Below are 144,179 nucleotides of genomic sequence, written 5' to 3'. Positions count from 1 at the left end.
CCTCGCGTTCTTGTCTGTGCTATTTGCTTGCTACACCGCCACGAGGTGCGTGCCGTGTTTTGGATGACTTTGTCAAGCTTGAGCAGCAGGAGAAGGCCATCGACGACACACAGCTGCAGATATCTGCTAGAGAGGAGCGTGCTATAAAGAGAGAGACGGCGTTGCACAGCGAGCATGTTAGCTAGAGCTAGTGCTTCGTCTTTATGTAACTTTATACCTAAAATGGCTTAAATGCTAAGATGCTGAATTGAGCTCCATCTGTTGGCCCCCCCGAAGAAAGCAGACTGTAACAACAAAAAGGGAAAATGAATTCTTCTGTGCACCAAATTTCAGTAGGTTCTTCCTTGGCCCATGCGTCACTCCTCTACCAAGTTCGGTGGAAATCGGTTGTGTAGTTTTTGCAACACTAACAAACTGTAATTGCAAATCCATCTCATGGATATAATTGGATGGTCCAAGTGTACTTAATGAAGTTGAGTTGTGCGTTTCCATAGAAACAAGGCGTGCGATGCATCATAAATTGGGGAAGAATCTGTGCTGCAGCATTGTGGGATATCTCCTGCCAGCCAAATATGAATAAGCCAATATGGTCTTAAAAAAAAACGAGGGGAGGGTAGGCGTCCGCTGGTGTAATTGTGCATTGTGCATGTTCACACTGAGCTGCGAGGGGGGCAGGGGAGGCGAGGGCTGAGCCTGGCTTCTCTGGCTGTACATGAGGCTTGTTTTTCATTGACTGTGTCAGGAATCAAGAGGGCTAATCCCTCAGAGACTTCAGATGGAAGTTTCAAAAGAAATAATGAAAGGCGCGCTCGCCCGAGGGTGCATATCTGGGTGAACGCTGTACGGCGGGAGAGCGGCAGCCGCGCACGACAAGCAGGGGAGGAACAGAACAGCTTCCTCTCTGCTTTCGCCCCCACCAGTCCAACTATAAATCACACATTCTGTCTCCGAGACATAAACAAATAGGCAGCAGAGCACATCAGACGCTTGGCACAGCATGAATGGCCATAAAATGTAACATTGCTGCAGCTTTTAGCAACCAAAGAACCCCAAATGGTCCATAAAATAATAATGCCTACAGATAGACCAGAAGCTGTTGATGACTTTGCCTGAAAATGTCATAATGAGGTTGTTGAAATTGTGTACCTAAGTGAGTAAAACATGCATAAAACAGGAACATTATGGAACAGTCTAATATAAGAGCTGGTTCAAAAAGTCAGCCTTTACAAAGATTAGAATGTAATAATGTGCTTGTAGTTTGCAGTGGTGGAGAACACAAGTAAACAATTCATGCATACATTTGTAGTAGTAGTAGTAGTAGTAGTAGTAGTAGTAGTAGTAGTAGTAGTAGGAGTAGTTTTCCTCCAGGCTGCATTGTAAAGTTTGTAAGGCTTACCTGTCAGTGCAGCATCACAAAGTGGGCTTGAGCTCAGCACATCAGAAAGATCCACAAAGTTCTTCTGGACCCGACGGGGTGCCGCCGCCTTCATGGCCTCTCGCCGCGTTCTGACTGACAGGACAGCTGTCATGGCGGTGATGCCATATGCTGATGCAAGGGTCAAGACAAGTCGAGTCAGTTTTATTTATATGTAGCCTCGGTTCACAACAAAAGTCACGTCAAAGGACTTCACACGTGAAGCAGGCCTACAACCACGCTCCTCATACGTTAAAGAGAACCAACCCATGAGCAAGCACTTGGAGACGGAGGCAAGAAGAAACTCCCTCTCGGGAAGAAACCTTGAGCGGACCCCAGGGGCGGCCATCTGGGTGGAGATAGAGAGACAGAGTAGAGGGACAGGTGGTAGATAGAGAGAGAAGACAGCATAGAGGGGGAGGGATAAGAGAACAATAGGCACATAATTGAGGGACATCACTGCAGTTTGGTCCGCTTGACAGTAATACCTTGTTTATCGCGGTTAATTGGTTCCAACCAAACCAACCGTGATAAGTGAATTTTCCCAAAGTTTGATTTACTCTTTATGAATAGAATATTTTCATAATTACAGCACAGAAAACCTGTTTACGACCTTCTAAATACAGTTTTTAACATGATTGGAGCCCTCTAGACATGAAATATAGTCACCTTTACACTCTTATTACCCAATATGGTAGACATAATAAGAGAAAAGAAGCCATTTAAGACATAAATAAGACTCATGCTCGTGTGTGTTGCTATAAATGTGTCCCCTAGGAGAGCTGAGTGAGGGGTGGGGAGGAAGTGATGTCGGGGGTTCCGAGATGAATTTCAGCTCGGCGTGGGTTACGACTGCAACACTAGCGGTGTTTTTATTAGGGATCATTGTGCCTGTTGTGAGATAATTCACACCTGCAAAACTGGCCTAAAGTCCGGTGCTTGTATATTACAGTACATATCATAGCGTCTTTTGACTGCCTTATATTAGTATTTTAGTCCTTTAGCCATTTTTATGCTTGAAAATGCTGAATTTAGGCAAATAATACATAACATTTGCGTAAATGCTTATGTTTTGACTAATAACAGGCCGTCTTCAACCACGAAACAGCATGATTTATTGATCCGTATGTTTTTGAAAAACCGCGATAGAGTGAAGCAAAGTGGCGAGGGACAACAGTACGTCCTGAGTGAAACGTGTAACTCATCAAAGGAGATGATATGTGCGCTTTTGAAGTTCCGGGTTTTCATGACCCCCGACCCGATCTAGATGATCCCACCCCGTGTATACGCAGGTTTAAAAACAGGCTTTGCTACACATCCTAAAATAAAGCCTAGCACTCTACCAGACAGGTTTTGTGCAGTCCTTTTCTGCGGCACTTGAGCCGCAAATTCTCCATGTTGTCTTGCTTGGTGTGTGCACCATAAGCCCTCAAATGACCACATTAGAATGCCGTAGAGTTGGCGAGCCGTGTGCACTGAATGGAGAACTCCCTTAATAGCGCTGCCAGAGAAATGCCTCTGCATTCTAAAAGTCATGCATATGTAAATCTTTTTTCTTCCCCCCCGCCCCTGCACCAGCACATGGAAATGATTTGCTAGACAGGAAGGCCAGCCAATACGGTCTTAACCCAACAGGTTCATCATCATGTAATGTTAGAATAAAACCAACACTGGCGTATTTCATGCTTCTTTTCATGCAGGATGGAAGACATGCTGCATGTTTTCAAGCAGCTGCGATGTTGTGAGTTTTCAGAAAGTGTTAGATAGCGTAATTAACGAGCATCCTCTGCCGGGGTCATAGATAAACTTGAGATCCTCACGTCAGCGATAAGGTGGGATTAAACCGCACCACAGCCAGGTGATTATTCATCCGAAAATGAAACATGTTGGCGTAGATTGTGTCAGCTGAGACGTTGAATGCTGCAGAGGAGACAAAGAAATGGCAGAGAAAAGTAAAATATCAGCATGACGGCGGAGGCAGCTGTCTGTGATGATGGTGCACCTGATTTAGCCAGCAGTGACATGCACAGCACCTCCCTCCTTCTCCAACCCCGCTTCTGCTCAGCGGTGCCGGGATTTATTTTCACACGTTGCTTTGTCACATGTCAGAAAAACAAGAGGGTCAGTGTTTATTGCCGCCTTCAGAGGAAAAATAAAAAATCAAATAAAAACATTCAGTTCCTCCCTTGGGTGCATTTATCCTCCAGCTGACTCCCATCGTTTTCTTCACTCCTCCGTGGCTTTCAGTCAAAGAAGAGCAAATGTCTATTGAATTACGGCTCAATTCAAGAGGAAACAGACAAGTATTATAACATAGACAAGTATTATAATTGTACATTTTACAATAACTGCATATAGTGGTATTTTTAAATGAACAAAATGGCGGGGCACAAACTTTAAATTAGGCTCCATACCAGCAAAACTAAAGTTCTTTCTGTTACTCTGATAGTTAAAAAAATAAAAATAAATGGCACAGCAACATTATTTTAATTATGACTGCCTCTTTAACAAAGCGTCATTTCACAGTAATATATTTATGTCAAATAAAATAAATGAAAAGTACATTCGAACCAACAGAGTTGCTCAATTTTATTTCTGAAATTATAGACCTTCAAAAAAATCTGACTAATCTAAACCAACATTCATTGTTTAAATGTATTTTTCGATTATAATATTTATTTATAATTATGTATAAATGTATTTGATTTACATTTTATGACCAAAATCTAAACCAATTAATTCATTTTTTATTTTTGTACATTTTTTTATTAAATAGTATTTACATTTTATATATATATATATATATAGATATATATATATATATATTAGTAGTTGCGTTTTTTAAATAGTTTTTTTTACAGAGAAAAAAATAAAAATAAAGTAGTTTTTTATTACTAACATTTAAATTTGTATTTAATAAATTATAAAATAATGTTTTAAAATTTAAATGTAATGTTTTTTTATTTATTATAAATTATTATTGGATATTTGTTCTATTTTTTACAACTGATATAAACATAATAACTACATCTAATTATTTTTCCTGCTCACATAATTCCAAAGCCGGTTGTTGCTAGGCAGAGTCCAGAGGGCTCAATCATAACTGCCCTGTACGCCAATGAAAACACCCATATGACTGTTTAAATCCCAAAGGCAGTGTCTCCAAAAATCAGCACTATCGGGATTATAATTCTGATTCATTTTGCAACTGAATCAGTGCTCTGTATTAAATATGTCTTTAAAAGAGGTAAAAACTGTGCCACACACAAGTCAAATTCTGAGCTTTATCAAACCTGCGCTTGTTCATCCACAGGCCATATTCTTGCCCCTGATCATGATATTCCAACATATTCATTTGAGCCCACGTTTGTCTTGTCAGGCTTGTTATGCTGCTCTTCTTCCCCTTCTTGTGAGTCGTTAAGCCCTTCGCCCTCAGAGCTTGAACTCTTTTTATCTTTAGTAACATGGCAGGCATTTAAAACGTGTCCTCTCATTCCCAACTGTTTTTTTTTTGTTTTTTTTAACTTGAATTGCTGTTCATTGAAAGGTCATATGTTGAGTAGCGCTTTAGCAAGTAGGGAACCATATTTGGTAACGGAAGAGGAGTTTGCATGTGTTCCAAGCGAGTAAGAATTGTTGGCACTATTTGGACAAGCTGGCTTGTTTTGTTTTTTTTGATAGAAATAAATGTTGCACAAGAGCGCAGAAATCCAAAGTACGCTGCACAGGGAACATTTGTCCAGTGACGCCAGCCGTCCACAGAAGACCACGAGCTAAACGTCCACATGGACAAGAAATATGTTCTTTCCTGACGCCAGTTTGATAACACCCAGACGAGGGTCAAGTTTATCCCTTTTGTCGGGCGAGATAAAAATTCTGGTGAGGTTTTTTTTTCCCCCCCTTCTATTTCTTCCCAGACGTAGCCTGTTCTTATCTGCCAGGTGTGACATAGCGGGCCGCACAGAATGTAGTCGTGATTACAAGTCTATTGTGGCTTTGTCACATCATATACTTTAATGATGGCTTGCCAATTTATACCTCGGGAAATTCCCCTGGAAGTTGTACCGGTGTCAGAAATGATTTATGGAACCTCTAAGGTTGAACACAGTAACTTACAATTTTCTTTGTTTTCCGGGTAGAAATAGGAGAAATACAAATAATGTGTTCTTGGGTGAAACTGCTGCCTCCATAAAACCTTTATGACCGGTAGAAGCAATGTTTCAAGTTGTGCTTCAGCGTTCTTAAGTGTCCTAAAAGTGTAAAAAGAAGTCGACCATTGTTAATTTGGAGACGCAAAAACAATAAAACACCACATATTGGCTCCAGACCCGACCGTGATACAAGTGAGTACCCCTAAATTCCCTTCACGCCTTGCTCACTGGTGTAGCTTGTCGCCTCCTGTGTGGAGGGTTGGCTATGCGATGGCGATGAGTTTCACCAATCGCAGTCGTTTGTCGCCTCTCTTGTGTGGAGCCCATCGTTCAACGACGTAACAGTATGTAGTATTCTACACTGGTCACAACGTGCCGGTATTGTTACATTGATGAGACAATAGCCACCGCAGGAATACAGTCCACAAACCGAAAGTAAAAAAAAACAAGGAACTCTCCCAATGCTAACATACGTGAGTCTATATTGTTTCTTATTTATGCCGTATGTGTCTTATTTTCTCTTATTGTGTCTACTATACTGGGTAATACGAGTGTAAAGGTGACAATAAGTGCATTATTTTATGTCTAGAGGGCTCTAATAATGTTAAAAATCCTATTTAGAAGGTTGTAAACAGGTTTTTTATGCTGTACCTACACAAATATTCGGTTTCTAAATAAGGAATACTACTTTGCGGAAATTCATTTATCAACGCCGGGTCTGGAACCAATTAACCACGATAAACAAGGGATTAGTGTACAATTAAACCAAAAAAACCAACAAAAATGGGAAAAATAGAGCAAAAGACATAACACACAAAGCAGTGTCTAACTATGTGTAATCTTTTTTAGCATATAAAAATATCACAGTGGGCAATTTCAAGGTTGGAAGGTCTGCAAAATGTGTGGAATAATATTGCTAAGAGAAAGAAGAAGAGTATTTATTTGACGAGCAGCAACATGTAAGCGAGTCTTGCAATACAGATTAAAAATGGGACAAATTACTTCTTTCATGGACCGAATGTTCCCCTCAAACCTACGCTGCTGCTCGAGTGCTGAGCCCCCAAAACGTCCATCTAAAAATTCCCTGAGACAGGCTTCCTCCAAATGAAAATGAACTCTAAGAGGCAAAAACAAGACGGCGTCTGAAGGTCACAGAGAGCTCGGCGGGAGGCTTTTTATCAATTCCTGCCACGTTTTTGAATGAAAAGCAACTCCTCGCCATTCCATCAATTCACGAGACTCCTCTCCGACTGTCCGGCTCGTCTTATCTTGCGGCTGCAAGACTAAGAAATGTGTCATTTGACGGAGAAATGGCAAGGAAGCGTATGAATGTAGCTGTCCAAAGAACCCAGAGCGGAATATATCATCTATTTAAGGAGCTAATTATGTAATAATTCCAGCGCTCTGCTGGTGTCAGGTGCTGTTTTATGGTCAATCTAAAAAATGGAAAAGCAAGATTTTGATTAAAAATGCCTTTCAAGAGGGAGAACTACACATTTTGTCTTTTAAACAAAGTGTCCATTAGCTCTCTCAGCGGAATCAACCACCTACGGAACGCAATAATTAACATCTATTTTACTTTTACCTGCTTTCCAACAGACAGGAGATGATTTTTCTCTGCAGGAATCCACTGTAGAGACAGGATATTTGATGTTTTGACTGAAATCTTTGTGGAGTTAGATGTGCTTCATCACATTGTCTCTGTGTTGCATCACCTCTTATTGAAAAAATATCAGTCAGTGGAAAAGATAGTGGTGCCAGAATAAAATCAAATGACTTTTGGGGTAACCTTCTTTTGTTATACATTCGGTATAGTTGATTGTAGTATGGTATTACCATAAAACACGTGTGGAAAGATAGCATCCATGTAGTCAAATACATGTTCAGCTTAAAGACCAATGATATCATAGGCTATCCCAATTTGGGAAATAGTGGTGTGAAAAAGTGTTTTTTGTTACATTAAATGTTTCAGATCATCAAACAAATGTAAATTTTAGTCAATGACTCCTGTTAAAACACAGCACGAAAGGTTATAAAGACATTTTTTAAAGCTTTGGGACTCCAGCGAACCACAGTGAGAGCCATTATCCACAAATGCCGAAAACATGGAACAGTGGTAAACCTTCCCAGGAGTGGTTGGCCCACAAAATGACCCCAAGAGCACCACGATGACTCATCCAAGAGGTCACAAAAGACCCCACAACAACATCTAAAGAACTGCAGGCCTCACTTGCCTCAGTTAAGGTCAGTGTTCATGTCTCCACCGTAATAAAGATACTGGGCAAAAACGGCTGCATGGCAGAGTTCCAAGACAAAAACCACTGCTGAAGAAAAAGAACATTAAGGCTTGCCTCAATTTTGCCAGAAAACATCCTGATGATCCCCAAGACCTTTGACAAAATACTCTGTGTTCTGACGAGACAAAAGTTTAACCTTTTGGAAGGTGTGTGTCCCATTACATCTGGTGTAAAAGTAACGCTGCACTTCAGAAAAAGAACACCATACCAACAGTAAAATATGGTGGTGGTAGTGTGATGGTCTGGGGCTGTTTTGCTGCTTCAGGACCTGGAAGACTTGCTGTGATAAATGGAACGATGAATTCTGCTGGAGAAAAATCCTGAAGGAGAATGTCCGGCCATCTTTTGGTGACCTCAAGCTTAAACCAACTTGAGTTCTGCAGCAGGACAATGATCCAAAACACACCAGTAAGTCCACCTCTGAATGCCTGAAGAAAAACAAAATGAAGACTTTGGAGGAGCCTAGTCAAAGTCCTGACCTGAATGCTACTGAGATGCTGTGGCATGACCTTAAAAAGGTGCTTCATGCTGGAAAACCCTCCAATGTGGCTGGATGACAACAATTCTGCAAAGATGAGTGAGCTAAAATTCTTCCAAACACTTGATTGCAGTTGTTGCTGCTAAGGGTGGCCCAACCAGTTATTAGCTTTGAGGGCAATCACTTCTTCCACACAGGGCCATGTAGATTTCGATTTTTTTTTTTTTTTGTAGCCCTTAATCACATGCAAAAAATAAGACATCAGGAAGGGGGCAAATACTTTTTCACACTGCTGTATTTCGGGGATGTAATATATTCCTTTATAACTGACATTTACGTTATGTGTCAATGTGAACGGACTGACCGATGTGAGATGCGACAAACAAAGGTGGTTTGTTCCGCACACCGCCTAAATATGGCACTCACTGGCAACACACACGATTCGAATGTTCTTGCTTGTCAAACGTCATCACCTAACAGAAGACTCTGTGATTTCCGATTACATTTATATAATAATAATATATAAATGTTAATAAATTTGAAAGAAGTGCCCAACCAGAGTCTGCCGTCCATCTGGACATGCTGTATTAACACTTTTTTTACGCATGATGGACACGTCTGGAGCACGTCTCGTGCAGATGTTAGCGCAGCATTCCAGGCACGGCGTTCAATTACATCTGCTGCCATCAAGGACGCTCGTGGCGCGAAACGATCCAAGCGCTCCTCCGCGGGCCAGTCGCAAGCAAGCGCGCGGTCGGGGGGCCCGGCGCCGTTGGAAGTATATAAATCATGCGGGAGGGAAGGCTGTCAGGCGTGATGACACTCCTCATAAACAATGTTGACCGCTCGCCATGGCAACGTACCTCTTCATCAGCCCCCCCCCGGCAGCGTAGTCTGCAGCATCGCTACAGGAAGCACTGCTCCGGCTTGTAATTGTTGCAGGCCAAATGTGATTGCAGAGACTTTACATCACACTGCAATGTGGCACAAGCTTTTATCATCAGCAGCATGCGTGTTCAGGGGTTTTTTTTTCCGTTCTCGACGCTATTTTATTCATACATGTGGACTCAAACTATGGACTCTGTGGTCGTACAGCACGGTGACGGTTACTCAGCCAGACATATGCAATTTGATGTTCTGCGAGATGCAGCGTGGCGCTCCGCTGTTACCGACTTCGGTTAAACACCTTGACATGCATCTTTTCCTCGTCCGAAAATACCGCATTAGTGCAAATATGAGACAACCCCTGAATATAAGACGAGGTTTTCAAGGTATGGAAATAATTAATAATCCAAATAATATATAATTATAATTAATAATGTAATAAGAATATAATATACAAATGTAAAATAAAAATGTATACTTACAAAATAAATTATAAAAAATAAAATACATCTAAGCAATTTAAATATAATATAAATACTGACAAAACAATACGAAAAAACATAAACACACATCATAAATGTGACAAGCTACTTTAGAAAAAAAAAGGGGCCTTTTTTAAATTAGACATTAGAATAATATTTTTTTTTATAATTTTTTTTTTTTTTCATCGCCAATCATCGACAAGCTAACATTTTATCGCTGCTGCTGCTGTTTTGGCTGCAGCCTCTGCCCGTAAAAACTGGATGTTTTGATGTTTGAATGCTGCATTTGCCAAGTGCTGCTATATTGTGGGCCCTATAGGCTCGCAGTGAAGTAATCCCCTGTATGTGATGCAAAGGCTGTTACACTTATTGACGTGTGTGTTTGTGGATGTTGTCAGCAATCATGGAACAAATGCTGACCATTAATAATTCATGTGATATGTTTGATGTGAGCCAGTACACCTCGCCTCCCGCCACGCCTCCGCTGCTGCATTGTTTTCCAAGACGAGTGGTGGCGTTGTTAGGGGTCTGAGGTCTGAGGGTCATTCCGGTGCAGCCCTCAAGAATCTGGATTAGATTTCCACTGGCAGGGTTGTTAACACGAGTACCCTTGTCGCGTCGGTGGCGAGGCGGTCGCTGCGAGATGTTTATTCACTGGGGGGTGGTGGGGGATGTTCTTCTAGACAGAATGAAAAGCAAAGATTCATTATGAGGTGTGAGCGCTTACACTTTTATGTTCTTCCTTTTGGGAAAAATGAGTCGGGGTCGCTCCATTCAGCCTCTTTTTCTTCAATGCGAATCTATTCCGTAGACGTATTGGCGCAAAAGGCACACACGTTGCTACTGAGATGAAACCAGTGTCATGAACACACGCCCTTGCCGGCTTAATGGGAAGACATTAGGCAAAGGCTTTGATAGAAGATTAAAAGCAATAGGTGCATTACATGTATGCAGCGTTGCAGGTTGAGGATCTATTCAAAGTGCCACTAGGAATCTATGATTTGTATTTTTACATACTAATGCTAATGATGCTTTTTCACCCTATGGACATCGAAGCTATAGCTTGGGCATTGTGGAAGATATAAAAAAAATGATAATGTTTGTCGCACTGCACGTCGGGAAGCCCATTCACACATAAATGTAAATGTCAGTGATAGAAGCCACTATAATGTCCTTTTTTTGCATGACTGTAATACGGAGAATTAGGCAGCAAGCATATTCTTCGAGCTTTTCTATGCGTGGTGAATAATCCACGCTCTACGACATGTACAGTACACATATTGCCTTGCTCAGTGTCCACCATCGTTAATGGGGGCATCCACAGATGTCCTAATCCAGGTTGAGCGCAAACCACTCCTAAGTGGTCGGTTTGCCGGCCGGAATAAAGTTATCTGCAGGATTTTCAAAGCATGAGAACTTTGCTGCAGCGTGTCTGTTTGCGGCGGGATTAATGACCCCCGAGCAGTCAAGTCGACTGAGGATTTGCTACACTTCCAGTCAGGCATAAACAGTATAATCTCCCTGAGTGAAAACGCGAGATGGAGGAGGTGAATAAATGTGGAAAAAGGCACGAGATCCTTTCAGCATATGCGTCATCCCGATGTCGGTATTAGCGAGGCGTCGGGCTGATGCTGATCCTAAATAGTGGTAGGATGCAGTGGATCTGACACACACCTTCATCACATGGCTTAAGGAGACCCAGGTGATGAATGGGCCGCGGGCCTCGCCTCCCCGTCTTCTGGTGACAGTGCTGCTGTAATCTGTTACACAGTCCGGCGCCTCCATTAACTTGTAACAACGCAAGACACACCTGCACGACCCCAGACGCTCACTCCCGGTCATCCCGTCACTCCGACACGCGACTGTTTGTGCTCGTGAGGAAGCACATATCAACCACATACGTTCTACTGGCTCTTTAAGGGTCCAAAGACAACCTCGACCTCAGTTCACATTTAGCTGATTATTTTTTACAGCTACTTTACAGTCATTGTATTCATTTATCTTTTACCCCTTTGTTTAATTTCATTTATTTTCAGTATATTTATTAATTATTATGATAGTGCCCATAAAAAATATTTTGTATATATTTTCCCCATATTTTTAGTACGTTATAATAATGGTTAAAAAAAAGTATGTTATTATAACATAATAATAATCATAATAATAATATAAAATATAATAAAATAAATTCAATGTATATATTTATACATGATAAATAAATAATGTATTCACTACATTTGGACCGAACAGAGAGATTTGTGCTACCCTTTAGAGTGCCCATAAAAAGTCTTATCTTATTCAAAATAATGTTACAAATTTTAAATAATGCAATAATAAAAATAATATAATACAAATTATAATAATAAAATAAAATCAATGTATATATTTATACATAATAAATAAATAATTTATATAATACATTTGGACTGGACAGATAAATTTGTGCTACCCTTTACAGTGCCCATAAAAAGTCTTATCTTTTACAAAATAATGTTAAAATAATGTTTAAAAAATGTAAAAAAAAAAAATAATAATAATGTAATAAGAAAAATAATAACATAAAACAATTTATAATAATAATAAAATAAAATCAATGTATGCATATATTTATACATAATAAATCAATAATTGATCTCATAAATTTGTACAGGCAAGATAGATTTGTGCTACTTTTTATGGTGCCCATAAAAGTATTTAGGATATATTTCTCCCATATTTTTAGTATGTTATAATAATCGTATAAAAAATGATGTTTATAATAACAATAATAATAATAATAATAATAATAATAATCGGCATCTACCGCCCTCCTGCAATCCAACGCCAAAGATAGATTGCAGTCCTGTGGGAAACGCAGAGAATAAATACTGTATATTCCATTAGGTACAAATCAAAGCTAGCATTTCAATGGTAACCTGAAGTGAAAATGATATCAATTTTAAGCGGACAGCAAAGCCTTACGGGTTGGAGTCTTAAGAGCGTGTGAGAGGGGAAGCGACGCAACACTTCACTTTTAGTGTTATCTCACCTTCTGTTCTAGAAGCCGCCTTTCAATAATCCGAGAAGAGGATTAAAATCTGATAGCGCTGTTTTAAAGTGCTTTATCCGCCGTCTTAATGGACCTGCTGAGATCATATCCATTACTCGCGTGTCACATATTATCGCCAATGGGTCAAAAAAATAAAAAATAAAAAGATCTCATCTTGTCATGAGTCCATCGGGAGTCTTTATTGTGAAATGCGTCCTTTTAAACTGGAAAAAATTGAAGCAATCATAGAATGAGTGCAGTAGTTTTAGTAACAGCAGCATCAATGATAATAAAGAATAAAGTACATTTTTGTCAATATATTTTTAAAGTCAAAGTAATAACATTAAAATTATATTTATACATGAATAAACACAAAATGATCAAATAAAATATACTTTTTTATTATTAGTTTGTATTATTTTATTAGTGGCGGTAGTAATAATAGTATCAATAATAATAAAGCGTAGTTGTAGTTCATTTTTGTAATTGTATTTTTGAGCACATTTTTATTACATACAACAAATACCAAAAGTATTATATAAAAAACATGAATAAAAAAAATAAAAAGAGAAAATAAATTCAAAATATTATGTATCATTATTATTAATAGTAGTAGCAGTAGTAGTAGTATTACAGTAGTCTTAATAATAAAAAAGTAACAACTTTTTTGTCATTGTATTTTTAAGGACATTTTTATTCCATAAAACAAATACTGAAAAAGTTATAACATAAAAACAAAAATTGTATGAATAAACACAATAAAATGATGAAATCAATTCTACATATTATTCCTCATCATTATTATTATTATTAGTATTATTATTATTATGAGTTGTAGCATTGTATCGTCAAAGGGAGTGGCCATGGCACTTCCCATCATGCCTTGTGGGCATTTTGAAAATAGTTGTTAAGTGTTTATTGTTTGTGTTAGTTGTTGTTTATTACATAGCTTGCATTTTATGACATAACATCAATGTACAGTATGTTAAATATATTGGTATGGGTTATACAAATAAATGAATTACTTGTACTATTATTATTATTATTGTCATTATTATGATGTAATGCGACGATACGATACACAGGCTATACACTGAGATCCCATAGAAGTTTTGCTTGGCACTTTTAAATAGGTGTGAACTTAACAAAAGGTTAAATGTACTGCAACATACGGGAAGGTTGTAGCTAAAAATGACAAAGCTATGCACAAGCCATCATGTTGCTATGTGGGTGGCAGGTGGTTTTGCTTTTTTTTTGTTGTTTTTAAAGGCAGTGACAATGTAATTCCGGCCTACAAATTAGAACTTTGATTGTCATGCGGCTTCAGGGACAAGTCACGGCGCCTCATCCCTGCATGAAATTATAACAATGCTCAAGTATTCAATAAATTGAGCTGTGGCATCCCCGTCGTAATTACACAACTTTACACACACACACACACACACACAAAGCTGCTGTACTACTCATCCGGGTGGAGGGGGTGGGGATTCAAGCTAATCCCCAAAGTCTTCAGAGAGAGGAAGTCAATCACGGTGAGGAGGTGCGGTAATGACGGGGTTACAGAGGCGACTACCTGCATTTATTTTGGCACGCACACATCATTAACCTGAGAGTCAACTTGTGTTATGGAGCTGCTTCACTTCAACACGCGATCAAGTCCAGCTTAAAGGGGCGAAAAAAAACCCATAAGTCGCTCCAGAGTATAAGTCGCAGGATCTGCCAAACTATGAAAAAAAGTGCGACGTATAGTCCGGAAAATACGGTACATTGGCAGTGTTTAGTGGGGCTTTACACGAGTGGATTTAAAGGGATAGTTGGGATAGGGATTTTTCACATGAAGTTGTGTGACATCCACATCAGCAGTGTACTACATCAACATTTGGTCCCGCGAATCCAGTTCTGGTTGGATTTCCGTGACGAGGAACGTAGTTCTGCTTAGTTGCTGGGTCATTTAGGGAAAGAGTTTGGCTTCTCAAAACAAGATGCGTTCAAAACAGTAGTACATTTGCATCGTAAAAATGCCTCCTCACAAGTCACTCTGCATTATATTCGTCTCCCGCCGTGTCCCTGCGCACTGTGCATTCGTGTGTATGTGGTGAACACACGTAAACAAGATGGCCACGGCGCCCCGTCGCCAATGAAGATGCTCGCATCTTCATCACACGATCCAGCGACTAAACAGAACTACGTTCCTCGTCACGGAAATCCGACTAGAACTGGATTCGCGGGACCGACGGGGGGGGTAAGTCACTGTGTTATTATAGTCCACTGCTGATGGGGATGTCACACAACTTCATGTCAAAAAATCCCAACTATCCCTTTAATATCCACTCATGTGCAGCATCACTAAACACTGCCAATGTACCGTATTTTCCGGACTATAACTCGCACTTTTTTCATAGTTTGGCAGCTCCTGAGACTTATACTCTGGAGCGACTTATGTTTTTTTTCACACTGACAGCCACGAGAGGGCGCTCTAGGCTTGTGTGCCAGTATCTGCTACTCCTGTCACAAACGTACAACGTAAACATCAACTTATACAGACTGCTGAGAAAAGCGGAACACAAACGCCCCCAAAAAGAAAGTCATATTCTGCAGATTCCAAGCTGCAAGTAAACTAGTTATGCTGTGTTGTTTAGGCTATACTGTAGTTATGCGAATAACTGTTAATGCTACATTAACATACCACCTCTTCACGTTACGTTGACAGACGCCTATTTAGCCTCTTGTTTTCAATTTTTATTATTACTATAACTTGCCTTTCAAGATGAAATGTCTGTTCTTGGTCTCTGGTTTTATAAAATAAATTTCCCCCAAAAATGTGACTTATATATGTATTTTTTTTTCTTCATTGTGCATTTTTGGCTGGTGCTACTTATAGTCCAGAAAATATGGTGTATTCATGCCACGCTGGGGACGTTTTATATGAGGAATTGGGGCAGTGCCCCACCAGATCCAGTAAACGATTTTTGCATACAGTATGTATTATTTTTGTATGAAATATACTCAGTATTTAATAGATTGGGATTTCAAAATGAACCTCTAAGGTCAAACATCCCAATTTGCCCAAAACTTTTTTTTTTGGGGGGGGGGGGGACAAAAATGTGCTTTTAAAGTTGTGCAAGGCGCTAGCATATTGTCTAAGCCTCCACAAGTGTTTTGTCTTCACTGATCAAAATGAAATTAGATTGTTTTATTGTTCTTAACATTTTGAAGTGGTTAGCTTCTTTTTACACTTGCACGAAAAGTGAGAAAGTTAAAAATCGAGTTGCATCTAAGTCCGTCTCCTTTTGCATGCCCCTTTGTCATTAAGATTAAGTTTTATTTCTTCCTCCTAAGTTCCAAACGAGTCTCAACAAAAATTGTTCTTGAATTTTGGAGATTTCATAGCAATTCCTGACTCACACATTCATTCTCTATGTGCACCTTTCTGACGTTCAGCTAGACGCCTGCCGACTCTCCCCGTCCTTAGTTTGATGTGGTGGCGGCAGAGCCTTCTGCCCAAAAATAGTAGCAGTGTTTTATTTTATTTAAGTGGAAGCAAAAAGAAAGTGAGTGTAGTTTTCAAAGTGCTCACTGCCCCACCGATTGCTTTCATATATAAAAACGCCAGATGCAGTTAGACTTATGTAAGTGACAGAAACGGGCCAGAGCGGGAAAAAAAAACGTATATCAACAAACCTTTTGCAGCCTCACACATGCTTGTCTCTCATGAATGGAAATTGATTTGGAGCCATTCAAGCACAGTGGGTCCATATTGATTGCAGCGCCAGCGCGCCGCCGACGAACACAGAGAGATAGTGGGTCTAAATCACGACCACGAATGAGAAAATCCACGCAGAAATGACACGTTTTTGCTGTGGCTGACAGTAACAGAGCGATGGGCTGTAAGGCGTCTTGTTTTTATGTCCCACATAAAGATGACGAGGTCGTGTCTATCCAATGGCCATGTGGAAACACTGATAAAGGCCTGAGAATCAATAAGGCCGCCCCGCTGTTTTATGATCTTTGCGCTGCCAAAGTGCTTATGCAGCATCTGGCCTCTGACCCGCAACGCTTCCTCTTGAAGAGTTTTTCCAAGGAGCCCCTGCGGCCCAGCATCTTTGGACAGCGGGGGTCACTCAAGTATCATTCACTTTTATCCCTTTTAACCACTTTTGACTCAATCCAATCAATGCAAGTCAAAGTGCAGACAACGAACCCCTGAGGGACTCCACAATCTTCCACACTGTCTAGTTGTTGCGACGTGCAGGGTCATCTGAGTCCCGCCAAGAAGGAAGATGCTATTTGGCTCAAGTGGTGCAGTGGCATAGTGGCACACCCTGAACATATTCTACATTTACTCCAAGGCAGTAGTTACGCTACAAGATGGCAGTAGCTGCATCTGAAGTATCTTGAGTGATCAGCGTCCAGCAGCTTTATCTACCTCTACATGCGCTTTAAAATATTGGCAATTGGGATAGTATACATGCGTGTGCCATTTGTCGTAGCCTACTGTTGTTTACAATGAACTCATCAGCAATGTTAATTTTGGCTAATACTGCAGTACCGCTTCTCATCACTATTCCAACATTGGTTATCATATACTATAATAACCCGCCATGGGACCAAAGAGACTTGCGAGTGCCAACAATTTAATAAAGATGGTGAGAAACACTATTGAATTCCACCTCGCCAGGATGTATGAGAAGTCGGCATCAAATATAAATTCCATCCATTCCTCATTTAGAATTATTTCACATGGCTTCCTACATGTAAAACTATAGTTTTGTTAACATTATGGTTGTCTGGAATTGATCGTTTGGACATTATTTCCAATGAGGAAAATATGCCTGGGTTTTTCTACATTTCAGTTTTCTTCTGCATGAATTAATAACGAAAACCGAGGCGCCGCTGTATTTGTGATAATCTAATACTGACAATGCCAAAACACTGACTTTTTATTTTCTTAGTTGTATATGTACAGTATGTACCACTCTCTGCTATGTCACCATAAGTTGTCTTTTATGGTTCTATGGTTATCATCATGTTTGTCCTCTTTGCCCTCACAGTGGAGGTACTCCTGCAGTGTTAGTGTCAGGAACCTAAACAGATGTTTATTATCTATGAAGAGGATGTATAGATCCCATTTTAATACTACTGTAGTCGTTCTAACGGCTGCTGTGATGTGCTGTTGCATGTCAGCTGGCATAAAATGGGCGGTAGGCGGTAGTCTCACTTCAAATGTTCACATTCCAAATTATAAACCTGATTTGGGGGGGGGGATTTCATCATTTGTGCTCCTCCTCTTGCTGTGGCACTCGTGCACCAGCCACTGATGCACGCGGCATTAAAAGTCACACTCTCAGATTTACGCGCGCGCCGTGCGACAGGATGGCCAAACTTTGAAGATGAGACAGGATGTCTTTTATGCTCTGTCGTCTCTGAAGGCTTTTTATTTATCTTTGTTGACCCACAGTGGACATGCTTGACTTGTGTAATTGGGCCTCTTGTTCCCAGCACCTAAGCTCATTTAGACAGCCGTATGATGCAGTGCTGCTCGGTGCTCTTTGGGTCTTTTCATGGAAATGAGGAGATGGGCCATGTTGGATGAGAGCCTCCTCACCGTGTTTGTTTCAACTTCCTCCTGTTGCAGCTTCCAATTCATCACGGCGCGCTTGCTATCATGTCCCATCTCGCCGTCCCCTCGATCAAAAGTCTCTGGCATGAATCACACAACAATATGAACGTACCTCCCCTCCTCTTCCGCTCCACGACCCAAACTGCCTCGTCTTTATTTAACGTCCGCACACACGCTTCAATTTGATCGCAGTGGAGACTTTTGCCTGTGTTGACATCATAAATCTGAGCAAGATTAAAAGTGCTGCTGCATTATGGGGCCAGCGGGGGGGGGGTGTCGTCTGTGTGCTCATCTATCTGTCACGTGTGGAGGAAGACTCCCATTGGAGGCCTGTTCAGCTACTGCCATCTGCTGGACGCCACTAGTATAGCAAGAACAACAACAACCGGGGCGTCTAAACTTTGTCCACCGACGGCTGTACAGTACACTGAAAAGTTAAAGAGTGCGGGGGCTATTTTGTATATGAAACAGTTAAATATATTTTAAAAAAAAAAGACTATATCGGATCTTTGAGGTAAATCTCTTAAGACTCCTCACTATGAGACTTTGATGCCATTTTAGTATTTTTATATTATTTTTATTTAATTCCTTTTTTAAATCTCTGTATATGTTAGTTATTTTAGTGATTTTTATGTGTGTTTTCCCTTTTTTTCTTTATTTTTTTGTTTAACTTTTGACTCATTTTGCTTCTGTGAGGCACTTTGGTCAGTGGTTGTGTGCTACAATAAAATTAAGTTGGCGTGGCTTACAGCTGGCAAAGAAGCGTAACATCTTGCAGCAGTCAGCATTTTAACTTGTGTTTGCAACTTTGGAACTATTTCAAAATGCTGCAGGACAAATAAAATTGACTTTTGAACACCCCAGATGCTTTGTGAAGGAGTGAAAAACCTCTTTTGATTCAGACTGAGTACAGATTCAAATAATAGTGTCTTTATTCGCTTTTTTGTGTAAAATTATGCAAAAATGACTATTTAATGATGCTCTAACATCAATATGTGTCCCTAGAGGCTGTTTATGAGCATCAAACGTGAGAAAAACCCAGCATCTCCCTCACTTGTTTGCTACACTTTTGAGAGAAGAGGCGCTCAAACACTCGCTTTTGAAGTTGCGGCTTTTCATCACGTCATAACGGAAAAACCTCCTTCCTCATGGCTGTAACCCACCCCTATCTAAATGAGCCTGCCCCTTGGATACGCCCTCCACTTCACAGAAGCAAAAAAACAACAGAAAACAAATTTAAACAGGCTTTGCTGCACGTCTTAAAATGATGCAAAGCGCTCTGCCACCTATCAGTCAGTCAGCTAAACTCATGGGAGCTGGCAGCGTCATCATTTTGTTGTTCTTCAGTCAATATGCTAACCCATCATCCTGATGCTATTAAAATATGAGCGTAATGTTAGCACTGTAGCCTCACATAGCTACTGTATGTTAGTGTTGCTAACATTTGTGTCCTCCTGTCCCACTGTTAGTGTGTTGTATGTGATATATGGCATCTATTACGTTGGACAAGTGCAGAGTTGCAGTGTGTGTGTAAAGAGTGTATGACGTGTACAGACTTGAGCACTTCTTCGCGACACACACTCTCTCCAAGAAAGGCGTGGACAAACACAGCTCATTAGCATTAAAGCTACAGCCACACAAAACGTGGGCTTACTAAAAGCGAAACAAAATTCCAGCAGTAAGGCTAAATTTTAGACTACCAACTCGTTCCTGGCTCTCTGTCACGGTTTTTCAGACATATATGAATGAATGCATAAATGGAGCATTTTCATGCATAAAAATTGCCACTGTACTATTCTGCATTGACCACTAGGTGTCAGTAATTGTTTGGTGAGACAAACACCAGATTCGATCGCCAGAACAACAGGCTTTTATTGCATGTTTGCCTCATTATCTCACAAAACAGGTGCCATAATAATAACAATAATCATAATAACAACACGGCTTACTGTTGTGGCCGTAATCCAGCTAAGTCTCAACGCTGAAGCCCCAGCGTCACTTCCTGTCCACACAAAAGGAATGCACTGAGAGCAACACACACAAGCAGGAGTCGTTTTCATGTTTTAAATGGCTTATTTTCTGTTATGTGTGCTGTATTGGGTAATACGAGTCCCACCAGCTAGAGGCCAGATCGGGTCTTGTCCCAAATTGCCATCGTTGGCGGGGGTCTCGTAGCCGTTTAGTGAGCAAAACAGCAGTATAGCGTCCTCCGAAACCCACAATGGCGCTTTTGTTCGTCGGTGTCAAGCGAAAGTCGGCGTATGTTTAGTCATTTCCGCATGCTTGAAAGCAGCAGTGTTTTGTTTGCCATTGCACACATTCAAATACACTCATCTAATGTGGAAATTACGGTACATAGTTGTTATGTCTGTAAGCAACAAGCCAAAAGCTCCGTTTTCGCCGTCCACACGAATACGCTGAAGCCACAGTTTTGAAAAATCTTCACCCTGGACGGAGTTCTCCAAAGGCTCCGTATGCGTGTGGACAAGAGGACAAAACGCATAAGAAAATATGCAGTTTTATAATATCCATATTCGTGTGGGAAGGGCCTTATTTAAAATTGGTAACAAAAAACAGTAGAATATGTGACCCTTTGGGTTCTCTAGGGGGCTCTACCGCACATCCTCCATTGATGGAATTGGAACTCTTGCTTCTGCACCTTTATCCTGATCCACACCAGCATTTAACACACGCCGCCTTGGCCCATTGTTTATGTGACAGCAAATGGTGGGTGATGGAACGCTGCAAGAGTTTCACTCATCCAAATGTGATGGCATAAGAAAGTCAAACGCTTTCGCCCTTCATGGATTTATTTGTATGGGGGGGGTTTTTGCGAGGAAAAATCGGATATTGAAAAAGAAAATGACACCAAAACATTTAGTTTGGTTGTTCTCTCTCCAAGTGTCACAAATGAGTATCTAAAGGAGACAACAAAATAAATGTTCAATTTATATTCCGTCTATCACACAGCGGCTACGCTGACGGTCGGGATGCACGGAAGCAAAATGTAAATAAATGCCTGCTGAATTGTCTTAGCTTGCCAGCTGGAATGCTGAAGTGTGCCTTTTAACAGCAGCTGCTAGTAAAAATCGATCGCAACTTCCTGCTTTGAATTCCGCGGCTTCACTCTATCATGTTTTAAAAAAAGATATCAGAATTGATAAATCATGATGTTTCGTGGTTGAATACGGTCTGTTATTAGTCCGAAAATATGCATAATTAAGCAAATTTTAGGTATTTTATGCCTAAATTAAAGTGGTCATTTGCGCCGTGAAAAATAACATTGAAAGGCATATTTCCAAATGTTTAAATATTTATTATTTGTTGTCATTTCCGTCACTTTTTCGGTGTCTAGAGGAGGCAGAGCAAGTGACGTCTACACCGGCCCCTCCCACCCGGGGCTCTGCTTCACTGCAACGCTGAATTCTCTGATATTAGCCTCCGTTTCTCTGTGGATTTCTGTTGTTTGTTATATGCTGTATTTTTAAATATTATGGCCGCTCGTTGTGTCGAAGGCTTTTGCTGGAACACTCGAGGAGACGGCGTCAGCTCGTTCACATTTCTAAAAGGCCTCGTCAGATGCGTCGGAAAACTGTGTGGGACAAATGTTACAGCCACACAAATGGAAATGAAACGTCAAAAACCCACAAGTCGTTTGACCGTGGAAAAGCGTGGCAAGGTGGTTGTAAGTCAAGCCACATTTCTGCTGCTAATATTCTCCATAGTAGCCACGGCGGCTAATGCAGTGCTAATTCCTACACGCTAGCTAGGTGGCTAATGTGGTTATTGGTGTCATGAGCACTTCAAGCATTTTCAAACATCAAAATGACTACATTAACTAAAATAAAATATAAGGAGACATTAAGAAGACGCTGTGATGATGTGTAGTATTCTACACTGGTCACTAGGTGGCAGTAATGTTACATTGATGAGGCAATAGCCACTGCAGGACGTCGCAGGAAGTAAAAACAACAAGGAATGCTAACATGTGAGTCGTTATGTCTTATTTATATTTCATATGGCTTATTTTTTCTTATTATGTCTACTATATTGGGTTATATGAGTGTAAAGGTGACTATAGGGGTGTTATTTTATGTCTAGAGGGCTTTTAATCATGTTAAAAACTATAGTTAGAAGGTTGTAAACAGGTTTTCCATGCTCTAACTGTGAAAATACATCTCAATAATAAGGAATCCTACTTTGCGGAAATTCGTTGATCACGGTCGAGTCTGCAACCAATTAACCGCGATAAACGAGGGGTTACTTTCTATTTTTTATTGAAGCATTAAAACTCATTTGAGTCATTTTTCGTGTGCAGCTTTCATCGTTCAGTGTTGAACACATTTGCCACGAAGGAGAGTCGATCGCGTGTCCACAGTCCCCACACTGCACGTTCCCTTCTTATCCGCTCGCCATGACCTCCGACCCGCCCACTGGCTCGCTACACGAGCTCCTTCTGACATCTTCACTTCATTTTTACTCACCAAGGCCAAAAGCATTACGTGACTGGGGATTGCAAACTTGAACAGGATCACTTACAAGCAACCTGAGCGGCTCCGACGACACAACATGAAGCTAAGATACAAATGCATGGACATCTTCTGGACAATTAAACTATAAATGAAAAATGAAAAAACACTGACAGCTTTGGCTGTAGTCAACCTCTGGATGTGTATTTTTTATGAATTTTACAAGATGGCTGTTCTGTTGACACACACACACACACACACAGGGACTGACGAGCGAGCACCTGCTGTGCTGCGCTGCAAGGAGAGCGGGGTGGCAGCTTGTAGATTAAATAAAGCTGTCCGGTCCTGAGCCAGCGTAATGACATCTCAAAGCAGAGGCAAATGTAATGCTGCATTCGTGACAGTGCTGCTATGTAGAGGCGGGGGGCATCCCCGGGCCCCCAGCTGGGCCCAATTTGGGGGTCCAGTGGGGTCACTCGCTCACTGGCGTAGCAGCAATCAGTCCACAAAAGGAACGAAAAGGAAGGGAATAAGCTTTCACATTGAAGTGAAATTGAACTGGAGCTACACAGGCTTGTCTATTCTACCCGAGCAGTCTTATGGACTATGTCGATTGATATACGGAACTACTCATGGATATCTACACACGAGCAAAGAACGATAGTTTGTATTTACATGACTACATCTCAGTATTTATTCTATTATATTCAACATGGCAGATTAAATGACATTTCTGCGCATATTATACAGTATGTGCAGGTTGAATGAAATGTATACATAATAGTACGCCTCATTCAGGTGTGTTATTGAGAGGTATTATTGTAAGTGAAGTAGTAGCGTACCCCCCCCAATTTATAAATCTATACATCTTTTTTTAAATGACTATATTACAATACATTTTCTCAAAATGTATATAACTTATTTCTATACAGACTGTAATAGGTTTTCAATACTTTTTGTATTTTATACAGTCATCTATGTCAATATTTATATATTAATGTTCTTGTTTAATTTCTAGGAGGCACCTTTAAATAAAATATATGATTTTTATTTGCAGAAACCAAATATTGGATGTTTGGTTTAACATTACATGGCATGTCTTGTTGTTGTTGTTGTTTTTTTACTTATTATGAAATAAATAACTAATATATATATGTGCCCTGCGATTGACTGGCAACCGTTCCAGGGTGTACCCCGCCTCTGATCCAAAGTCAGCTGGGATAGGCTCCAGTATACCCCCACGACCCTAGTGAGGATAAGCGGCATAGAAGATGGATCATTTAAATAATAAATAGTATTAGTATTTTATATTATTATTATTATTATTATTATTATTATTATTATTATTATATTGTTATATTGATAATATGAAAATAATCAGCACTCAGAAAATTAGAAGAATGCTGAAAAAATAATATAATATGCAATCTTTTACATTAAATGTTTTTTATTATTTTCAGAAACCAAATATTGGGTGTTTACAGGGTCTGCCCTTGTATTATTAAATAATTGTAAATAAAATAAAAAAATATCAAAAGATGTTAATTCTAAAACACACTATAATAATAATAATAATAATATTAGAAAATAATCAGCACTAAAAACAATGTTGGCAAAATAATTTAATATGCAACCTTTGCATGAAATGTTTTTTTTAATGTAATTAGAGCCCAAATATTGGGTGTGTACATGGTCTTTTTTTATTAATTTTTTTTAATTGATCAAAAATGTTAGTAATAATTCTAAAACACACTTGAAAATATTAAAAAAGAATCAACACTCTCAGAACATTTAATAATGTTGAAAAAATAGCACAATGTGCAACTTTTACATTAAATGTTTTCTTATTGTTATTTTCAGAACCCAAATTTCGGGTGTCTACATGGACTGTCTTTTTTTTATTATTAAATAATTTTTAAAAATGATCCCAAAATTGTAATAATTCTAAAACACACTTGAGAATATAAAAAAAAAATTATCAACACTCTCAGAAAATTCAAATAATGTTGAAAAAATAATATAATAGGCAACCTTTTCTTTGCACGGTCTGTCTTTTTGATTATTAAATCGCTGTAAAACATTAGAATTTTTAAAATAATAATTCTAAAACACACTGGATGATATTAGAAAATATGCAACACTCAAATAGTTACAAAACATGACAAATACGACAAAAAGCGGACGTAAAATAAGTGACAATAATTTTAAAAAGTGTACCAGAACCAAAATCACTTTGAAATGATTGCAAAATATTGTAGTCGGACTCATCTCTTCTTCTACTCTCTGGTTTCATGCCTCCACTGGCGCTTGTTGCTATGACAAAGAAGCGACCCTCGGTCGTGATAAATGGCTTCAATTCATAGCGGGAAATGCTTCCCATTCGTCCCCAGCTGGTCAGTGCACATTTGAGGCCTTCGCTGGAGAGCTCCTTAATGAATGTGCACTGGCTTGTTTACCCCGTGAGACTTGTACATAATTCCTGCATGAGTGCCAGTTTTCTTCAAAAATGTGGCCCCCCGTTTCCCTCCTTTGGCACTCATATTCAGCAGCAGGCTAACGGATGGCTGTAATTACCTCCTCTTTGTATGCTTTGCCGGCCTTGTTTTAAAGGGCAGTGCCCCTCCCTGCGAGGACGTGCACAGTGGCCGCAATGGTGACCTATACAGTATACGCGCTTGTTGTGAGAAAGACGTTAGGCTGGTCTTTGCATATAAACAAGTTAAGTGCAAAGGGTGAGGGAGTTCAAGGGCAGGGGCAAATTCATAATCAATAACTGCTAAAGGTCCTAAATTAGCACATTAGTCATGTTGACTACTTTGCTGCGTGCTTATTGATCAACGGACAATGTCAGCCAGATGACGGACAAAGACAAATAGGTGAAAGGAAAGCGCGCGCGCGCTTGCTGGGGTCCATTTGGAGATGAACGTCACCCATGTTTTGTCTTCTTTTACTCTCGCAGTTAATATTATCGACCAAAACGGCCGTTGATACGCATTCACTCTACATCAGCAAGCAGGGGAGGGAATTCAATTTGCCATTTTAAACTATTTTGTGGCATCCTCTCGCCGACATCCTTCCCATCGAGCAAAAGCAATGTGCTGGAAAGCGCAAGACGATGGACACATCCATCAGCTGCCACTAAGGCACTTAATTATACACATTGTAGTCAGACGTTTACATACACTCATTCTGGGAATTCATGTCGGAGCAATTTGGAGCCTGTTAATGATCTATTTGAACCGCTCTTTTGGCAGGATGGAATGATAATACAACGTACAGCTTCAACCATTTTTTTTAAATACAAGAATTGGGTGTACAAGTTTGAATTTTGACCAAGCTTCTTGGAAGAATCGGTCAAGTTTGAACCTGGATTTAAGCTTAGTCTACAAACGGTCGATCACGATTGACCAGTCGATGTATTGGGACTTTGCCAGTCGATCTCTAAAATATCAGGAAAAATAAATGTGTTATCACGAGGGGTGCTCTGATTGATCGGCCACCGATCAGTATCGGCCGATTGTGATCAGCATATGTTGTTAAATGCCTTTCAACGCCGATCGCCTGTGGCTAGCACTATTGCAATCTGCAGCGATCCTTTCATGCGGTGTCGTGTCTTGCCCTAACTAAGGTCTTTACTAACTAGTGTCCTCCCACTTTCCTTCAAAACAACAACAATCATGTCTGCCGTGTGGAACTCAACTGCCAACAAATGCCACAAAAACTATCTTGCGGGGGGTAGCGCGTTAAAAAGCTTTAATACGGCATTTGAAGAACAAACAATTGACGAAGTATGGTGGGTTTTGGAGGCTCGCAGTGTGATCATCAGTCAAACAGCAGCTAACACAGCCATGTGGCTAACACTCACGTCAGAAGGTATCGGTATCAGAATCGGCAGCATAAAACCGTGATTGGAGCATCCCTAATTACAAAAAGTACATCTCACCGCTGTCCATGCATGTACCCCACCAGTCCCCTAAACCCCGGAGGTGCCGGAGCATGCCGCACCGGCTTACCCCGCAAGTAACAAGCATTCCGTGATGTGCACCGCCAAAACAATCTTAAAGCTGCGGTGCCGTGGATCAAAAAGTGACCACTTTTCTATGGGGTTGGGATCAGGAAGACCAGTTTTTATGCCATTGGGATCATTGTCTCGGAACACACAGTTTCAGTCGTCCAGCTGACAAAGAGACACCACCAGCTACAATCAGTCATGACCACAAAGGAGATGTTAACAGGACGGGACACGTTCAAAGACATTCTGGAACATTCAATCCCACTTACTAAAAGTTTTACATCACTGTATGTGTTACTGTATATACCCACCAATACTTGCTTAAATGTCCCTTTCCAAGTTTCACCTTAACCAGACACTTTAAAAAGCTTCTGCCATCATTCTGGCTCGATATTCCACCGCTCTTCTTGGCGGAATTGGTCGAGTTCATTTGCATGGACTTGGCTTTGAAGCAAGTCCACAAATGTTCTGTAGGGCTGACGTGGAGGCTGAGGTGGAGTCCATTCCAGAATCTCAATGTGATTCAAAACCACTTTTTGTATGTGTTTGGGATCATTGTCCTGTTGGGTTTTAGCCATTCTAGTTGCCAGAGAGACAGATCAGAGGCAATCAATCATGATCACTAACACAAACTTGACAGGGCTTACTAAGTTGAAAGACATTTTGGAACCTTAAGCACCACGAAAATATACGATTTAAGTGGCTGTATGTGTGTGTTTGAGCCTGTAAGTAATAGTTTGACCCTATGTAAATGAGAAAAAAATCCAAAATAAATTCAAAATCCTGCATCTAATTGTTGTTTTTAAAAACTGTACGTTGTGCTTGAGAAAGAACAGTTCAAGGGTTTACAATTAATAAGACACTCAATCCCATTATTAAACGTGTGATTGATATCATAGCCAACCATTCCCCATTTTCAAGCAGCTCCCCTCAAAAATGGATATAAATCAAGTTCAACTTGACAATTAAGTGATTATTTACAAATGTCTAATGTTAATTTCCTGTTTATTGCGCACATGACCGCTGTTGTCACTAATACTGAATGGCAATGAAGCTGCAACACATTGATTGACCAACAGGTGTCGCCAGAACAGCAGTAGATGATGATTCTCAGCCTTTTATGGTCTTTATTCTTCCCATTACGCCATTAATCCTCGTATTTGTTCACAAGACCCAAGCAGACTTAATTCTAATGGCTTGTTTAAACACTCCATTAAACTCCTTTGCATTCATTATTCTAAGCGTCTCGTGGCTCAAAGGGCGCCTGATGTTTGCTCTGTGAAAAGAGCAATGCGTCAGTTCGCGGCCCCCCGAGGCCAGTCTCGGCCCACGAGCGTCCAACGTGGTCCAAGTCGTGACATGCTAGCGTGTATCGCTATTGACTGGTGTGCACGTGGTCGCCTGCTTTGACCGCCATATTGATTAATTGCCACTGAACCCCTGGCAAGCGACAATGGAGCTCCTGCTTCCGCCTCCGTCGTCACGGTAACACCACTGCATCCTGCTGCTTCTTGACGTAAACAATTGAACCGGAGCTTACTTTTTTGGAATCTCATGGCTTTTCAAACGCACAACGTTCACATCTATTTTTTTAAAGTAAAAATGGTTTCTAACTTGCGCTTCATTGAGTCAGGACATCATGCATCACTGAACACATGAGGGCAGACTTGAGTCTTTTTTGGCTCCAACTCAATTCAAGTACGTATATCTGCACGTATTTCATTTCACTTATTTATCCGTTAGCAAGTTTTTTTTAAAGGAATGGCCCCCTGTGGACGGACAGGTTCTGTGACAGCCAAGATCCAGAGCCCTGTTGCCATTTGTATTTCAGGGATAGAGCTTAAAAGGTTAATCCATCTGTTCTTTTCATAAAATTTCAAATTAGAAGTTTTAGCGGACTGAAATAAGTTTTGTGAGTTATGTTTTCTTCCTAAAAGTTGAAAAATACAGTATAACAGTGAATGCATGTCAGTATTATAAACAAATCTATTATAGTATCTGATGTGGGGAAATGATGACCTCCAGTGGGCACTACTTGCCACTGTCGGCTTTCTTAGGAAATGGACATTCAGCAATGATTTATTCAGGAAAACATATTATATAGAGAGAGAGAGAGAGAGAGAGAGAGAGAGAGAGAGAGAATTTATTACATTACATTACATTCAGTTATATTATACAGTCTACCTCATTCCAGGAGGGGAAGCAAATTTTTAAAATGTGTTCATTTGATAAGTAAATATAAGTAAATTCTAGTATCTGCCATGATATGCAGCTTGCTAGCAGCTGGAGCTGCTGCGCGAGGCTACTGTGTGACCTGCTGTGAGTGTGAGTGATCGTGACTGGGGGAGAAGCTCCGCAGCTGCCGCTGCTCCTTGGGGAAAGGAACCACTGAGTGACAGAAGAGAGTCGCCAAACACAACGCTATAGTCGTTTTTTAACAAAGACAAAGTCGCTGGGGATCGGTAAAGTCTCCAGATCACTTCAGAGCAAAGGAATGAAAAACATGGAAAAGGCTCCAGTGGAGGTTTATACTTCAAGATCGCTGATTCGCTCATTTTACTGTCAATCAAAAAGGGATTCCGCCTCAGACAGATCATCCAATGAATACAGAAGCCGAGCGTCCGGGCCAGTCCACTACCCCATAGACCCCCAGAGCCGAGCGTCCGATGGGCGGGACAAAACCCATCCAGTCCAGTTTCGTGCAGTGGAACAATCCACTCTACGCTTTCCCCATCAAAGTCAGCAGGCGCTCAGCGTCCGACTGTGTAAAAGCACCGTGTTACTGCCAGGATGAATGAGAAGGAAGTCGTGTCAGTTACCTGTGATAGGTAGCTGATTCTAAAACTAAAGATGAAAGTATTCTAGGGCTTATTTAGTCAATGAAATGTACACACAGCAATACATATTTCCCCACTTTTTTGGACATTTTAGGGGAAGCTGCGTTTCCCTTGCAGTCTTAGAACAATCGCCACTGATCGTACGGCATGGATTTTGCTTTCTGCATTACCAGGAGGATTCAGAGTGAAATTCAGTTTCTCCACTAGGGGGCTCCCCTCTCAAAGCCTAAACACAAGTCCAGTACCGGGAGTTCGCATACATTTTACAGTACACAATGCACTGTATATACACTACTTATTTATAAATCAGCCGTAACACGTGCAGCACTGACCTTTCCTCATTGAGTGTAATAGAATACAAAGCCAATGCAAAAAGGTCAAGATTGTATAGACACTTACAAGAGAGAGAGAAAAAGCACCTTTTTGTTCCATATTTAGGAGGTAATTTTCACCATCCTTTGCAATTTCTTGCATTGCAGTGTTGTTGGTGTTAAAGGCCAAGTCTAAAGACTGCAGCAACATTTAACATTTTAACTGTGCCAAAACAGAAAAAAGATGGTTACAGTAACATTTCAAAAAGTCTTCAGCATTTTTCAGCTAGTTCACACGCAATTAACCTTTTTCTGCAAGGAAAAACATCACTAGAACAATTACATCAGTGTATGTATCGTTCCAAAACTTCTAGCAAGCATATTTGCATGCTGTATTGGGATTGCTATGATATGCTATGATGTACTAATGAGCATTACTGTCCTCACTTTCTTGTCAACATATCTTAAGCTTGATTTTGGATGGGCTTATTCTCTTTTGTGACTGTTTGCAGCTCTGCTAGTGTAACCGTGGCGACAGTGGACTGGGTAATTATTTTCACAGGCGCGGGAGGTCGTGTAAACACAGTATTCTAATTAATGTAATTGGGTAAACACGAGCTACGGCGATGGAAGGAACACGACAAGCTGCAGCCGTGCACTGTGTGGCAAACGGGGAGGTCACAGTTACTAAACTGTACGCTGTACTGCAAAAACTGTTGTCAAAGATCCTCAATATGGCGGGAAAGAGCTGGCGGATTTACTGCACAAATGCTTGTCAAAGATCTTCTATATGACATGAGTGCTCGGGTGTTTTTAAGGAACTACTGCAAAAACAAAAGTCAAGAAAGAGCCACAGGTGCGCTACGCCTTTTTTAAGGCTCTATTGCTTGTTAAAGTTCTTCTATATGACAGCAGCGCTCCACGGCAAAAACAAAAGTCAAATGTCCTCAATATGACAGGAACACTGTTTTTAAAGACTATTCTGCTGTTTTTAGGAACCTACTGTAAAAATTGTGTCCAAGTTTCCTCTAAATGACAGGAGCTTCCTGCTGTTTTTAAGAAACTACTGCAAAAATGCTAGCCGAACAGCCTCTGTATGAAAGGGACTGTCCTGCTATGTTTAGGAACCTTCAGTATTGCAAAAACATTAGTCAAAGCCACTTATATAACAGGAGTGTTCTGCCGTTTTTAGGCATCTATTACAAAAACATTTATCAACTCATATGACAGGAGCACTTCACTGTTTTTAAGGATCTATTGCAAAAACTCTAAGCAAAGGTCCTCTATGTGACAGGAGCGCTCTGCTGTTTTTAAGGACATACTGCAAAAACACTTGCCAAAGAGCCTCTATGACAGGACTGTGCAACTATTTTTAGGTACCTACTGCAAAAACATTAGTCAAAGAGTCACTTATATGACAGGAGTGTTCTGGCATTTTTAAGCATATATTGCAAAATTCACAGTTTTTAAGGATCTATTGCAAAAACCCTAGGCAAAGGTTCTCTATATGACAGAAACACTGCTATTTTTAAGGACAAAAACCTCAGGATGCTAAAACACTAGCCGAAGAGCCTCTATTATGACACGACTGCTCTGCAGTTTTTAGAAACCTACTGTAAAAACATTAGTGGAAGCCGCTTTTATGACAGTAGTGCTCTGCCGTTTTTAAGCTTTTATTGCAAAAACGTCAATAAGGAGCCACTTACATGGCAGGTGTGCTAAGGATCTATTCTAAAAACACCGGTCTAAGGGCCTCTATATGACAGGACACTGCTGTTTTTAAGGACCTACTGCTAAAACACTGGCCAAAGAGCCTCTATTTGCCAGGACTGTTTTGCTGTTTTTAGCAATCTACTGTAGCAACGTTTAGTCAAAGGTTCTCTATATGAAACTCTGCTGTTTTTAAGGACCTACTCCAAAAACACGAGTCAAAGATCGTCGGTATGACCGTAGGGCTCTGATGTTGTTAAGATACGATTGCAAAAACGCTAGTCCAACATCCCCTCAGTGGCAGGGGCACTCTGCCGTTTTTAAAGACTTACTGCAAAACCGCTAGCCGAACAGCCTCTATCTATATGACAGGACTGCTCTGCAATTTTTAGGAACCTGCTGCAAAGACGTCAAAGAAGAGCCATGTACATTATGACAGTAGCTCTCTCACGTTTTTAAGGATCTATTGCAAAAACGCTAGTCAAATAGCTTCAATATGACAGCAGTGTGCTGACGTTTTGAAGGAGCTATTGCAAACGCAATAGTCAAAGATCCTCTACAGTATATGACGTGAGTAGTCTGCGTTTTTTTTTCAGGCATCTGCTGCAAAGATCACTCACTCACTCACAACTAATGACCTGAAAGCGAGGGTCAGTCTGATGCCATTCATGGCAGGATTTAGCCTGCAGTCAGCCAGTTGAATATGAGTGCCCTGAAGCCACCATGCTTGTGTTCTCAGTATCACAGAGATTTTGTCCAGCCAGGATCGTCTGCTAAGATGCTCAGCAGACCTCTTAGGAGAAAGCAAGCCATTGAGGAGAAGGATTGCAGAGAAGGCTCCAGCGGGGCTATAAATCATTGTTTAATCAGAGGCAGCTTACACACTAAGAACTCACATTAGCGCCGCTCCCCTTGTCCACACTCTCATCCCTCCACTGGCTGCCTTTGTGCCGCCATTTTTTATCTTAGCTGTTGAAATAAGAGTCTTATTGTAACCCAGTGCTATAACCGAAATCATACAAAAAAAAGTTAAGCATTGTATTAAATAACGTTGTCTTGCATGAAGTGGCGCTTCGCAGCCACCTGTGTCAAGGGTGCGCCTTCTGGATGTGTTATCATCAACAGAGAATTCATTTATTGAACGTATTTCTCCGAGGACATCATACATGCCCCATCTGAGTCTTCTCTGTGGAGACATTTACATTCCATTAGCATGCTGAGAGCCAAAGTAAAGCACATTTACATCAGCATGATACACGATGGCCTCCAGATGATGATGATGGTGATGATGTTGGCGACATTGAGCATACCACCAGTAAATAAAATACCAGTAGTGGCTTTTTATTTTACACTCTCTGAGACTTTTGGGGGACATAACGTATTTCGAGGTGAACAAATATACAAGCGTAAACTGATCGCAAACAAATCCTAACCTGACTGCAGTTATTGAAGCAGATAAGCAGACTTACCTTTACTTATTTTTTACATTAAAAAACATGAATAACCTTATTTTTTCCCCAAACTCACTAGTCATTAAAAATAATATTTTTAAAAGCTGAAGTTTTTGCACTCATTTAAAAGATTTGAAAATAAGTCTGTTTCAGTAATTGTAGTAGGTAACCTGAATTTTTCAACTTTACAGTATTTTGTACATTTTTATGAATGGACGTTCTTGGACTTATAACTCGGGCAGCTTTTAACCATTTTTGACTAATTTTAAATAGTTGGACATTTGCAGGTTGCAATTTTAAATGATTAATCACAATTATTGAAGGAGATTACCAAACTACCAGATTTTGTTTCGCAATTGTTTTGATAATGAACATTAAATGTAATGATGACAGCAGTATGACTTTGTCCAATTCAAGTGTCTAAACGTGTTTATTTTGGAAAAGCAAATGTCAGTATAATTGCTTTTTTTTTGTTGGTTTTTATATGAATGTTATTTTTGCTTTATCATTCTATTTTTTCAATTAATTAGTAGAACTCCAGTGTTTATATTTAAATAACCAATTATGGTTCTCAGTCCAATACCATTTTGAACTCATTAAAAGTAGCTGTAATGCTGGAATTTTATTTAAAAATAATTTATGACAATTATTGAAGTGGATTACCAAACTATTTATATTAATGTCATTGCTTTTATTTTATTTTTTTTATGATTTATGATTAGTTTGTAGAGCTCCTTTACGTCTCCTTTAAATTACCAAACTATTTATATGAATATTGTTATTTTTATTTTATTTTATTTTATTTTTATTTTTTTTTTTTTATTATATTGATATTTAGTGATGAGTTGGTGGAACTCCCGTACTTTTGCTTGAGTAACCAAATATGGTTCCCGGCCCGATAAAGTGCCGCAAAAATACAACATTGACCGAAGAATAAATAAAAGTAGATAAGGTGTGCCTCCATTTGGATTTATCTTGATTTATTGTAGCCTCCTACAGTATAGCACATTGTCGACACCCTTTGCTGCTGCGTGAGCTTGAATTGCCTCCTCCGGCACGTATGCTAATTTTAATCAGCATAAATCCCCAAAGCCGTCCGCTGATGCGCAACATCCTCAGGTTAACCTCTGCTGACACTCAGCTTCCACTGTGAGCGGCAACCAAAAGAAGAGATGAGAGGGAAAAAGTTTGTGCATTGAGAAACAATAATGAAAAACAAATAGAACGTCTCAGTGATAACACTCCACACTTAAATGTCACTCAATTTTCTGCTCCACTGGGAGGAACAGCACAACATAAATACGTAATATGACACACACACAAACGGGATTGCAGGACTACACGTCCATCTTTTGTGGGTGGATGTTGAATTTTTAATTAATAAAACGCTCACTGAAAGTAAAAGTACAAGATTTAACAACTATTAGAATTAGGGACGTCCGATATTGGCTTTTTTTGCTGATAACCGATATAACCAAGTGCCCACGAGACAGTTTTTTTTTTTCTGAATGAGAAATCTTGTAACGTTTTAATCTCGTTGCGATCTTGTGATACTCCTCATAGCTATGTTTTAATTGTTGGGTATGTTGTGGCCGTATCACACCTGTCAACCCTCCCGCTTTTCCCACGAAAGTCCGTATTTTGCCCTTCTTTCCTGTCGCTCTTCTGTTAAATTGCCTGTATTTTGAGTTTTATCACAAAAAAAACGTTTTCCTACCGTGGTGGGGACCTTATTTTTTTTGTATTTTGTGAGAAATTTGCCTTATTTTCAAACGTAGCACAGGTATGGGTGGTGGCTGCCATTGTTTGCAGGGATTTGGATTTAAATGCATGTTGCTGGGTAACTTTTTGTACAATTTCCTACTAAACTGTTTGCATTTCTTCTAGAAGCAAAATAAACACGCCGGTGGAAATAAATCTCATCTTGCGGCGCCTGGAGCCGTTTCCCGCTTCTGTCTACCTTGCAAAAAGTCAAACAAATGACTGCAAAGATGCCGTCTTGTTTGTGCAGAGGATCCCTCCACCTTTGTGTGTGATGATAAATGATTGAAGCCCACTCCGAGACCGAACCCACCGAAACCAAACACCTCCTCCTTTGTCATGCTTCTATCCCACAGCCACACTATCTCTGACAGACATTCAGATGCGCGGAGGAAGTGTCGGGATGGAGTCCAGTTTGTGTCAAAGTGAAGCCTTCCATCAGGACGTGCAAACGTCCATTTGTCGCACCCGCCTGCTCCTCTCTGCAGCTGCGTTGCCATGGCATCCGCAGAACCACCAAACAGAGTCTGATCTCAATCTTATACATGAAAAGGGGGGGGGGGGGGGGGGGAATGACGGTCCAAATTCATTATTCTGATGTCTCTGCGGCGCGTTGCCATGGCCACGGCCAAGCACCCACCCCATCCTCCTCCCGTTGATCGAATCCCAGATAAGAACATCAATTGATAGTAGATTCCTGGGGGATAAAGACGGCATGTCGGATGACAGTAAATGAGATGGGAATATGTAGCGAGGACCGGGAAGGATTTAAATGTGAATTATGAATGCGGAAGAAATTTGGAGCGCCCTAAAAAAAAAAATACAAAAAAAAAAAGTCCACGGCGCTTCAATAATAGATTGCTTTAGTTCTTGGCAGATCCATGTGGGATTTGCGTTCATAAACGTCTGTTTGTAAAGAATCTGTCCTGTTTAGGGACGAAAAAGATGTGTTTTCTAGTCATTAACCTTGAGTGGAAAATAGATCATTACTCTTTTTTTTTTTTTTTTATCGGAGCGGCACGAGGCAAATACTGTTAAAGCTCCAATTGATGCTTCCATTCAACTCCTATAGTTGTCTCAAACGCAAATAACCTCCAGACTCTAACTCGGTTCAAAGGCAAACATCAGCACCTCCTAATGTTTTTTTTAATTAATTCTACATACAAGATGACAGCATTTGAAGTATCATGAGTGGCCAGCATCCAGCAGCTTTATCTACCTCTACATGCACTTGAAAATGTTGGCGGTCCATGTGTGTTACATTTGTTTACAATGAAGCCGTATTAATACTGGATGAGCAGTTCGCTCTTACCGTAGTTACAACATTGGTTGTGTTGCTGCTGTGACGTGCAATAAGCTTGCTCGTAAATGAGCTTGCGGTCATGGAGAGCTGCGTTTTACTTTCCACTTTCTCATGCACTCCAAATCATTATTCAAGTTAAATGGATTCTATGCAACTCACAAAAATGATATTTCTTGAAATAAAAAAATATAACACCACCACCAACGGTTAGCATGTTACCAACAGTGGTTTACAAGGACGGATTGCACAAATGGCTATTTTTATCACACATTTTCGTTCGGCTTGCATCAAATAAGTGGGGTTCATGGCTGTCGCTCACCGCTCTCTGGTATGCACGTACAAGTGCGTAGCACGTGCACATACACAAAAGCAGTCATTGTGTGGTTATAATATACAGTAATTCCTCATTTATTGGAGTTAATTGATTCCAGACCCGACCGTGATAAGTGAATTACCGCAAAGTAGGTACCTTATTGAGAAAATCAAATATTTTCATTGTTCGAGCATAGAAAGCCTCCTGAATACGTTTTTTTAAAACATTTTCCAGACATGAAAAAAACACCCCTGCAGTCACTTTTCCACTCATGTTGCCAATATAGCAGGCATAGCAACAGAAAATAAGACATATTAAGCTGAGTTTACACTTGCACGCATTTTGCCTCCTCACCGTCCCGCAATTTGGCGTGGCAATACGTGTAATTTATTTATTTATTTGTGGCACGCCTGAAAAGCGTGAAGAAAGTTTGTGCGATGTGTGCGTTCTCTTTACGCATAAATTACGCAACTTGTGACCGAGAATGGTGCACATTGGCGCGAAATGACCACACTCCCGCACCTGGTCAGGTAGTGTTTACGTCACGGGCAGGACAATAGTATGTGCGGCAAAAATGATTTCAAAAACAGAATGATACAGGAATTCAGGAACCTTGACCCGGCGTTGTGCATGACAATTTTGCAAGATTTCAACTTCAACATCAGAGGATTAACGGCATATGTTTTGCTTTTTATTTTGGCTTTTTTGCAGCTTTTTTTGCAGCTTTGATTTAAAAAAAAGTCCCCCACACAGCAGCCTCTCGCAGCCCTAAGTTACTGGTTCAATGAAAAACAACAAAAACTAGGACACTTTACAAAAAACAGGACGGCCAGGACAGGACATGAAAACAGAACATGTCGTGGCAAAACAGGATGTTTGGTCACCCAATTCAACTGTGTTTGTCACGTATTTTTAATCGCAAAACATCCCTGTTAGCATGGAAACCCAAACTGGAAGTCATTGTCGCCCAGCTCCGTTGTGCCACAAGTTCCTACTTTCCTTTTGCTCATGGCAGCAAAATAACCCACAACCCGCAAGCGGCAGCATTTTGATAAAGAAGGTGAGAAACACGACTGAATTGAAAAAATAACTGGTGGTGGTGTCCACATTATTTCTTATGGGAAAAACTGATTCGGTTAGAGTCCGTTTTGGTTAGAGTCTGACCTTCTGGAACGGATTGATAACGCCAACCAAGGTTCCACTGTAATTAAATGCCGTAATTGAAGATTAATGATAGATTTTCTGTGAAGCATCCTAAATGTGTCCCTGTCCTCCTTTCTACTCAGCATGCCGCTTTGATACATAAACTTTTTTTTTTTTTTTAAATGTCCCACAGAATATTCCAGGCATGCCGTCAACCTCATCCAGCCTGAAAATGAGACACTCTGCAGTTTGGCTGGGAGCAAAATGTCACCATATTACACATTCCTATCTCGGCTGGACGTTAATACGCCGCAGGGATTTCAACGTTTGTCCATGTTAATTTTTTCTCCCCTCCCCCGCGGCCACGAGCAGGACAACTGTAGCATGTGAGGTGTGCGCTACAGGTGGCATCTCCAAGTGAATCTGAGATATTTTTTGATGGCTATTCTATACTAGAAAACCACCAAAGGTTAGCCTGAGCCTCAAACCGCAGGGATTAATTACTATTGCTATATATTATACCATAAATAATTACAGCCAAGGCCTTTATTTGCCAAATGAGGAAAAAGCGATAATTGGTAGCAGATGATAATTGGAATGAGGCCGAAATATGAAACCTCATTATACATAATTTAATTTTTTAACAGGTTAATTCAGCTTTAATCATGTATGTAAAGGAAAATATCAGAGCTCTGTGTGACCACAAGCTCATTTAATAACAATTATATTGCGCAACATAGCAGTGTCACAACCAATGTTGGAATAGCGGTAAGGAACAAACTGCTCAGCCAGCATGAATACCACCAGGAGGTTGCCTACAGCCACAGCTGTTAATGCCAATGTTTTTTTGGACTCACTACTAATTAGTAACTCACTAATTAGTTGATCGAATTGCAGTAGTTACAGAAGTTACATTCTGGTTCTATGTTTATCATCACACTTGTCCTCTTTGAGTCACTAAAAACCCCTAAAAAAAAGGCTAAGAAAAAGCAAAAATTGTGATGTTAATTAAAAATGAGCTTTCCACAGAGCTGAAGTCTCAGCCGATTCGCTGGCCATGATTTTGTTTGACTTCAAAGGCATGTTTTTCCCCCCAAAATGTCGGCAGCAACTACACAAAAATCCAATCCGAGGATCAAACTCAGCCTTCGTGCTTCATGCATTTGGAATTCCATCAGTAGACGGTGTCTTTTAAATGTTTGACTTCATCCTGAGGGAAATGGAGCCAGAAAAAGACGTGATCAGAAGCTAACGCAGCTAAACCAATCAATGAACGTGCAAAAAAAAAAAATGGAATAGGGATTAGTTGGTGGGTGTGCATGTGCTTCCACCGTGTAATATCAGTGGTGACTAAATTATACAAACATGCAATCAATGACCTTACATCCTAAATGCTTGATAATGAGCTTGCCAGCTGCTTAACAAGTCCGGCGTGGTAGCAGCCTGCAGAGCAAAGAAGCCTTTCACCTGGAGGTTTGGCCATGGGGACCTTAACCTTCACTGCAGAGAAATATTTGGAAAGTGCTGTCAAGGCAAACAGCGGGGATAATTGGAGCGTTTTGTCGGGACATTGAGATGCTCGGCGCACGGCGGTTATAGGAGAGGGATGGTATTTGCCGGGCATGCACGTCTCCCATTGTGAGGAGACAAAACGTACTCCGTGCATGAGAGCGCTTTTGATTTAAACAAGTCGGGCTAAATGTCAACGGCAATTAGCTAGTGCCGAGCGAGGTAGCCCTGCTGCTTCCGTGGCCTTTCACTTTTTTACTTGTTGTCTCCCCTCGCCACAATACTCAAGAAGAGCAGCAGCCAGAATTTCGTTTGACTTTTTCCTCTAATTTGTAGTTTGACGTGGGCCTTAGTCCCGCCCTCTTCATGTACCTCAGCCAATCACAGCCTTGCCTGACCGTGCGTTTTGTTCACTGGTTTTAGTTCCTCTTATTCACTTATCGCTCAATATTCACTCTCAGGTTGTTTATGTGACATTTATGTCTCTCAGCCGACTCTCCCTGTCCCTTCTTTGCTGTGTTGTGCAACTGAGCCCTCTGGCCCGTGTTGCCATGGAAAAGATGAGACCGACAGTAGGTTTGGGAAAGTTTGCTTTATCATATTTGGGGATTAAAAAAATAAATAAAAAATGAGGGAAAAATTTGTACCGGGCACTTTAACTCATTCAATCCCAGCCCTTTTTCAAAAGACAACCCCTTCAGTACCGCCCATTTTAGACGATTTTGACTGATCTTTCAAGGCACACAGAATATTGTGCTCTATAGCTCCAGGATATAAACATGGAACCTACCAAAAGAAAGATCAGACTTTCCGAAGAAAGACAGGAGTCTTTGTTTCTACCTTTTTCTGTTCTTTAAGCAGAAGAACATACTGTAAGTAAGTTTCAGGAAAATATCAGTTCCCAACTAGAAAAAGGGAGGAAAAAAACAAGCCTTTTGTGAAAAGACACATTTCAAGCATAACTTTCACTTTGACACAAATATTTGTTGCTTTTGTGACAGCTCAAATTTCAAAACAACTAAACAACACAAAAAAGGGGTTGCTTTACATCAAAATACCAATTTATTTATAAATATAACACCATGAACTATTTACAATTTTCACATTTGGAACTGAACTCCGCGTGTGCGCGCGTGTGCGCGCGTGCTAAAATTTTCCTACAATGCGTAGCCTTCTGCGCGCTACACTCCTCCAAACTCTCTCACTTCCTCCTTCCTGTCATGTGTGAGTTTCTGTTCACTTGATCTCTGCCGAGCTCTTTTCAAATGCACTTCTGCCACCTGGTGGCCGGTTTTATGGCTTTAAAGTGCTCTGAAGTGAAATGCATTCGTGGAGAGTTGCGTCATCACCTCTTTTTGCCTCTAGTGCAAAAAAATGCAAAAGTCTTATGAATATGTTGTTGGGATCGAACGTTCATGATTATATAAACGTCTTTGGTACTGAATGAGTTCATTTGGATCCGCTTCAAATTTTGTGTGTTTGTAGCAGTACTTCCGATTCCATTCCAAAAATGTTCACTCTCTTACAGTAAATGTTGCGGTTCAGCTCAGGTGAATACTTGTTTTTTCACTTTCAGGTTATTCTATGGCTGTTTCAGCCGACCCTGCCTGTCGTTGCTCTGCTTTGTTGGACAGCTGAGCCCCGTGCCCCCAATTGTCATTTCTTCTATCCTAGAAAAGCTTGCTTTATCATTTCCACCACGTAAAAAAAAAAAATCAGGGAAAAAATGGTATTAGTCGACGTCGACCGCAGGTATTTCTTTTTTGTGTGCGCAACAAAAAAGCGGTAGGAAGACGCAATCGCTGATCATTTGTTCACGTCCTGTCTTTAACATGATCCTGTATTACATGTTCTTATTGGGAAAAATAGCGGCGTGTATTAGTGAAGTGAATGGAGTTTGTACATATCTTATTCAATCATAAAGAGGCCAAAAAAGTTCAATGATTTACAAAATAATGTTTGGGATCCTTCCTATTGGTTGATTTCCCTCATTACGGCGTGCGTGTAAACATGATTACACATTCCAAACTGGCAGCAGCGTCTCACACAAGCGTGTTTCATTTCAAGTTAATCCCACCAGTCGCTCCGATTCCAGCCAGTGAAGCGGACTAACTCTTTGTGTTCTACCGGAGGACTTGGTTAAAAGTTAATTCACGCCAAGGCGCCACACTGATGATTCGCAAAGAGCCTCCCTCGCGGCGGCGCAAATGCCATGTTTAATTTCATCAATTTTAATCAGACGCGTTCAGTGTTTAGATGAAAGCGAGTTAACATATTCAACCGTTGGTGTGTCGCTAAATCACATTGATGGACAATATTGATGATGGATAAGAAAACTGTGTTGCTTGAATGACCTTGACATTTCGCTGGCGACATCTCACTCTGTTAGATGGCGTCCGTGTTGTGTCTTGCTGCCACATGGTGTCTTTGGGAACACTCGCATCACGAATCACGTCTTCAGTCAAGATTGAAGTAACTTGAAATGTTTTTTTTTGTCTTTCAGACGTCATTTATATGCATTTAGAATAGTTTTTTGTATATATAAAAACTTTTTTTTAAATTTTTTGAGCGTCAACGTCTGATGACATGATAGACGCGCTTCGGTTTCGGTTGCCATTTTGTAACTTGGCAAGTTAGCTGCTTTGTTAAGTACATTTTCTGCTAAAAAAAAATACATTAAGCACACAAAACAGACTCACGCAGTGTGTTAATAACAAGACAAGACGTGTACTCTATTGTAGTCTAACCAGAAAATGTAGGTAAACCGAGGCAAAATTTTCCACGTTAACTGAAAACCAAACTGTAATACATGTATTCATGATGTGTCATTTAAAAAACAAAGAAAATGCAAAATTAAGTGAAGACTTACCAGATTTGCTCCCGCGTTCTACTTTGAATAAGCCTCTATACCAGCTCGATGCTAAAAAAGGCTAAGGTAATGAATGTAGGTGCTAACCGCTAATGGAACATGTCTTTGTTATGACGTCACATCTTGAAATAAACATTGTATCATCTCTTAATTAAGTATACCGACACAACAGGTCCACCACTAGCCATTAACATACCCAACAGAGATGCTGTTTTGGGTTAAAAGAAGCTAGTGCAGTAGCATCGTTGTGAAGAGGATCATTTAAGGCCAGACTTTTACAAAGTGTTGCTATTTGTGAAAGTTTGTTTGGAACTTTATGTTTGCATTAACTGAAGTCTTATTGTCAGATTTACTCATGCCTTCAAATTTCAATAAGCTTCCGCAAATGCTTGAAGCTACCGATGCTAAGCTAACTAATGTATGTGCTAATCACTAGCAGAACTAGCCTTTGTTAGGACGTCATGTCTTGAAATGAACATTGTTTGATAATTTTGTACAAACTGCACACAACTCTGAACATTGCCAACATAAGATGTGGTCCTGGCTGGCCCACCGATATCATAGCCCGCTAAAGTATGAGCTGTGTGTGTCGCCGTCGTAACAGCGAGATGCTATTGCCAGTGTGGCATTAGCATTGTTTGAAGCTCATCATTTAAGGTCAAACTTTTACATACTGTTGCTTTAAGACTACTAAGAGTTGCTACTTTAGATGACCACCATTTGTGGAAGTTTGTTTGGAGTTTTATTTTTGTGCTGGATGTTTTTTATTTTCCACTTTGAAGATGGATTGAGAAGACGATGAACAGCGAGCGCTGTGAATTGTCAGCAGTCTGCTGACAACTCTCAGTGGGTGTTGACACGTTTTTACTGTAAACTCCAACGTCGTGTCAGAAGCGAAAGGAAACAGAACAAAAGCGCAGCCTCCAGTGCGCCACATAATTTAGCTGTATTATGTCGGGAGGGGGGGGTTTCTGCAGAAAACCGCTGACAGGTGCCGAGATCCTATAATCTGCAATAGCGAGAAAGTTGGAGATATCCTTGACGTGATAGGACAAACAAGAAAGGCAAGGTGTTTCATTACCACGGGGCGCTGTGCTGAGCACAAGGTTGCTGATGCTCCTCAATGCTTGATTTGAATTTAAAGAGGACCGATTATTTTTGTATGTTTTCTCTGGCGGAAATGTCAGCCACAAGCAAGCTGGCGTTTAGGTGGCACATGAGATTATATGAAGCTGGATTGTGCATTGAAATGCTGGGTGGCCAGGCAGCATTGCTGCATACGTCACATGCTGCATATGATTTGCTGCAGTGATTGTGTTTCGCACGCATAATAACGCAACGTTCTCTTGTGTTTGTTTCTCTTCAGGGTGGACCAGCTTAAAGGTAAGAAAAGCAAGAAAAGAACACACTGCTCACGTCAGAAAGCGGTAAAAACATTACACAAAACACGACAAATGACTTTTACCTTGCAAACATGCCCCCTAGTGGCACTCATTTTTTATGTAGAGGATCTTTGACTAGAGGTTTTTTCGCAGTAGGTGCTTAACAAAGGATTTTTGACAAGATGGTTTTTTTTTTTGCAGTAGGTGCTTAAAAACAGCAGGGAAGTCTTTTCACATGAAGGATCTTTGACGTGAGTGTTTTCCCCAGAAGTGCTTAAAAACAGCAGGGCACTCTTTTTCATATAAAGGATCTTTGACGAGAAGGCTTTTTTTGCGGGAGGTGCTTAAAAACAGCTGGGAACTATTCTCATACAAAGAATCTTTGACAGGAATGTTTTTACCATAAGTGCCTAAAAACAGCAGTAGGCACATTTCATATTGGGGATCTGTGACTAAAGCTTTTTGGAATAGGTGCTTACAAACAGCAGGTCACTCTTTTCAAATAGAGGATCTTTGAAAAGTTTTTTTTGAGTCTGTACTTAAAAAGAGCAGGGCGCTCTTTCATATAGAGGATCTTTGACTAGTGTTTTTTTTTTTTGCAGTTGGTGCTTAAAAACAGCAGGGAACTCTTTTCATAAAAAGGATCTTTGACAAGAGTGTTTTTGCCTTAAGTGCTTAAAAACACCAGGGCACTCGTTTTCATATGGAGGATCTTTGACAAGACTTGTTTGCAGTTGGTGCGTAAAAACATCAGGGCACTCTTTCTCATACAGAGAGAGAGGTTTTTTTGTTTTTTTTTTGCAAAAGGTGCTTAAAACAGCACAGCACTCTTCATATAGAAGATCTTTGACGAATGTTTTTTGCAATGATAGAGGATCTCTGACGTGAGGTTTTTTTTTGGCACTGTGTACTTAAAAACAGCAAAGCACTCTTTTAATATTGAGACCTTTGACGAGAACTTTTTGGAAGAGGTGCTTAAAAACAGGATGGCACTCTTTTGATATCGAGAATCTTTGGCTAGAGCTTTTTTTTTCCAATGGGCACTTAAAAGCAGCAAAGCATGCACTCTTTTCATATAGAGGATCTTTGACTAGAGTTTTTTGGAAAACTTGCTTAAAAACAGCAAAGCACTTTTCATATAGAGGATCTTTGACTATAATTTTTTTTGGCAATAGGTGCTTAAAAACAGCAGAGTGCTCCTGTTATAGAGGATCTATACTTTATTTTTGACGATGTCATCCATGTGGTGTGGTAAAAATGTTTGTTTTTGACACAGAACAGCTTTAATGCGCAAGTAATAGTAGAAAAACATATTTACATGAAAAGTCATACTAATGTGAATCCTTGACTGAGCATTCAGCCAATTATGAGCTCCCTGATGACGTCAAAGGATGTTTGAATTATTCACACCGTCACAAGACCACCTAACAGGTCCACAATGAAGGAGGAAGGTGGTCTTCTTCACGGACTTTCTGGATCATTGGGGACTTTTTCTTCCCTCTCAAGAGAACAACATGAGCGTGCAGTTCTACTGGGATTCGAGAACCTGACCCATTTCTCTCCTCTTTTAACTTTGGACGAAATCTCTCCTCTCAGCCTTTTGACGCCGAACCGTCCTAATGTGAAAGTGGACCAGGAGAGGATGAAGAAGATGAAGAGGAGGAGGAGGAGGACGGGTCCAATGGAGCGCCATGCAGAACCTTGAGCCCATGGAGACATGGCACAGCGGTTCCTGTCGTCCGCCTTCATGCTGACTGTGTCCCTGTCCTGCACCTACTTGTGCTACAGCATCATTTTCGGCCGCACCGCCGTCATGACGGGTCGGTCTTACGAGGGGAGCCGATGCCCGTCGAGCAGGCAAGCCGGCGGGAAGAAACTTCTCGCCCAGTCGGACCAGTGCGCCTGGCTGAGGGCGCGCACCTCCGCAGCCCAGCCCGATTCTCCTCCTCCTCTTCCTTCTTCCCGTTGGGGCGACGCGAAAGGCAAAAACTCGAGTTCGGCGCAAAAATTCGGGAATAAGAAGCTGCCCAGCGCCTTGATAGTGGGGGTGAAGAAAGGAGGAACCAGGGCGGTGCTGGAGTTCATCAGGATCCATCCTGACGTGCGCGCACTCGGAACCGAGCCACATTTTTTCGACAGGAACTACGACAGAGGACTGGACTGGTACAGGTGGGCGAAAAAACTTTTTTTTTTTAATATATTTTTTGTATTCATGTTTAATTCAAAAAATATTTGCTTAAGAGTTTTGCGTTATTAACGGCATGCTGAGTGGAGTTAATGCTGCATTCATGGAAACTTGAAGTGCAATGTTGAGGGACTTCCAGCTGACTTGACTCCATCCATCCATCCATCCATCCATCCATCCATCCATCCATCTATCTTCTATGCCGCTTATCCTGCTGACTTGACTCACTCGTAATTATTCATTAGGATAAAGCAGTGCCATCCAACTGGCGGCCCCCAGGCCACATGTGGCCTGTGAATGACACGGCTGCTAAACAAAAGTCCTTTTGTCATCAACCTACCTTAAATGTTTCAACAAATCGACAACAATGGAATAATAGGTCCTGGTCCACCATGTTATTATTGTCCTCATTAGGGCCACGGGGGTATGCTGGAGCGTATCCCGGCTAAATTCGGGCGAGAGGCGGGGTACACCCTGGGCTGGTTGCCACACTCACATATGGACAATTTAGAGTTGCCAATAAACCTAACATGCATGTTTTTTTTGGGTTGTGGGAGGAAGTCGGAGTACCCGGAGAACATGTTAACTCCACACAGAGATTTCAAGATTCGAACCCAAATCTCCTGTGGCCAACATGCGAACCACTGGGCCACCGTGCGGCTGTTACTATCATTATTATTATGAAAAAGAGCCCATTTAAGTCGACTTCCAAATACATGGTTCGCTGCGTTGAAAACTGTTTCATGTACATCAAAATTGTAGTAATATTGCAGTAACTGTTTTTTCTGCTTGAAAATGCTCATGCGCAGTGTAAATGGGTCATATTTGGAGCAAAAACTGTAATATTTTGGTGATCATCTGCCTATTTCATTTGTTTATCCTACCAAAACAAGTGACACATGGCCCCCTACTGGACTGGAGTGGAATGTTTTGGACTTAAGATTGCAAAATATCTCAACCATCTCCAGTGTACTTGACTTAACTGGAAGCAAGACGTTGTTATTTCCTAGATGTGAAAACTCCTTTTACATAATACAACTTAATATTTCAAGTTAACAAATGATGAGGACTACATGAGAAAGTAGAAGGGAAAATTAATTAGGGCTGAAACTAATTATTATTTTCTGAGTCAATTAATCAGAAGCTTGTTTGGATTAGTTGAGTACTCGGTCGGGCCCTAGACGGACCAAATCAATGTGAACCAAACACAGTTAGTGGTTACGTAGGTACACAAAATATCAAGAAAGAGGCAAAAATGTGGATCACAGTCAAATCTGCAGTGTGTGACTATCTTGTTTGGCCTAAAACACAAAGGCAATAGGTCTGCTTTCGTGGCTGACTAAGTAAATTAAAAAATATTCACATTTGAGAGGCTGAAATCAGAAGATTTTTACATTTTAAGTACAAAATAACTGCTGATTCATTGGCTAGTCGATTAATCACTGATTAATTGTTGCAGCTCTAACACATAGCGACTTAATTTTTAAAGTGAAATACTGATTTGAAGTGCATGAGAAAGCAGAATGGAAAACATGTCCCGTTTTGCCCACATGGTCATTTATTAAGTATAATGCACAAGAATGTGGCAACAGAACCAATGTTGTAACGGTGTCAATGAGCAAACTGCTCAGCCCGCGTTAATAGCGCTGCTGAATTCATTTTAATCAACAGTGCGGCAAGAGAACACGCATGAGTAGTGCAACAGAAATTTTAAAGCGCATGCAGAGGTAAAGCTTCTCGATAAAGGATGCTGTTACTTCACATGCATACATTTTCATCCTCAACTATAGGTTTTAATAAACATGTAAATTGCAGCATTTACACATTGGTTCGACGTCCTCGCCTAGTCTAGTGATGGCCACTAGGGTGCGTATTTTCATTTGCATCTGTCTAGAAGCGTCATCTGTCATGAATCACTGTAGAGTTTTGAAGGAAATGCATTTTCTACCTCTGCAAGACATACTTTTGTTGGAGGCCGAGACTCCTGTCACAACTATCAGCAGCAGTGGCACATGTGGTCGCTCTCCAGGACAGAAGTTGCATTCAAGGATTCCAACACTTCCTGCGCTCTCGACTCACATCATTGCCAGTCCGGGAGACACGACAAGCGTTTCAGATGAATTCTGTTTTCTACAGGCCGAGCATGTGTACCAGTCTAAAGTGAAAAGCATGTCAGGCGAACGCAAAGTCGCAGGAGTGCGTGGACTACAAATGATTGCACTCAAACATTCCCGGCGTCATGTTTGATTACGTTTGATGCTCGGAGGCGTGCACGCTGTCCAGTCTTCTGGCAAACACAGCATGAGCTAGTCAAGTCATGACAGCAAGGTTTCCAGCCGACAGCTAATCTCTTGATTTGAGACATTGAAATGTTGCGTTTTTGACAGAGGAGTCTTTACTCAGAGCTAATTGACACTTTAATTTCAGCTCCTACGCTGGATTTGATGCATGACTCCTGTAATCAATTAGGAAATACGTCACTGATTGAAAAAATGCAATGTTCATTTTCAACCTCTGGATCAGTGGCATTGATCACCATGTGGTACCAGCTGCAGGAGGAGCACCAGAAGAGTAACCAGTCAGGATAGTTAGGCTTTTAACTAATTGTCAGCAACTGGCAGAGAAGAACGACCGCCTAGTTACGGGAGTGCCCAAAGCGCAGCCCGGGGGCCATTTGTGGGCCGAGACTTTTTTTTTAATTGGCCCGTGGCACATTCTAAAATTTTAATTTAACCAGAAAACGACAAAAAACAAAAACCCAACCGCAAAAATGGAAAAATCTGCAGTAATTTCACAAGAATAAAGTCAAAATATGAAATAAAAAAAGTTGTAATCTAATGAGAAAAAGTGGTAACGTTATAAGAATAATGTCATAATATTACGAGAGAAAATAAGGTTATTTTAGTAGCATCAAGTTAAAATATAAAAGAAAAAATAATAAAAAAAAAATTCTGTCATAATATTATGAGACGCAACTCAAAAAAACCAATAAAAGTAGTCATTTTTGGAAAATTAGGTTGCAGAAGAAGTTATCATATTACAAGAATAAAGTCATACTGTTATGAGAATAAAGTCATAATGACAAGAAGAACATTTACAAAAAGAAAAGTGAAATAGTTGGAAATTAACAACAGAAGAGATTGAAAAAAAAAAAACAGCTGTAATTTTACGACAAAGTCAAAACTGTTCCGAGAAAAAAGTTGTATTCTAACATGAAGAAAAGTCACAGTTTCAGGAGAATAAACCTGTAACATTATGAGGACAAATAATGCCATTTAGGTGGCATTGACTTGAAATATTCAAGATTTAAAAAAAAAAATCATATTATGGGCATCAAACAAAACAAAATAAAGTTGGAATTTTAGGAAAATTAGGTTGAGGAAAAACTATGTGAATAAAGTTCATAGATTATGGGAATAAAGTCATAAAATTGCAAAAAGAAAATTTACAAAGATTATTTAAGAAGAAAGTTGAAATATTTGTTAAAAAAAAAAAAAGGGGGGGGGGGCAATAAAGACCAAAGGCCGAAAACTGGTACGAGTAATACGCTTTTTCATCTATATATCACAAAGCTGAAATGCATTTATTTCTTGCTATATATGTAACTTCTTAGCATATCTACACGTGTTGCTTTACAAAAGATCCAAGTGGCCCTTGCATCCTTTCATTTGTCAGTATGGGGCCCTCGCTGGAAAACCTTTGGACACCCCAGGCCCGGTAGAACCCTGTCAGTTCTTCTGCACCGTCCTGTTGTGTTCGACACAAAACTCCACTGTAAAGATCAAACTGAACCACATGGAGACCTTAAAGGGCATCCCTCAGCGCTATCGATTCCGCAGGATGCACTTTCCAGGTAGAAGAAGCGCTAAAAGTTGCATGAGCATCGCGGCAACAAATACTCTCCATGTCCGCATTAATTGGCTTGGGGAGGCAGGGAGCTGTCATCAGAAAAAAGGTTGATGAGGACAGAAAGTTAGATGGTTCTCATTTAGGTCAAGAAAACAGGAGGAGAGATGTAATTCTGCTTTAATTATTAAGGAGAACGGGCCTTAGGCTTGCCAATGTGAACTATGTATAGTTAATATCAAGTCATTGGGATGTCAGCAACCATTTTTATTACAGTATATCTTCCCCAGGGACAGTACTGTCCTTGGATACACTCTAGAGTAGTCAGTGTACAGCTTGGATAGCAGTAGAGATTGAAGATGTGCTGAAAATGAGTCAACACAGCCATTATTGTCTCAATAGCTGGCAACACAAGTGAGTAGCAAGATAATTGTGCCAACAATCAAGCATGTTGGTGATACTCTCACGGTCCAGGGCTGCACGAGTGCTGCCGTCACCGGGGGAGCTGCGGTTTATTGAGGGGAAGCGTGAATTCTAACATGTGCTGTAATTATGTGAAGCAGAAACTGGGCTGCATTGGCATATTTCCAACATCTCCAAGATCATCAAGCTTCTTGCTGAGCGAGCCGAAGGCCAAGTATGTCTCCTCCATACCTGAACCCAACTGAGCACCTGTGGGGCATCCTCAGGCGGATTAAGGAAGGAGGAGTGCAAGGTGTCTAACTTCCACCAGCTCCACCAGTGATGTCATCATGGAGAAGTGGAAGAGGATTCCAGTAACAACCTGTGCAGCTCTCGTGAATTCCATGCCCAAAGAGGATTAAGGCAGTGCTGGATAACCATGGTGCTCACGCTGAATATTCACACTAAGGACACGTTCACTATGAGATGTACTCACTCGTGTTGTAATTCTATGAACCGCTCCTCCCTCCGTGCCGGCAGCACTCGTGCAGCCCAATTGTCAACATACAGTAGTTATTACGGCTTATTTTCCGTGGATAGCAAATCTAAAGTTTACTTTATGTGAGGGGTGTCCTCACACTGGTGCTTCCCCCTGCCCTAGCGAGATCATGTGATCCCAACAGCATCCCTTTGTTGTACCAGCATGTCCACCATGATCAAATCCGGGTCTGAGCCCTCCGCCCCCCACCCCCACACCTCCTGTTTCTCTATATGCCTTTCTACTTCCCCAACATCCAAGCAAAGAGTGAGGCCAGGGAAGATGATGTGTCAGACCGCCTGCTCTTCATCTATAAATACCCTTGGCCGCCACTTTGCTGCAGGCACTACAGTAAAGTCAGCAGTGCATCGAAAGTTAACGCCTGCTGCTGCTGTTGCTGCTGCATATTAACATTTTGGTTATGACCGGCATGATTTATTTATTATTATGAATACTTTCAGTCCCATCATTAGTGTTCGATGGTAGTATCAACACGTTATGTTATGTAGTCGCTCAGTCTTGGATTTCCCAAGGCGCAGTTCACTGGGCTGCCACAGACATAGAAAGTAAACACGAAGACTGCACTGAACTCAAATTGGTGGTATCTTGGGGGCAGATGTTTTTAATCAGCTGCTATGAACGTATTTCCTGAAAAGAATCTGACATTTGGAGTTATTTTTTTTAGTTCGTTGGATGGTGCCATCGAACGTAAACACCACATTTCATAGCTTTTAACCAGAAGGACTGTTTGAATGTGATTTTATTCAATATTTACGTTATTTTCTTCAAAAGACTATCAGGGCAATACTAAAAAAAAAAAAAAAAGTATACGTGTGAGATGAGAGGTGTAAACTTATGGTGATCAAGTCACATTTGTGACAGTAATGTTGGATATTGTAATGAAAACAGTTAAAGAAAAAATCGTACTCTTGCAAGAATAAAGCAATAGTCGACTTTTAGTGAGGAAAAAAATTCAGATTTTAATAAAAACAAGTAAAAAAAAAAAGTCCTAGTTCTTTAAGAAGGTAATACATTTCTCTTCTGATATTCAATTTCTGCTTGTATAATTATTACAAGATTATTCCTGGAAGATTAGGGCAATCTGATTTTGAAAAATATGACTTTTTATCTTAAAGTAAACTTTTTTTTTAATGTTTTAAAAATATGACTTTTTCCTCAAATAGTCTCGGAAACATGCAGTTGTTTGTTTGTTTTTTTTAGAATAAAAATAATGTCTTGACTTTACAGTATTTTTAGAGTATATTTAATTTCATTTTATTACATTTTTCAGTGTGGCCCTAATCGTCATATTTGAATTTTAGTGACACAAAAAGTCATATTTGAATGAAAACAAAATTCTGTATTAAAGATATAACCAATAAGAATCATGAAAACTATAGCATTTTCTTGAAGAAATATCTCTTTTTTAAATCTTGAAAAATCAATAAAATATTTTTCCCCTCAAATAATCATTTATGTTCTCTGAGAGGTGCAACTTTTAAAAAGATTATAATACATCTCTTAATTTTATGACTTTACGGCCTTCTCTTACTGTATTTAATGTTTATTTAATTCAATGTTTCAGCGTGGTTCTAAAAGCCATATGTGAATTTTAGTGGGACAAAAAAAAATCACATTTCAAAAAAACAAATACAATTTTGTATTAAAGGTATAACCAATAAAAACAATTAAAAATACAGCATTTACTCGAAAAAATAGGACTTTTTTTATCTTGAAAAATATATTAAATATTTTTTCCCCTCAAACAGTCGTATATATTCTCTGAAAGGTGCAACTTCTTTTGTTTTTAGAATACATCTCTTAATTTCACAACTTTATTCTCTTGGAATGATTCTTTTTTTCTCTTTTTCAATGCGGCCGTAATGTTCCTAATACAATTTTGTGCCATGTATGATTAATAACGATCATTTAAAAAATAATCTTTACTGTAATTCTTCATTTTCTCCATGTTGGATTAAGCAAACGTCTCAAATAGGCAACCATAGTTCAGGTTCATGTAAAGGAAAGGTTTTCATGCATCTTTTGCTGACTTAAGTCCTTTTATTGCTGCATTGTGATGAGCGCTCCGTTAAGTTTTTATGTATTAAGATGTGGAATGTGCCGTTTAGGCGCTCAGTGCCTTTCCTCGATTTCATTTGGTGGCTTATTCCTTTCCCGTGCCGGGTGTTAATGTGACGGCCCTCAGATGGTTTCATTTCAGCGTCTGATTGCTTTGCAAGTGTCAGTCATTCTCCCCCACCCTGCACACGGTGAATAATTGTTATTTCTGAGAAAAGCGAGGCCCCGCGGTGGAAAAGGATGAGTGTTTTAAAGTTTCAATGTCAAAGCTATCATGCAGTGTTAGAGAATGACTCCACTTAGAGGTTACTGGATGTCACTCATTCGAACTTGGAACTTTGCATGTCGGCTTGTCAGGACGGTTCTCATCTGTCCCTCGCCCAGCTGAACCCTCCCAGTCGTCTTGCAGGTGATTAATGACCGGACGTCTTTACGGGGTCTAATTTTAGAGCGATACTTAAATAATGAAACAGCTCTCTTGACGCTCCATCTGTCATATACAGAAAAGAGGAAGCTGCCTTTTTTCGGTCTTTTTTTTACGAGGTGCAGAGACTGAGACGTTATGAGAATCACTCAAATTTGAGCACTTTTTTCCTCTGTCCGCACTCAACCTTAACTTTTATTCCCAGAATGGTGGCTGCGGGTTTTTTGGGGGGGGGTATTTCGGGACAAATGGTGCGTGATTTTTGCTCAAGTTAGTTTCTTAAAAGTGAGGAGAGCACTTTGAGAAGCACCATTAGGATTGTCTGAGTGTTAGGAGAATGTTTTGACCCTAATGTGAACACCTGCCTCTTGCTAATGAACACCTTCACCTGTGTCTTTAGGGAGGATTTAAGGACAAATAGAAAGCCCTCGTCTTGAATTTGCTACTGCTTAAACGATTGGAAGGCGTCAGGAGACCAGACAGCACTCTTTTAATGGGTGTCATTGTTGTTGAGCCCAATAAAAGACCATTCTAAATATGAGAGAACCCCTCTTTTTCAGAAAGAAAAAAAGATCTATTTCTCTGCTTCAGTGATCATTATTATCTTAAAATTAGCACATTAACCTCTGGGTCACTGGGGTGTGTGAGTGACCGTAGGAAAAGCTCTGACTGACATGGAAAGAAGTCGTTTGGTGCCACCTGTTGGTTTGTATGTATATCGTACGTGCTCTAATTATAACGGGGCTGTTTATTTACCTCAAGCGTAAAGAGGACAGGGTGATAATTGGGAGCAGGAGAGGTTATTTCCCAAATGTGAAAACTCATTAAAAAACAACCTAATGTTTCAAACTTTAAGAATGATTTTGGAAAGCAGGAGAAAGTGTAAATGAAAAAAGCTCTCTCTCACCACATGGACATTTATTAACAAGTATATTACACAACGCAGCAGCAACGGAACCGATGTTGTAGTCGCGGTAAGGAGCAAACTGCTCAGTCGACATGAATACTGTAGCTCTGATGAGTTCTGTGTAACATGCATGAGTTTCACACCAGCAGCCGAGTAGCAACTTTTAAAGCGCATGCAGAGGTAAAGATAAAGGTGCTGGATGCCGACCACTCATACTTCAAATGTAGCTTCTGCCATCCTGAAGACTTCATTTTAAAACATTACATCTAGAGGTTGCCCACAGCCACAACTGTTAATGCCAATGTTTGCTTTTGTAGCTCTACTTAGAACCTCCTTCATATCCAAAATATATATGCAAAATGTACATTTTTCAACTGGTCTTAAAATTTTGATCAGGGATGTATAAGACAAACTGTCTTTTTCAGACTTTTTCCTCGGGAAAAACATATGTAAACATATGTAGTCTTATAAAGACAAATATGTGTGCTACACAAAAAACAAGGGCCATACTTTCTACTTTATGATTAAACACATAAACCGCAGACAATTTTAAGGGCAATTAGACCACTGATGGTCTGTGCTTGGCGCTTCTTAAGTCCACTTCTGTCTGTCTATCTATCCGTCTATCCCATCTTGAGATTCTTAATTGGGTAGAGTCACCTTGTTGTTGTTGTTGTTGATGTAGTGTAAGTGTTTTTTTATCTCGGTGTGGATGCACACATTGCGCTCGTATCGCACACACCTTACTTAATAAGGACTCCTCACGACTTTGAATTAAACATGTTTGTGTCATCTTCCTCCCTCCATAATGATGGAGCAGCATCCGGAGGGAAACCAGCTTGAACCTGAGACCCAGCGCTTCCACGGCGCCACCAGAGATAAATCGTTGAGAGACACAGCCAGCGGGCGCTTTCTAAGGATGGAGGGGGGTGGGGGTGGGGGTGGGGGTGTTACGTGCCCGCTAAACCGGTGCTCATTAAGTGAGGCGAAGCAGACATCTCTTGAGCCAAAGTAGCTATGGAGAAGACTTCTAGACTTCCATGCTTTTTGGATTTGTCCTCCTTGGTGTGCTTTTTCTTACACATGGCTGTCACTTTATGGTTTAGTTTTATTTTAATAAAAGTCAAATCCAGTTGGGGCTCTAGATCCAGCAGGCACCGGAGCTTTTCCAAAAAATATTATGTATAATAAATGTGTATCATAACCGATCTTCCTCATGGGCCAGTCTATATATATATATATATATATATATATATATATATATATATATATATATATATATATATATATATATATACAGTATAATTACAATGTTTGTTTTAAAAAAAAAAGTAATTTTAAAAAGTAATTTTTTTAAACATTTAATAGTCTTTTTTTCGTATTAAATTCATTTTATTCTAAAAATGCTAGGTGTAGCTGACGTCCCTTGAGCCAAAGTACCTGTGGAAGAGACTTCTAGAAGGATCCGTGTTTTTTGGTTGTGTCCTTCTTGGTGGGCTTTTTTCCACGTCGCTGTCACTTAACTAGTTTTACTTTAATAAAGTCAAATCCAGTTAGGGCTCCAGATCCAGGAGGCAGCATCATGGGCCAGTTGATTTTTAATTTTTATTTTATTTCCTTCATTGGCTTATGGGGCAGTTAGAATTGTGCCCTTTGAACTCTGCCTGGCAACAAGTGACGTGTCAGAAAATTGTTTTTCTACTTTGCCGCGTCATTTATAAATATATATAGTATAGATAATATTAATAATAAATAATAAATATATAATAAATCAGGAATAAAATAATAAATAATGAATATTATTAATATAAAAAAAATCCAAAAAACTAAAATAATTTCAAAAAATTATACAAATAATAATGCTTTTTATTAGTCAGTCTAATCTTCAAGATTAGTGTGTGACAGAATACAGTATATGGGACTGAAGTGGCAGGTGCAGGTGTGTCTAATATAATAGGTGTATGTGTACACTGTACTGAAAGAGGCATGTTTAAGTCACCTGTCAGTCTTTCTGTACTGAACTATGTGCGACCTCTCACTGTGGCACTCACTCACTCCTATCATTTGACGCTTGCTGTCTTCCAGGAAGGAAGCAGCACGTCACGCACGCAAGCCTGACAGCCTCAAAACGTACACACAGCCGACACGCATGCGCCAACACGCGGCACCTGCTGTGAAGATGGCCGCAAGTTGTTGTTGGTGTTTGCTTCAAAAGGCACCGTTCTCATGAAAGATTAATTGGTGCTCGGTGGCCCCGAGGCCCCCCGACCCCCAGACGCCCGGCAACTAACGGATAAATACTGCTAAAACGGATCGATACCGTAGTTGTGAGACTTTAAAGGCAACCTATGGCGCGAGTGTGAAAGCTTGGAGAGAGGTTAGCTTTTAATCGAAGCCTTCCCACAGTCGTCATGAAGAAATGTGTCCCGTGGAATAGCATCACATCTGTTTTTTATGTTCCTGCTGCAGGAAGAAGACATATTTGTTTACCTCTTGTTGCCCATTATTTATCCTTATCCAAGCAACAACACTATTGATTTTGAATGGTATTTAAACAAGGTGGTCAAAGCACTACCGCAATGCTCTAATTATAGCTGAGCTTTTTACTAAAAGCGCAAAGAGGACAAACATTAATTGGAAGCTGTTTCTTTTTACATAACAACTTACTCGAGCTGCAGCTAACGATTGTTTTCTTAGTCGATGAATCTGAAGCTTGTTATTTTGATGAATCGAGTAATGGGTTAGGCCCTAGACCAGGGGTCTCCAAACTGCATTAGAAGCCCTTGCTGGTTTGTTATTGGCTCTCTGCACATTTTTAAAATACAATTAAACAAGAAAACAAACAAGTAAATTGGAAAAAAAGAGCAGTAATTTTATGAAATATTCGAATATTCGAAAGTCATAACACAAAGATTTTACGAGATAAAGTTGTATACTATGACAAAAATGAAAAACAAAGTTGAAATATTAAACAAATTGTAAAGTTATAATATTAGGAACTAGGGATGCACAATGTTTTTTATCAAGGTTTCTTCCCTAGAGGGACTTTTCCTTGCCTCCCTCGCCAAGTATGTGTTCATGTGGGGTTCAGCTGGGTTCTCTCAAATGTATAAGAAGTGTGGTTCTGGACCTGCCCCATGTGTAGTGCTGTGAGATAACTTCTGTTGGGATTTGGTGCCATGAAAATAAATTTGAATTGAATTGAGGCTGACTCATTAATCTTTGGTTTCTCCCCAAGGAGCCTCATGCCAAGAACTTTGGATAGTCAAATTACTCTGGAGAAGACACCCAGCTACTTTGTCACCAGAGAAGCCCCTCGCCGTATCTCCAGCATGTCCCACCAGACCAAGCTGATTGTGGTGGTCCGCAACCCGGTTACGAGAGCTATCTCGGACTACACGCAGACTCTTTCCAAGAAGCCTGACATCCCCACATTTGAGGAGTTAGCTTTCAAGAACAGGAGCCAGGGTCTGGTGGACACCTCCTGGAACGCAATCCGTATCGGGATGTACAGCCTTCACCTGGAGAACTGGCTGCGCTACTTCCACCTCTCCCAGATGCACTTTGTGAGCGGCGAACGGCTCATCACGGACCCGGCGAGCGAAATGGGCCGCGTTCAGGACTTTTTGGGGCTGAAGAGGATCATCTCGGACAAGCACTTCTACTTTAACAGAACCAAGGGCTTCCCGTGCCTGAAGAAGCCGGAGAGCAGCGGGCAGCCTCGCTGCCTGGGGAAGTCCAAGGGCAGGACTCATGTTCAGATCGACCGGGAGGTCATCGAGCAGCTGCAGGAGTTTTATAGACCTTTCAATGTCAAATTCTTTGAAACTGTCGGACAAGACTTCAAGTGGGATTGAAAGTGACAGGAAATTCAAAAATACTTGGTCTTACCGGGACGTTTCACCCGAGACACCAGAATACTTGATGGTATTTACAGGAACAGGAAGCTTCGGAAAACTCTGCATACCAACAACCAAGTTTCCACCGTCTGGTTCAGTTTGGGACGGTAAACATTCAGAAATTATGAAGGGTGCTAAAATAATTGCAGTGTTTGGTACCGAAGGGGCGGAGCTAGACAAACTGCAGTCCACCGACTGGTCAACTGAGAATGGCGGCAAAGCGTGACATCTTCCTTGTTGACTTCATTGGGCACCTTTCACACAGAGATGCCCTCAGAGCCGTAACAGGGCGGGAGAGCCGACATTTACCTGCATGTGCCTTTCACTCAGAGCAATCGCTTGCAACTAGTGCTGTCAAACGATTAAAGTGTTTAATCTGTTTAATCACAGGGTTGCTGTGGATTAATTAGTAGAGTAATCACGATTAAAGATCATTCGTTTTACAGCTACATTAATCGTGTTTCTTTTTGCAAGAACAAAGAGACTCAAGGAAGAACGGGGGCGCCGCGTTAGCCAAAGTGAAATCAGAATTCCTGGCTAACTGTGTTATTTTAGGAAAACGCCTTTCTGCAGCGTACACATAATACTTTGTCGATTGGTTGTTTTTTTGTACTCCAATTTCCCATCGAAAGGGTCAACATGCAATTTAGCGTCTTCTGTATTGGGTTGTTTGGTTCTGTAGCCTGTCACTACCGGACCAACTGCCCATTTGCGCGGGAACAATATCACAAACTGTGAATGCGTTGCCAGGAATGTTTCCGGGATTTTGAGTTATTTTGCACTGCATTTGCGCTAACATTTTTAATCAGATTAATAATGATGATGGATCAAGCTGCGTCAATTTTGACAGCACTATTTTCTACACAACAGGATGGTGTTAGTGAGCGTCGCTTTGCAGAATTCCTTTACCCACAGGCGCTGTTCCGCCTCTGTTACGGCTCTTATACGACCTCCGAAGGTGGAATATTGCCGGGTCAACTCTGTCCTTCCATTCCTGGGCAATGTAAAAGACGGACACAGCGCTGCAAGCAAAAGCCGGATCAATATTTAGGGTTTCAAAACGATACCGTGCCGAACTGGACCAACTGGTGGAAACACGACTGCTTAAGGCGGCATTTATTTAAAAATGATTCAATCCAAAGTGTCATGAATAAATTAGCAGGCACGCGGTATTATTTTCATTAAAGCCTCCTGTCATTTTAGCAGCGTGAATATTCATAGCCTGAGACTGTGTTTGTCATTATCACACTGAAAATGCACCACTGGTTTTCTTGTTGCCGAGCGCACGACGCCGGCGACAGCCTGTCAATTCTTCCACCATTAAAAGTTGTTGAAATGATGCTTACACTGGAAGAAACACGAATAAATCTTTGCTGTTTATCGAACCTGACATTCTTCCATTGAAGCCCAGAATGTTCTTAAATGAACCGATACTTTAATGACTCTTTCTCACTCATTTCAGTCCTGATCTAACACACTGGTGGCACCTGCTCAAGCCTTCTGGTACGGTTGGCCTGTATCAAAGCAAGAACCCTGTTCATTTTGCATGATATCTAACAGCAACTGGGTGAGTTACTGCAGGTGAAGTCAAGCAACGTGTTACCAGCACTTTTTTTCTTTTATTGCCATATCAAAGCAAGGACTTTATTGATTTTTAGTTATTATACGTACACCACACTGGGGATTCAGGAATTCCTATGGCAAGGCAAGGGAACTATTCTTTTTGAATGATATGATGCAATCATACGACACGAGATGGGTCATTTTCAGACATTTAGGTGTCCGTGCAAGAACACTATTGATTTTGAACGACAACTGACACCAGACAGGTGAGTTATAGCCAAGGTCAAAGTCAAAGGTGAGATCAATACCTGCACTTTTCGACGGATCAACTTTCTTTGTTTCAATTCAAGAATGCTATTGATTTTGAATGACACGTGACACCAGATGTGAGCGATAGCTGAGGTCAAAGGTGTTCCCCCCCTCCCCCATGGATAACTGGCCGATGCCAAAAAAGGATCTTATTGGTTTCAATTCATCATAATCTTTCAGGAATTCCGATTACTTAATTTTGAATATCTTATTACTGTAGCTGGTTATGGTCTGTGAATAAGTCCATTAACATGCGTCACAATGCAAAACTCCTAACATTAGCATGCATTCTGGTGCTCTTTCTCTTGCCTGTCACATTTTTTTTTTTATGTTTATGTTTCTTCTCCTCTTTCAAGTTGATTGACAGGCCAATTGAGTCTGCAGCCGCCCGCGTCCCAGCGAGCTGTCAGCAGACACATCGTGTTTGGCAACTTTATCTCGCCTCGGTTAATTATATGTACTTTTTATTTTTTTTGATCCAACCAGAAAGCCTCCAGCTTGGTGACATTACACTCCCGAAAGTTTCCCACATTGCTGCCACAGTGCAATATTTAGGATGTGATACTTTGCATGTGACAGGTGATAAAACACGCTCAGCGGGGAAGATTCTTGCAGCTACACCGCCCAGCTAATGTTGTTTTGCTTATTATTGCATCATATGACATGCAAATTCAATATTGAATGAACTACTTTAGCAAGATTAAACCTGATTCATACATATTTAATGCTGTGGGAGGAAAAAGTCATCATGGAAGTAATAGTTGGACAAGTGGCAGTGAACTACAGAATATTTCTGATGAATGCAGATCCAGTGGGACTGCCTGTCTGGGATGGACGCTCAAAGGGAAAATGATCAGAGATTAAAGCCCCATGCATCGCCATCACACTCTGCTCAGGTTTAGCATTTCCATTATGACTTTTTTTCCCAGAGAAAATGGGTTCACTCAGCTGTTGTCACCATTTCCTGTGTCACTCCAGTGGCCTTCGACCTCAGCATTAACATATTTATGTTTTAGGATAACTTCCTCATATGGAATTATTTGAGCAACACTTCTAATGAGAATCAATGCAATGGATGTAGTAGTAATATGTTTATGAACGCATATTGTTTTGAGAAGCCAAACTCTTTACTTAAATGGCCCCAGCAACGAAACGTAACTACGATCCTCATCGCAGATCTTCGACCAGAACTGGACTCACGGGACCGAGCGCGGGGTAAGTCACTGTTGATGTAGTACACTGCTGATGGGGGTGTCATCCAACTTCATGTCAAAAAATCCGAACTATCCCTTTAATACCACAAGATTCAACGTACCAAAGGGCAAAATATAACAGTTTGTTCCGCACAAAATGGTACAATAACCGAGACAATGTCTGAGAACCGACCCAAAATTTTTTACTGAAATCATACAAACACGGGAGCATTCCAAAACCGAGGTTCCCTTAAATTGAATATTTTTAACATTTTCAAACAAGTCTGTACATATTTTGGCTATGGCTGTCAATCCATTCAAATATTTAATTGTGATTAATCACATTTTGTCCATAGTTAACTCACAATTAATTGTCGATAGAAGGGAGTTTTAAGATGTGATAAGTCGGGATGTAAATCTGTGGTAAATGACTCGATACGCAGCTAGATACACGGGTTAAGATACGATTGAAAAATGATATACTGTGATATAATGTGAAGCCAGCTATTATGTTATTTTAGTTTTGCATTGAAGGCCTGTGAATATTCTCATTCATGCAGGTCACTGTACTGGGTCATTCAAAAAGAATGAAGCCATTTGATGATGCATTGCTTGAGTTCTCAAGCATGGTCGTAGAATGAGTCAGTGACCATTTGAAAGAGGAGTTTTCTAAGTTTTGATTGGCTGCCACAGGGGCACTGCTGTCTCGTCGTTCCTCCGGCAACGCTCAGTTGATCGTGATATGCTGATACACGTCTGGGAGGAATTCTCTTATCGCATTGATGTTGCCCGTGCTGCAGGTGGTGGCCACGTTGAACACTTGTAAGACAGGAAATAATACTGGATTGTGAGTAGAATACTTGTGACTTGGCTGGAGGTTTCTGTTGCTTTTCCTTCATAAAGTATTGTGTAATGAAATTGTTTCATTCTTTGTGAATAACCTTGTATTCTCAGGGCATTGGACTCTTCAGTTTGTCTTAAGCGACGTTCACACCGCAGGTCAATTCCGATTTGTTGCTCATATGTGACCTATATCAGATTCTTTTTATGTCTGTGTGAACAGTACACAACCCAGGCTTCTTTCGTACGTGGATATCTGTTTTGTATACGATACTACTGCCGTTTGAACGTTCTGGTGGCGTATATCCGATCTGAACGACATACATAAAGAGATTGAATTTGAACAAAAATCCAAATTGGGCATCATACTTTGTAGTGTGAACAGGGAAAATGTTTCGCCTCTCGTATCCGAGCAGGCGTCATCAGTTCATGCACAGGATTAGCTAGCACAGCTCTCCTCTGAGGGGATGAACAGCACTCTTTTTCAGGACTAAAATGTACATAATATATTTGCTGCAATGTCTGTTCAGAGGAGCCTGTGTGTGGCAGGAACTGTAAGCCGCTTCACTGACACTTTTTAAAACTAAAAATTCACATGACGATCTTTTGCCTACATCGGTGAGGACCTTTATCAAAGCATTACACGTCTTTCCATGACATATAGGTCAGATATATGCGACCTGACCGTTCATACTGCAGTCGCATCGTATACATATCGGATTTATATCCAAATCAGATCCAGGTCACATTTGAGTAAAAAAATGGGAATTGGCCTGCAGTGTGAACACAGCCTTAGCCACCTTGACACTCCTATTATTTCATTGTTTGTACAATTCTTATGCTGCAGGGACTTGAGATGGCCGCTAGCTAGCGAGCTAACAAGCTACCGAGCTAACCAGTTGGTCGGACACGCCATGGCTGACTTCATGACTTCATGTCGTTTTAAGGTAATGTAATGTAAGTAATGTCTCATTAATGTTTTGTGTCATTACTGCCGCCTAGTGACCAGAATACTACATATCACTTGTATTTCGATATTTTAACTAATAATAGACCATGATCTACAGTACAACAAAACAGCCATCGAAGGAGTGATAATCGAACCGCAATGTTGCGAGGGACGACTGTATTTGATTTTTGTTTTTTGAAATAAGAGGAGTATATATATATTTTTTTGGTATGGCATACAGCAGTGTAGTATTCAACACTGTCAGAGTGATTTCATATAATGTCTTGTATGAAACGCATATGAAAATGATCCCTCTTTGTGCAGAGAGAGCCTCATGCTGTCATCTTCTTGCTGAATTAGAGCAAAATCACCTCCAGTTTGAACACACGCACACACACTTCTTTTGCCAGCGCAGTCATTTATATTCAGACGACTTCACACTTCAAATGGGAGGGGGAAAAAAAGAAAGGCAAAGATGGAAAAAAAAAACCTGAGAGAAAAGGCTTGTGTGTTCTGTCATGCGGCTGGCAGACAGAGACAACTCCTAACGCAACGTGACGCTAACAAAAGGATGCGAGCGTGACAAGTCGCAGCACTTTGGATTTCAAATGTAAGAGGATTATTAGTAATGTTTGCTGACATAACTGGGACTTCAAGTGAGCTCCCGCAGCTTCATTAAAATGGAGCAGTCAGAAGCATTTTAGTGGAGAAAAGAACGTAACATTTTGGACACGGTGCACTTTTTGTGTGTTGAGGGGAGGTGATGGCGTGCCTCAGGGTTACTAACTCAGTCCTCAAGCATTCTTTACATTAAGTGTTCAATCACAACTTTTTGTCTTGTTTGCAATTTTGTTGTGATGCTTTTAGACGCACTTGTCTTTCAAGAGAAGTTTTTTAAAAAGCCGAAGGTCCTCCAAAGAAAGAGACTTCAAATCACTCGTAAGTAGCGGTGGCACTTGAAAAACGTTGTGGTCACATCCGGGAGCTTTCTAAGTCATTCACAGTAAGTCGGAGAGTCACTTGCTTCCCGATGTTGTTTTTCAAAGGTTGTCAAAAGTAGCTTTTTGTTTTTCACTGGCTTCTCTTTATTTTATGTAAGAGTAAACTTTCATAAAGTTAAGCTGAGGTTTTTTTTTGTTTGTTTTTTTTGGTGAAAAGTTTCAAAGACAAGTCTGGTTTTCTTCAAATAATGCCGTCAAGTTCTGAAGGACTTTCATTCACTGAATCAGAATGGCCATACTCGTCAGTTACACAGAGGCACAAGTGAAATTGTGCAATCACCCGTCCGTACATATACGACGTACCTTACAATATGAGAATAGGAGAGGAGGAAAGAAAGATTCCAAACTATGCTTCTACGGGTGTGCAGTGTGGGACTGGCAAAAAACCTCGGCAACATAGGCACAAATAAGCACACTTTACAACATAAGAACTTGAAGACTGGCACCAGGGAAGGGGGGTGGAGGTGTTGCAGCGCAGATTGGAGTGAATCTCATATGTGAGTCTTGACCCAGACGATTCAACCTGCAGTCGAACATCGTGCAATTTGGATTTTGACCAAAATTTGCTGAAATAATACGCCTTTGAAGACACACACAGCATATCTCCTCAGTCTTCAGCTCTGGTGAGTATCTAAAGCAGGGGTTTCAAACTCGCGGACCATATTTTGTGGCCCCGTACGTCAAAGTTTAGTGCGGTTAGCCCAATAAAGGAGTAACGACTCCTTTATTGCCGTTAATGGATGTTGCTTTTGAGGGACTTCTTATTTATAAATTGAATATTTTTGCAGTTAGAGCATAGAAAACCTCTTTATGACCTTCAAAATATGGTTTGTAATATTATTAGAGCCCTTTAGACACGAAATTACACGCCTATAGCCACATTTACACTTGTATTACCCAATATAGGAGACATAATAAGAGCAGATGGACGACATATTATCACAGCACCTTTGAATACATCTTCTGAATACCTTATATTTGTATTTTAGTTCATTTAGCCATTTTTGTGCTTGTACATGCTTAATTTAGCCAAAAAATACATGAACGTGCTTTAATATGCATATTTTTTTTTACTAATAAGCTGCTGTTGTTTTTTTTAAACCGTAATATAGTGAAGTTGTGAAATTTGAACCGTGAAGTGACGAGGGACGACTGAATTGTGTGTATTGTAGCAATCTTGAATCCCACAAGAGATGCTTTTATTCAATATGTTTTACAACTTATGGGCTACCGTGACAGCTTCTAAAACGTGATTCTGGAGTGAATACTTGATGCGGGCCAGCCTCACCCAGACTCTACCTCCTGCGGGCCCCAGGAAAATTGAGTTTGAGACCTCTGATGTAAAGGATTAACTCCTCAAGCTTTTTCTTTTACTTTTTTTGTGATGCCACCATAGAAGGGTACCATTGATGGCAAAGAGAAAATGGTCTGTCCTGGCTACTCAGGACAATATGGCACGTCACGTTTCGTCGTCATGGGAAAAGATTCACCTCCTAAGCACATCAGCGTTAAGGGTGAGTACATCCTTTTTTTCCCTCGTAATACCAGTCAGTCACATGTTTGACTTCTTTTTACACTTAAAAATATTACTTAAAACATTGCCTGTACAGTTAATAAAGCTTTTATGATGATGTCAGTTTGACACCAGAACAAAATGCCAGTTTCCATCAATGGTGGAACAATCGGCACTCGGAATACACTTACATGAGGAAAAAGTGAAGCTCTAACAGACATTAATGTGAGCATATAAAACGCTGCCACAAAAAAAAAAAAAATTCAAGCCAAGGTGAGATTTATTGAAAAAATATGTTTCCTTTCCCCTGCAGCTAAGAACACATTAAAGAAAATAAAGGTGTGCAATCAGGGTGAAAAGAGATGATTCATGGGCCCGAGCTCTTCAAGTTAAATGTTCTGAAGAAAAAAACACTCATAGTGGCCTTTCAAAAAATAGCCCACAAACCCCCGTCATGCTTTCTCGCACTGCGGCGCATCTTTGCCCAACACTCCGGAGACGGAACGATATGTCAGACCTGGAGCCCCACGTGGTTCATCACGGAAAGGTCACGTATATCCCTGCACGGAGGACCTGAGCAGCATCCCGAATAGAGGAACCCTGTTTAGTCTTTGGAGACAGAGCTTCACTTTGATGAAGAGTCTAAGCGTTCTTAGAACTTATGTACTCCCACATTGGGTGACCTTGTATGGAAACACATGCAAAGGATGTAAAAGCCAACAAACAGCAAAAAAATGTAAAGATGAGGATTACCCAACAAATATGAGGATTACTCAACAAATACATTTGGGTGATTTGTTATCAGGTTTATGCAAAAAGTGCTAAAACGATTTCTGAAAAGTTTGCGGTTGGGATAAGCCTAGGTCACAACCGTACATTCCCCAAATCACTTTTTTTTTCTCGACACACAAGGAGAAAGTATGAAATATCTGAACGTGCGTTGGCCGCACTGTTGGCGCACGACACACATAGGAATCCGCAACGTATGAAAAAATGGACATTTTGCCCAAACCCGACACTGGAAAAGCGTACGAAAGACACACTTTGGCCGTACGGATGACGCACGAAGACGTGCAAAAAAACGTAAGCGCCCGTAGAATTTGTTTGACATGACAAAGAACTTCTGCGGCCAGTCTACGGTTCAAAAATCAGCACATCACACGTGCGTTTCTTGCATTTTTTTTTGCACGTAGACTGGCCGTAGGAGCCTGTACGACCGGGTGTGACCCAGGCAAAAGTGTCCCTGCAAAATTTGGTGTAAACAAAGAATAATAGGAATGTAAAAATGTCAAATATCATGTCTTGAGAGCTCTAATAATGGGGAAAAAAACTCAAACAAGGTTTCTATGCTCAAATTATGAAAATATTCAATTTATTAATATTGAATCCTACTTTGCGGAAATTCACTTATTGTGGTCTAGGAACCAACTAACCACCACAACTGAGGGACGATTGTAAAAATTTCAAAATGATGAATTTCTTGAGATTGCTTTTGAACATTCAGGGGAAAAACATGTGAAGTTGTACATTTGATCACTATGGGTAGTATTCATTTGATAGATTCTGTGCAGAGGTTATGATAGAAATTATACATTTGATACATTCATTCAATGTTGGAGGAGTTAGCAGGCTGGATTGTACGATTTCCATGAAATGTGCGCACTAATACTGTTCTCGTACGCACGTCATCGGGCATCATCAGTGATGTACGCGAGTAAAGAACATGCCAAACAACTCGTTATTATTTCAACCACAATGGAAAGGAAGTAGTCTGCAAATGTACCTCGACCTCCGCTAAACTTATGTGTCGTGTTGTCGCGCTGCAGCATCAGCGATGTCTTGAGAGCGTTCTTAATGCCAGCCCAACCAGCACAGTTCTGTCCGTCCTCATCTCTGGAGATGCTGGATAGGCGCCGTTCAAAGAACCTTCCGGCTTCAGGCGCCGCTTAGAAGCGTTGCAAACACAAGCTACCCAGCGTGTGCTTGTAATGTCAATGCTGTGAAATAAAGCCAATAAGGAGCTGCTTTCTGGTTGGACGACAGCCGCTAACTTGCTGGGATTATTTGCAGTGTGGCCGCAAGTACACACGCTAGTTTATTGGTTAGAATATTATTACACATTATTATATAGTGTTTTCATATTTACTCTTTTTAAGTTCCCACTTTTAACTATTCTTTTAACATTTTGACTTTTGTCACATGAAAATGCAACCGTATTTGTAAAATTCTTTTCACGCTGTTGCGATTCATGACATTCTTTAAAATGACATCCTTTCATACATCATTTTCATAGCAAATTGACTTTGTTTATGGGAACAAACTCAACTTTTTCTGACAAAGTACAGTTTTTATTCTTACCAAATATAGTTTCTTCTGGCAGTTTTTGTGTTTTATTTACTAAAATTGAATTTTTTTTTATTATTCTTATTTATTATTTTATTATTATTTTTTATTATTCTATCATTTTGACCGTCACGTTACGAGTTGTACAATTTGTCTCACATAATTTTAGTCCTCTCGGTAGAAAAAGTTTGGACACCCCGATACATTTCCAAATTTATTGTTGTCACATTCCCATTTTGGTCTTGAATTGGAGGGGGGGGGAAAAAAAAAAAAAAAAGGACTATTAAAACATTTGTTTCACACAATTTTAGTCATGGAAATTCATATTAAAATTAAGACTCCTTTACCCAATATGACAATTTCTAACATCACAAATGTTTATTTATGAATAAGACTCATTCATTTGAATTCATTGGTATGTTTTTTTTCTTGCAATTTTTTGTTTTTGACATTTATTTTAAAATCAGTGTTGTTTTTTTTGTATTATTTTCTGAACATTTCAAATTTTACACAACTCCAACTTCATTAATAAGAGTAATTAATTTTAATTAATTAGTATGTTTTTTTCCCTGCAATTTTAGCTTCTTGTATTATTATTTTTTTATTTTTTACATTTTCTTAAGATGACTTTTTCGTAACATTACTCCAAGACTATTTTTTATGTGTTTATGCAAATTCTGTTGCACATTTGCACACCAGCCCAAATGGGGCCATCACTTCATAAAACACTGTTTATCTTACCACCACAATAGCAAACATGTTAAATGGATAGCTCTAGTGAGCATTATTATTGATGGAATGACTCTTTTTGTATTGGCTGTCATCAGCGTGGTCAGGTGTACCTAATTTAGTGGCGGGTCTTTGAAAGCAGACTTACTTTGCGCTTTCATTGATTTTTCATTGCAGGCTCCTGTCTAATTATAAAGACATGAGAGCAGCACTTTCCTTCGAGCAGACGTGTCCAAGTGGATCATCATCATCATGTCTTATTTATCTTTTATTACCAGCATCAAGCAGCTTTTTGATGTTCACAACAGCCTACAGAGGAACTTTGGATTTTATTTATTCATTTTTTTACACCGCCGATAAGACAAGCTGATTGACGCTCAGCTAATCACGAACACTTTCATCACGGTTAATCGTGGCTTAACATCCCGTGCTCTTTTATTATTAGTCCAACAATGCAGCCAGAGAATGACGTGGAAGTCGTAAATGCAAGGATAAAGTCATAGTTTACGATAATGACCGTCATCGAATAAAATAACTCATTTATTCTGGTAACATTACAGCAGTTCAAGGGAATTCATCTCTTTTCAAACATGATCAGATTTCTTCCAATTTTTGTTTTTGCCGTCCATTTTTCTTAAATTGTTTTCAATATTTTTCTTGGAAAAATCCAACTTTATTTGAACCATTGTTGTTTTTTTTCTTGTACCTTTTGACAATGAATTATTAACTCATTCAATCCCAGCCATTTTTCAAAAGACAACCCCTTCAGTAGTGGCCATTTTAGACTATTTTGACTAATTTTTCAAGGCACACAGAATATTGTGTTCTATTGCTATATAAACATGGAAGCTACCAAAAGAAAGATTAGACTTTCATCAGAAAAAAGAGTTTGTTTCTACCTTTTTCCGTTTATTAGTAATCAACTGTAGAAAATAATTAAGCTTCAGGAAAATATCAGTTCAGCTTTTTGTGAAAAGATACATTTTAAACATAACTTTCACTTTGATACAATTTTTTTTGCTTTTGTGACACTTGAAATATCTAAACAACTATACCACAACATAAACAACACAAAAAAGGGTTGTTTTAGGTCCAAATAACAATTTAACAACAAAAGCATAATAGGGTCCCCTTTAAAATGTCTCTACAATGTGTAACCTTCTGCACGCTACACTCCTCCACGCTCTCTCACTTCCTCCTTCCTGTCTTGTGTGATTCTTCCATTGAAAAGATCCCTGCCAAGCTATCATCAAATGCTCTTCTGCCAATGTTAGTGCATTAGTGCAAAGTTGGATCATCCCCTCTTTTTGCCTCTCACGCAAAAAAACGTAAAAGACGTATAAATATATCTTTGGGATCTGGCGTTTGGGGTTATAAAAACAAATAAATATGTCTTTGCAACTGAAAGAGTTCATCAAATTACATCTTTGGTCTCGTAGTATTTGGACATTTTCAAAAAATGTGACTTCATCTGTGATTTTGTGACTTTTGTTCTCAAAAAGTCTGACGTTATCCTTGTGATATTACGATATTTCCGCAACTTCTTGGTTGGTATGGTAGGATAAGCTAGCGTGATGGGGTTTTTTTACATTTTGTCATTAAAAAAAAAACAGAACTTTAACACATTTAATGACTGTAATTGGACTGTAATGGTGTTTTTAGGCTGAAAGGATCCAAAACAATGTCAGTACTAACATTAAACCAGCTAACTTTAAACTCTAGCTAGCCGCTTCACCAACTCTGTTGACTTTGTGGTTAAAAAAGGGTCCAATTTGTACAATTTGTCCTGTATTTGTTATATAATTTGTCACAAATTGTCTTAAATGGGCATAAGCTTGTGTAGGAGGCTTTGGGAATGCTTAAGATGGTAAAATGGTTTGCGGCGTGTTTGCAGTCGCGCCCTCATTAGCATTCATTTGCAGCTCGGCGTCATTAGCATACTAACAGTAATCTTTTAGCGCTTTGTGTTCCTTGTGACACATTTATATAAATAAATAGCTGCAATTAAACATAAAGCGCTTTGACCTGGCTTGCACAGCCTCCAGCCATATTTCATGCTAGCCTGGTGTATTCGCTAATAGTTCCAACAATCAATGAGGTATTAAATGTTCTTTAATGACATTTTAATCATATGAGGCGAGAACTATTTTTGCTTGCTGTGTGCTTTGCTGCAGTAATCAGCATAAAGGAAAACATGTTTGGAAAAAGTCTTCCCCTTTTCTCTTGGGGAAAGCTCATAAAAAGCAGCAGTGATTTATGATTCAATAAAAACACACAAAATTAGGCGAGCTTGGAAGGCGATCAGAGCAGCCTTGCAAGGATGATGTCTTAAAATGGACAAATTCATATTGTTTAGAATATCCCCAAAGACGCAATAAATCACTTTTTTGACAGGCTAGTGTGTCCGACCGGCTCTCTTCTTCTTTATTAAAGCGCCACGGAGGCTGACAGAAGATCCATCTGTGGACTTACACACACAGCGCAGTCCGCCCTTAAATTGGGATTAATTACAGCACGGGGGGGGCCGTGTGTTGAAATGGGAAATGATACGCTCCCGGGAAGAACGCTTTTAAAAGACGCTCCATCTCCGTTAGCGCACAAGCTTGCAGATGGCGATCACGTATGGAGCAGGTGAGAAAAAGGAGCACCGCGCTCGTCTTTCTTGACCTTCTTTTACTGTAGAACTGCAGGCCTTGTCCGTCAAATCACCTTTTTTTATTTTAAAATGGAATTCATTTTAAATTTAGTTTAAACTTTTTTCTCTTATGACTTTGTCTCATAAATTCCAATTTAATTCTCATAAACTCTTAAAAAGGCTTCTTTTTCTCATGAAAATGTCAACTTTTTCTTCTAATATTTGAACTTAATTCTGATAAACATTTGTGGAAAAAATTGCAACTTTTTTCTCATAAAAATTCAGATTTTTTGTCTTGTAATATTTCAACTTCATTTTTTAAAATGTGATCAGGAAAAAATGTTTGCTTAAAAATCACCTTTTCTCTCGTAAAATAAACTAAATGTTTTCGTCATTAATTCTTCTGAACCTTCTTCTGGGGAAAAAAAAATTGTCCTCCATGAAAAAATTGCTGATTTTTCTCATAATAATCCAACATAATTCCATAAGCAATTTTTTAATGAACTTTTCTCATATAATTTTACTTTTTCTCATAATATGACAACTTGATTCTCAAACATTCTTCTAAAAAAAAAAATTTCTCATAAAAATGATTTTATTTCGTATTTAATTCTCGTAACGTTATCTAGGAAAAAATTACAAAAATTTGACAACTTCTTATCATAATATTTCAACTTAATTCTCCTATAAGTGTTAGTCTAAAAAAAAAAAGTTTTCCTCCGGGTTTTGACAAACTTTCAAAATTCCGTCTTTTCTCGTGATATTTGCAACTTGTCATATTATGACGTAATTCTTGTTTGCCTTATTTGTAAAAGTTTGACATCTTTTTTGTCATAAAACTCAGGACTTTTTCTTGTAACATTGCAACTTCATTCTTGTAAATGTTTTAGTACCAATCTTTTCTCTTAATCATGTTATTTGTTCTTGTAAAATGTGCAACATGTTTTCATAATGAATTCTCATACTCCTTATTCCCGGAAAAAAGAGACATTTTCCCCGTAAAAATGACAGCTTTTTCCTCGTAAAATTCCAGCGTGATTCCAGCATTATTTTTGAAAAAAAGTCACTTATCTCACATAATTTGACTTTTTCTCAAAACATGACGACTTCGTTCTCAAATACTCTTCTAAAAAAATGTTCTCATAAAAATAAATAAATAAAATTATATTTGTGTGAACCATCAGAAAAGTTCGATAATCTCGCATCACCTGTTGGCTGGTCCAGAGTTGAGGAGAGCGCCACCTGGCAGGTTGCGTAATGACACTTCCTGCGTCCTCTCACCATGGCTGTTAGCAGCGACGACGTGCAGCTGGCCTCTGCAACCATTTAACACATGCGACAATGTGTAACATGCTAATTTGTTCCCAGCTCAGACATTTGGAAAATGTTCTCAGTGGGCCTCAAGTGGCAAAGAGTGACAGTTAACTCCTGGATAGGCACCTTTATCGCAATTAGCATTTAAATGAACACGGCTCTTCCCAACGAACCCACAAATCATTATCGATCAGTATTTCTTGACGTTGGTTTTAAGGGGAACTTGCCAACTAACTTTTGTAGAACCGTAAACAGCCTGCAATCTTGGAAAATCTGTCAAATACCTTTTCAGCCAATCATGACAGGCCCTTTGCTCGTTAGCAGGGGTTCCAAACGTAACCACAAACTTATGGAAATTGGCTAGATATTTTTGCCAATCTAGCTGTCTTATTAATGGTGACCCATACAGTATACAGTATAATCTCTAATTAATGTAATAGGTAATACCTAAATAACTAATGAAAGCGCTAGAGTGCCTCAAACGTCTAAAAATCACTTTGTTTTATTGCGTAATCCTGCTAACCATAACTCTGAGAAAACACTCTAGCTAGCTAATGACAAAACCTCACACTTCTGAAACTCGCTCGAGCCTCAGATCTCCGAAACGCAAAGACTTTTAGGGTACTTCATAAACTAACAAATTAACTTTTTTTTCTGTAATCCTACGAGCTCACGACGCTAACAAATGGCCAATCCGTGTGTAAGTGTAATCCAATTTAAAAACATACCTCTCAAATCTCTAAAACGTAGCTAACTAGCGAACGAGCTTGTGGTGAAACCATCACATTTCTGGAACACAATCAGTAAATCATTTTCTTGATCATTTAAATAGTAAGTCTTTTAATCGGTTACTAATCTCTACAGAGCATCAAACCTTGCATTCATATTTTCAAAGAAAGAGGGCGATAAAGACTTGTAGTCCCTTACAGATCAAAGGAACTACAATAATGGCTGTCAAGACACTTCCTGTAATTGTAATATTGGTGTTAAAGGAAAGTGTAGCTTTTGTGCCGCTGTTGTAAGTCATACTAAACAACAATGGCCACCGCTAGCAGTGCGTGATTGGAATGTTTTCCGCCATGCTGCTTAGCTTCACCTCACATTCACTTCATTTTTATTTCCTCCCCTCAGAGACATCTCCTTCAAGGAATCCATTGAAAGCAGGGCAAGCCATCTTTGCAGCCTCGCACTGCACACAACAAGGAGCGTTTGATTTCTATCTCAGGACGTGGCCGGGGTCCTGCGGGGGTCAGTGTGGCTGACGGCTTTGGAGATTGATAGTCCAGCAGGCGGAACCGAGCGAGCAGTGATCCAAAGAAGTGAGTGTGAGTGGAGTGTTGCGGCCACTTCCTGTCTGTCATCAGGCCGCAAAGTGAGGGAAAGCCTGCAGAGAAATGTTTGTTTTCTTTACTCGCCGCTGTCATTTCCTGTCTGTCTTTATCGGCTTGCTTCAAAACTGGCAAAGACGACAGAAATTGCCTCACTATTTTGACTGCACGACTGATTTTAATATAGATCCGCAGCTAAAAGTGGCGTCCTCTGGAAAAGTAAACACCACTGCATACAGCATGCATGCATGCAGCACCAATCAAAAGTTTGGAGACACCGGCTCATTGAATTCAACGACAACTTGTTTCTACACTTTTCACTTTTTCCTCAAAAGTTTAATTGTTAGCACGATTTACATAAATAGAACACTTGAATGTTTATATGAGACCAACACTCGATCGTGTGTTTTTACAGTACCATCTTCCCATCCCTTGTCAAAGAGGAAAGTGTTATTTATTGCAACAATGGAAGGGCCGGGCTGCGCGTCTCTTAAATGATACTTTTAGTGTGCACAAGTCAGCGTAATGCCTCCTAATGAGCAGCATATACTGTAGATGCACCCATATTTACATCATAAACGTAACCTCCAGGGTTTTATGCATGGACATTTATCATCGCTCTGCTGCTGCACTTAAAACACATCGTTTGTTTTACTCACACAAAAACACATTCGTCTAATTGGATGCCTTTTTTTTCCCATCTAACTTCCTGCCATCATTTCCTGTTTTAAAGAAATACACACACTAAAAAAGAGATGGGTATTATTCTTAATTTATGTAATGTTTACTTCACACAAAAGTGAATAAGTGTTTTTTTTTGTTTTTTTTTAAGGAAATCAAGCTTGTCAAGGTTTTTGTTTGGATTTCATAACATAAAAAAAACATCAATGATGAAAAGAACGTTCCTATGTTCTTTTTTTTTCATGTTTTATTTTTACATTTTTCAAATAAGTTTCTTCATTAATTTTAAATGTATGACGTCTTTAATTATTTTATTTTGTAATTGATTCCTAATTATACATGTAAATATAATGGATATTATTAATATTGTTCCTATGTTATGAATAAATATAATCTAATTATTATATATAACATATTATGATGCTTCTAATGTTCCACTCACATAATTATCCTTCATTTTATAATTTAAAAAGAAAAATTATTTCATGTAGATGCTACTAAAAAAAAATAACTTTTTAAATATTTTATACATAAAATGTATTAAATAATTTTATTATTAAATAATTTTTATTATTTTAGTATTAAATTAAATTTTAGTATTAAATATTATTATTATTATTTTTTTAATAAACTTAGTATGTATGGACATTTCATCTAGGTGAAATAGCATTTAAAAAAATAAATTTGATTCACGCTTTAAAAATGACTTAAATATTGACAATATTGATAAATCAGGGTTGTTTTTGTGTATTTTAACTGTGCAGCACATTAAATTAATTAGAAATACTGTATTCAAATATTAGTATGTAGTCATATATCCAGTATGGGGCGTCACAAGACACCCAACTCACGGGACGAGACGATGCGCGAGATTTTAGCATTAATTTTAAGCAAAGTACAATGGAAAAAAAAAAGGACTAGACAAAAAAAACTTTTTTTTATTAAAGTCACAAAACAATGCAGGTGCGTTTTGAAATATTTATAGTCCCACAAATTGAGGCTCAAATAAACCACTGTTATTATAATATACTGTTAACATAATAATAATAATTGGTTTTCTCTTATCTACGTGTCTGTCTATTTACGTCAGATGTCCAGCTGTCCTTTGATATTTAGAATAAAAAAAAAAATAAAAAATGTAATTGTTGCATTTGTGGAAGGGTTTCCCCAGCTTTCAGACTTGTATCACACGCCGTTACGGAGATGGAGATCACTCCGGCTCGCCTGCTCGGCGGATTCTTCATCTTTCTTGATGGTTTGTATTTAATTGCCAAATGCAGTAAATGCACGACTCAAGAAAAACTTAAATGCGCACCCTTACTCGCTAAATATAGCGACAATTTCAAATTGTCAACACGGGACTCTTCTATGGATGAGGCGTGTCGTGAAACCAAACCGGTGGTCGCCGGTACGTGAAACCTGGCACTGAACCGCTCTGTGATTAAAGGTGCAAGCAAATCCAAACATCTACGTGGGTTGATCTGACAAATCTTAAGTAACATTAGATCCCATGTAGAATTCCTCTGTATCTCGCGATATAGCTTTTCTCCAAACAAGAAATCCTGTCATGTTTTCATCTCGCGAGATCCTTAGTACAGTATAATAAATACCAATAAAAAATACAACAATATTGTATTTTTTGCTCCCTAGTGAGGTACAGTACACTGTTGGGGATGCTTTTTGCTGATTATTCATTTACATTAATGAGCAAAATAACCCATGCAGACGTGAATCCACGCAGAATCTAAACACGTGAATCACACGCCTCGGCCTCTTTTACACGCATTAGCGCCGTTTCCATGACACAGGGGTGTCGTTAACTCCACGTTTTACTCCAGCTTTACTTCCGAAAGACAGTAACCCGATGGCCTTGTGTCACGCTCGTGGCAGCTTTCAAAAAAGAACGGGAAAAAAAATCCATCCTCTCCGCGCCGCTAATTAACAGTAAGAAGAGACCCCATCACACTGCTCGTCTCCGCTGAGAATAACGATGAAGCCCAGAGGAATGAATTAGAAGCCTCCTCGCTGTGAGGAGTAAAAAGCAGCACTTTCGCAAACGGTCCATTTTTGGCCGCCTGTTTAAGGAAACTTTTTGCCGCCTGGAGAAAGACACTAATGAGTCATCTCGAGGTTAGCCAACTGTGTCGCTACGCTGGAGTCCAGCTCATGTGTGGACCTGTTGGACCTCAGACAACCTGCTACAAGACACACTACAGTATATACTGTAGGCCTTGGTGTTGTAGTGGTCCACATAGCTGACTCTCGCAGGCCACTTTTACACAAAGTTCTGCAAAACATGCGACGTATTGTTACTATTTTATGATGAAAACAAATGCATATGAGCCATAAGACAAGAGCCGGCATGTGTCCACCTGTACCTTTCATTCAGAACGCAGCAAACCCGGGATATTGCTGGAACTGTGTGAAATGCCACACAGCGATCAGAAAATTAGACGTCAGCTTGTCAAATCATTTTGACAATTGCTGTCACCACAGCAGCGATGAGGTGAAACACACACCACTGTCCCCCCATTTCGTCATTGCACTTTTTAAACAGGCACCTTCCCGCCTCTAATAAAACCTCCAAAGACGTAATATTATTCATATTACTACTGTGGAAGGTGGAAAATTCCAGTTTTTAGATAACAGCAGACAAATACAACCCAAATCATGAATAATTTGTAGTTCAACCATGATTTTTGGCTCAAAAGTCACCCAAAGAGTCAGTGTTTTACTTCTTCTTTGGCGCTTTTGTGTGTTTTTTTGTCATGCCACCTGAAGAGGTGTGATGATAACCACAGAACCAAAAATGGGGTCAAAATCCCGACTTTTGTGAGCTGTGGCAGAATCTTCAGTCAAACGCCAAGAAACACGCTAGTAAATTAAAATAATAGACACAATTTCATGGAACAAATACTACAATTGGTCACACTTTACAATAAGGTACACAAAATACAGTAATTGCAGAGGAACTAATGAGGAACTAATGACTAAGGCACATAAATATAGACTAGTAACTGAGGAACTAATGAAGCACTAATGAGAAACTAATGAGGAACTAATTACTAAGGCACATAAATTTAGACTAGTTACTGAGGAACTAATGAACAACTAATGAGGAACTAATGACTAAGGCACAAATTTAGACTAGGAACTGAGGAACAAAGGCACATACATTTAGGGTAGTTACTGAGGAACTAATGAAGAACTAATGATAAACTAATGAGGAACTAATGACTACGGCACATAAATTTAGACTAGTTACTGAGGAACTAATGAACAACTAATGAACAACTAATGAGTAGAGTAGTTACTGAGGAACTAAGGCACATAAATTTAGGTTAGTTACTGAGGAACTAATGAAGAACTAATGAGTAGTGGTTAGGGTTCGGTAGGTTCGTTCCTCATTAACTACTGCAATTTTGTGTACCTTATTGTAAAGTGTTACCCTACAATTTCAGTTGTAACTGTAGGTCAATGCTTCTGATAGCGGTTAGGCCAGCAGAGAAGGCTTTGCTGGCCCTGACGGCACACCACCGGTGTACTGTACTATCATGTCACTCAATGGATGACCTAAAAGGTGGTCTTTCTTTGTCTCTTTCAGGTGATGGTTTTGCTCTGTGGCGAGGATGCATCATCATGCAGCACGTGTGACCTAATGAGCGCCTTAAAGAGCTCATTTAGGCGTGGAGATCTGGTACCAGAGGGAAATGTCAGCTGTGACTGTTTAAGAGCAGGCAGGGCTATAATTATGATGTAAGGAAACAGCATGTTTTATTCATGGCGCCGACCCTTCCACTGTGTAAACTCCGGCGGCATCTCACAGGGGCCTTAAAAGTCTTACGTTCATGCATTTTTAATTAACCGCAAAATAAAGACGGGAAACGGTCAAATGAAGTCGGTGGAAGTTGACATTGAGCCAAGGAAGCGCGCTGGTCCTGGGGCGCCTTCTTTGGTCCAACATGGAGGATCCATGCAGGAGGTAATGAATGAATGAATCATCGTTAAGACTTGAGTGCGGTGACTCTCCACCTTGATGCTTCATCTTTCTCTGGCTTCACATTCTCAGCCCTGCAGGAAGCTCCGAGCAGCAGCAACAACATCAATGCAAGCACCTTGGCCAAGTTTGAACCTCCACACTGTTGACTTTCTGTGCCCCAAGGCAGGAATTTAATCATCACGCTCCTCTTCCTGTGCTCCCACACTCAGGTTGAGGACATGGTGGCTTCTATTGGGGGGGGGGGGGGGGGTCTTCTCCTCACCATCATCACATGATTGACACTCCCTGCGACTAATTGATGCGTACGTACATAAAAAAATGTCTATTTTTGCCACATGCCTCGTTTCTCCCCTTCCAAAGCGTCCTGCGAGCTGGATGTTGACGTTCTAATTCAATTTCATATCAATATTTGCGGTAAAAGTAAGAAGCTCCACAACCCTTCCCCTTCTCTCTTCAATTGCCATTGTTCACTCATGACAGGTTTAATCCCCAAATAAGCCTCACACACTTATTAAACGCATTTAAAGTATAAAATGCATAGGTACTCACCACTAATGAAAATGGAAGATGATCCATGAACAGACTGAATTGGAGTCACAGTGCAGCCAGCCACAGCACACAACCCTGGTGCTTGACGAAAAGACGTAAACATGCAAAAATTGTGGGCTTTAATTTACAAATGACATACCCGTGGTGCATTCAAGGACTGCCGAACAATGAACGAAATCTCAAAGTTTGATGAAAAAACATTATCAGTGAAGCAAAAGGACAAACGTGAAAATTGCGGGCTTTAATTTATAAATTAAACCATGGTGCATTCAAGGATACCGAAACAGTGCGAAATCTCAAAGCTTTTTGAAAAAACTATCAGTGAGGCAAAAAGACAAACCTGAAAATTGAGGACTTTATTTTACAAATTACACAACCATGGTGTGTTCAAGGACTGACGAATAAAGTGCGAAATCTCAACGCTTCTTGAAAAATCATTATCAGCGACGCAAAAATACATAAACGTGAAAATTGTGGGCTTTAATTTATAGATTATACAACCATGGTGCGTTGAAGGACCGCCAAATAAAGTGCGAAATTTCAACGCTTATTGAAAAATCATTATCAGCGACACAAAAATACATAAACGTCAAAATTGTGGGCTTTAATATAAAGATTACACAACCATTGTGCGTTCAAGGACCACCGAACAAAGTGCAAAATCTCAACGCTTATTGAAAAAACGTTATCGGTGACGCAAAAAGACATACGCATGTAAAAATGATGGGCTTCTTGAGCAGTGGTACATGTATGCCGTATATGTTACCTGAATTATCACGTATTTTTAAATTGTTAGCCACTTATGATGAATGAGAATGAAATACGTTTTCTGCAGAAAAAACTGCCTATTTTTGGAGAAAATTGTGAATGCGGGGTCGTGAGTGTAGATCCACTGTAGTCGGGAAATCACGCCCATCGCAACATCTACTCGCTTCCTCTTCTTTTTCTTCCCTCCTTTTTCATTGTGAATTGCAACCAGTCGAGTTAGTCCCTTTACATTGAGTGTGGGTAGTGTCCACTGGGGCACTTTCACTATGTGGCGAGTGTTGAGTGTACTGATGGCACACTGGCCCGCTGATGACGGGCAGTTTTTTCAGAAACATCACAGAGTGAGTCCTCATCATTAATGTCCAAACTTTAGCACATACAGTGTGTAGTACCTTAAGGTGACGCTTGGGTTCATTTTGGGGTACAGTAAGGGAACCAAAGCTGCTTTACCAATTTTTAAAAGGAAACATAAAAACTGCAAACTGCCAGAAAAGAGCATGAAAATGAGTTTCATGCTCATTTCATGTATATATTTATCATGTAATCGTGTTTTTGTTGCGCTCCGTACCACAGGATGGAGCCCACGTACAACCAGTGGCCCCCACACCGCCGTTTAAGAATCAATGCTGTCGTCCATTCTCGCCAAGAAATCAAGATCAAAGTTGGTGGGTATGTAGAGATCGCCGTTTGGCTCGTTATTAAGGTAAACGTGAGCAAGGACCCTTGGCATTGCCAGCCACATAAAACACTTGGTGGCTCAGGTCAATGCTGCTGTCCTACAGGTCACGGGTTTCCGCTCATCCTGTTTGAACTCTAGGGGGTCAAAACGGGAGAACGACCCTACGCATTTAGGTCGCTGAAGTCATGTTAGCACTTCGAGCAAGAACGCTACTGATGTTTGATATGTGATGCCAGATGCTAAGAAGAGGGAGCTTGAAAATGTTGTCCTTGTTGACCTTGTCAGTGAGCGTGAAGCTCCTGCTATTATTAGTATTCCTAATAAGGTACTTCTACTACTAGTTGTACTTTTAATAATACAGGTGTACTTCTACAACTAATAGTACGTCTCATCAGATGTATAGTTCATGTATGTGACCTTTTAGCTGCACATCACACTCTCTGGCTTTATCTTTGCTCCTCAATCACAACCTCCTCCTCCTCCTCCAGCCTCCTGCCATCAATAACCATCGATCCCTCTGCAATGTAAGGGTGGGAGACATAGGGGGGCCAAAAAGAGATAAAACTCACCACCGATGCCAGTAAGTGAAAATGTCACTGCAGCAGACCGTTTGGTGGCATGTTTTCTTTGTTTAATCCCACGACATAGCCTAAACTATAGTATAGTGCGCACCAACCTTAGGCTTAATGTTACTAGCAGACAGCAAGAAAAAATAGACAAATTCAATGTTTTGATGATGTATTAATTATGCAGCTGATCGGAATGGCAGCTCTTGTTGCTACTCACATTTTAATTGATTTCCAACAATTACACAAAAGAACGTACTGTAATTGGGAATAATAAAGAAACATTTAAAACTGTAAATTAGTGTCAACATAATGAAAAAAAAATACAAAAATATTTTTTATGTAAATTGTACTATTTAGTGGACGAAGGAAAGTACCGGCACAAGTGTAGGTAAACAGCGCTCCCTGGTGTTACCCTGAGCAACAACAAAATTAAACAGAAATTTGATCCACTGTCACAGTTTTTATATTTTATTCATGTGTTAATTACTTGTAGTCATAATATTGACACAATATTTGACACTATAAATAGCACAGCACAGCACAGCATATTTTAATTCACGTTATTGTCCCACATTAATGTTAAAAATGATTTAAAATTGTAATTCATGTGTGCAGGAAAGCAAAAGAGCGCCCTCTGGTGTTTGCATGAACTACAGCCATCTAAAGACAAATTTCAATCCATAGTTTTTGTATATACAGTATGTCACAAAAGTGAGTACACCCTTCACATTTCTGCAAATATTTTATTATATCTTTTCATGGGACAACACTGAAGAAATGAAACTTTGCTACAATGTAAAGTAGTCAGTGTACAGCTTGTATAACAGTGTAAATTTACTGTCCCCTCAAAATAACTCAATACACAGACCTTAATGTCTAAACTGCAGGCAACAAAAGTGAATACACCCCAAGTGAAAATGTCCAAATTGGGCCAAAAGTGTCAATATTTTGTGTGGCCATTATTTTCCAGCACTGCCTTAACCCTCTTGGGCATGGAGTTCACCAGAGCTTCACAGGTTGCCATTGGAATCCTCTTCCACTCCTCCATGACGACATCACGGAGCTGGTGGATGTTAGAGACCTTGTGCTCCTTCACCTTCAGTTTGAGGATGCCCCACAGATGCTCAATAGGATTTAGGTCCGGAGACATGCTTGGCCAGTCCATCACATTCACCCTTAACTTCTTTAGCAAAGCAGTGGTTGTCTTGGAGGTGTGTTTGGGGTCGTTGTCATGTTGGAATACTGCCCTGCGGCCCAGTTTCCGAAGGGAGGGGATCATGCTCTGCTTCAGGATGTCACAGTACATGTTGGCATTCATGGTTCCCTCAATGAACTGTAGCTCCCCAGTGCCGGCAGCACTCATGCAGCCCCAGACCATGACACTCCCACCACCATGTTTGACTGTAGGTAAAACACACTCGTCTTTGTACTCCTCACCTGGTTTCCGCCACACACGCTTGACACCATCTGAACCAAATAAGTTTATCTTGGTCTCATCAGACCACAGGACATGGTTCCAGTAATCCATGTCTTTAGTCTGCTTATCTTCAGCAAACTGTTTGCGGGCTTTCTTATGCATCATCTTTAGAAGAGGCTTCTTTCTGGGATGACAGCCATGCAGACCAATTTGATGCAGAGTGCGACGTATGGTCTGAGCACTGACAGGTTGACCACCCATCCCTTCAACCTCTGCAGCAATGCTGGCAGCACTCAGGCGTCTATTTTCCAAAGACAACCTCTGGATATGACGCTGGGCACGTGCACTCAACTTCTTTGGTCGACCATGGCGAGGCCTGTTCTGAGTGGAACCTGTGATGTTAAACCGCTGTATGGTCTTGGCCACCGTGCTGCTGCTCAGTTTCAGAGTGTTGGCAATCTTCTTATAGCCTAAGCCATCTTCGTGTAGCGCAACAATTCTTTTTTTCAGATCCTCAGAGAGTTCTTTGCCATGAGGTGCCATGTTAAACTTCCAGTGACCAGTATGAGAGAGTGTGAGAGTGATAAAACCAAATTTAACACACCTGCTCCCCATTCACACCTGAGACCTTGTAACACTAATGGGTCACATGACACTGGGGAAAGAAAATGGCTAATTGGGCCCAATTTGGACATTTTCACTTAGGGGTGTATTCACTTTTGTTGCCTGCAGTTTAGACATTAAGGTCTGTGTATTGAGTTATTTTGAAGGGAACAGTAAATTTACACTGTTATACAAGCTGTACACTGACTACTTTACATTGCAGCAAAGTTTCATTTCTTCAGTAGTGTCCCATGAAAAGATATAATAAAATATTTGCAGAAATGTGAGGGGTGTACTCACTTTTGTGACATACTGTATATTTTCTTTATTTTACATGAGTAAACCAGCAACATATACACACAATTGTCCATTTGAAGAAATTAAAAAGTGCATACATGATAATAGTTAAAAAAAAAAGAAGAAATAAATTAACATAGACGTGTTGGTGATATTTGAAATGACATTTAGATTTTTTTAAGCTTATGAAAGAAGTACAAAAAATTTAAAAACATACATATTAAAACACTTGCCAGGTTTTTTTTCCCCAGGTAGGCAAAAAAAATGAAATCTAGATGGGATTGTGGGGGGGGGGTCATTGCAGATTGCAGGGCTGTACCTAATAAATTGGCAAGACTATATTAAAAATATGGAAGAAAAAAGCAATGCTAAGAACAGGATTGTACAAATAGACATGTTTTTTTCAAACAGACATAGTGTGCTTTCATTCAGCATTGTAGTGTTTTTCTTAGTAATAGTGGAACAGCAAGACCAGAAAATGAATATCCAGTTATGGAAAATCAAAATAGTTTGACAATCACTTGATTTTCTTACTAATCCATAGATACTAAGGCTTCTGAAGACATTCAGTATATAGCTGTATTTAACCTGACCCAAAGCTTTCTATAAATATTTGCACTGCAAAGGCTTTGAAAACCATTCTAGACTTTTTTTTTGTACATATTATATTACCAGCAGGACTTATGAAAATGAGATTTTTTTTTTTAAAGCAACCCAAAATATATATTTTACCACGCGTCACATCGTAGAAGTTCATTAAAAAAAAAATTAAAAAGAAGTGGTCAACAACTGCAAAAGGAAGAATAATTTTGCCATCTTAATATATTGTACGCATTACTTATTGTCACAGTTGGGTGTCATAGTGTATTTATAAAACTAGAAATGTATTTCCTGTCCTTATTGCAATATGCTGTACTGTACATATACAGTATATCATCATGGAAGCATCTGAGAACTATCATCACACTACATACAGGTACAAAGCCATGTTGGAAAATAAACAAACATCACAGCTGTAGTGTTATGTTGCCCCCTGCTGGTGTACAACAGTATTTTCCCCCCTAACGCTACCAAACAAAAGTAGCCTACCAAACACATATTTGGTAGGAGCACCCAAATCAGCAGACTAGAACAAACAGAGTGGTGATAGAATGCTAAAAGATGTGGTGTTAAGACGACACAGTGGTGTGCAAATGAAGCCGCATGATAAGAGTAGACATGCGCTAGTGTTTGTCATCTAGTATTGTACACAGCAGCGGAAAGTTGCATAGTTAATTCACGACGACTGAGCATGCGTTTACATGCAACACTCGCCTCCCTTTCATCCTCAACTACAACGATTATTAGTACGCTAGCTACGCTTAAGTGGCACCACAGCGAGATGAGACTTTTAGGCGACGGGCAGACATATTAGAATCATATTAATGTATGATATATGATATGATATGATGTGGACACACATCACAGTGTTCGAGATTATGTAAGCCAATGCTGTCGTTTTTTTCCAGTGCCATAGCAGGAAGATATGACTGACGTATATTGAGATACATTTTACAGGTTAGTCATTAGAAAATGATTACCATAAATGCTCCAATTAACTTCCCCAGGTCTCCTATAGTCGGCGGGTGTTAGGGCTACAGAAGCAAACAACCACCAAGGGCTCTAATCAGCGCCAGGTCATAAAAAAACAAACACCTGTGGCTGTAGGCAACCTCCTGGTGTACTTGACGGTAGCGGCATTTGAAGCATCATGAGTAGGGGTGTCACGAGATCTCGGGAGATTAAAACGTGAGATTTCTCGTTCAGAAAGAAACTGTCTCGCGATGATAAATGAATAAAGAAAGCACACGATTGATCATTTGTGAAGGAAGAAGGTTCGCTCTGTGCATTGGTTCAGCACCTACACGATTCATAGAACAACGGCAGAGTCAGACCTCTTGTCAGTCATACAGTCGCTCTGTCCTTGTGGGAGGCGGGACCGCTAGCATACACACACCGCAAAATAGTGGAGTTTATGTCAAAGTAGTAGCAACATATAAGGCAACAATATGAACAAAACAACTACTCATCGAAATGTAGATAGTCCCGATAATCTACACTCACTGACACATTTAGTAAATACAAACGGAACGGCGCAAAATTTTGTGCGTTCAAAGAAAGAAATCGCATGCAAAATGCTGCTCTTTAATATACTTGGAAAGCCAGCATTTCAAGAAATGCTGCAAACGTTAGTAAGAATTGCCTGTGAGAAAGCACGTCACAGATGCCAACTCCACAACTTTACAGAGCAAAAGATGACATATTAAAGGAAATATTGCATTATTATGACCTATTATTATTTTTACAGTATATATTATCATAACAGTGGTTTATTTGGTCTAAAAAAAATGTTGAAAATAGTATCGTTTAGCATCAGTTTGTGGGACAAACGTTTCAAAATGCACCGGTTAAATTAAACAATTTTGTTTATGCAGTCATATTCACACTCACGCTCATACATCCTCTCCTCTCGTGAGTTGGATGTCTCATGTCACCCCTAATCATGAGCGGTTAGCATCCGGCAGCTTTATCTACCTCTGCATACGCCTTAAAATGTTGGATGCGCTACGGACGTTACACTTGCAGTTCTGTCGTTTAAAAGGAACTCATACGAACGGTACGAATGCTGGCAGAGCTGTTTGCTCCTTGCCGCTATTGCAGCATTGGTTCTGTTGCTTTTCCACTTTCTCATGCACTCCAAATCATTGTTACATTTTAAAAATCAGCCAGTTGTACATTTCTTTAATTATTGCTTGCTTTCAGTTAATGTCCTGTCCTCTTTGCGGTTTAGGTAAACAAACACCATAATTTGAGCATTTATGGTCAGTATGTGGTCAAATGTGCATCCATACTTCCAACAAGTACTTTTTAAATATTCTGAGCGGGTCTACATGAAAAGCACACAGAATGTGGGTGGTGGAGGGGTGTAACAAGGCCAGCAAGCATAACAGCTGCATTTGCTTGTACATTTGAGTTGTTTTTTTTCATGACCATAATATGATACACTATAATGTCCAAAAAAATGCGGTACCGCAGGTTAGGATAGACAACGCTGCCGACCGAATTCCGCTGAGTTCTGGTGTTAAACTGTCAGACTGGAACAGCGCCCGGTTACAGCACCATGTGGAGAATGTACCCTTTTATGTATAAGGCCTGGAACTACGTAACGATATGTAAAATGATGTTTAGAAGATACGTGAATGTTACATTATTAAGTTAGTGTTTGTATATTTATATTTCTGCTACAGGAGGAAGGAAACTACTCGTCTGTACAAAGTGCAGAACAATACAACATCCCTACTCAGTGATGCATACAGTAGTAGACTACCATGTTGCCAAAGGCAAGTATTTCTTATTATTAGTAGTGAAAGGCGCTTAAGATTGTTTTCACTTTGCTTTTGGAAAGAAAAACAGTATATACTTTATACCTTCTATACAGACGCATCTATAGCTATATATATGTATATATATATATATATATAGAGAGAGAGAGAGATATTTTTAAGGGTTTCATTCCAAAACATTTAAGACAATTTTTTTTTATAAAATACATTTCTATCATAAAACTTTTATTTAAAGAAAATATCTGGAAAATATCTGGAAAATTTCTCGATTTGTGGACCAATTTCAGTGCTTGCATTTTTATTCTGCTGCGTTGGCTTTTCTTGGCCATTGTGACGTTAAAAAAAAAAAAAAAAAAAAAAAGGAGCTCTCAATCCTAATCTCAGACATTTATGAAGGAACGTGTTTGGTCAAATCATCAATTTCCAAAACATTAAAAAATCCATCGTTACTCTGAATGAAACGCTTTTAATTTCATGCGTGTGCGTGCCTTCGTGTGATCTCCACTTTGACCACAGAGGAGATAATTGTCATTGAGGAGGAAGCTAATTTGAGAGTCATTCATTAAGTGGAAGTGGTTTGGTGAGTCTCCTGGATAGGATTGGAATTCTAAGTGTGTGTCAAGTTTGGGTACTTTTGGACATGAAGGTTTTGAAAGCAGGGTGCTGAGTGGAACGTAGGCACAGAGAATGTACAGTAGCTGCATTCAGTAAGAAGAAAAGTACATACGATGGTGGCGTCACTGAGGCCGCTGCGTTGCACGCGCGGGTGATTGCATGCTCGACGACAGCTTCCGGGAAGACGTCTTCCTTTCCAGAGGCTTCTTCCCGTTGGCCGGCGACTTGAGACTGGCGTCGGAGCTGGAAGACTTGGACTTGCCCAAGTGCAGCAGAGAGCGGCCGATGGAGCCGGCGGCCTTGGAGGACTCCTTCGCCTCACACTTTTTCTCGGCCGCAGCTCTCTGAACGTCTGCGAGTGGAGGCTGAGACGCAGTGTCCGCCGTTTTGCCGTTTTCCACGCCTGCCTCCTTTGCTTGCCCATTCTGCTTGCATGACCTCTCCGAGGCCCTTTTGAAGAGCAGGCTGCTCTTCCCTAAGTCAGCCGACCGGCGGCTTTCCCGTTGTCTAAGGGCGCTTTTGAAAAAGGACAAACCTTTCTCCTCTGACTTGCTGCTGCGCTGTAGATCTCTGGTGGACACACTGGGCGAGCGCAGGCTGGTGACGGAGGAGCTGCTGCTGGAGCTCCGCACCGTCCGCCGCTCGGGCCGGCTGCTTTCGGCAGTCTTGGAGAAGGAGGAGCGGGCGGCGGAGCTTCCTCGCGGGCTGTTGACCAGAGGGCTGGTGTGCATGGAATCCCTGCTGAAGCTCCTCTCCACCAGACACTTACGACCGCTGGCCGGGTTCTTCTCGGGGACGCCTGGGTTCTTCTTTGTAGTGGGGGAGGGGGACGCGGATGACTGAGGCGTGGAGCGGACACACAGCCTGTGTTGCGGTGTCGCCTCAAGAGGTGGGGGCGTCTCTTTCTTTTTGGAGGGGGTCCCACTCGGTGTTGAAGTGCTTTTCTTGCCCGTAATGCTCTTCTCTTTAGCGTTGCTCACTTTTTTGCCTTTCACAGGTGTGCTAGAGGGGGTCTCAGACGATGAAGGCTTGTGTGTGGAACACAAACGTTTTTTGGAGGTTTTTTCTTGCTCCGCTTTGGTGGTTTTAGTAGAGCCTGTGCTTTCTGCCTTGGATGCAAAACCTCCAATGCTGCTCTTACGCTTCTGCTCCTTGGAAGGAGTGGCTTGAGATGGAAGGATGTTTTGGTCTATGGCTGTGATCTGGTTGTTGTTTTCAGTAGGCTCATTTTTGGACGTCTTCTTCTCCACAGGCGTGGGAGCCCGGCAGTACATCATGTCCAGGAAACGCTTGTTGTTGTCCTGCTCGCTGTAGTTGCTCTCCACAGCAGACAAGGGAGTCCTGCTGCCGAAATAGCGCTCGTGACGGCTGTAGCTGCCGAAGCAGGACGTGGACACGCGGTCGTCGCAGGCCTCGCCAATCCTCTCAAGAGGCGGAGAGCAGCGAGAGTCGAGGGAGAAGCGCGACGGTGAGTTGGATCTCATTTGCAGTTTGGCGGAGAGAGACCATGAGGGCTTGATGCTGCTGTCGCTGTAGGCTAAGGGGCTGGCCATGGACGACCTGGAAGACAAGCTCTGACGCTGGATGCTCCTCACAAAGGGGCGGACGGAGAAACCACCTTGAAAGCAAAAAGATGAAAACATCCAACTTGACTTTGAGACGATTGAAGAAAAATGTGCCATTGCAGGCAGTGAAGCTTAAATGATGTGTCTCAATTAAGACCAGCCTATAAATCTGCTAAACCAGTCTCGTGTCAGCAAGTGAAACCTAATAAATTACATAACGCCGGATGTGCTGGCCACGCTCTTGGTAACCATATGCTGAGGCAGCACTCTGCAGCGAGAGTCCTCATTTCATATATACCACAAGCAGCAGGCCAAGCTCACATCTGCTTCAGTTTCACACAGCTTGGCGAGCTTTGCCAGAGCAAAGGCCAAATGTGGACTAATGTTGCATTTGCTTAGCTCACTAAATTGGGAGCTACAAACAAACTTGATGTTTCATTTGGATTTTAACAGCAACATTGTTATTGGACAGGCCACTCTTAAGGATGAAATGAGATGTGCTGCAAAGAAAAGGCGAGTGCATCTTGAAACCACATTGGAATCTCCACTAATGGTGTGGCTTTAGAAGGACTCAAGCATTTGTCTCTTGTCAGCAATATAAAATGGTTAAAAAATCTGAGATGTACAACACGACCATTGTCTCACCGTCGTCTTCGCTACGCTCTCCGGTAAACTCCACTGACTCCGCCAGCGAAGCCAGGGAGGTGCGTCTGGATGAGGCACCGGAGGCCAAGCTAGCAGGTCTACTACCGGGCAGCCTGTTGATCCAGTGGTCACACAAGGAAGAACTGGTAGAGCCTGCAAGGTAAATAACATTTTTTTTTTTTTAAAGTAAATGACCTGACTGAAAAATGAGGGGTGATTAACAAGCCCGACCTGCAACAGAGCTGTTGGCAGACCAGGAGGGGATGGCAGTCCTCCGCTGGTAGAAGAGTATGTAGGCAGTTTGTTGACACACGTCGTCATCACCGACTGGTGAAACCTCGCTGTCATCGAAGCAGTACCACTGGCCGTCAACCGAGTTCTTGCAGTAGGCTGCACAAAAGAAAATTACATTTAATGTGCAAGACCGTGCATTTCTCCAATCCTGCATCGGCTGTTTGTGTTACCAGTGTAGTGTCCTCCGTGCATGCTCCCGTGATGGTTGCACACGGCGTACAGGTCATAAAGGAAATCATCTGGGTTTCTCCCCAGGCCGTAGGGTCGCCTCCACGGTGACCAGTGGGAGGGTAAACTCCAGCTGCTCTGGCTTCTCTTCACCACGTGAGGCGCCATGTCCATGCCCATCAGCGGGAACCGCACCATGTTCTGCATCTTCACCCTGCGGTCCCCCTCCTAAGAACATAGAGAATGGGTGGCACCCAATTGAGGGTTGACGAAAACAAGACATAGTTGAATTACCTGTCTGAACCTCTTGAGGTGCAGTATGAGCACATCGGGCAGCGTCCACAGGCTGAGCTTAATGCGGCCCTGCTGCAGCTGCTTGCAGTGGGGGCAGCGCCAGGCGTCGTCCGGGGCCAGCTGAAACATAAGAACCAGAGCGGCGGCTATCAAGGACAATCTCCAACCGCCCTGCTTGTAAAAAAATAAAATACGGCCTCACACCGAACAAGAAACCGGCTTTTTTTTTCCTGTCTCGCTCTGCTCCCCCCTCTTACATTCCTTTGCAGAGCAGCCACAATGTTTATGTTGGTCCTGGCTTCACGTGTCTAGGTTAGTCCAAACGTAGCATTAACATTCAAACACACGGGGAAACCACAGAGAGAAAAGATTCTGTTTTTAGCGCCGGAGTGAGCACTGAGATCAACACGGAGGAACTCTTCCCCCTGACTGAGAAAAACTGACAGTACTTTCTCAAACCAATCGAGTCTACGAAATGATATTCCTACTGCACAATCCTCAACCATTGCAGTTGCAGTATTCACACTGAAATTGGTGTTCTTCCGTATGAAATGATCCCACGGCAAACTTGCTGTTTTGTGTCCGTTTTGTTGGCAGCCCCTTTAGGCCACAAACTACACTGGAATGAAATAAGGGCTCTCTGTCCTTGCCAATCCATTGCTTCAAGACTGCCACGTAACCTTAGACATGTGATTAAATTCAGATTTGTGTTACCTGCTCCTCTTTAGTGTAGAGTTGAAAGCACTGAGCCAGAGTGCAGGCCTGGGGGTGGTGGTGTTGCTCCCTGTGCAGATACACGCTCTCGGCATCGGGTATGTACTCCTCCTCCGTGTGTCCGAACAGACTGCAGTTAAAATGAAGAATAAACCTGGGCCACCTTGAAGTGCACCCTAATTGTGCTTTTTAATCAGTTTATTAGGATTTAATTAGAACAGTGAATAGCATACCAAATGTCTACAAGGTCAATGTCATATTTGTGTGTGAATGCAAGTGTCAATTTAACTTTGCAAAATATGCTGCTGTTGTGTTATTGGATGCATCTTTGCACCCCACCCCCCGCCCCCACACACACTCACTAGTCTTTGGTCTCTTTGTCCCACTCCACCACGATCTTCACGTGCGGCGGTCCACCCTGTCCACAGGACTTGTATGCTCTGTAAACACGATGGACAATAGCAAACATACAAAACAATCATTCACGGCTGGTGAACTGTAGTTGTCGAGTAAAACGAGCGGTCTGCGTGTTAAATCAGCCACATGTGCAATTATGTGCCGTTTCTAAACAAGCACATGGTGCATGACACTTTGAGTGAGGTTTTATCCTAAACAACTGGGAGAAAATATATGAGTTAGACATACAAAAACATCTAATGGGTTCCAATAAAAGAGCTGCCTATTCCAACAGTAGTTGTTATGAGATAGTACCTCATGGGCCTAAAAGAAGCACGCGTTCAAAGTTCACTGTACATACTGTATTTCATATTTCAGCTCGACTCAGGACAAAAACTCTGCTGCACTTTTGACTGATATATCGTTGCGCAACAGTGGTGTTCTGGCTTGCGAAATGTAGGTTAGAAACGGGAATAGAAGAAAAAAAACACGTTAAACTGGCATTTTAGCAGACGTGCTAGGGCCTGTCACCAAAGCATGTGATCTTAGTACTGTGAGATCAACACTGTGGGAAGACGATAAACAACCTGCAGCCTACTCAGTGACGACTGCAGTGCCTCACAAAATTGAGCATTTGACAAGACTAAAGAAATGACATACTTTAGAGTAGTCAGCGTACATCTTGTCCTGCAGTATAGATTTACTATCTACTGAAAATGGGTAAACACACAGCCATTATTGTCTAAATATGTGTCCCAAGTGTCAGTACTTTGTGTGAGCATCATTCCCATTTTCCTTCAGTGAACCGCATCTCCCCCCAGTCTTGGAAGCAGTCATGCAGCCCCCGACCATGACAGCTGAACTGACCTCTCCACTGTCGGGTGACACAGCGGTCGCTCATCCTGGGGAAGGAGGTAGGTGATCCCCACCACGCCGACCACCCGAAGACTGAAAGGCCCCACCTACAGGTACAGGCGGACATTATTCCGTAAAAGTTCTGCACTTGACCTAAACTTATGACTAACCGTCGTCACTTCCTACCTGAATATAAACTCCAGGTCGCAGAAGGTGGCGCATTTTCTCCAGGATCTCTTTCTGGAGCGTGTCCCAGGTGGCCGCGCGCTCCATGTAAAGGACAAAAGGCAGGCCAAACCTACGGTGACAACCATGATGCATCGTTGTTTTATACTTATGTGGTTAATAACACATTTCTTTCATGTTCTCCACTCATTCTTTTTAGTTCCACCCCTTTCACTGACTTTGTTAACCCCTCCGTAAATGGTGCCACAAGATGGTAGGAATGGAAAGGATTTGTTTTGGTGACTTAAGTTGTGAAATGAAAGCATCAGTCGCTACCTCTTTGCTTGATGGCCAGTACAGGCCCTGTTGCACACCAGGAGGACCATCTTCTCAGGAGCCAGGTTTTTATTGGGCGACACCACAGGTGTCCCCGCCCCCTGCATGAAAGACGGCGTCCGACCGTTTTCCGTCCCGTACTTCAAGTTATTGTGATTCAGGTTGGCCAGAAGACTCCCTGCAAGAAGGTATACTGTAGAGCATTAAATCTGCAAAAAACAAACCCAAAAAACCCTGAATGAAGGACTCACCTCTTTTTGTGCGCAGGCTTTCCAGTTTAAACGTCTCCGGAGTCTCGAAGGCAAAGATGGAGTCGCTCTCCTGGATGATGTCGAGGTCGTCGTCGTCGTCGCAGAAGGAGCGGTGGAAACCGTCGTAGTACATTTCAGTCAGAATGAACTGGAACAAACAGGAAGTTATTGATATGCTTTAACATAAACAACAGAATGATTCCCTTCTATGCCTCGCTGGCACTGTGTGTGCTTATTGTGTATGTTCTAATTGTGTTGTGGAAAAGCAGTAATAAAAACAAAAAACAACCTGATCCATCAGCATCTTGGTCTCACGCGACACAGCATCTCGAAGGCGATACACGGTGCTGTTGAGGGGCACAGCGACCCCGATCCTCAAGCAGTGAGAGTACTTCCCCTGGTAGACCACCGTGACGTACAACGGCCTGGCAAAGATACACACACATTACCAACCTTAACTAAAACGTTCTACTGCATCTACGCTTCCATTGGTCCACTTACCGCGTGTGTGGCAGTGGGATGGGTAAGGAGATGCAGAGGAAGGGGTCAAAGGTATTGCTCTGTTTTTGGCAATGCGGGCATGTGAGAGAAGACCTGTTGGTGTATAAACACATGAGTCGAAGCATAATGTGGATAGATGTGGCAGACATGATGACAATTACCTGTACTGAGCCTGAAAGAGTTCTTGTACAAAGGAACCAGCTGAGAGAGGCGGGGAGGGTCCCTCTGCGTGTTGGTCATCCTCCTCAATAGGTGGCTGAACAAGCACAAACACGTTTCTTTTTTATGAGGCAAAAGTCATAAATAATGCAGGCCGCTGTAAAAGCACTCTTCTAACACAAACCACCACGCAGTGCTCACAATCTCCATCCGCCTCACCTTTATGGTCGGCCTGCCGATGGGGTTGACTGTGTTGAGGTCCTCGTGAACTCTGTCCAGAAGCCACAGCAGGAACTCTTGAGCGTCGTGCTGAGCGTTGCCTTTAAACTGGGTGGCGTTTTTCGACACCACGTTCTGCAACAAAGGGTTACAATGGGCGGATTAACTCTCACAAAAGGGCAGCTTGGCCATACAGATTAGTTTGAGTGTCCATGTGTAACATGCATTTCACATGTCTGACAACTGACAATACATTTTGGAAGTACAATTTTGATAATACATTTACATACATACATACATCATACACATTCAAGCCCATGGATTCTTTACATTCTGTTCTGTAAAGATAAGGGGCTGCACGGCGGCTTAGTGATTAGCATGTCAGGTGTGAATGGTTGGTTGTGCCGTGTGATGAGTGTACCCTGCTTCTTGCCTGGGAGAGGCTCCAGCTCACCCCTGTGAGGATAAGCGGTGAAAGTGGGATGGATGGTGTCAAGTCTTACCTTAAAGTCTCGGCTGTGTTGGGGGGTATACTCAAACGTCCATAAAGCCCGGACAAGTCCAGACAACTGTTCTGTCACTTCCCCCTTGGCCTGAGGTCCCTTCTTCTGCAGATGGACGCCATTTGTCTTTGGTTTGTCCTCATCTAGACCCTCTTCCTTGTACTGCTCCAAAACGAGGTACTCTGCAAAAAGCTCTGTGTTGCTGAGGCACTGCAGAATGGCATTCATGAAGCAGGTATTGCCGTGGTTCTTCAGCCCGGCCACGCCAGGGACTCTCTCCCCAGAGAGAAAAACCCCGAGGTCCCCATCTTCCATGGGCGCGTCCTTAGCTCCGGATTTAAAGGTGGAGAAGCCTCCATCATCTTTGTCATCCTCGGTTTGCACTTCAGATCCAAAGTGGGACAAGGCTGTCAGTGTCCTCAGGACTCTGCTCATGAAACTGCCCACGGAGCGGACAGAGCCTCGCCTGAAGAGCTTCTTCCCGAAGCTCGTCTTCTTGTCCTTGGTAGCGGCTTTGCAGGACATGATTGCACACCGCCACCCAGCCGTCAAGAGAGACCTCAGAGGTGGCGTGTCATGCACTTCTCCATCGCTCAAAACGCAGCAACCTGAGCTGCGTTAGCTAACCTTTAGCCAGGGATAACATTGTCACTAATGTGCCTCTTCCTGGAGTAGTCGACGCTTAGCTGCACTTAAACAACATACTGAGAGCGCTATCTCGCCGGAGACAAGTCTGCTACATCTCCCTAAAAGGTCACTCGTTTGTGGGGGCGACTTCCATCGGAGTTCTCTTCCTTACTCTGCGGTCGACTGCCGCATAGCGACGCACCAACTTCGGCTACCCTTTTGGTCGGAGAGCGTTGGTATTAGCATATGTGGCTAAGGCTAGCTACACAAACAGGGAAAGAAAAAACGGCGCCGGTGGTGTTCATCCGAGAGGTTCACGTCCAACAGGGAGCGATAGTCCTCCATGGTATTCTGCGGATGGTATTCCATGTAAGAGATGTGTCAAATATGAATTTATCCGATAATTATTAACATATTTGGACGCACAATTGAGTTAGCTTACCAACTAGCAGGGACCCTTCTGTATCTTCTTCGCGTTGTTGTTTGTTTTGGCAGACGTGTGTGTCATAGATTTACATACGGATAACTGCCCCCTATCGGCTAGGCGGATAAATAACCACAACAGCAAAACTAGGAAATTCCTTTGCTTCCGCAGCTATATTTACAGACAGTATGAACATAAATAAAAATGGAAAATACTATTTAACTGAAATGAAAAGAACAAATGTTAATAAAATACAATAAAAATAAAATAAAACCAGCCTCCTGTGTATATGATATCAATACTTGTGTATCAGTATTGTGCAATCAGAGCATAAACGTAAATATAAATGTGTGGGGTTTAAATGTGCAATTGTTAGAAGGATGCAGTATGCAATTTGGAATAAATAAAACATATAAATTTAAAACATGCGCGAGCATACGAATTACAGTGTATGCAGTATAAATGATCATCTATACTGCATACACTGCAATTTACATACATAGTACACAAATGTACAACACTAAGGACACAACACTAGGAACCTTGCACACACGTATAGACAGTACAAATACATTTGTAAAAAAAACACTACTTTTTTCCTCTGCTCTGCCTGAGGGTGGCGCAAATGGTACACACAGATAAATACACTCAGTAACGGTTTGTAATGGTCATTGTTATTATACTTTATTTCCAAGTTACATTAAGGATAATCACATGTTTACACGTCCACAATTCAACATGAAAGGGAGCAGGAAGAAGGAGAGCTTATTTAATCACCTCAAAAAGAAGAGTCTTGGCAATTACGACTAAGTTCATATTTTTAACATGTTCCCATTTTCTAATAGGGAAAGAAAAGACTAAAAAATGTGTATTAATGGATAGATCGGTCATTCAGTCAAGCTAAATGAATAAATACAGTAGTAAACAAGATTGTTAGAACTGAAATTATGTGGCTAAACCAATGAAAGAGTGCTAAAAGAATAGAAAAGCCAAACAATGGGATTGTGACATCATGCTGAAAGGTTACTGTATTATTTGGAGGTGACTTGATCCCAATTATAGTATTAAAGGGCGCAATCAATCAAAACCGCCACGAATAAATAAAATAATTAGCCGAAGCAATTAAAAGAACTCATCACCAGAAAAAAAAAGGCGTGCACATGAGAACAGGTCATATAAATAACCTCTTCACTTGTTATTCCAGCAGGCAGCGGGAGCCAGCTGGGGAACTTCTCTAATGATGTGTCCATGGAAACAAGGCAACGGAAAAAGGGGGAAAAAAAGCCTTCTGCTTCATGTTATTTTGTCAGTATCATGTCAAAATGTAGGGAAATTTAAAATGGGAACTCAATCTATTTGTTTTTCCACCCAAATAGGGGCCGCTGGTGGCGCCAGAGCAGTGGGGCCACCGGTCAATCACTCGCAGAGGAGGCTTTAGATGTGGCCAATCAACCAACAGTGACCCTCCCGAGGATCCTGTTTAATTAAGTGAAGGTGACACTGGATTAATTTCGAATCCTTCTCAGGGCCTATTCTCTTCAGTGTGCACCGATCACACTTCTAGCCTGATCTTCACAGGGATTCAGTGTTTGAAAGCTCTTATTTACTTGTATTTTTATGAACTACTGGATTGGGTTTCCTTGGAGGAGGCTGGGAGATCAAAAGTTGTTTATTGAGTCATTTGCAGTTAGTAACAGGTGTTTCTTTGAAATAAGGCTTATTTTCTTTCTTGAGAAGAGCACTTACTGAGCTCGTGCTGCTCACAGCCACTAGGGGGCACACTTGGGGTTGCTAGGATATGCTATGAAGCGTTATAATCCTCATTTTGGTTTTGTTTTCTGCATTTCTCACAGTTCTCACACAATATCCGAGTGATTCTTGTTTCGGCACTATCCTTCTGTAATACATTTCTATTGAGTTATGCTGAATATTATTTGTAAAAGGTGACAGAGTTATTCATCATCATGGAGATGCTGCATGCATGTAGAGTCTGCGATACAAATAAAAAAAGAACAAGAAACATGAGAAGTCCTATTTTGGTGCAAGAAGAAAGGCACCTCTCGCCTGGAGGCATATCATTAACGTCCCTGCAGGCATTTCCGCACGTGCTCGTGCTTCCTTACGTGCATACAGATAGGTGTGAAATGATGTCCTTTAATATGAGTACATCTGCTATATCGCTTTTGCATATGCTGTGTATTGAGTTGCATCGAGTACAACATCATCATCTTCATAGGAAGTGACATTTCCTGGTTATTAGCCATATGTTAATTGACCTTAACGGGATGACCAGAGAGTCCAATATTAGGATGAATACGGTATAAAGTTCTATTATCACACACCCTGCTAGATTCACAGAGGAGAAATGTCAGGCTCTTTAAGGCCGAACAGAGACCTGGCTTCCATTTTTAGAGTCCTAATTAGATCCCTGACAAGAAAAAAAGTATTTTAACGCCTGAAGTTGGTGACATTGTGGAAGTTTTGATGAGCTAAAGGGGGCAGGTGAAAGTCACAGTACGTGTAACACACAGAGACTGATGGTCAAGACGTGCACTTGTTGTCTTGCGTGAGGAGAAAATATCCACTCAGAGCCAATCTCTCCGCAACCGTTCAATGAGGCGTTCAAGTGCATACCGTAAAGTTACACATTTTTTAATGTATTAGTTCGCACGTTTGCTTTTTTCGTCCTAAACAACATACAGTGTATTATGCTGAGCATATTAGAATTGCAAACGGGAAAAACAACAATGAAATCGGTAAATAAGTCAAAAATAGCAGAACAGAACCACGTATACGTTTGTAAATGTATAATATTTAAAACAAATATGCGAGAACCCTTAATACAGTACGCCAAAAAAGTCAAAACTGGCGTATCCCTATCTATAAGCCTCGATTTTCTAGCTGCATCAGAATCTCTAATATTGCCGACACTCTCCGTGGAGCGTGAACTACCCCCACCACTTCCTATGCCCATATTTGGCAGGTCATCTGGGGAAAACGTGAGCTTGGCAAAGCGTTTTTGTAAGCGTCTAAAAATGAGCTTTTCTCTCTCGTCTGTTGCAGGAAAAACATCCAAATCTTTCCTTGCAAGTTGATCGTACACTCGGAGCCAGTCGTGGTGCCACGGAGCCCAAACTCTGAGCCATTTGACAGCGGACAAGTGCTGGGAGAAGACACAGGTAAGCCAAGCTGGACGTCTGCTGGTTTAATTATATTGTGTGCAATACATGGATGTCTATTGCACTGACTGCTATCACTTGTTTGCTTTATTGACTGACACCTGTTGATCCTGCAATTAATTTTAAATTGGAGGATAAAGTTCAAGGGGTATCCACTGGATTTCCACATAATTCTAAAAAAAAAAAAAAAAAAAAAAAAACACACATTGCCGTATTGACCCAGAAGTTTATTAACTGTTCATTATATCAGTCTGAGATGACATGTTCTTCTGGAAAAAGATGCTGAAAATGTTGCTAAATTACTATTTTTTTTCCATATTTTTGTAACATCCCTCACATACTGTATTTGCGTGCTCGCGTGATGTTCTGGATGTGTACTGCTTCAGTGTTTTGTAAATGAAAAAATGAAATGTTTACCCATTTGCGCACACACACACGTAAAGGTGCACATGATGCATCAAGTTGCCACTGGAAAATGTAGTCAAGGAGGTGACAAAACATTTTTGGGACAATTTCTACACACTGAAAATTAAACCAGTTGAGTTGTCAAAAATGATATCAGCTCCAGTAGAGGAAGCTGGTGGTTTGCAACGCAGAGCAACATATGTGCAAACGTCTGAAATCTCCATGCCTAAAAATATCCCCCTTTGTGCAACTTTCTCCTCTTTTCTTCCCTTCAGAGTAGCAGCGTGGGGAAGGTTGAGGCTCCACTTTAGACTCATCTCTGCACAGCAATTAGTTGTGAATTAATCACGGGCCCTCTCTTTATCATGGTGTTGTGTGCATCAGTGTTATTTATAGAGTGCGGATAGTGTTTTCTTCCCACTCACCCATATCAGTGTTGTGTTGTTGGACTTTAATTGCAGTCTGGTGCGCATCTTTCTGGTATTTTAGCAAGCTATGAGAGAGGCTTTGTTGTCTATTTGTGAAGTGTTTGCGTTGGCCTTGTGTCGTTTGTTTCACTAAAGCAGGAGGTGTCTGCAGGGCTGAGGCGCAGACGCTGCGTTTAAAGGCTCACAGTTCCACAGGATTTTCTACGCTGATCAATGGTCGAGCCGAAAGCGGCTGTCATGTGCCTTGACAACACGGCCGCAGGGAGCTTTCGGGAATAGACTGACTGACTGGATTTTCCTCTCCGGTCTTCGCCCAGTGGGTTGCAGATTAGCTGTGTTATCTCCAGGCGCAAACTTGGGCGTCCGTCCTGTGTTAAAGATTTTGTCAGAGGAACTGTCAGTTTGATCCACTTATGGCACATCGATCTTGTTCTCCAGTCCTGAGGAATGTTGAAGTCATTGTTTGGTTTGTTGAAAGGAGAATTTCCAACCAGGTTAAACTCGAAAGGAAGCTGGACTTTGCCAGTACAGACTTCAAAGTGATTGTGGCAGGTCCAAAAAAACGTTTGACTAAGCTGTATCCATTCAGGAAGTACAGCTAGTAACTGTAGATGTCCTAAAAAGTGCTTGTAAAGCTTGTAAGTAATGGCAGAGATCAACATACTGTAGATAGCATTGCAGCAGTTTTATCAGAACTGGACAAAATGCCCACCATCAAATGTTTTGTTGATCAAATTTTCTGCCCAAAAGGCAAGTTTTCATGGAACGCTACGGTTCACACCAGTTCACCTCGGAACAGCTCAAATAGTAAATCCTGATCTGGCTTCTGTTTCCAGCGTGAGGTGCGTAGACGGGAGGTTAACCCCCCTTTGAAAGCTGGACTGTTGCGAATACAGACTTCTAATCGATTTGCGATTGGTCAAAAAATCTTGGCCCAATCGGTATCCATTAAGGTAGGTAGGATTATGGACGATGTAGGATGTAGATAACATGGCAGCAGTTTTTTTTAGGGTCTGGACAACATGCCTACCTTCAAGTGTTTTGTTGATCAATGTTTCTGTTAAACAGTACAGCTCAAACCGGTTGTGGCTAGTTGAAAAATGATAAACCCTTCGGTGTTCATTAATGGAGAATGTTAAATCCTGATCTGCCTTGTGCTTCCAGTGTAGGCGGGATGGTGCTAGCCGCGTCATCAACGTAAATAGCATGGTGACACTGTTTAATTCAACAAAAGACGACGATGGTAGAATAGTAGACAAAGCACATTGTCATCGCCTCATTCACACAGGGATGAATGATGGTGGCATATTCTGACGGAATGTTAGCAGCCCATTGATGCAGCATCATCAGCAACTCGAGGACAACTAGAGAGTGCGAGTGTGTTGCTCAAGGGTACTTGAATGGGCTTGAATGGGCAACCTACTATACAGTATACCTTCATTTAACATACCTGCTGATCAGCAAAAAAAGTTGACTAAGCAGAACATTTTCCAATGTTTAGATGGGTGTGATGTTACCGTTTTTAAAAGTCTAAAAAAAAACAAACAAAATGACAGTTTTTAAAAATTTGTATTTAGTCAAAAACAGTCCGTGTCCAAGAGATTTTATTTCAATAAAGTAAACACTCATGAATAAAAACAGAGAACCAACTGAAACTCCACATGAGCAAGCACTTGGCCACGGAGGCAAGCAAAACTCCCTCTGGGGAAGAAACCTTGAACAGAACCTAGGCTCTGAGGGCGGCCGTCTCTCTCGACCGGTTGGGTTGATACAGAAAAATAGAGTAGAGGGAAACATGGTAGATCGAGCCAGAAGTCTTGGTCCAAGGAACATAGAGGAGTGTCTGTGGTACATATCAGCGTATCAGGGGCCAGTTATAACTATAAGCTTTAGCAAAAATGTAGGTTTAGACTTTTAAATGGAGAGACTGTCTGCCTCCAAATTGAGTCGGGGAGATGCCAATCACACAATCACAAGCTATAAGTTGAACTCATGACGAGCTTGTCAACCCATTGGAAATTGCAGGAGGTCATTACTCAGTATAACAGTATGACTCACGGTATCATCTTACAAAGCGCTAAATTCATCACACAGCAACTTAAAGGGTCACTGACATGATTTTTCAACTTTGCTTTAATATGTTCTACATTGTTTGTAATTATGTTCTACGTTGTTCGTTTTTTTTTGACAAAGTTGAAAAATCATGTCAGCGGTCCTTTAACACTCAAAAGGCACCTCGGAAATATACAAGACAAGTACCGATATGAGTTTAAAATAGGAAAGAGCTATTTTTAGTACGCTGTTTTTTTATTACAGTGTATGAATGTTGTTACAGGGCGAGCCTGGCCCTTTAAGAAGAATTGCATTGTGGGAAGTTGTGTGTCTATCTCTTCCCTCTCTCGTCTGCCATTGTTTTCTCCATCCTGATTGATGAACAGTGGTCCACAGCCAATCTCCTTCATGCCGTCCTGCCATGTCTCCTGTGTCATCGCTATCTTGCTAGCTTGTAAATGAATCTTCGCTTCTCTGCGGCAGTATGTTTAAACAGGGATACCAAAACGCTACAGTACAGCGGAACGCCGCCAGGACGAAAAGGCACGGTCACAGGAGTGAAATATGCGTGGGTGACTTAATCATTTTTTGCGTTGATCATTAAGGTTGATCATTAAGAGAGAAATGTGAGAACATGTTATTGCCTGTCTGAGAAAAGTGTATAAAGCACATTGTGAGGGGTTTTACAGCCTTAAAACATGTATAATTGTAAAAAAAAAAAAAAATACAGTTAGCTACTTTCACTTATTGCGGGCTATTTTGGGAACCTATCTCCCCCGATAAATGAGGGAACACTGTACTCCCAGCAGAGCAGTTCATTGGCCAACGGCTGCCATGGCTGCCTGGCCACCAGAGGGATCCCCCCCGGGAGCAAAAAGGAAAAATTGAGCCTGACCTGCGCAATAATATATAATAATATAACAAAATTGTGTTATTGTTGTGAAGTTTTAAAGCTACAGTTGTTAACTTGAGTTTATGCTTGTACACCAGTTCGAAATAATGAAACTTTTAAAGGAAATGTAAGAGAACTTAAAAGGGTCAGAGAATGTACCTAACTGTTGCCACCACCAACCATCCAGATCTGATCCAGATTGGGCATTTGACAACGCTCTCGAGGCGTCTACTTGAACCTCCCCACGCATGAAAAGTAGATCCAGCGGTATCTCCTCCATCTTCCATCTTCTAAATTGACTGCCGCACATCTAACTGGTGTGTACGTTGTTGCCATTTTAAAGCGAGCCCAATCAAACATCAGGGCTCCTCTGCCGGGCCCTTTTGTGAAATTCCATTTACCTGTATTTACCAGCCCCCTTCCCTCACCGTTACCATAGAGACACTCAGCAAGGCGCCTTTGGCTGCCGGGCTCGCCGGCTCGCGCAGGAGAGGCGAGCGAGCGCTTCCCTGGCACGCCGTCAGCGGCAATGTAACGAGGAAGGCATTGACTTGGCCTTGACTGTGTTTGCTTGGCAGCCGCCTAGATCTCCCTCGCCAGCCCCCCCGCGCTCCCGATCGCCACCGTTTTGTCACCGCGGAGTGAAATCCAGTTGGGAGAGATCCACGGCTGTAATTGAAATGAGCTCACCTGGGAGGCAGCCGCTGTCTGTTGCCTGTCAACACGGGCAAATGATGTGACGCTTCCTGCGACACCTCTGCTTCAGGTTGTAAAAACCCCCCCAAAAAACACATGGAGAGGTCTCCCAGAGGTGTTGTATAATAAATCCCGCCTAGTAGAGCGTTGAAACATCATGGAATCGTTTCTCACAAACTGATCTTGCAAGAATAACTCTCATAAAGGTGCAGCTGGAGGAATTTGCCATCACTTATCCCCCAGCAGGGTGCATTTGCAATGACCTATTGATGTATGGCAGCAAAGAATGGACACTTGAGGCGAGTGGAGTGGATGCTCCAAGCGGGGGCCAGATGTCTACATTCTGGATCAATAAGGCTGAAGTCCTTTTGGCTCAGCTGCTGATGGAGCTTGTACTTCTTCACGACTCACTGGGTCCAAGACGGGGAGAGTCGGACGAGTGTGCAGTGCTCATGATGTACCAGCTAGGCTAAAATATTAGTGTGGATGTCTACATTCTTGTTGTTGGAAGAAATATCCCATGAATGAATGGAGAAAAATTATTAATGCATGGACCAGATTTTGTCATGCATTACAATTTGGAGCCTGACCGAAAATGTGACTTAAAACTTGTACAAATCTGGATTGCCAAGGAATGATTCTGCATTCACATTCTCTTAAATGTTCTTTTGTTTTCATTTTTCTCAAATTCTTTTTTATTTGGAATTTTTTTCCCTTTTTTTTCTGCAGAAAACATCTCATTCACCGTAAGTGAATGTAAGGAAAATGTGCAACATACGTGTGCCACAGTTAGAAAGCCCGCCATTTTTTACGTGTATTTACACTTCACTGACCACCCTGTCTGTCAAGCGTTGCGATTTTGCTCTTTTTTCGGCAATCCGTAAATGCACCACAGTTTTGTCGCAAAAGTTACTTGCAGCGGGCATGATGGTAAGGAGAATAGGCAAGCAGTGGGGATTATGTAGAATCTACATAAGGAGAAATGCCGTCTCTAAGCCTGCCTAGGCTCTAGCGCTTGACAACCAGGCTACAGAGCTGGGGTGTCACAAGACCCCCAGTTCACGAGACAAGACGATACGCGAGATTGGGCCTACGGGAACGAGACAAGGCAAGAAGGCAAGTCTCTGAATGTATTCTTTGTAATAATGTTGTTACATTGAAGCTAACCAATAATAAATAAATGACTTTTTACTATTAATGCGATTTCTGGTGCTGCATGGTTTTGCGCCCTACTCCGTATATTTCTTAGTTTTCCTTTTTCGTCAAAAGGGTTGTCTCTGCACAATTAGCTAGCTGACTATTTGATTAAAGGAGGGATGACCCCAATAATAATCAAGTTTTGGTGTCTGACACGGAAAACATGGGAAGGACAGCTGGCATTGCGCTAGAAAATAAAATGGATGGGTTAAAATGCATCAAAATGCATATTTTGAATGTTATTTTTAATACTGTGATTTCTGTGATGTTTTATTTTAAAATGTCAGGAAAACAAATTATAATAAACACATTTTATGGTGTTAAGAAATGTCTGAGAGCCAGATGCAGTCATCAAAAGAGCCACATCTGGATCCCGAGCCGTAGGTTCCCTACCCCTGGTTTAGATAGATTCAAGTACTCTTTTAGTTGTAGCTAATGCTGTGGCTTTTGAGCATGTATGGATTCCGTTTTAATCCCACTCAAAAATGGTCCAATTTCTAATATTACTACCAAAACGGCGGCACCTCTCCTTCCACTAATTGTCCCCGCATTACACTTAGCTAATAACCGCCACCATTGTTCTGCTTGAAGTTCTCGGCCCACACACCTCTTCGCTTCTCAGACGTCGCCTGTCAACTTTTTTTTTCTTCCCCGTTTTCTTAAAAGAGTGTTCGACCGGGTCTGACTGACTGTGTGGAACCGCGTCTCCATCCATCACGCTGGCTTTCTTGCGTGTCTAGTCGTGCAGTCTCTTGTGAGCTCGCTCTGCAACCTCACTAAAGGCTTCGTAAGTCGAGCAGGTGCTGCGAGCCACTTTGTTCACGCGTGTCATGTGTGGTTCAAATGACTGCGTGCGTTTCCTCAGCTAGTAGCTAGTGAACGCAAAGACACACACGCCACTGTGACATGGCAGCAAAAAGCATACAGTAACACAAATATAATATAAGAGAAAATGCAACTGGAGGTGGAGTCTGGGTGAGGCTGGGCCTCATCAAGTATTGGGAGTAAGGCTCACGATAACGATAATATCTATAACGATATCGGGTATGCTGCAGGAAACACGACAAATTTTGGTTATTATGAAGAAAACCATGGAAGTTGCTAGATACCAGCTCTTAAATGACAGTTGAATTTAAGAGCTGACATCTACCAACCCTGTGAGCATCATTGGCTTAATTTAAACCTTGCGGGCCGCATTTACAGTAGTCGTTCCTGTCAAGTCGTGGGCCGCAAAATGCGACTTGATTTTCCGCAAATGACCCGCGGGCCGCGGGTTTGAGACCCCTGTTTTAGAAGCTTTACATGAAATCTAAGACTTTTGGTTTGGCATACTGTAGTCCCTCCTTTATCACGGGTAGTTGGTTCCAGACCTAACTGTGATAAGTGAATTTCCACAAATTTCCACCTTATTTATATTTTTGTATTGAGTGTATAGAAAACGTGTTTATGACCTTCTAAATATGGTTTTTAACATTATTGGAGCTCTCTAGACATGAAATAACACCCATATAGTCACCTTTACACTCGTATTACTCAATATAGTAAACATCATAAGACATAAATAAGATCTTTGAATGCGTCTTGTGAATTTGTATTTTAATTCATTTAGCAATCTTTCTGCTTGAGAATGCTTAATTTTGTCAGGAAAATGCGTTGAATTTGCATGTTTTGATTAATAACAGGCTTTATCCGACACAACACGGTGTGATTTATTAGTTAATATATTTGTGAAACACCGTGATAGCGTGTAGCCGCCAAACTTGAAGCGTGAAGTGGTGAGCGATTACCGTACTTGAGTTCCTTCCTGTACTATGTTACGAAAGGTGGCCATTTTGGTCCGGACCGGAGTACGGAACCACCAAGTGTGAACGCAACCTAAAAGGGATGTGCAGCGGCAGAAGTAATTGGTTGCCACAGACTTCTATCGCCTGCCTTTTGTTGCCGGGCAGAAGTGTCCTTCATGTGCTGTGTGACATTTAGGTGACAGACTTGTAAAACACAGGTGACTTTTGTTGCATTCGTTCATCAAACTGCTACAGTGAAAAGTTCCTGTCATAAAATGTCAGGATTGTGGAAGTGCAGGTATTAATAGATGCTCAAATTTCTGTTCAGATGATAAAGATCCACTGCTAATAAAAGGAGGATACGCACACGTAACCTCATGACGTGACCCTGAGATTATACATTATCACTGCCAGTAAATAGGAGAGGAGGTTCTAGAGGTGAGCTGATTTATGAAATATCATTTGTTGATATTGCAAGCAAGCGTCCCTCATCCTCCCCTCCTTCCGTCGTCTCGCTCTGCTCTGCTCTGCTCCACTTCATTAAATATATCTGACTTTATTTGAATCTTCTCCTCTGCGGAGAGCTGCTGTCGCGTTATGAAGGTTATGTAACTTCGTTAGTCTTGAAAGACAACCTCCGAGTCCAAGCAGGAGTGAAAGAGACAAAAGAATGTTCTGCTTTTGTCAAAATTCTCAGGGTTCTCAGATTGTGGTGCGGGTTCCATCAGAGCCAGGGAGTATTGTTTAAATGAAAATAAAATTATATTGGAAGTTTTATAAATAAATATGTGCTGAAATTAGATTTTTGTTGTTGTTAAATGGCCTCATATGCAAAAATGCCAGTACAAGGCAGATATTTGAAGTTAACTGTGATAGCAAGTGGACCCTAGCAAAAATGGTGGTACAGTAATCCCTCGTTTATCACCATTAATTGGTTCCAGACTCGACCGTGATTAGTGAATTCCCACAAAATAGGATTCATTTCATAGTTAGAGCATCTAAAACCTGTTTACGATCCTCTAAATACGTTTTTTTTTTTATATTAGAGCCCTCTAGACAGGAAATAGCACCCCTATAGTCACCTTTACACTCATATTACCCAATGTACAGTAGTAGACTTTAGGGTTGGAAATCTGTTTGTGATGGATGACTGGATTCGCGTCTAGAAACACAGGTTACGATACGATTCAAAAACAGAACGACTCGATGCGACTCAACACAGTGTACAAACGATACAACTTGATTCAATTCTCCGGTTAACGCTTGTTGACATTAGCCGTACGTTCCAAGCCAATTGTAGCCAGTTGCGGTTTCTGGACAGTTCTTCCTGCCGTGGCTCTTGTCTCATCAATGTAACATTGCTGACACCTAGTGATCAGTGTAGAACACTGCATATCACAGCATGTCTTTCAATGGGTTTTCTGAATGCCTTATATTTGTATTTGAGTTCTTTTGGCCGTTTTCATTCTTGAAAGTGCTTCATTTGAAAATATGGAAAAATCGGATTAAACATGGACATTTTTTGACTAATAACAGGCTGGAGTCAACCACAAAGCAGCAATGATTTATGAATGAATATATGTTGACGGTGATGGGGTGAAAATTCCAAGTGCGATGTGGCGAGGGACGACTGTACTTGGAGACAATTTACTACACGTTGAAAAGTGCTGTTTTTACATTGCAACTCATACTACAGGAGGCAATTATATATCTAAAAAAATGCTTCTAATTAATAATAGTTCATCGCCAGCTATTTATAGCTTACGAGTGAAATGCTCAAATCTGTAGCAAATGACTGAAAGCCTCGCTTGTCCGTTGCAGTTTCACTGATGGCCTGCTGGTGTCGGTAGCGCATGTTTTTCAATTGTCAAGACAAACGAAGAAGCCGTTAGCCAATGCTAACAACAACGCTAACAGCAAAACAATGTGCTTCCCTGATCACCTGCTGGAAAGTGGTTAGATGTCGTCGGAAATTGGACAAAAAGTGAAATACTACCACTGATTTACGACTACACTGAAAGTGACTCCTTTTTGTTAAAATATGTTAAAATTATATTTAAAAAATGTCACCGTTCAGTTCCCCGATAGTCCAAGAAATTCCAAGCAGCAGCAAGGTGTGGCAAGAAGCAAGTGCTTCCTCCAGGATCGTGTTTCACTAAAATCAATTAATATAATATCAATGCCCGGATGATTTGTCTCGGCAATAACATAAATTAACATAAATGTCACTCAAGCGCTCGGCCCAACACCTCAGACAGACATAACCAGCCGATGAGGATCTGGCAAAGAGGGGAGGGGTCCAGCTGCAGTTGGAGGTTGCCATGGCGATGATAACCGTCTAATGAGACGAGGATTCAGCCGAGAGACACCTCTTGGTTTTTGACCATGAAGACCTTTCACTGCCGTCATGTCACGAGCAGACGGCGAACCTTAAACTCTCTCCAGCCAACTTGTTGACGCTGGAGTTTAAATAGTTTAAAAGCGCTTTTAGTAAGCCCTGCTGGGGACACACTGTTTTGTGCAAAATTCACACTTTTTTCCCCTCGGAAAACAGGCTATTTTTCCGCAGAAGACACATCTCGTTCACCATAAGTTGGTAAGGTGCGCCGTGACTGATGACTTGAAAATCGACTTGAGATTTTCATCGAATGTGGTGAATGAAATGTGCCCCCGTTGCATGTATTCGGCTAACACAGCGGTGTTAAAAACCTTTTCCAACATACTGAAAAATGAACGGGTGCAAGTGCAACTTGAATGTTTTGAGAAGCAACACATGCAGATATGCTAAGAAGTTACTGTCATGACGACAAGGATTAGACCACCCTTGTTTCTTCAGTTTATTAACTCATTTTAATGCCTGGTACAACTAAAGGTACATTTGGTTGGATGAATATGATGATAACACATACAGCTCATAAGAGTTGAATTTAAGAGCTGATATCGAGCAACTTCAACAACAATGTAACTCTTAGGAGCTATTTTTGTTGTGATTGTTATATTTGTCCAAACAAAGGTACCTGTAGTTGTATCAGGCATTAAAATGAACAAGAAACTGAAGAAACAAGGGTGGTCTAATCACTTTTTCCAGGACTATGTATACTGCATATTTCAAGAAAAAACTGCATCTCAGCTTTGTGATATACAGGTGAAAAACCCTATTATTAGTATCAACTTTTTCACCATTTTTGTGGGGTTTTTGGGGGGGGATTTTCCAAATATTTCAGCTTTCTTCTTAAATAATAATTTTGTTGCGTAATATGGCTTTAGTCCCATAATATTTTGACTTTATTTCCATAATAAACTTTTTCTCCAACCCAATCGTACCGTTTTGTTTTTAATATTTCATATCTATGCTATTAAGTTGACTTTATTTTTTATGTATTTTAGATATTATGAATTTTTTTTTCTAATTTTTTCTCTTCGGCTTTTGACTTTAGCCTCATAACATTACAGCTGTTTTTTCCATTTGTGCTGTTTTTGTTTCCCAACTTTCAACTTTCTCCTCGTAAATCTAATTTAAATTCCCATAATACTTTACTCTTGTATCATTATCAACCTAGTTTTCCAAAATTCGATGTTTCGTTTGTTTCTCATAATATTACAACTTAAAATGAATTAGGACTTTTCTTTAATATTTCAACTTTACGCCATTAAAATGACGTTATTTTTCCTCATAATAATGCAACATTATTCTTGTAAAATTACGACTTTTTCTTGTTAGATTACAACTTTTTACATTTAATGTCTTGACTTTTTTCTCGTGAAATTACTGCGGATTTTTCTATTTTTACAATATCCCACGGGCCAATAAGAAAACGGCAACGGGCGTAACATTAAGAAGTGGGACAGGAGCACACAAACGTTAGCAATGCTAGCATAGCTACAGTATGTGATGCTACAGAGCTAACATTACTCTCACATTTGAACAGCAACATCATGCTAGGTTAGCCTAGTGGCTGGAGAAAAACAAAATGATGGAACTTGCAGCTCGTACTTGTCTATTCTATCTACTTGCTTTCGTCACGACGCCGATGTTCTGCTGACGCAAACATCCTTTATCACTCTTGTGTCGGGTCGTTCCAACCTTGGTCAGTACGTTTTGCGTGCTGTGCAACATTTTGTCGCATCCTTTTGTTGAAGTTCTGCTCCCTATTCCACCCTTTTTAGACTCTCAATTACGAGGTATCCCCCCGAATCGCTTCCCTTGACCCTTTTTTTTGCTCCTTGTCTCTTCTTTGCAACGGCACTGTAGCACCATGACGACGCTGTTGGACCTAAAGAGTAGCGTCCTGCGCCAGGTGCAGAGGAGCCAGTCTCTGAGGAGCCGCAGGGAGCCGCCGCCCACCGCCGGAAGCCCCCTCACCCACTGCCCCGAGCCCTTAGCCCGCAGGTGAGTTGGGGATGATTGTGCATGTCAATGAAGAATTAAGTTATTTTTTTTCCTTTTTACATACAAAACAAATTTTAATTTGTGTGTGAGAGACAAAAAAATACACTAATTGGCTTACAAATAATAAAAGTAATGAAAATATAAAGAATGAATGTATTTTTTCATTTAAATGTAATATTAACAATATTTGAGAAAAATTGTATTTCTGCCAAAGGTAAAAAAAAAAAAAAAAAAAAAAATCAAAATAAGCGCTGAAAATATTTGATTTAAATGGCCAGAATTTGGACCTTCAGTATATTTCGTATTGTTTTAATTCCAATATATGTTTAAGCCTATTTAAAGTGAAGTATTAACAGTCGTCCCTCGTCACTTCGCGGTTCGAATTTTGTGGCTTCAGTCTTACGTTTTTTCCAAAATTAAGCAGTTGAATCATTGCTTTTTTGCAGTTGAACATGGCCGATTATTAGCAAAAAAAAAATGCACATTTAAGCAAATTGTATGTATTCTGGGCCTAAATTAATCATTTTCAAGCATAAAAATGGCTAAAAAAATATGACAATACAAATATAAGGCATTCAGAACATTGAAAGGCGTGATATGTAGTATTCTACACTGGTCACTAGGTGGCAGTAACGTTACATTGATGAGACAATAGCCCTCGCAGGAAGTATGCTGTCCAGAAAAAACATGGAACTCTCCCAACTAACGTGTGGGTCTGTTTTGTCTTCTTTATGTCTGTTATGTCCACTATATTGGGTAATACGAGTATAAAGGTCACTATAGGGGTGTTATTTCATGTCTAGAGGGCTTTAATAATGTTTAAAACCGCATTTAGAAGGTCGTTAATGTTTTTTAATGCTCTGACTATGAAAATATTCCATTTATAAATAAGGAAATTCACTTATCACAGTCAGGTCAGGAGCCGATTAACCACGATAAACGAGGGATTACTGTATTGACAAATGTAATTCAATGTGCTTTAAATAAACCAAAAAAAGAAAGATACAAGGCAAAATTCAACTGTAATATCAAAAGTGCCATTAAAACAGCATATAATCAGCTCAAAATAATACCTAAAAATAGAATCATGATCATAGGTAGTCATACGCAGGACTCAAAAAGACAAGCTAGCAAGCGCAAGCTTCAAAGCTGACACTCTGATTTATTTGTTTTCAATCAGCCGCTGTCGCCTTCACGTCCGGCCAGCACGTTCTTTAAATGCGGTCGGCGTTCATTCTGGAGTTTTTGGAGTCGGCGTGCAACAATACCCCCAAGGAGCCTTCAGCAGCACTATTACATGCACAGTCAGAGTCCGATGGCATCGCCACCAATGCGTCCTTCACTTAATGCCACGCATGCGGTTCTGACTGCTTCAACACCACAATGTGGCTCACTGCTGTTTCTAAATGGATTCTATATGTGTGTAGATCTATGTCTTGTGTGTGTGTGTGTGTGTGACTTCAAAGGTGTGTTTTCTGTGTGTTTTTCCTCAAGTATCCTGATTGCTTATAATGTTTTATTGTGGTTGGATTTCTTCTCTTTCCGTTTGATGTCTTGGAAATATGTCCGAGTTTCTTTTCACGAGCCATGTATTTGTCCCGCTGATTTCTTCTCACAGTCAAGTGTTTTTATGTACTGGAAGTGTATGTTTATTTATGTCAAATAGTCACCATAGCATCTTGAAATGTCCTCTCAGGTTAAAAAAAAAAAAAAAAAAAAAAAAAAGGTTGATGGTGGCATTAGTTGATATAATTATATAAAAAAACCTGTAAAGGACAACTGTCAACTGTGTGTTGGCTACGTCAATAAATGAATGCCGTGCCTTCTCTTTTCTCCTCAGGTTAAAAAAAATAACAACATTGAATAAATGCCGTACCTCGACTAGACACCTGCTGTTTTTCCTCTGTGGTAAATGGTGGCATTATTTAATGTCATACTACAAATTTTAATTTTTTTTTTAAAGACCTTACCCTAATAGACACCTTGCCCCAGTTACTTTAATTTACGAAGTGTGTTGGCCAACAAATTAAATACAAGTAAATGCCGCACCTCAAATAGGCACCTCCTCTTTTCCCCTCAGGAAGAAAAAACACAATAGATGGTGCTATTATTTAATATAATAATAAAAATACTTTTAAATGCCTTACCCCTGATAGACACCTGGCCCTAATGAATTACTTGGCCATTGAATAAATAGATGACACACCTCGTATCGACACAGACTCTTTTTTAACACCTTACCCCTAACAGACACCATGCCCCAATCACTTTGATTTACAAAGCGTGTTGGCCCACTGATTAAATACAAGTAAATGCCACACCTCAAATAGGCACGCCCTCCTTTCCCCTCAGGTTGAGGAAGACTTTAGATTTATTCCAATACATATTAACCGCTACTTTCCTGGAGGTGTAATTTAAAGTAATTGTACACATTTGTATTATAGACATTTATTTGTACTATTCATATAATAATTACAATTCATTTAATAGTTAAAATGAAAATAAAGTTTTTTATTAAAGAACATATATTTAAATACTGTATGTATTTTGTTTGTGGGGAAAAATGCTAAGCTACGTATATTTTTAATGTAATATGAAAAAAGATTGTAGCATGTATTTGTAAATAGCGGAATCCCCTTGATTATAGTTAGTATGATAAGGTCAACATTTAATACAATTAGAAATGCCTTACCACTCATAGCTGCCAGGTACTCTCTGTACATGAGTATCTAAACACCCTCGGCCTTTTTTATCAATAAGTACGGCAAAGTTTTTAGTGTGTCCATGCAGTGTGTCCATGTACTGTATGTACTGGTAACATGTGCTGTATGTGGTGTAACGTCCTGTTGTCAATGGCACTGTGTTCTATGTGGATGTTTGTCTGGCCCTTCCCCCCCACCTGTTTTGATTCCACATAAAGTTTGCCATGCCAGCTTGTCTCGTAGCAACACATGAAGCGACACAGGTGAAATCCCCCACAACACCCCTCCCCCTCCACCTCAGTCTTGCTTTCAAGCCTCATCTGCCGCAAAAAAAAAAAAACTAATAGTATGAACCTGGGGGTTACCATAGCAACCTAAACACTGGCTGTCTGCCTTGCTGTGAACTTTGCTTGTAATGACGACCATTGTTTATTTTTAACACCGAGGACGACCTCGGGTGCCGCGCTCAACCTCGTGTTTACCTCCCGGTGTATCATGCCGGTGATATATCTGAATAAACATCTAATCAAATCCGCTCCAACGGGGGATCCGTTCTCTGGCGTGCTTTAAATAGTCGTCTGAACTGTCACAACGGCGCATGTCATTCCTCATTTCCCCTACCGGCTCCCTGGCGTTAAAGGCTCCCCGCTGAGCCCCTGTCATGCATGCACGTATGCAGATAGAGCTCATCGTTAGAAGCAGGCTGTTGATGTCCGTTGCCTCACCCGCCTGCACTGTGGTGTTAATTGAGAATGGAGGTCGGCCAGGTACTTGCAGGCTTGCTGCATCGAGTCCGTGTTGTGGTTGGTTTGGTATGCCACAATCCATCTGTAGTCAGCGGCAGTGGGCTTCACACTTTGCATTTCTGGTTTGTGGCTTTCTCATTAGCAGCTTTGCCTTTGCTCGGTGCTTCTTAATTAGGAGCCCGCCGCATAGAAGAGCACCCTGGGAGAGCAGAACTCCATCCAGTGGGGGCATTTTTATTTTTATTTCCGGTATATTATATGTATTTATGTATGGATTTTGTTACTGTTTACCCTGCGCAATAGCCTTTTTTAAACATTAAAACAAAACACTTCCTTGTATGTACATCGAATTTAAATGACTTGAAAAGCCAGTGAAATTGTGAGAACACGTTTGACCATTTTGTCATAAACGCAAGGAAGTCCTGCGTGGCAGAGCAACAGAAAACATGGGCCCTGCATCAATGTTATGCCTTTTTTTGTCTTTATTTTACAATCATGGCGACGTGTTCTTCAAAGACAAGATGCAGTGTCCGCAAGCCAGCTTTGGCTGCACGGAGTCAGTGAAAACCAAGTGTGACCAAGGGTCTCTCCAAATGGAACGCCTGATCCTAACTTGAGAAAAGAAACGGTAAAATACAATATTTTGTAGTTTTATTGTGAAATATGAAATGGGACTATGTAAGGCCTCAAGCTGTAGCTCCAGTGCGTTTTCCAGTTCATACCTTCAAACTAGCTAAAGTCATCCCTCGCCACCTCGTGCTTCAAAGTTCACGGCTTCACTTTATGACGGTTTTAAAGAAATAGTTTTTTAATGAATATATCATAGTTTTGTGGTTGAATACGGCCTATATTAGGTTAATAAAATATGCACATTTAAGCAAACTTTACAAATTCTGAAGCATTTTCAAGCATAAAAATGGCTAAATGAACTAAACTACAAATAAGGCATTCAGAAGCCGCATATCGAAGTTGCTGGGATGATACGTAGCATTCTACACTCTCACGAGGCGTCAGTGTTACTGTAATGTTTGGTGAGACAACAGGCACAATAATCCCTAACACGACCTACTAACGCCAAGCTAAAGTCTACTCTGAATGCCTGACGTCACTTCCTGTCCGCGCCACCGGAACACATTTACAACAACACACCCCAGTACGAGTCTTATTTATGTCATAAATTATGTCATAATTGTCTTTATCCCACGTCTACTATATATGGGTAAAGTAAAGTTGACTATTTCATGTCTAGAGGGCTCTAATGTTAAAAAAGATATTTAGAGGGTCAAACAGGTTTTCTATGCTCTGACTACGAAAATATTATCACAGTAGGGTCTGGAACCGATTAACTGCGATAAACGAGGGATTCTTGTATTTTGAAGGCACATGTTCATGAAAAAAATAGGCAAACCTAAAAAAAAAAAAAAAAAAAAAGGTATTCAAACTCCAATTCCTCAGCATCATTAGCACTTTGACAGATTCTGACTGTTGGGAAGAAAAAACAAACAGTGTTTCTTCCGATGGAATCAAAATCCAGGGACAGATTTACATTCCTTTATGTGTATGACTTTTTTTTATGCATTTTAGCTAAAAAAATAAATAAATTGGAAGAAATAAATGTCAATGCGAAGGCCGGTCATTGTTGCTAAAAATGAAACGCGGCCTTGCTAATGCGGTCAAATGTCTAACCTAGCGTCCTCATACTGTCAGACGCTGTCTTCCCTTGGTAATACCTGACTGTAGCGTGTCGCATGAATAAAACAGAAGCAGCCTAAATGACCCATCTTGTGCGTGGTGACATGCTACCAGCTTTACATTGAAGTTGCCCTTTGCCTGGATGGGGGGGAAAAAAACATGGTAACAATTTCCGGTGCGATGCTCGCTTTTAAGAGGCACTGTAGGAAGGAGAGATTGTACAGAGGCACGTTCTTCATCTCCGCGTTAGGCACTTTTCACCGCTGACGCTTTCTTGCCTAATCAATTGTGTAATTAGAGCACAACAAGTGTAGAGATGGGTGGCGGGGAGGGTGTTAGTCCTTGTCAGGCACATCCTCCAGCGGTGATAAGAGCTGCAGGCTGATAGGACGCAAAGACAAGCGTGGTGAATCGAATTTCTTTCAAAAAAAAAAAAAAGAAAAAAGAATCTCACTTGAGGCGTCACATGGTCCTTCATGGCGCCGCCAACAGTGATGTACGCACGAGTAATTGATGTGTACGCACTGCCACATTGTGTTTGGGGGGCGGGGGGGCTGGCAGTCGCTTCCGCTCTTTTCAACAAGCCAAGTTTTGCGTCTCGTCTTGTAGCCCAGACGGGACACAACCAAACTGATGCGTGAGAATGAATGAATCTTGGAAATACATTTGAATAATAACACACAAAAAAACAACAACAACGTGAGAACCTGTTTCCTAGCAACATCAAGCCAGTTTTGTTATTCTGGTGAGCGCAACGAGCTCATCAAGTGTGTGTGTGTGTGTGTGTTTTGTTGTGGCAGATCTTAATGACTGGCCTGGCTTTATTTTACAAACGTCTTGTTCCGATGCTAGGAATGAAGAGACCCGAGGATGTTGACGCCAAATCCTCCAGAAGACACGACAGATTTGTGCCCACGTCAATTGAAGATGAATGTGGAGGGATTTCAGTGTCTCATTGTGCAAGAATTAGCATCAAGTAGAGCTTATGTGCGTTACCGTACCTCGCATTTCATTCTCTCAAGGGACAATACTTCAGAAAGAAAACTTTAGAGTAGTCAAAGTGCAGCTTGTATAGCAGTAGAGGTTGAAAATGAGTCGACACACAAACATTGTCTAAATAGCTGGCAACATTTCAAAGGGAACGTCCCAGATTGTGTCCTTGGTGTGAATATTTAATGTGGGCACCACTGTGATTTAGCACTGCCTTAATCCTCTTGGACATGGAATTCACCAGCGCTGCAATCCTGTTCCTGGAATCCACTCCCGTTTCCACTTGAGGATGCTCACTTGGGTTCATTCCATCACCTTGATCATCTTGAAGGTGGTTTTGGACTCCTTATTGTGCTGAAAAACTGCCATCCGGCCCAGTTTCTGCTTCACAGTGTCACAGTACATATTGGAATGCATGTTTCTCCTCAATGAACCGGAACTCCCCCGGTGCCGGCAGCACTCGTGCAGTCCCAGACCATAACACTACCACTGCCATGCTTGACTGTAGGCAAGACATCATGCTACTTACTTGCGTTGCCAGCTATTTAGACAATAATGGCTGTGTGTGGAGCCTATCCCAGCTGACTTCGGGTGAGAGGCGGGGTACACCCTGGACTGGTCGCCAGCCAATCGCAGGGCACATATAGACAAACAATCATTCACACCCACATTCATACCACTCATACAATTTTGAATCGCCAATTAACCTGTCTGATGTCTTTAACTCTGTTAAACATCTACCTTTTTGTCACCATGGTGGGAGCTGGACCAGCTCTCCCAGCGTGGCCGCCATTAGTCTTCATCAATACCTCAGGGGTTTACCATCTGCTCCCCCACCCCAGCACGGCGAGCGTAGAGAGGCAGGCGCGAGGATGGGCTGCATCCCACTGCGATGCGATGACGCCAATAAAAGAGCGTGACGGGGGCCTCTCATGGATTGGCTCCACGGCATAATATGACGATGAGGAGTGGGAAATGAGTGGGCGTAGGGCTCCAGAGCTGCGGATTTGAATGCTGAGCCCCCACCCCCACCCTCTGTTCTGCGCGCTGCTCACATCAGAGGAAGAGAGATGCCCGCTGAGAGATTTGGGAAGCGAGTGGGATTCCCAAGGTGTTGGTGAGCCCGCTCCTCTATCCCCTGAATGTGTGACTGTGTGTCACCATGACAACCGGGGGCCGGTGGGAGTCTGGGAGTTCTCTCACACCTGGAAGAACCCGGAACAAAAATAACATAACTTGCATTTTTGCACACGTCACTGCTCATTAGATTCACACTGATCTCAGAAAAGACATTATGGAGCAAAATGGTTGCATGAAAAAGTGAAACGCCACCAAATTGTAGTCGCACAGTAGCCGGGCATACTTTGGGCAAACTAATCACAATTCTACATCGGATTTCAACACTACTAATAAGAGTACAACCATCAGATTAGACTTTTTCTGTACACTGAACTGTTTCATTTTCTTTTCGGCGCTCGAGCAGCATATTTTCTTCAAACAAAGAACTGCTGTGTGTCAATGCAATAACAAGCAATTCCAGAGCTGTATTTTACACCAGGAATATAAATATTTCAAACCACCATCAGGTTAGCCTTTTTCGTGCTATTTTTTTGGACATTAGACTGTTTCATTTTCTTTTTGCCGCTTTAGCAGCATATTTTCCTCAAAGAGAAGACTGCTGTATGTCAATACCGGAATTCCAGAGCTGCATCTGACACTAGTATTCAAATTACTTAAAGCCACAACTAGATTAGACTTTTTGGTACAAATTTTTTCCTACATCGGACTGTTTTCTTTTCTTTTCACCGCTCTAGCAGCTTGTCTTCAAACTATTAGAAGCTACAGCTGCATGTCAATGCAAGAACAAGCCATTCCAGACCTGTATTTTACACTGTTCATCAAAGGATTTAAAACCCCCATCAGATTAGATTTTTTCATACACATTTTTTTTGTACATTCCACTGTTTTATTTTCTTTTTGCCGCTCTAGCAGCATATTTTCTTCAACCAAAGAGAAGACTACTGTATGTCAATGCAAGAACGAGAAATTCCAGAGATGTACTTGACATAAGTAAACCATCAGATCATTTTATAAAAACTTTTCAAACGAGTGTTTTATACATTGAACTGTTTCATTCTCATTTCGGCGCTCTAGCAGCATGTTTTCTTTACTCGTGCTGTGTAAGAGGGACTAATACATGGGATGAATTTCTGGCGTCTTTTCATTAGTGTTTTCATCACAGATCAAGACACAATTGACAAGGGATTAGCTTTAGGGAGCAAGCTGCTCAGCCAGCATTAATGCAGCCGATGAGTTTAGTGTAAACAACAGTGTGGAAAGTGTAACAAGTGAGTTTCACAGCAACAGCTGTGCAGCACAACGAGTATTTTAAAGCGCATGCAGAGGTAGACGAAGCTGCTGGATGATGACCCCTCATGATACTTTAAATACAGCTAATACAAAACCTACTTCAAGAGGTTACCTACAGCCGCAGCTGTTAATGCTAATTGGAGACCATACACCCGGTGACTGAAGGAGACTCCGGAGTTAATTGAATAGAGACACTCACTAATCATTCATTAAATCAAATGGCATTCTTCCTTTTTCCTTTGCAGGTTCTCCGAGGAGAGCATGGAGTTCTTTGAGCGTATGAGCACCATTCTGCAGAAACAGGACAACATGCTGCAGGCCGCCCAGGCCGAGGTAACCACCCGCCCGACTGCCACCTTTCCATCTGTTCCGCAGGCCCAAAGACTCACGAGTGGGCAGCGCCGGCAAGTCCGTGATTGGGATGACGTCTGTGAACAGACGGGGCCCGTGTTTGTTTGGAAGCTCGGAGGTGACGAGCTGCTGTTAGCGGCTGTGTTCATCCTCCAGTGATGATTTATTAGCATCTCTCCAGTCACTCGCCAACACAGAGTTTGTCATCTTTGAAATGTGGTGTCACGATTGGCACGGTTTTGTCCAAGGCAACATTTTAGGCTGTCATGGACCAGAGAGCCAAGTTTGACAACAGTGTGCCTTGAAACACCACTGAAAAATACTTAAAGTAAATGAAAATATTAAGTAATATTAAGTCAATAAAGCTACAGACCAAAATGTATAGAAAAATGTACAGTTTTTTTGTGTGTAGACAAATGCTTGCACAAATTGTACAACCTGTACATCCTATCTTCCTAACGCTGTCCTTGTGCTGAAGATGACAAAGTCTAAGTCCATCTATTCAATAGTTGTCCTTGCGTAAACCTCTGCACACTTTACACAGTTTTATAACATTCTGAGGCACATTTCCACTCCATATCTTAACAGTTGGATGTCCTCAGTATTGAGTCTTAGGTGCAGTTGCTAAGTTGCCTGTAACGTCTTCCTGTGAGAGTCCATTGGGGATTTATGATGATGATGTCCCATCACAGAGCCAAAGAGGAGCCTGCACGGTGCCTCCACCACAGGAGCATGTGGACCAGGCTTTTATCCCAGACAGAATCAGCAGGACGGAGGTTTGCCGACCCAGTCTAACATGAAATGATGATGCGAAGTAGAGTCTTGGCCACTGAGTGTGTTTTCCATGCAGCTGGACCTGCTGTATGAGGAGGCTGTGTACACTGTGGTAAACCGAGTGGGTGTGCCTTCTCCAGAACATGTGACCAGCGATGAGGATTTGTTTGCATACCTTCTCAAGGTACATCAAGATCTGAATCAGGGGTGTCCAAACTTTTCCCACAGAGGGCCGCATACAGAAAAATCAATGGATGCAGGGGGGCCAAGTTGATATTTTATATATTTTTTTTTATTTTCTAAAAAGGCTAAAAAAAAACTAACTGGTTACGTATATTGAAAGCCAAAGCTTTGTGTTATTAATTATTGGTGTCAACATCTCAGCTTTTTTCTTTACATTGTGCCTTTTTGCGACATATTTCCCATTTGAATCTTGAATCTTGAATTTTTGCTGTTGATTTTTAGTGTTTAATTTTAATTTTAATTTTTGTCGTGGACCGCAAATGGCCCCCGAGCCACACTTTGGACACCCCTGAGCTAACTGATCACTCAGCACGCTTGTGTCTCGATACTTAGGCACTGTAAGGTGCCCGGTAAGAAGCGAAGACCGCCACCAAGGTAAAACGATTGTGGTCTGCTAATCAATATTATATTTAATATATATTTAATATATGGCATGTATGATGCAAAGTTGCAGTGTACAGTAATCCCTCATTTATCGCGATTAATTGGGCCCACACTCACAGTTAGTCAATTTCCGCGAAGTAGGATTCAGTATTAATAAACTGAATATTTTTGTAGTTAGAGCATAGAAAACCTGACTTTCTAAATGTGGGTTTTAACGCTATAAGAGCCCTGTAGATATGAAGTAACACCCCCAATAGTCACTTTTCCACTCTTTGTTTACATCACATTGCGCAGGCTACAGGATCACTACCGGGATATAACAGACGTCCGCCGCTAGCATAGCCAGCTACCAAGCTAACTAGTTAGCCTCTCCAATTTACTTATTCTAAACTTAAAGTGTTTCAAACGAAGTGGAAAAGACGGACATAGAAGCCAAAAAATTACCACTTCCACACGAAATGAGAGGAGAACCTTTTTTTCCCATGCAATCTTAGCCATGGCATGTCAGCTCCATGCAGTGTGAAAGGTAATGTAATCTAACATCATGTCTCATAACATTACTGATGCCCAGGGACCAGATTATTACATATAACTTTTTGTTTTTCAATATTTTTCGACGAATAATGGGCCAGTCAAGTCAACCACGAAACAGCGATCATTTATTCATGATTTTTTTGAAAAACTGCAATATTGTGAGGAAGCGATATTCGAACCGCGATATCGCAAAGGACGACTATACCTGTATATGTAAAAAGGGGACACACTGTTAGAGAGAGGCGTGGGGAAACACAACATATTAGCATTAAAGCTACAGACACACAAAACGGTGTGTTGTCAGTAGGGCTTACTAAAAGAAGGTGAAAACTAGCATAATATGGGACGTTTGCTGGAGAATCCAGCACAGTAAGAGAAGCTGCTTATTGTGCTTTTTAATCTCTGCCAGCAGTCGCCGAAACCAACCTCACGCTCTGCGTTTGAAGAATCCGAGCAGATGCTGCACGCCTCCAAAGCTGATCAAAAAAAAAAAAAAAAGCCGCAGTCGCACTTTGTACCGATGATACCTAGTTTGTGATATTACATCTATTCACGCGCCATGCCGGTGATTGTGGGCTCCTTTTTTGTGTTTGCGGCGGACGTTTTTTATTCAAAGTGTGTCACGTCTGTTCCCAGGAGCCGCCCGCCAGGCTGGACCTCATAAAAGAAGTGTTTTTTCTTTATAATCCTTTCAGCTGCAAATACAAAAAAGTGCATAGCCATGATAATAAAAGGTGTGCTCGTCTTCTTCCAAAAGGTGTTTGATATGGGCGAGGAGGAGCACGACATCATACTTCAGAAAGTGCAGGAATCCAAGGTGAGAGTAGAATTCCTCAAATGTTTGCACGGGATGATAAAGTTGTTTGCGTTTATTGCCGCTATTCTTCCACAGAGAGCCACCTTCTCTTTGAGAGTCTCCGTCCTTAAAGCCAAGAATCTCCTGGCAAAGGACGCCAACGGTAAGACATTTCACATACAAAATCACCTCGGAGCTAATGTACGCACCATTATTAATCCACTGGAGAGCTTTTGAATGGTACTTAGCTAAGAATCAAGTTGCTTTCCTCATTTTTAGTGGATAGTAAACTCTAAAGTAGTTTTCTTTCTTTCGTCTAATCTTTTCCTCTGTGGTCCCCTGGCATCTAGGCTATAGCGACCCCTACTGCATGCTGGGCATCCTGGTGGGCCAGAGCCCCCGGGACCCCGAGGAGAAGAAGGAGAGGAAGTTCAGCTTCAGGAAGAGGAAGGACAAGCTGGAGAAACGCTCCAGCACCAAGGAGGCACTGCCAGCCAGGTGCATCCAGGTGACCGAGGTCAAGCCGGAGACTCTCAACCCGGTCTGGGACGAACACTTTGTCTTGTGAGTTGATGCAGCACACACCACGTGAAACACTCGTACATTTAGATGTTGGATGTTCTCTTCTGTTCTGTCTCCACAGTGAAGTGGATGACGTGCATAGTGACCTACTGCACTTGGACATTTGGTAAGATGCGTGTTATTTTCATTCACTTACACTTTTTATGAAATCCAGTTGACATTATGACACATGCAAATAATTAATTGCATATATTTTGGGCACACGCCTACTAAGCTCCAGTACATGAGTTGTATGACAAATCTTGCTTTTCCAAAGATAATTGTGCTTAAATTTGAAGCAAAATATTATAAACAGCATTCAGTATGATGTAGTTGATGCAAACTACACTATGTGAACAATTATTAGGCATTTTTTGAGGATTAATTTAATTCCAGGCTGCATAGTGGCTTAGTGGTTAGCATGTTGGCCACACAGTCAGGCGATCTGGAAGATCTGGGTTCGTATCTCTGTTGGAACATCTCTGTGCGGAGTTTGCATGTTCTCCTCATGCGTGGGTTTTCTCCAGGTACTCCGCCTTCCTCCCACATTACAAAGATATGTTAAGTTACCTGGAGTCTTGAAATTTTCCATTGGAATGAATGTGAGTGTGAATGGTTGCTTGTCTAAACAGTATGTGCCCTGCGATTGGTTCGCGACCAGTCCAAGGCGTACTCCACCCCTTCGAACCTCAGGACAAGCGTTATAGAAAATGGATGGATGGATGTTTTAATTTTCTCGGCCAAGAGATTTTGACTGAAAATATTTACAGTGATGGTTGGCACTGTGGAGAGTGCGAGTGACTGGCGTGAGTTGTGGCTGACAGCAGCTCCTGTGTGAATAAAGCAACTGAAGTGCATCGTGAGTCTCTCCGTAACCACAAACAGGGGCATTCCTTTAGTATCATACACTGGTCACTAGATGTCAGTAACATTATATTGCCGAGACAATAGCCACTGCAGGAAGTACGCTGTCAATGCTAACATATGTATGTTTCTATATGTCTAAAATGTCTTATTTTCTATGACTATGTTTACTATTTTAGGTAATACGAGTGTAAAAGTGACTATAGTGGTGTTGTTTCATGTCTAGAGGGCTCTAATAATGCTTAAAACCGTGTTTAGAAAGTCGTAAACATGCTCTATATCTACAAAAATATTCCATTTAAAAATTCACTTATCACGGTCGGTTCTGGAAGCAATTAACTGTAATTAACAAGGGATTAGTGTACATGAGAAATGAACATTAATGGCTATGACAACAGTGGAGGAAAATGCCTGCCTTTTGTAGCTTCACGTTACATTTCCTCAAATCTTTGATGGTGAATTTGTGTCTTCTTAGTTTTTATTGGTCCATTTTTGCATGAAATGAAAAAATGAAGCTGATGTACAATTGTGCACACCCTCCACGGTTACATTACCAAGCAGATATGCTTGGAGATGAAAAATATGCATACAAATCATCACATGCTCAAAAATACTCGCTCGCCTGGAACTTGCCAAAATAATCCCACAAAAATTAGCAATATTGTCATACTTTGTCATGCAACTCTTGTATTGGATCACTGGTGTACCGCCAAACCGCCAAACTCCTAGGGCCATGTGTCAATCCCTGCCTTTCTTAACAAGTAAACATCAATTACTCACCAACATTGCCATCAACACAGCCCCGGAGCTGACGTCTTATTATTAGGTTTACCACTAAGACCCGGCTTTTTGACTCCAATAAAAGTCCTAATATTTTCCCTGGGTCTTGATTATTGATGTTCGAGTTAGTGCAAATAGAATGAGCCTTCTTCCCCCTCCTACTTTACCTTCTCCAGGGATCACGACGACGACGTTTCGGTGGCTGAGGCCTGCAAAAAGCTCAACGAAGTCAGCGGTCTTCGAGGAATGGGAAGGTAGCGGCGACTCTCCACAGTCACTATTATTTACAAAGCTTTACGTTTACAAAGCATGGCTGCAGATGCAGATCATGTTGGGGGTGTGGCTGCTTCTCCACGTTTAATCACGCAGAAAAAAATCAATTGGCCTTCTTAATTGCCTCTCGTTAGGTATTTTAAGCAGATAGCAAAGTCAGTGCGTGCCAACGGCTCGTCCTCGTCCGGCTCCGAGGAGAACGCCGATGACTTCCTGGGATGCATCAACATTTTTCTGAATGTAAGTTCAGACAAACTTAGGCAACAAAGACGTCCCCCGACACTGTTAACCCGTGTCCTTTTCCGCCCTGACAGGAGATCCCCGTCGGCGGCTTCGACACCTGGTTCAAGCTGGAGCCTCGGTCCAGCGCGTCCAAAGTGCAAGGAGAATGCCACCTGATACTGAAGGTGTTCACCAGCCAGGTGCAAAGTCTCATGTGCTCCATTCAATTAACTGCAGAGTTTCCTATAGTCGTCGGGGGTGTGGTCTACAAAAGCAAATAGCCGCCGGTCAAAAAACAAAGTGTCATGAGTGGTCAGCACCTTTATGTACCTCTGCATGCACTTTAAAATATTGGCTGCTGATGTGAAACTTCTGCATATTACACTTGCTGTACTGCTGTTTGCAATTAACTCATCAGTGCGATTAATGCTGGCTGAACAGCTCCTGACTGCTATTACAACATTGGTTCTGTTGCTGCTTTGTTGCGCAAGATACAGTACTTCTTAATAAATGACCATGTGGTCAAAGAGAGCTATGTTTTACTCTCCACTTTCTCAAGGACCCCAAATCATTATGTAAGTTAAAAAGTTAATGTAATGAGTTTTCACATTTCGGAAAGAACAACCTCCTGCTTGCAATTCATTATTTCGGCTATAATTAGGGCATTTACTGCAAGGGTATCCAAAGTATGGCCCGGTGGTCATTTGCGGCCCGCAGCTGTTTTTTTTTTCTTTCCAAAAATATAATTTAACAAGAAAACAGAAAAAAAATAAAGAAATAAAGAAAAACAGCAAAAATTAATAGCATAATACGAGAAAAGTGTTGTAATCTAAAGAAAAATAACACAATTTTAGTAACACTAAAGTGACATTATTTTTTTTAAGTTGTAATAGTATGAAAAACAAACTAAATAACAAATAAAGTTGCCATTTTGTGGAAAATTAGGTTGCAAAAAAGTTATGACGTTACGAGAATGTAGTAAAAATATTTTGGGACTATGTCAAGGAAAAAACAATTTGAAGAAAGTTGTTATAATTCGAAAATTTAACAACAGCAGAAATGGAAAAAAAATGCCGTAATTTTGTCAGAATAAAGTTAAAATATTAAGAAAAAAAAGTAGATTTCGAACGAGAAAAAAGTCACAATTGATTTTGCGAGAATAAACTCGTAATGTAAAAATAATGTAATTTTAGCAGCATAGAGCTGAAATATTAAAGCAAATATGTTGCTTTTTTAAAGTTGTAATATTACAAGAAACAAAATGAAATAAAGTTGTCACTTTTGGAAAAATTAGGTTGAGGAAAAAGTTACAATTATATGAAAATAAAATCAAAATATGGGCATGAAGTCATAATATTACAAGGAAATATTTAAGAGGAAAGGTGAAACAGTTGGAAAACAAAATTTTTAAAAACTAAAAAAATGGGGAAAAAAAGAGCAAAGAGTGAAGTTCATACTATAAATATCACAAAGCTGAGGTGAAATATGTAGAACCTCTAGCATATCTGCATGTGTTGCTGTACAATATATCAAAGTGGCCTTTGCATTGCTTCATGTTTAGTATGTGGCTCTTTTGGACATCCCTGATTTACTGTAATAGCTACATTATGTATAAATTGTTTTTCTTTTCCTTTTCTGACCTCAGAGAGACACGGCGCTGTCTAAGAGAGAATCCAACGTGTCCATCCACAAAAAACTGCTGAGTCAGATTGTTGAGCACGAGCACGCTCATGTCAAGGTGAGTTTCCTCCATTAATATTATTAATACTTCCAGTCCGGCCACTGTATACACCCACCTCTTCACGGAGGACAGCTTTGTAGAACAAAACATAGAAAGCAGGCTTCACTGCACGTCTTAAAACAAAGCCGGCCAACTAGTCGGCTACAGACGTGTGGAGCTGTAGTATATCTTGCAACAGGCGATCTAAATGCGAATAAACTTCCTGTGCCGAGCTGTTCAAATTACTTTTGTGATACATAATCATGTGCATGTGTGTGTGACCATTTTATAGTCAAAATGTTAATCAAGTAAAGTCCATTTTGGCAAGCACTCTACTCCCTACTCCCTCTAAGCAAGAAACCTCAAAGAGAATTAGAGAATTTTAGTGACCTGGATGAGAGTACTTAGCACTTGGACTTGAACAAAAGGGCTAAGTGTAATTTGTCATAATAAATAACAGTCTTATTCCTTTTGCTAGCGTGAACCGTACAACTGGAACGGGCAGGTTAGCCCCCCGGCGTGGACGGTACTGACTCACCATGCCGTGCAGACGGACCTCACCCGTCTCCAACAGGCCATCATGTGAGTTTGTATCGTAAAAACACTACAAAACGAAAGCCTCGGCGGGCGCTATAAAGGTTGCATTTTTCCGCCGCAGTCGCTGGCAGTGCTACAGCGGCCACCATCGAACGCAGCGTGTGTGCTACTCCCTGCTGCTGCGCCTCCTGAGGGCCATCGATGCAGAGTGGGACCCTCCCTCTGTGAGAGGAGACCTGGTAGGTTCTCCAACCCCAGGAGGGGGAGGTTGAAAAAAAAAACATTACGTAGAAATGTCCACCTCATTAGCTCGTCGCTGACATTCATGGAGGTTTTCTGGTTCAGCCAAAAACGTCTCACAGCGTAACGCGGGACGCTTCCTGTGTCCAGGAGAGGCAGCTGTCGGACAGTTTCAGGCTGTACACGGAGCACTGCCTGTGCCTGATGAAGAACATGAGGCAGGTTTTTCCGTGCACCAGCGCCGCCGCTGTCACGCGCTACGAGCTCATGCTGAGGTAAGGTACCCCCACCACCGCCGCCATCACATCGCATGCCACGACAGGACGGACACGCTTGACCTTTTCACGCAGAGATACTCAGAATTAACTTTTTTTTTTTTTACAGTACAGTACCTACTCGGCTCTATAGTAACGCTTTTCCATTGGTGAAACCAGCTACTAGCCGGTACTGTTTTAGCCACGGGTGTCTACACTTTATCCAATGAGGGCTGCATCATGAAAAATCAAAAGATGCGGCTGGAAATGACAACAATAAACACACATGCTCACCATTTTATGCTCCAGAGTCTCCACTTTACTGCAGTGGTGTCCTCAGTCTCCTCTTGGATAAAATGTGCCTACAAAAACAGCCACACTTTGGGAAGTAAATGGGCCATTCCACCAAATTGATGCCATTTGCTTGTTGGAACTCTCAAAATAAACTTAAATTGAAACCACACCAGTCATAGTTAAAATATTGACTATACAAACAAATTACTTCCTTACTTTTGGCCTTCCTAAGACCTGCAGAGGATCTGAATGATAAAACTTCCAGTGGACCATGTGACTTGTTAAACATATCACATTTTTCAGAGGGGGTAATATGTCAGGGCAGGGGTCCCCAACCACCTTTCAGGAGCAATGATTTTAAAAAAGACACATTTTTGCAAATAGTTTTGTAAATAACTACATCGAATTTTATGTAAAAACATATTCATTTTGGAAATAAAAGCTATTATTTTATTGGAAAATAGTATACTGTTAGAAAACCCATTGTTTTTGCATGTTGTCCATAAATGTTCTTTTGGTAATACTATGACTTTATTCCTATAATGTTAGAACATTTTCCTGAACCTAATTTTCCAAAGATTACAACTTTATTTTGTTTTCTTTGTTTTTTATGATGTTACAACTTAATAAACCATTTTCCTTTAATATTTCAACTCTGTGCTACTAAAATGACATTTTTTCTCATAATATTATGAGTTTATTCTCACAAAATTGCACCTTTTTTTCTCTCATTAGAATACAACTTTTTAAAAAATATTTTGACTTTATCCTCAGGAAATTACAGATGCTTTTTTTTTCCATTTCTGTTGTTTTTTTTAATTTTCAACTATTTTAAGTTTTTTAGGTGTAGATTTTTTTCTCGTATGACTTTATTCCAATATTTGGATTTTATTCTGGTAACGTTATACATTTTTCAGCAACCTAATTTTCCTAAAATTACGACTTTATTATATACATTTATGCTAATTTATGCTATTAAAATTATTTTGTCCTCATAATATTACGACATTATTCTTGTGAAATTACGTGAGATTGCAATTTTTTTTCTTAATATTTATTCTTGTTTTTATTATTGCTGAGTTTTCCATTGCTGTTTTTTTTTTCTTGATGCATTATATTTTTACAATGTGCCGCGAGCCGTAAATGTCCCCCAGGCCTGACTTTGGACACCCCTGCATTAAAGAAACACACTTTCGTCCTAAGCTCCTAGATGCATTTACATTTTCAAGTATTCGGGTTGGTAAGTTAGCCGTGCTGTGGGTGACTTATATTATTGCAAAATTGTCACCTTTGTCTTGTTTTTGTGCACCAGGGGGATTGGCTACATGCAGAACATGCGGGCATTTAAGACCGTTTGTCCTCTGCGGAACGAGCTGCACTTGGACATCACCTCCGCTGTGAAGGTGAAAACAATAAGGGGCTTGAGTACACTAAGTAGACTACAAGTACAGAACACTGTAGCTCGTCAGCCTGTGAACCGCTCGGCTTTGAAGTCCTGTAATTAACCCTATGGGGCACATTAATAGCGACCTACACTGTTAATGACTGCACTGTTTCAACAGAAAGGAACCTCTGAGTGGTACGAGAGCCTCGTCGCGCAACACAAACCAGAGGACGGGGTGCGTGCACGCAACGAGGCCAACTTTTAAGTACATATGTTGCAAAGAATTAACGGGATTTGCATGTTCTAACGATGCAGTCTCTGGAGGAGCAGCTGAAGAAGCTGGTTCTGGTGGTGGACGCCGTGTGCACAGATGTGCAGAGAGCTCAGAACATCTACAACAAACTCTTCTACGGGTGAACGCCAGCTTAAGCTTGCTTTAAACCATTGTTGCAATGTATTGACCTTTTGGTTTTTGTTTCTGCAGTGCAGTCAAAGTGGATTTCTTCAGCGTTTCCTACAGGCAGCTGGAGAAACTGGTACGCTTCCAGAACCTGCAGCTTTTTTGGAGTGAAAATGACCATATTATGTAAAAAGTAGTAGTAGTAGTTGATTAATGTGATGCGTTAACTTGCTGTGCATGTGTCGTGTTTTCATTTCGTTGCACCGTGAGCAAGTATGTCGTTCTGTGTGATGACCACCGGACGTTTTAACCCAATGTGGCCCGTGAGTCAAAATGTTTGACAACCTTGCTCTAGGGGCACACAACTGTATTAAAATGTCATTCAAAAGTGCATTTTACATTTTTCTTTTTCCCCCATCTTCCATAGGTGGCAGATGATGTCAATGTGGCCATGGAGAGGCTTTGCGGCACCCTGGAGCAGGAGAGTTCCAGACTGAGCCAGACCATGGGCGAGACCGTCTTTGAGCTCTTCATGTCCTTGAAAAGCCTCAAGAGCTTCCAGGAGTTTCTTCCTCTCAAGTTGGTGACGACACAACGGCAAGAAACACAAAGTAGTGGGACACAACCTGTCATGAATGCTTCATCTTGGTGAGGCATTTTGAATGATTCTACTGTGCTTCTCACAGTTTTGGAGAACACATAAGGGGTGGAAGAAGCCCATCAAACAACTTTGGGATGAAATTCTAACCTCTCAAATGTTCTTCTGGAGGAAGTGATGCAAAAATATTCTTGAAAGTCTTCCCAGTGCCAGATTTTCTTCCATTTTCACTTGCAGTTTGCGTCCCAATACGATTCTCCACATAGCATACAATGTGTGACATGGTTTCATCTGCGTGTTCTTGTGTGGTTGTCCTCGGCAGAGATGCAAAGATGTTAGCCTTAACGGGCTTCCACAACTGGTTCAAGTCGTCCATTCACAAGTTCCTGCAGATCGTCCATGACAGGTCATGCGACAGGATCTGCAAAGCGGTGGAAAGCGACAAGGTAAGAATTGGAAAGAGACTGTGGTAACCATGGAGATGTCTCCACTGGGGACAACCTCGCTGATTGTTTCTCTGTGTCCAAACAAGAGTGTAATTCATTCGGAATGACGTCCTGTAAGACACGAGGAGGCTTCCAGCAACAATTTCTCGTGCTTGATCCTTCTTCAAACTTTCTGTGACAGTATTATTGCAATAACGCAACTGCTTCTTCGCTGGTCAGATAGAGGCGGTGCACCAGGTCAGACACAGCTCCTCGGCTCTGGAGGTGACGTCCTGCTTCAGACAGGTCAGAGACATCTGGCTCCAGCTGGCCTGGCCGGACTCTGCGGGCGCCTTCATCTTCGTCACTCGCTTGACCGACGTAAGAGCAAACTTCTAGTCGCTAACGTTACACGGGGCGTTTAACTGGGGGATTTAGAAATATTACCAGTCAATGGGAAATGATTTTGAACATGCTTTACACTGAAATACATCACGTTAACACTTGCACAATTCCAAATTAATATGAATATTATATAAAGTATATATTTATTATTATTCATGAGAAGACTTGCAAGAAAGTTTTCAAATTAAGTTTACATTTTTTTGTGAATACAACCTGAATAGATTTCATCTAACAGCAAAAAAGACATGGATTTGATAAATAATATAATATAAAAAAACAACTATATGAACATGAATATGAATACTACTACTATTACTATTGCTAATAATCATAATATATTACATTTTAATTTCAAAATAAAATAGAATTGTTATTACTATGACTGCTAACAACAATAATAATCATAGAATAGTATTCTTATTAAAAATGTTAATAATTGTGCTTATCATTATTATTATGTGTATATACACAGATTTTTTATTTTGAGGGGTATTTTATTTTACTTTATTTTTTTCTAATTAAATAATCTTCAGCTTTTTCCCAATGGCTAATTTGTCATTTTTTGTTTTATATTGCGTTTTGGATTATCAGTATTTTGCAGTATTTTGCAGTATTTTAAAATTAATAATAAGGATAATATTATTTATTATTATTCTTATTATTCTTATTATTATTATTAATGGTATAATTATTATTAATAACAATAATACATGTAAAATGTCAAAAATATCTAATATTAAGTAAAATGGGAATATGTATGTGTGTATATATATAATCTCATCCATACAAAAAAAAATCCCATTCAAAACAGAGATTGATTTTCGCCGCAAGGTAACACTCACATACCTGTATATAATGTACATAAATGAATGTGTGTATTGTGCAATTGATTCCTATGAATTCCTGTAAATGAGCGCTTAAGGTTGCATCCATGTGAGTAATCCCGAGCTTCTGTGCCGTAGAATTTTTGCAGCGAGGCCGTGTGCTACTCAGAGATGCTGACACGCAAGATTGAGAGGAACCAGCTGGGCCGAGACCACAAGAGCTTCATAGTGCAGGTAACGCCTGCAGAAAGGCAAAGCAGGCGGAGGGTGTGTGTTGACGTGGGAAGTAAATGTCAGCCAGGGCATTTGCGTGGCGTCCCAGCAGGGGAAAAGTGCGTGTGATGCTTTAACACATAGAAAAAACAAGTTGCCTCTTGTCGGCTGTCAATCATTCACACCGTCACCCCTTGCTCTCTGTAGCCCTGCTTCTTTTCCTTCGGCTTTTCTCCACCTCCGCCCTCTTTCTTTTCTCTTTTCCTCCTTCGCTCCTCCTCGCTTGCCGCTAGCTCTGCGTCGCCCTGAACAACGTGGAGCACGTGCGGGTCTTCCTGGGTCACCTGCCCCGCGACCTGGACTGGTCGGGTGTGGAGCGCGCCATGGAGGAGTCGTGTGGGGCCGAGGGCAAGGAGCAAGTCTACAAGGCCCTCAACGGGCAGCTCTTCAACATGGACCTGGACCTGCAGAGGGAGGCCAAGCGCCTCATCGCGCTGCTCACTGACAAGGTGCAACGCTCGTTTAGCTAAATATTAGGGACAGCTCTTCGTGTGATGCAGTTCGTGCAAACTACAAATGCGCTGACAAACGTATCACAAGAAGCCTAACGTTGTGGCTAACCAGTGTATTTTGTGGAGAATCATAAACAACTGGAGGTTGCATGCAAACAAGCCAACTGCAGCTGTCAATAAAAAAAATATCGAATTATAACCAATATGGCCTCTAAACATAAATATTTTATATTATTATTATATTATGTATTGTTGTTGTTTTTATTACACCACTTGCACTTGCTCCTAGCAGGCTATAGTCTTTTGTGTACAGTATTTAATAAAATAAAGGAAAATAAATACATTTTCAACAAAAAAAAGGCAAAAATGTACATTTTGGGGTTATTTTATTGCCAAATAAAATATATTTTATACATATATTTTTTATATTGAAATAATAGTCAACTTTTTGCCAATTACGGTACTCATTTGTCAGCAACATTGAATACATTTTTTTAAATAGTTAATGAAATAAAATAAATTAATAAATACATTTTACATTTAAAAAAGCAAAAATGTGATATTTTGGGGGACTAATTTGTCACCCACCTTGAATACATTTACTTAAAATAAGAAAAGCTACAGTGTTTGCAACAGAAGCGCTGAAATAAAATTCATTTTCATGTTAAAAATATATCATTAATCATTATATTTAAAAATCTATTGTTATTTTATATTGCATTTTAGATGATCATTTTTAATTGCATTTGCTTCTTACGCCATGCAAGTTAATTGTGGCTTCCCAGTTATAGTAAATAATGTAAATTTGTGGGGTATTTTCTCAATGCTAAATATTTTTTTCTGATAACATGAGGCCTAATATTATATTGTTTGTTAAAATTTGCTTTTTTTCATGTGTTTTAAAGAGTCACTTTTCTACAAGGACTGTTCATTGTTCATCTGGCTGCAAAAAAAATCATAATTTTAGTATTTTTTAATACACTTTGACTTACCACACACTCACATTTGAGTTGTTACTGTACGAAATGTGCACATTTAGTGAGGTTTCATTAATTATTGTTATATTTCTGTGCATGGCTTGTGTGCACAGATGCTGCCTGAGCTGAGACGCTACATCCAACACATCAGCTTGTCTCCTGACTCCATCAACAATGATGACGTACGTCGCAAAGCGGCTGAAAGCGTGTAGTACTTGAAATGATGCTGCATAATACATGTGCATTCATGTGCCATCGCCAGGCTGTGGCCCCCCTCATGAAGTACCTACAGGACACGGTGGTCGTCCTCACTGACACGCTGGTGAAAGACAACCTGGCTCGGTAATTACCTCCTTCCCGTTCTGCTTATTGATTGCGCAATAACTTATTAATGGTAAATAAATAAAATATATTGCTTGTTATTGCTGATATTGGCATACATGTTTCTGACGTTTTGATGAATAATTGATAATTTATTGACAAAAGTAATGTTACTGTAGTATTGTGTTGCTGTTTCACCAGTCCCTTGACGTCTGACAACAAGTACTTTGGCGCTATAAGTGCCTAACAGATAAGAATGCTCAGAGGGTGATTCATTCTGTTTTTGTTTTTTTGTGGTATCGACTTGTTGTAGAGTTCTGCAGAGCCTGTGGGAGTTGCTGCTGCGCATGATCTTGGACTCGGTGACTGAAAACAGGGGCGTTCAGGTGGAGTTTTACAACCGCTTCCAGTACACAGTGGAGGTGAGTGGTGACAGTTCTCGTCTCAGCTCATTCTCGTGTTGTGCACAAAGTTCACTCGACAACCACGTTCAAATGTTGGTCTGTTAAGTATTGCGCTTTACGGCCTCGTATCCGTGCTCTTTGCACGCTCGACACACAGACTGTGATCAGAATTCATACTGGATATGAGTCTTTAAATGGTTTAGAAGCAGAATTATGATCAATAATATACGCATCATGTGTCGTCACGGAATTTCTCATAGGCGCTCGCTTTGAAAGCAGAAGTAAACAGGCAATGAAACATGACACCACCTGCCTATTGGTGGGGAAAAAAACTTGTCGTTAACCAATCAAATGCTGTTTGGTTGCAGAGAGCGAGAGGGGGAAGGTCAGCCAACACTTATGGACAATCCTTTTTTTTTTTTTTAAATGGGACACAGTATTTGTTGTGTACATAGTTCAAGACATGTTCTTTGACAATTTCATAGGAGACAAATCAATACAACCTGAACGGAGAAAACTTCTACAGGAAAAGACTGCGCTGTATAGGATGGGCATATGTGAGGGGAGGGGTAATCTAAAGTGAGTGGTTAAAGCTATGTTAAAATGCCTAGGCGCCTCATCTATAAAACGGGGGCCGAAAAGTTGCGTACACCGTTTTCCACGCAAAATATGGTAGCTATAAAAATACAACTTGACGTGAGAATGTGCGCCCCGGTACGCCACCTTTGTAGTTGGCGTACGCACTTTTTGGAGACGTGGCAAAAATTTACTAGAAAAGTTGTACATTTACGACTTTATTCTTTTAAATACATTTTTTTCTGCAAAATTTACCACTTTATTCTCGTAAATTTACTTTTTTTGCGGCACCAATACTCCGTCGTACATACGCTATGTCAAAATGAAAAAATGTGAGGTTGTACTGACACAAAACGAAATCAACTGAGGCAAGACAAAGAATTTTTAAGGTGAAATTTAAAAGTAAACCCAAAAGTATCCTACCCTGGATTCCAAACTGTTAATGTCCTTCTTTTTTTTTTTTGTCTGTGTGTTCGTTGTAGACCTTGTTGCAGTTCCTCCATGACAAAGGAAACGGTTTATCCCTGGAAGACATGAAGAGTGGAGACTACAAGGTTATCCATCACACATCTTTTTAGTTTGCGGCGAAATGTGTTGACAGCTAATGTATGCATAATGTATCAAATCAAGGCCACTTTATAAATAACAGTCAGTGAGCATGTCATTTCTTTATGTGGAGTCTGAATGCATGTAGGAATGGTATCTATGAACGTGAGAAATACATCTCTCATGCAAATTCAATCTAAAAGGAAAAATGATTATAGATTAATTTAGCTGCATTTAATTACTGTACAATTAAAACAAACACAGCCACTACCACTAAACTCTTAATTTTGTTTTTATTATTAGTCGTCCCTTGCAATATCACAGTTCGATTATTGCTCCCTCGCTCTATAAATTTTAAAAAATTAATTAATTAATCTGCGATTAGTCGGCGACCAGTCCAGGGTGTACCCCGCCTGTCGCACGAAGTCAGCTGGGATAGGCTCCAGCATACCCCTTCGACCCTAATGAGGAGAAGTGGTATAGAAAATGGATGGATGGATAATTAATTAATAAATGATGGCTGTTTCATGGTTTACTGTGGCGTACTATTAGTCAAAAAATATTGAACGACAAGGATGTGTAGTATTCTGGCCACTAGGTGTCAGTAGTGTTCCATTCTTGAGACATGACATTAGATTACAGTCACATCATTCACACACAGTCATTTTGCTACAATAAAGTTGTCAAATGTACGAGAAAAAAACTGTAAATTTACAAGAATAAAGTCGGAAATTTCCGTGAAAAAAGGTAATATTACGAGAATACATGTGGAGGGGGCGGGGTAAGGAAGGAGGAAGTGAGAAGCCATGCTAATCTGTGCGCAACTGCTCTGTTTGGCTGCCACGTTATAAATAAAAGCTTGCCTGAAGCAAGCGGAAAGTTTCCTTCTTTCCTGAAGAGCTATGATGTATTTTCTCTCTGACACGTATGACACGCTTTTATTCTCGGAAATTTACGACTTTAGTCTCTTAAATTTAGGACTTTATTCTCATAAATATATGACTTTTTTGTATTGAATATTTTCGACTTTGTTCTCATAATGTTACAACTTTTTTCTCGTAATTTTTTACACCTTTTTTCTCATAAATTAAATACTTTATTGTTATAATATATTTTTCTTGTAAAAAGTCGTACATTTATTTGTCATTTATTTATTCTCGAAATCTCACATTATTTTTGTTTTTCAATGTGGCCCTAATACTCCACCATACTTCTTCCCTTTTCATCATATCTTGCAAAAAACCCCAAAAACAAACGTGCTGTAAGTAAGAAATACAACATTTATGTCTTTCTTTTGTTCTCACGCTGCATCAGGCCCTGGAGGAGGAGCTGAAGCTGAACAAATGTTCCTCCTTCGAGCTGATCGAACAATACTACCTGGAGAAGATTTCCCTGCAGGTGCGTTCCGCCTCATCGAACGCCACGATGAGCATCGATCCCACCGCACAACAATTGTCTATTCTCTTCTTCTTTGCCTCTGAACCAAATGACATCACTGCTAGTTTGTCTTTGCAGAAAACCCTCAAACACACGCGCTTTGGTCGCATAAGCGTCAAGTGCTACTACGACGCTCCCGAGCAGAGGCTGACGGTGGAGATCCTGCACGCCGCCGACATCATGGCGCTGGATGCTAACGGTAAACACAGACTGCAAATTTGACATTTGTTTTCATCCTGTTTAATATTTAACAATAATCCCTGTTAGGCCTGAGCGACCCATTTGTGATCGTGGAGCTGTGTCCCCACCACCTCTTCCCGCTGGCCAAGAGTCAACGCACGCAAGTGAAGCTGAAGACGCTCCACCCCGTCTTTGACGAGCTCTTCTACTTGTGAGTTCTTCTTATTGAAAGGTCATGGCTTGTACGTACTGTGTGTGCTTTAACAGGTTAGTGCTTCAAGACTCCATTTTCTTCATGCTTCCTCCCTGCAAAGGTCAACACTCCCTGGTTTTATTTAGAAACATGTACTGTTCATGTGGGGGGGAAATCAACAGCATTCAAGAAAGAGAAAAGAAACTATGTTCATATTTAAAATATAGATTTTTTTAAATTATAAATAATTTAAAGGAAGACTTCTACAAAATGCTGTCTATATTATTTATTAAATATCTTATTTATAAAATAATACAAAAATTGATTAATTGAAAATATTTTAGTTTTGTTTTTATTTTAAATATTTTATTTATCAAATAATATTAAAATGTATTAATTGATAATACAAGAAATTGTCTTTTTATTATTTTAGGAAAATATATAGTTTTACAAAAAGTGTTTATCCTATAAAATATTTTAATTAGAATTAAAATAAGAGTTCTAATAAAGTCTGTAAAAAAATAATTTTATTAAAAAATATATATATTTGTTTAAAAATAATTCTAATAGAAACATTTTTCAAGAGTTGTGAAACTGAAAATTATTATTTTTTTAATTATTTTAGGAAATGCTATTTTATAAAAATATATTTCCAATATTAAAAATAATTTTTTAAAGTGATAAATAATGCAAGAGTTCTTTACAAAAATGTGAATATTGCTTTTATACAGTATGCATAATGTGGTTATAGTCTGCAGTGGTTTAGAGCTGCACTGCATCAAACATCACACTGAGAGCTGTTTTGTATTTGTTTGGTTGCTTCAAATGTTTTGGTTGTCTTATTTAGCTGCCGGAGAGTTGTTTCTATTTCTATTTTGTCACTTTTTAGTTTGACACGTATTGACACCATACATGTGACACATATTGTATTGCAATAATAGATCTAGTATAGATAGACTGTTGTGATGTGAAACCTTTCTGCAGCCACGTGAGTCCCGAGCAGTACCGACACAGATTCGCCTGTTTGACCTTCACTGTGATGGACTACGATTGGCTCTCCACCAACGACTTCGCCGGTGAGGCCGTGGCCCCCCTCAGCGACTTCTGCTGGCCGGGGAGGCCCAACGCCACGGCGGCCGGAAAGAGCGTGCAGCCCTTCATCCTCCACTTGTCTCGCAGCAAACCCAGCGGTATGTCTAATACTTTTAATAATAATATTAATAATAAAAATAATAATAATAATAATAATACCATAAATTTCAGTTTATAACTACTAAATTTAGAGGAAAAAACTGATTTGTGCATACAGTATATAAGCGGCACCGGTGTATAAGCCGCACATGTCCACGTCATAAAATGGCATGTTGTGTCATATTGTGGCACGCACGAGACTGTGACGACCAGTCACCTCTTTATGACAGGAGCCAATCATGAGCTATGAATAAACTCACGACAAGCTTGTCAACCCACTGGAAATTGCAGGTGGCCATTACTAAGTATAACAGTGTGACTCACGGTGTCATCTTATAAACAACATTACTGTAAACTCATCACACAGCAACTTAACACTCAAAAGGTATACCTCAGAAATATACAAAGGTACTCATGGTGAAAGGTGACACTGTGACTGTTATATTGTAATGCTGTTACATATAATGACCTCATGCGACTTTCAATGGGTTGACAAGCTCGTTGTGAGAGCACCGATAGCTCGTGATTGGCTCCTGCCAAAGAAAGCGCGACCGTTTCCTCACTGACTCATGAGTGGCACAGTATTTACAACAATTAGCAGTAATTCTGAAGTAAAAGAGATGTCACGAGATTAGAATTTAGCCATAAATCAGCCGCACCGCTGTACAAGCCGCAGGGTTCAATGTTTACGAAAAAAGTAGCAGTCAGCGGAATTTACAGTTATAATAATACAATGGAGGAAGTCCAACAAATGCATGGGAAATAATGCATGAAACTGCAGAGTCGTAGAGTTCTGTGGACTTCCTGTCAAGCAGAGGCAGTGATTTTTGGACTCTCAGTATGAAGATGTTTGCTTCCTCCCTTCCAGAGAAACCCATCATGGGGCTGCTGGACGCTCGTGTCGGCGACAGGGAGGCTCAGGAGTTTGTCCGCAGGCTGAAGGAGATTGAGAAGTCCATGGAGGAGGAGTGAGCGCCCCGCCGGCCGCCATGTATCGATATTCTCTGACTGCGTGTTGCCACCTGTGCTCTTGTACCGGTACCATGTTTACAATTTTTATTTTCGTTATTTTTTCTTTTAGATGATCTTCATTGTTTGTTAATACCAAAATGGCAAGTTAAGAGGAAGCCAAGAGCGTCCCGTCACTGTGCAGCCCTCCAGTCTATTTTAGTAATAGTCTACTCTTCTATACTGTATGTGACTAGTCTATTTTTTGTAACGTTATCTTTGGCGTATATTTGATATGATAAGAGTTCCCGACTATTTTGTGGAAGTAGCAATCAGTCAGAGTCTCCAATCTTTACCTCAGTGTGTTTGTGTGAGGCCAAGGTGGCTTCAACGGTCACGTTTACATCACTTTGAAAAGAACAGGATCAGCGTTTGGTTCGTGGGAGGGGCACACCGCTCGCCCCAGCTCAGGTCGCTAAACTATCATTAGAAAGATGTGGAAAGACCAAATCTTACATCGCCATCGTGCATTTGTAGCTATTATATTAGTGTTTCATTTATTGATTAATTAGCGTTTCATTTGCATTGTAAAAATGTCATAAATTACTTAATGAACAGTCAATTAGCGAACATTATTCATTAATTAATTAAACATTTATTATAAAAAACACTTAATATAGTCATTTTTATTTATTTAAAGCAGGGGTGTCCGAACTTTATCCACCGAGGGCCGCATACAGAAAAATCGAAGCGGGGGAGGGGCGCACTTTGATATTTTTATATATTTTTAAATTTACTAAAAAGGTTTAAAAAAAAATTTACATACATTTAACATCAAAGCTTTGTGTTATTAATTATTAGTATCAACACGTCAGCTTTTATTCTTTACATTGTGCCATTTTGCAGTATTTTTCCCACTTTTGTAGGGTTTTTTTTTAGTATTAAATTTAATTTTTTACAACTTGTTGCGGGCTAATAATAGTGAACGTGTCACCGGCCGCGAATGGCCCCCGGGCTGCCCTTTGGACACCCCTGATTTAAAATAAGTATAATTATTAAAAATGCAACATTTAAGTAAAAAGTGTCAACAGCTAATGATTGCTTATAGAGTACTGAATTTAAAAAAAAATTATTAAAAATGACACAGCTGTTTATCATGACAATTTAGTAGGCTCCATTTTGAAAAATGGATGTATTTATGAGAATTATTATTCTAAAATTATACAAATAATATGAATACATTTTACATTGTATTAGATAATTAACTAAATCTTGATTTATTTATTATTACATTGAAATGACGATCAAATGAATTGTTTTTGTAGCATTAATATTTTTTCAGTGTAGCACGATCGCCATCTTTGTGGAATGACTTGACCTTATATATTATATTTTATTTGATTTTATTATTTTTAAAGCCCAGTTTTAACATGATTCTTAAACTTTGGTGCAATTTCCTCCTACATTGCTGTAAAGTATCGCAGCTCCAGCATTTAAAACCCACCCGCGTGTACCATAAACCAACTTCTATAAAATAACTCTCATCATTTACGTTTATTTTTAACACTTTTACTTGAACTTTAAAGATTGGCGATATACTGTATACTGTCACACGTTGCTTGTTTATATTTTGTGATTATGCAAACTGGACATTTGTCACATGTAAAAGTATGACAAAGATATTTATTCATGGTGTATTTTTAGTGTGCAGTGTGTGTTGAAATGATGAATCGTCGCTTACGTGAAAAACGGTAACAAATACACCCTGAATGACACACAAGTCATAGTTGTTTAGCAAGCGCAGCTAATGAGCTCATGTAGCATTCAGAATGAAACTACAAGCAATGAGAGTTTAAATATGTCAGCCCGCGGCTTAATTTGATAAGAAAACGGAACAGTATCAGAACCGATGTTGTAATAGTGCGTATGTGCAAACTGCTCAATCAGCATGAATAACACTGTCATGGTATTTATAATGCAGCTACTGCCATTTTGTGGAGTTAATTCAAAAAACGACATCATGAGGTTGCCTACAGCCACAGCTGTTAGCGCCAATGTTTTTTCACACTTATTAGAGACCCTGGCGGCTATTAGCGTTTGCAGACCATGCACCCGGTGACTATAAATAGAGACTGTGGTTAATTGAATAGAGGCATTATGGAGCATTTACGGTAGCGTTTATTTAGTAGGATTTCACACACAAAAAAAAGTAGCCAGTCAGTGATTAGTCCAACACTGTGAAATATTTACCGGATTTGTGAAAATGTTTTGTTTGATTTGAAAGATTGTTGATTTTACTATTGTCTGACGAACCCTACGAATGTTGACCTGATGTCGTTATTATGGCAGAAGGTAGCCTTTTCGGCTGGGCGTTCAAAAAATAATAAAATAATGCTAAATAATAATAAAATAAGAAACAAAAAATAATAACATGATATTTAACAGCATTTAATACAAAGCATTTCATTTTATTTGTAGGATTTCCCACTAAAATCATTGTGACATTTTGTGCATGAAACCGAATCTAAAGCATTATTTTTTACACATTAATCTTGACGATGCAGATTGACACATGGAAAAAAAAAAACATGTAGGGACGCTCCGATCAGGATTTTATGCTGATCATCCAGGACTGGATTAATTATACATTTTTCAATCCATTTTATGATGAGTACGATTGGCTGTATAAAGGGGAAAAGTCAGGACAATTCCAAGGGGGGCCAGGGGGCCCAAAAAAATAGGTAATTAGTAATTCCATCCATCCATTTTCTATACCGCTTCTCCTCATTAGGGTCGCGGGTATACGTCACACATACGTGCGGGTGTTAGCCACATGGCTGCGTTAGCTGCCGTATGACTGATGACCAATCACACCATTTTGTTTTGAAGGAAAGTGGGAGGACGCTGCCCAAGACGTTAGTTTGGGCAAGACACTACACTGTAAGAAAGGGTCGTATATTACTTTGGAAATAGTCCATTATTGAAAGAAAGTGAAAGTGTTCTTCAGGTTGTTGGGGTTTTTTTTTATTTCCTACTAAAATAATTTTGTGCAAACTCCACCGGGCATGTAGACATTGTAAAACATGCATAGAAACGCAATGTACTGTATATGGAATGTGAACATTTACAATGTCCAGTAGATTGAAAATAAAACACTTGGCATTAAAAGCATTTGCAAGACAAGGGGATGTGCAATGATGATGAACAGGCGAAAAAAAAGTGTAGCAGGTGAAGGTTAAAAATGGAACTAACGACAGCATTAGATGGTGATGTAACATTTGCAGTCGTGTTGTGTAGTTTGTCTGTGGGGGGAACCTTTTTAGTCCATTTGGGTTGAACACAGCACCAGTTATTTGTTGGAATGGAAACAAGTTGCACACGATGCCCGGCTCGGTTTTATCGGTAATGGTGAAATGTACCTGGAAGAGTAAAAAAAACAACAAAAAAAAGTGTTGTGTTTATTGTTGCAGTGAATTTTCTGTGCTTGGAAGTGTACACGCCTGTGTTGCTGTTTAATTATTACATCATGACTGGGATCTGTCTGGCCTTGGAATAAAGTGTTTACATTTCAATGAGAATAAAAACATTATACGTTGCAGCATGCACTGTCTTGATGGAATAAAAAAAATCATACGAGCGGCTGTGTGGACATCAGACACTTCCTGTCATGCCACAGGAGACGGCACAAGGCGTACAATCACCCACCCGTCCCGTAAAAAGCCTCAGGACATGTCGGGGTGTCTTTTTGTGCTTCCACCGTGTCCTGGGTGCTAGCAAATGATAGGACAAGAAGCCGTTGCTGGCGCAGGTGTGCACTGTGAGGACCTTGTCATCGCTTAAAGAGACAGGACGCCTTCAGGCCGGTGGCAGCAACAAAGAAGCTGTTTTTCCCCACTCTTTGTGTCCCCATTGAGTGAACTCAATGCCCTGAGGTGCTACAATATGGAATTACACCTTTCAGCTCAAATTTTATTATATTTTCCTACTTTTTACAGCAGTTGCCTTCTTTTTACACTTTTAATTAATTTTAACAATTAAGAATGTTTAAAAAATGAACTTGCAGAGGCAGGTCTGCAACAAAAATCACATTACGCTTTCATATCGGGCACTTTACCTAATAATATAGACAGTGGTTAACTTCTTTTTACACTTAACATATGTCACGCCAACCTTTTGTTTCTGCAGTAAAAAAAAAACTAAATAGGGAAGCACGTGTGCAACAAAAATCACATTACACCATTTTATGAAGTGTGGTTATCTTCTTTTTGCACTTGCATACATACTACAAATGAGATGGATGAGGCGTATGTGCAACAAAACTTGTACCCCTTCGTTATAGGTCATTTTACATCATGGTTAACTTATGTTTACACTTGTAACATTACACAAAAGCTGAACATACATTTTATAGTGATCTTAGCTTCTTTTTACACTCGTATAACCATTAGGCATGTTGAAAAGTGAGATAAGGTACGGCCGTTTGTCATTTTTTGTCATACTATTAACAGTGGTTAACGTCTCATTACACTTACCTATCAATTAACAGTGCCAAAATGTGACCTAAAATATTACTTGTTACAGTATTTAGATGGTTTACAAGTGGTTTGTTGATTTGTGTTGATTTGCATGATTTTATTAAAAATGGTCTCACAGTCTGTACAAATCAGAGGTGGAACAAGGTGTACAACTTTGGAGGTTCGACTGTGTATTGCATAAATACGCTGAAAAATGCATAAAAACACAAAGTATCACCATTCGTTTGGAATGTTCCCCTTTCCACCAGCAGATGTCCTCGTTAGCTCGCTATCTGTAACAATGCCAATACTCGCCTCCAAAAATCTGAATAACAGATTATTATTGGCCATTTCTTACATGATGTACTGTATGTATGTTATATGTTTTATTACATATAATTACAAAGTCGGTGCAACGTGTGTTAAAAAGAGAAAAAAATTGGGGAAATGCTTATTTCTATTTTGCGCAGTTCAGCTTTTGAATGCAGTGAAGACACATTGTGACTGTGATAGAATTAGGAAAGCTACATGAAAACTACTGAATATTATCAGTAAATCGTACAGTTGGGTACTATCTCATTTATGATATATTGTGTAAAACTCAGACAGGAACAACATGAACAAAATGAAAAGCACAAAACGAATGCAGCCAGTACAAGTTTTTCAGAGAGAAGATTGTCAC

General features: G+C 40.5%; 3 protein-coding genes and 1 long non-coding RNA gene across 7 annotated transcripts; 3 read left to right on the top strand and 1 right to left on the bottom strand.

Moving 5' to 3' along the window:
- Positions 1 to 43,795: 43,795 nt before the first annotated feature.
- Positions 43,796 to 59,239, top strand: hs3st2 (heparan sulfate (glucosamine) 3-O-sulfotransferase 2). The gene is made up of 2 exons (XM_054759389.1): positions 43,796 to 45,594; positions 57,045 to 59,239. The coding sequence occupies exons 1-2, from the start codon at positions 45,143 to 45,145 to the stop codon at positions 57,661 to 57,663; spliced, it is 1,071 nt and encodes a 356-aa protein (XP_054615364.1). The 5' UTR covers positions 43,796 to 45,142; the 3' UTR covers positions 57,664 to 59,239.
- Positions 59,240 to 78,786: 19,547 nt separating this feature from the next.
- On the top strand, positions 78,787 to 89,792 carry LOC129171078 (uncharacterized). Of its 2 annotated transcripts, none has more exons than XR_008566731.1 (3): positions 78,787 to 80,085; positions 88,236 to 88,451; positions 88,520 to 89,792. It is a non-coding gene; the product is annotated as an uncharacterized LOC129171078 (long non-coding RNA). The 2 variants fall into 2 exon arrangements; XR_008566730.1 differs by having other exon boundaries at positions 78,787 to 80,089.
- Positions 86,714 to 95,168, bottom strand: usp31 (ubiquitin specific peptidase 31). Of its 2 annotated transcripts, XM_054759370.1 has the most exons (17): positions 95,118 to 95,168; positions 94,049 to 95,026; positions 93,546 to 93,680; positions 93,329 to 93,423; positions 93,168 to 93,260; positions 92,956 to 93,091; positions 92,667 to 92,814; positions 92,416 to 92,593; positions 92,101 to 92,212; positions 91,927 to 92,021; positions 91,026 to 91,103; positions 90,664 to 90,793; positions 89,950 to 90,069; positions 89,658 to 89,883; positions 89,425 to 89,583; positions 89,194 to 89,346; positions 86,714 to 88,601 (listed from the first exon to the last, which is right to left on the bottom strand). In XM_054759370.1, the coding sequence occupies exons 2-17, from the start codon at positions 94,571 to 94,573 to the stop codon at positions 87,106 to 87,108; spliced, it is 3,879 nt and encodes a 1,292-aa protein (XP_054615345.1). In that variant the 5' UTR covers positions 94,574 to 95,026; positions 95,118 to 95,168; the 3' UTR covers positions 86,714 to 87,105. The 2 variants fall into 2 exon arrangements, with proteins under 2 accessions (XP_054615345.1, XP_054615346.1); XM_054759371.1 differs by having other exon boundaries at positions 94,049 to 95,136.
- Positions 95,169 to 98,082: 2,914 nt separating this feature from the next.
- Positions 98,083 to 142,592, top strand: baiap3 (BAI1 associated protein 3). Of its 2 annotated transcripts, none has more exons than XM_054759373.1 (34): positions 98,083 to 98,278; positions 109,985 to 110,122; positions 118,868 to 118,955; positions 119,666 to 119,749; positions 119,824 to 119,931; positions 121,666 to 121,725; positions 121,801 to 121,867; positions 122,055 to 122,268; positions 122,348 to 122,392; positions 124,086 to 124,163; positions 124,317 to 124,422; positions 124,497 to 124,604; positions 126,050 to 126,142; positions 126,603 to 126,706; positions 126,783 to 126,900; positions 127,052 to 127,176; positions 128,762 to 128,852; positions 129,012 to 129,068; positions 129,149 to 129,246; positions 129,318 to 129,369; positions 129,661 to 129,812; positions 130,154 to 130,277; positions 130,497 to 130,637; positions 131,624 to 131,719; positions 131,992 to 132,207; positions 133,301 to 133,369; positions 133,450 to 133,529; positions 133,822 to 133,930; positions 134,971 to 135,042; positions 136,349 to 136,432; positions 136,550 to 136,670; positions 136,739 to 136,862; positions 137,829 to 138,034; positions 138,904 to 142,592. In XM_054759373.1, exons 2-34 carry the CDS (start codon positions 109,989 to 109,991, stop codon positions 139,005 to 139,007), a joined length of 3,528 nt encoding a protein of 1,175 aa, XP_054615348.1. In that variant the 5' UTR covers positions 98,083 to 98,278; positions 109,985 to 109,988; the 3' UTR covers positions 139,008 to 142,592. The 2 variants fall into 2 exon arrangements, with proteins under 2 accessions (XP_054615348.1, XP_054615347.1); XM_054759372.1 differs by having other exon boundaries at positions 127,007 to 127,176.
- Positions 142,593 to 144,179: the final 1,587 nt, after the last annotated feature.

This window comes from Dunckerocampus dactyliophorus, chromosome 18 (genome assembly GCF_027744805.1).
Source record: "Dunckerocampus dactyliophorus isolate RoL2022-P2 chromosome 18, RoL_Ddac_1.1, whole genome shotgun sequence".
Lineage (NCBI taxonomy): Eukaryota > Metazoa > Chordata > Actinopteri > Syngnathiformes > Syngnathidae > Dunckerocampus > Dunckerocampus dactyliophorus.
This window is presented reverse-complemented; position numbering and strand designations above follow the sequence as displayed.

Excerpts from the sequence above, each read along its gene's own strand:
- usp31 (XM_054759370.1), bottom strand. The coding sequence starts at position 94,573 with ATGTCCTGCAAAGCCGCTACCAAGGACAAGAAGACGAGCTTCGGGAAG. Across the intron at positions 93,681-94,048 it reads AACACAGCCGAGACTTTAAG|AACGTGGTGTCGAAAAACGC; the intron begins GTAAGACTTGAC and ends CCTTTGTTGCAG. Across the intron at positions 89,347-89,424 it reads TGCCAACAGCTCTGTTGCAG|GCTCTACCAGTTCTTCCTTG; the intron begins GTCGGGCTTGTT and ends TTTACCTTGCAG.
- baiap3 (XM_054759372.1), top strand. The coding sequence starts at position 109,989 with ATGACGACGCTGTTGGACCTAAAGAGTAGCGTCCTGCGCCAGGTGCAG. Across the intron at positions 122,393-124,085 it reads CTACTGCACTTGGACATTTG|GGATCACGACGACGACGTTT; the intron begins GTAAGATGCGTG and ends TACCTTCTCCAG. Across the intron at positions 131,720-131,991 it reads ACAAGAGCTTCATAGTGCAG|CTCTGCGTCGCCCTGAACAA; the intron begins GTAACGCCTGCA and ends GCTTGCCGCTAG.
- hs3st2 (XM_054759389.1), top strand. The coding sequence starts at position 45,143 with ATGGCACAGCGGTTCCTGTCGTCCGCCTTCATGCTGACTGTGTCCCTG. Across the intron at positions 45,595-57,044 it reads AGAGGACTGGACTGGTACAG|GAGCCTCATGCCAAGAACTT; the intron begins GTGGGCGAAAAA and ends TTTCTCCCCAAG.